This window comes from Conger conger, chromosome 1 (assembly GCF_963514075.1).
Source record: "Conger conger chromosome 1, fConCon1.1, whole genome shotgun sequence".
NCBI classification, from domain to species: domain Eukaryota; kingdom Metazoa; phylum Chordata; class Actinopteri; order Anguilliformes; family Congridae; genus Conger; species Conger conger.
This window is the reverse complement of record NC_083760.1, coordinates 59,173,358-59,317,536: the sequence shown is the minus strand read 5'-3', so window position 1 is coordinate 59,317,536 and position 144,179 is coordinate 59,173,358. Positions and strand designations below refer to the sequence as shown.

At 43.7% G+C, this 144,179-nt stretch overlaps 3 protein-coding genes across 7 annotated transcripts in view; 2 read left to right on the top strand and 1 right to left on the bottom strand.

Annotated features, from left to right (window-relative positions):
- The window catches only part of snap91a (synaptosome associated protein 91a), a 43,394-nt gene extending 11,087 nt beyond the window's left edge, over positions 1-32,307 (top strand). For 2 of the 3 annotated variants that reach the window (XM_061255518.1, XM_061255509.1), the window contains 27 exons: positions 5,765-5,907; positions 8,578-8,653; positions 9,211-9,313; positions 10,704-10,797; positions 11,397-11,508; positions 11,984-12,090; positions 12,228-12,269; positions 14,893-14,954; positions 15,736-15,748; positions 15,963-16,063; positions 16,356-16,456; positions 17,758-17,772; positions 18,858-19,112; positions 19,575-19,670; positions 20,954-21,160; positions 21,920-22,003; positions 22,250-22,318; positions 22,861-22,950; positions 24,180-24,248; positions 24,804-25,016; positions 27,463-27,624; positions 28,096-28,120; positions 28,387-28,480; positions 29,065-29,151; positions 29,236-29,328; positions 29,697-29,797; positions 30,611-32,307. In XM_061255518.1, coding sequence (XP_061111502.1) covers positions 5,765-5,907; positions 8,578-8,653; positions 9,211-9,313; positions 10,704-10,797; positions 11,397-11,508; positions 11,984-12,090; positions 12,228-12,269; positions 14,893-14,954; positions 15,736-15,748; positions 15,963-16,063; positions 16,356-16,456; positions 17,758-17,772; positions 18,858-19,112; positions 19,575-19,670; positions 20,954-21,160; positions 21,920-22,003; positions 22,250-22,318; positions 22,861-22,950; positions 24,180-24,248; positions 24,804-25,016; positions 27,463-27,624; positions 28,096-28,120; positions 28,387-28,480; positions 29,065-29,151; positions 29,236-29,328; positions 29,697-29,789 — 2,606 coding nt within the window. In that variant the 3' untranslated portion in view covers positions 29,790-29,797; positions 30,611-32,307. Of the gene's footprint in view, positions 1-5,764; positions 5,908-8,577; positions 8,654-9,210; positions 9,314-10,703; positions 10,798-11,396; positions 11,509-11,983; positions 12,091-12,227; positions 12,270-14,892; positions 14,955-15,735; positions 15,749-15,962; positions 16,064-16,355; positions 16,457-17,757; positions 17,773-18,857; positions 19,113-19,574; positions 19,671-20,953; positions 21,161-21,919; positions 22,004-22,249; positions 22,319-22,860; positions 22,951-24,113; positions 24,249-24,803; positions 25,017-27,462; positions 27,625-28,095; positions 28,121-28,386; positions 28,481-29,064; positions 29,152-29,235; positions 29,329-29,696; positions 29,798-30,610 lie in introns of those variants that run through there. The other variant, XR_009709593.1, reaches the window with a different exon arrangement.
- Positions 32,308-32,652: 345 nt separating this feature from the next.
- Positions 32,653-44,185, bottom strand: prss35 (serine protease 35). Of its 2 annotated transcripts, XM_061255183.1 has the most exons (3): positions 43,579-44,185; positions 42,996-43,042; positions 32,653-35,278 (listed from the first exon to the last, which is right to left on the bottom strand). In XM_061255183.1, exon 3 carries the CDS (start codon positions 35,257-35,259, stop codon positions 33,940-33,942), a length of 1,320 nt encoding a protein of 439 aa, XP_061111167.1. In that variant the 5' UTR covers positions 35,260-35,278; positions 42,996-43,042; positions 43,579-44,185; the 3' UTR covers positions 32,653-33,939. The 2 variants fall into 2 exon arrangements, with proteins under 2 accessions (XP_061111167.1, XP_061111159.1); XM_061255175.1 differs by lacking the exon at positions 42,996-43,042.
- Positions 44,186-52,640: 8,455 nt separating this feature from the next.
- On the top strand, positions 52,641-132,244 carry me1 (malic enzyme 1, NADP(+)-dependent, cytosolic). Of its 2 annotated transcripts, none has more exons than XM_061251811.1 (14): positions 52,641-52,789; positions 85,302-85,435; positions 87,927-88,076; positions 105,994-106,069; positions 106,426-106,587; positions 111,612-111,715; positions 122,645-122,754; positions 126,493-126,590; positions 127,243-127,356; positions 128,864-128,969; positions 129,701-129,843; positions 129,937-130,110; positions 131,598-131,696; positions 131,856-132,244. In XM_061251811.1, the coding sequence occupies exons 1-14, from the start codon at positions 52,661-52,663 to the stop codon at positions 132,021-132,023; spliced, it is 1,767 nt and encodes a 588-aa protein (XP_061107795.1). In that variant the 5' UTR covers positions 52,641-52,660; the 3' UTR covers positions 132,024-132,244. The 2 variants fall into 2 exon arrangements, with proteins under 2 accessions (XP_061107795.1, XP_061107802.1); XM_061251818.1 differs by lacking the exon at positions 52,641-52,789 and adding an exon at positions 79,136-79,270.
- The last annotated feature ends 11,935 nt before the right edge of the window (positions 132,245-144,179 follow it).

Genomic DNA, 144,179 nt, shown 5'->3' with positions numbered 1-144,179 from the left:
TGATTTGTGCAGGGAAGGGGGAGGGGTGTGAGGGACACAGTGGAAGGAGAAAACCCTCTGTCTCATGCACAAGGGCACTCACATGCATGCCAACACACTCATGTGTGAGAATGTGCACAAGCAAAGACACATGAAGACAAGCACACGCACACACACACACACACACGCACACACACAGCAAACTCAGTGCCTCAGTACCACACGCACACGCACACACCCACACCCACAAACACACACACATGCACACTTATACACAAACACACACACACACATACACACACACACACACACACACAAAGCAAACTCAGTGCCCTGTGCACTAGAGAGGTAATCTCAGACACAAGGAAAGGGTATATCTACTTGGCTGTGTCATTAATGTCATTAATAATGTAGAATGCCTTTTTTTTGCTTTATTATCAATGTACCCCACCACTGTTCTTAAAGATACTGTTGGTGCAGTAAGATAAAGGCTGTACAGGAAAGATTTAGGGAAATGTTTTTATTTGTGCTTGGGTTCGTGGTGTTGTGTGTGTGCGCACATGCGCGTCTGTGTGTGTGTGTGTGTGTGTCTCTGTATGCATTTGGAACACAATCCAGAGGATCAATACACGGTTTCATATTTTTAATTCCCTAAAAGAGCAGTAGGATTCATGAGCAGTATGAACGCACTAGCCAGTGGAACTCATTTTCACAACTGAGCGTATTTGCCTCTGAGGAGATAAGAGCGTCATTTCCATTTATTTCTTTAAAACACACGCTAAGTCCAGGTTCATCCTTTTATTGTTGGTTCTTCATCTTTTATTTGAATTTATTATTACTTTATTAATGTTTTTATAATCAAATATGAAAATTTTAAATGAAAATAAGTTATAATTGTTTGTGCTTTTTCATACATGTATGATTATGTTTTTAAGCACTGCAAACCACTTTGCAAAAATTATTATTATTATATATTTATTATTATTATTATTATTATTATTATTATTATTATTATAATAAACCAGTTTAGACATTATAGATGATAAACCCCCATAATGAGCAGATGAGCACAGATCCTTACCCTGGTGTGGTTTTTCTGGGATGTTACATTGGATTTTTGCCCCTGGAATTGTGGGTATTTCTCTGCTTTCCTGCTTCAGGGAAAAGCCTATAAATAAGAGCTCTCATGATCCATTCATGTGCAGTGAAATATGCTCCATCAGTGCATACATCAGTACGGTCACAGCGCCCTCAGAAATGAGCCTTTCCATTGCTTTGATTCCTTATTCCAAGCAACATAAGAATTATGGAATATATTATTTTACAAATGTGTGAAAGGTGTATGTGTGGGTGGCTGGGTGGGGGCTTGTTAATCAGTAATTCCTTGTGCTTGCTAGATAAGCCACTGTTCAGGCTTTGGCTGTGATGCATGACCATGTAATGTCTGATATCACCTCTGGTCTCTAGCCTGCAAGTATGTGCACCCAGGTGTGGATGTGTGATCACTGTAGCAATAACACTTTACTGCCGTTTATATGCTTCTAAAAATATGCTCATATAACACAGTTCACCTGACTGCCAAAGAGCTTTTATTTTATTTCATGCATATGATGCAGTTAGTCAGTCTCAGGGTTATTGCATGTGTTGTACAGATGCATTGCGTGCATTTTATATGGTACAGTTAAGTACCAGCATGACCATGAAAGTGTGTTTTGGAGTGTGTGTGAAGGAGTTTTGTGCAGCTTCTGTGGTATTGTGAGCCAGACCTGTTTACCACTAATGTGAACTGTCAGCTGGCTGTCTAACATTAGCTAAGTTAGCTAAGTTCTTTTTCGGTAGTAATCAGACTGTTTGTGCAGTGGATTTGGATAGCTTAAAGGCGGGACAGTTAGCAGCAGAGATCATTTCTTCATATCTCCTCCCATGTGGTTGTGTGTGCATGTACGTGTGTGCGTGCTCGTGCGTGCGTGTGTGTGCGTGCTTGTGCGTGCGTGTGTGTGTGTGTGTGTGCGTGCACGTGCATGCATGTGTGTGTATGTGTGTATGTTTAAGACAAAATGATGGGGGGAGGGGCACATGGCAGCAACACCACCCACTCTCATCAGTGAAAGTTTCTGTAGTAACATGGGATTTCCATGACTTACCAACTGTGCATAAGTATTTGGCCAGTTTCTGTTTATTTTGTACTCTCTATTTCTCCATTTTTCTCTCTTATACATGAGCAATTGGTCTACTTAGTAAGAATATCCCATCTCTCCCTGCATGTTGAGGCATGTCTCTACAATGACACTGATTTGATTACAGCTTTACTTCCAGTATTGCTAGCTCTTTTGTAAATGACTTTGGCTAAAAGCGTCTGCAAAATGGCTTTATTTTAAATAGTAGATTAGCAGAATATACTGCCTGACTGTCATCCTGCCAAATCACTGGGCTCCAGTGAATGGATGTACTTCACATATGATACTGAGTGTGATAATGGCACCCAAAGAATGAAATGGATACCACTAACTGCAGCTCAACTGGTGCATTTTTTAAACGATTGTGTGCTCATCTCTGTTCTCCCAAGAGACGGTACAGCAATAACTGGGGTCTACTGGGGGCATACAATCATGTAGATATGGGTCAGCAGCTTCAGTTAATGTTCACATCAACCATCAGAATGTGGAAAAAGTGTGATCTAAGTGACTTTGACTGTGGAATGATTGTTGGTGGCAGACGGGGTGGTTTGAATATCTCAGAAACTGCTGATCTCCTGGGATTTTCACGCATGCTAGAGTTTGCAAAGAATGGTGCAAAAAAAAAAAAAAATCCAGTGAGCAGCAGTTCTGCAGACAGAAACGCCTTGTTAATGAGAGACGTCAGAAGAGAATGGCCAAGACTGGTCCAAGCTGACAGGAAGGTGACAGTAACGCAAATAACCACACATTACAACAGTGGTATGCAGAACAGCATCTCTGAACACAACATGGCATAACTCTAAGTGGATAGGCTACAGCAGTAGAACTCTAAAAAATAAGTTTATAAATAAATACCTAATAAAGTGCTTGGTGAGTGTATATGTTGGGTCATACAGGTATAAATTCTGTAATATTCTTTTCACCAATTTTCGTCACGTCATTTTCACCAAAGTCTTATTAACATGTGCATTGTGATTTCTTTGTTTGGCTTAGTCAACAGCAGAATAGCAGAAACAGTACTTTACAGAAACATATGTGATAGCAGCATCAGTAACAGCAATAGCATTAGGAGAATTGGAAGCAACTGTCATCACAGTAGTATTCGAAGTTTCCTTAGTGGCAGCGACTGTATCATTAGTACTAATATCCACTGAAGTAAGACTAGTTAGCCTTAATATTATTAATGTAAGACAGGTTGCAGTATTGGTGGCAGTATAATACAGATATCAGTAATTTCTGTAGCAGTGTGGCAAATATTGCACAACAAAAGACAGTTGTATCAGTAACAGTAATGGCACCAATGGCGCTGTAGTAGAGATAGCACTGACATCAGCAATAATACCTTAATGGAGATAGCAGGAATAGCTGCCGCATTATGGCTAGCACTAATACGTTATGCCTTTTCACAGTGATGTACTGTGCTCCTGCGGTGGCAGTCCCTCTGCCCCTCAGTATGGCATTCTGCGCTATTTTTAAAGCTACAACACCTGAGGCACCATCGTGCAACAGAGCGAGCACGAGAAGGGGATTGTGGCGTCATCACATCCTTACATACTGGATTCCAGAAGCAGTAAAACAGCACAGTCCTACTCTGACTGCTCATCCAATCACATCAAGGCTGGTTCTTCCTATTGTAAACTATGCTTGTGGGTGGAAAACAAACACACATGCTTCCACACACAAACACACACACACACATTACCTGGCTCTGCTGTCAGTCATTTTCTGAAGGGTTTGTTCTTCAAGCAAACCCTTTGTGTTTAGGTTGAATGTTGAATTAAGAGGCTGCAGCCAGCTTTCTGAAAGGACAAAGGAGCTGTCCATTCACAGTCTCACAACAGTTGCAGTTCTGAGAACAGCGAGAGAACACACTGAAGAGAATAACAGCATTTCTAAGGGCATGGCCACATCTCTCCCAAACACAAAGGCACACACACGTCGTACGGGACATATGGGCATGTGAAAGATCCATATTTCATTACCGCAAAACTGCCAGAAGAATGAGAGCACAGGCTGTGTTCGCCCATGCAAGGTGAGGGAGAAATGTGGTGGTAAAAAGTGGGCTAAAATCAAGCCCCAAGGAAATACAGCATGTGATCTCAAGGGCTAAGAAAGGACACTATGTGTGTGTATGTGTGTGTGTGTGTGTGTGTGTCTCTGCGTGCATATGCGTGCGTGTGTGTGTATGTATGTGTGTGCGTACGTGTCTGCGTGCGTGTGTATGTGTGCGTGTGTGTGCATGTGTGTGTGTATGTGTGTGTGTGCGCGCGCATGTCAGTCGGTACGTAACACAATACCCGTGAGACGGTGTGCAGGGCACCCATATTCTGTGACTTGTGGTCCTGGAGCTTCATGCTGTTTTAATTATTCAGGGAGAGGGCAGAATGGGCATCCCTCGGGATCTGAACCCGTCTAAGGCTCATATTGATATGGCTGCTGGTTGCAATTCAATGAAGGCTTTGTGTATTTTTGCATCCTTATGTTTCTACATTTGTGTTTGTTTGTCAGTGCATTATTATGTATTAGTATGCATGTGTTTGTGTGTGTGTGTATGTGTGTGTGCAGCTCTATGCAGGAGGTATACTGATTCATTACCCCTCTTGCGAGGACTACCCCCACCCTCACACACACACACACACACACACACACTCACCAGTAGGCACCTGATCAATCACTGAGGACTCAAAACTGAGGTTCACTGTTTGTGCTGATTACAGAATAATAATTACATTAACAATTATCATGTCTGCTGTCGTGCATGCTAAATAGATTGGATCGTTATCATTATCAAGTGAAGCTGTCTAAGTTAGACTTCCTACTGAAATGCCAGCTGGACCCCCATTAAACCTAGAGGAAAGTAAGAAAGTAAGATAACATATGCTGGCCTTTTTGCCATTAACATTCAGTTAGCCCCAACATTCTCCACAGCTCAAAGGCTTCTGGGTACAGTGTGGTCTGGGTGTCTCAGTATTGGAGTATTATCTCTGAAACACAATTTAAAATTCATGCTTTTCCAAATAAAGGCAGAAACACTTGTTTGGTCACTAATGAAAATGTCTGTTGATAAAAAATTTCAGAGGTCTGTTTTGTCTTAGTTGGCAGCTTTACTGCAGTTTGCCGGGACTGTCATTTTTGACCCAGTTCTGAACATGTTCTGACCTAGTTCTTCTCTGAGGAAGCAATGACCTTCCTACAGTCCTACAGGCCAAAAAGCTAAACATAAGACACAAAGGTTGAGAAGGAGTCCGTTTCCAGCAGTGCTGTGCATAATTGGGGGTACCCTCAGGATTTCAGTTACTTATAAACAGTTTACCCTCTCATGTTAATCCGGTGCCTGCTGCTCTTGATATTTTTTATTATTGATTTGAGTATTCCTCTCTGAATGAATGCCATTGCCAACAGAAATAATCACACAAAGAATTTCATTCAGTGTATTGGTTAATGATTGGTTAACACATAACAGCTTGTGCTAGTGGCATTTATTGGTTAGCTAGTAACTAGGGCAAGGGAATCCAAACTTATTATTGCACATGATGGGGCATTCTTCATTTAAAAACTGATTGCAATAGTTTCATTGAGAATGTTTGTAACTGTTGCTTCTCTTCCAGACCTCATCCAGGCAACCAATGAAACCAATGTGAACATCCCGCAGATGGCTGACACGCTTTTTGAGAGGGCGACCAACGCCAGCTGGGTGGTGGTTTTCAAGGCCCTGGTCACCACACATCACATGATGGTCCATGGAAATGAGGTGAGAGGGCAGATCAGAAGACAAATATTGTTTTCAGCACAAGATGTTTAGAGTATCGGGATCTCTAACCTATCCACTGGGATCCCTGCTCCATCATACCGAGGAGGCCTGCTACTGTTTTCCTTCTCTCCTCCTGTTGTTGAGTATCTTTAATGCAGCAATTCAATGAGTCATCCATAATTGAGATGCTTGGATGCCCAGGTTTGCATTGCAGAAATTCTCTCCTTACGATTTTGGCATTCCAGTGTGGAGAAGAAGGTTTCACCTGTTTTAATTCCCCTTGGTGGCTGTTTTATCATTTTTATGTAATTTTTATTTACGGAGAACCAATAAAGTGAAAAATATAAAGGTGTGCTGCAGGACAGAACATACATTGCCATGGTATTGTCAGTTGTCATGCCCCTCATGAATGTCCATGAGATGAATCAGAGAGCTCTGGTCGGAGCAGCACCAGTCAATGATTTGAATTGAATGCAGGCAGCTTCAAAAGAGGTGTGTGGTGTGACTTCCAGCTGGCTGAAGACAGGGTTGGCAGCTGCATTCTGGACCAGTTGCAGTGGTTCTACGGTACAGGACGGCACACAGGTCCATATGGCGTAGTTGCAGGTCCAGACAGTGGTCCGGGTTACAGGTCCAGACAAGAAATGACAAGGGCTTGGAGAAATGGCTGTGTAGCCTCTGCAGTGCAGAAGTGGTGGATACTTCTGGCATTGTGAAGGGAGAATCTGCAGGGCCAGCTGGTTGCTGTAGTGCTTCCCAAAAAGGCTGGCCATTCAGGGTCGGAGCAAGGTTCTTAGCTGAGTGTGAGGAAAATGCTGCAGAGCCACTGACAGTCATGGGTCCGTGGGGAACCCATTGAGACAGTCATGGGTCCGTGGGGAACCCTTTGAGGTTGAGCTCGAGGTGGTGTTTGGACATGTTAGCCAGGCATGCATACACTCTCAGAAAGAATGTGTTAATATCTAACACACTTCTCTTACTACTTTTGTGTTACTGTCCACACATTTTGTGTCAAAGTTATTACTTTTTGTATAATTGCTAAAATTGTATAATTTTACTTTTAGAAGATTGCATTTTATTTGTTGTTTTTAACACGTCTGTTTTGAGAACCTGGATTTTGAAAAACCTTTAAAATGCATTTCTCTTTTTAAAATATTCACCCCTCTGAGTGAGTACTTTTCCTTTGGCAGCAATTACAGTACAGTTCTGTGTCTTCTCAGTTATTTTTTTTGTAAATGTTGCACATTTTTGGAGTTTTTGACCATTTCTCCATGCAAATTTACTCCAACTCTGCTATGTTTGACAGACTTTTCATACCCTTCTCCAGCTGATAAAAAAACTCAGTTTCATATACAGTTCCAATGGCCTTCACAGCATGACTGATCTGACCTGCTGTTTCAGACAAAATTTATTCTGCAACTGTTCAGTTGAAGGGGGGGAGAGATACAATTTTCAGGTTTTTATTACAATATAATTCAGAAATAATATTTCATTTTTACATTACATGGAGTTATGTATATAGGTTTTAAAAAATATTAAACATTTACAGAATATATATTACTATTTAACTTTGCAACACAGCAAAATGAGAAGTATTCAAAACTTCCTGAAGGCACTGCACCTATATGATAAGGAAACAAAGACAAATTGAAAGATTGAAATCATCAGGGACGTGACTTTCTGAGTCAGTTAGCCCAGGATCAGGAGTGGAGTGATGAGCTGGCATGGTGGGACAGATTAAGTCAAATGAAGAAGGGAGATACTGTAGGAGAGGAGAGGATGGGGGAGGGATGAGAGGGCAGCAGAGCACAGAGCAGTGGGAGATAGAGCGTGGAGTTTGCGACAGACGTAGATTAAAGGGGTGGATGTACGGGGTGGGGGGGTAGGGCTTAGGGACAGGAGAGAGGTGCAGAGAGAATGATAAATAATGGTGGCTGTAAATGTGAAATAGTGATAGCTCCTGGTACAAGATAAGGTGCAGGAGGGAGGTGAAGGTAGAGGTCTGTGAGATGTGGAGCTGGAGGTTGAAGTCACATAGGAGCTGAACGCAGACCTCAGGGAAGAAGCAGAGTAGAGCTCCCAGCTCCTATAGAAAAGACCCAGCAGACCCAGGGGATGATACAGAACTACAATATGAAATCTACAAGGAACAGTGACCGCAGGGAATTAGAAAAAGGAGACGAAGAAAGAAGGAACAGATGACATTTGAAACATCCATTAGAGGGAGAAAAGGAGACCGATGCCCCCCTCCTCTGCCTGTGGGTGTGGGTGTTGGAGGTAGAGGGAAGAGCCGCAGGAGTGGCTGTATTATCGGGTGTGATTCACGTCTTGGAGAGAGCCAATGACTGCAGGGAGAGCAGGGAGGCCCAGGCTGAGATGAAGTCCACCTTCTGGACTATTGATTGGTAGTTTCAGAGACTTCCTGCAGCTACAGGTTTCAGAGTAGTGGATGAAGACAGCTGGTTGGCGAGACTGTGGCATTAAATCCGACAACATAGTTATGGCAAACCAGGGAAATACGCCACTGTATTTAAATTGCCAGCATTATTGCATATCACTGATTCTTCTTTGATGAAATATATAATAGAGACAGGGTGACAGCATATTCCTAGTTCATGGCAACTTCTTTTAAAATCGTGGAAGCTGCTCATGGGTTATTTATTTCCACAGAGGTTCATCCAGTATCTGGCCTCCAGGAACACACTCTTCAACCTCAGCAATTTCCTGGACAAGACCGGCTCTCATGGTGAGTGTTGGGGAAACACCCTTTTCCCAGCGGTTCAGGAAAATGTCAGGTGGAGACACAAGCACAGTACAACACACTGATATGTTTGCACATCATTTTTATGAGAGCTAGTCTAGTGATTTCACCTGTCAGTCTGCAATTGAATCAATTAAAATCTAACATCTTCCTAAATACAATACATTATTTGCCATACATATACTGCAATACAGAAAATTAGTGATTTGTTGTATTGCCGCTGACGGATAAAGGCCTGGCATATGAATTGAAGCTAATAAAATTGCCAGCAGTAATGCCGTTATGGGCATTTTAAATCCATTAATACAATTTAAATTGATGAACTGAATGGACTGGACTGGAATGTTAGCCCAAGCCAAATAAACTGCCCTACATGACACAGTAAATACTTGTCTCAGTAGTGCCCTGAGCACCTTTTCCTGTATCAGTGAATAGCACTGACACCTTTACCTGCTTAATTGAAAGCCCTCAAGCCACCCATCCAAATGTGTTCCTGTACGATGAGATGGCTCTGAGTTGATTGTGCATGAATTGTGTTCCAGGCTACGACATGTCAACCTTCATCAGACGCTACAGCCGCTACCTGAACGAGAAGGCGTTTGCGTATCGACAGATGGCCTTCGACTTCGCCCGAGTGAAGAAGGGGTGCGTCAGTGAAAAAGGGATTCATTTTTACATCGCTTCCGTGTTGCTACTGAGTGGAATCCATCATGATTTAAACGTGCTATGAGAAACAGGGCATAAAGTAATGTGTGTCGTATAAAAGGAATATGGAGTGTAAATGAGTCTTTACCCAGACAGGCAGCTGCCGCAGGTGCCAGCCGCGATTCACAGTCGCTCCTCACAACAGTTGTTTTGGTATTCAGTGTGGCTGCGCCGTGTCTGTGCCGTGACGAGGGTTTCGGCTCTGCTTGTGATAGAGTGTTTCGTACAAAGTTGCAGCTTCGGCCTCTTAAATAACAGCTGAATCACTACATCGCTGCAGCCTGGCAGCCTCTCTCTCTCTCTATCTGCAGTCTGCCAGGGCTGATGCCTCTTCAGGGAGGGCCAACCTGACTGCACACTTATTTCATCCTGAGCACAGCGTGATTGCGTCCCAAATACATACATCTCATGCTGAGTGCGCTCTAGTCTCATGCTAAGGGTACACTCGCCTCGTTCAATGTGCACTCTTATTGTGTCCTAGATAAAATTATTGTGTAACCGAGACACAAAATTGTGTGGTCAGGTGTGTGCAAATGGGATGAGATTAGCAGGATAAATCACAATCCCATTGCACACAAATATCAATATGGTTTACTGTGATTTACCCACTGGCATGTGCCACAATTATTTCCCAGTATCTTACTAGCTAATAGGTTTAATGTGATTTTTTTATGTTTTTTGTTTTTAATTTTTGGTAGGAGCCATTTATTAGGATATTTGAAAATAAGGATGATAGGAATATCACTGTAATCCACAAATTGAGCATAGTACTTTATAACTGCCACTGCATACAGCAGGCACTTAACAACTTGGCGGATCTTTTAACACACTTGATAAGGGAGACCCTTTCTTTAAACACAATCCTCCATCTTCTGCTTTTGCTTTGCTCTTATAGCACACCCAGCGACCTTATCTCCTCCATCATTTTGATAAAAATCTCTGGCCACCTTGCTAACTCCAGCTTTCTGTGATCAATACTTGCTAGCCCACAAAAAAGACAGGCTGTTTTCTCACTGGGTGCTGCTAACTGCAGTGTGTAACCACCCTGCCCATGGTCTATAGGACTGTAGATGCAACTAGATAACTTTCAGTTTAACAAGACCTAAACAAACATGTCGCAACGTCTCTAAGGCTAGCTAGCATAGCTACAATGAGCTAACCATTGTAGTTTCATTTTTGTTAAGTTATGTTGCCCCCTTGGACATTTTGCCATGCAGGGTGTTTGCGTAGTCTGCCTTGTGGTTGCATTGGCCCTGTCCACAGTGAACACAGTTTCCACACTGAGTGACGGACCCACAGTGATGTGGTTGCTGTCTCTGCTGTGTCACAGTGCTGACGGGGTGATGAGGACGATGAGCACAGAGAAGCTCTTGAAGGGCATGCCAACTCTCCAGGGCCAGATCGACGCTTTGCTGGAGTTTGATGTGAGTACGAGCAGTAAACTCACCTGAGCGATGTTCTGCTGGAGTTTTATGTGAGTACGGGCACAAAACTCACCTGGGAGTCGCTCCGCTGGAGTTTGATGTTAGTACGAGCACTGAACTCGCCTCAGCGTTGTTCTGCTGGAGTTTGATATGGATACAGAGGGGACAGTCAAACCTGGAGTTATAACAGTGCAGGCTTCTGTTAATCTTCACATCAGATTCATTGGATAAGCAGCAATGACTGAGTGAAGAAAACATTATGCCTACAGTCATATGGAAAAACAATAAATATCACAAGCCACCACTGGGGGTACTATTCAGCATTAAAGTGATCAGGTGGGTGTGTGTTGCAATGTTGTTATTGGTTCAACTGTACATGAGTACTTTTGCATTCAGTGCACAGGATGAATATTTACAGGATTAATATTTCAAACAATATGATTATTGTACTTAGATTATACTTAGTATGTGGTTGCCAGGTTTAAAACTGAAGGGTTATGCTCATTTCAGTTTTTAATGTTTCATCTTTCTATTTCTCTCTCCCTCTCTTTCTCCCTCTTCCTCATTTTCTTCCTCTACTCTTTCTCTACCGTTTACAGGTTCATCCTAATGAACTTATAAATGGAGTGATCAATGCAGCATTTCTCCTGCTTTTCAAGGACCTGATTAAGTTGTTCGCCTGCTATAACGATGGGATTATTAATTTACTAGGCATGATATTTTATACGTTTGTCCCTCTTTAATGTGCTGTAAAATTAGAGTGTGTTAGCAGTATCATGTAGTAAACTGTGCTCATGTGTTTTTCTATATAGTGCAGTTTAAGTATTTGGGCAGTGGTACAATTTCTGTTCTTTTGGATTTGTACATTGGATTTTAAATTAAATAATGAATTTGAGGGTATGTACATCCATATCGGGTTGTCTGTGTACAAATTACATCCCTTTTGATACATAATCCCTCCATTTTAGGGGACCGAAGGTAATTGAACATTTGGCTTCTCAGCTGCTTCTGATTAGTCAGGTGTATTCAATCGCTTTCTCCATGCAGGCATAAGAACCTTTCAATATCTAGTCTTGATTCTAGGCTTTTGATTGCTTATGGACTGCACTATATAGTGGAGCCTTTTGACAGAATTGATATGATAATCATTGTAAAATTATATCTGGAAGTTTTCTTGTTTTTACAGAGAAATTTTTTGAAATGAAGAAAGGACAATGCAGGGATGCCCTTGAGGTGTACAAGAGATTCCTCACACGAATGACCAGGGTGTCCGAGTTCCTAAAGATAGCGGAGGTACCTGCATTCCCTCGCAGCAGAGCTGATGTTCTCCTGCTCTCCAGTTAAATACACCGCACCTTCTTTGACCAGATGTACATTTCACTGTTAAGCCTTGTAACATGCTCATTCATCCTTTCACCTTGATTTTACAGCAAGTAGGGATCGACAAAAATGATATTCCTGAACTTACTCAGGTAGGTCCCTTGTTCAGTCGATCCTTCAAACCACTATTGTTGTCTCTCCATTGAGGTTGGGGGGGTCTGTAGAACATGCACTATAGTCTACTAACATTGCATGTCAGTGTTCAGTGTTGTTTAACATGGGGGGTGCATGCATTGTCGGCTTAGTCTACAACTCCTAGAATCCCCTGCTTCAGCAGTTCTGGCCAATCACACTGTACCCTCCTTCCAGTCCCGGCCAATCACAGATGTCCACGGCAGAGCTGACAGGTCATCTCCCTCTCATATTCTGACCTCCATACCCTCCACCTGCTCCCCCCACCGGTGTGGTTATTACAGACTTGCCCCCCTCTGTTTTCACTTCCAGAGGTGCAGATTGATCTCACGAGCTGAGAGTGTGAGTAGTGCAGAGCACACAGAGCATTTGAGCAAAAGACAAAAGGAGCAAAAGTCATTGAGTTTCCTAACCGACCGCTAAACGAGCTGCTCTCGGACACCGCACTGTGACTGAAAGATGCGATAGTGATCGGAAAGTCAGAGACCGGCTGGGGTATTCCGCTGCTAAGATCTGGACCGCAGACTAATTGGTTCAGCCATTTTGAATCTTAGTTCACTGGAATGTGACTGGAATGTCCATAATGTTAAAAACACACTTAAAGCGCTGATGGTCTAAACCCTCTTTTCAGCAGGGGGGTCCCGACCTTGAAGGTACTGTAGGGGGTCCCTGACCAGCTGGCATGTGCATAGATAGAATCCCCCCCCCCAACCCTTGGTCCACAAACACAATGCCCTCACCCCTTGAGACTGGGTGGGAGCGGTCTCTGGATCAGAAACAGTTGAAAACCCCTGGTCTAAATTAATGCCTGTCAATCTCGTTCAAAGCCTGACCCGCCGATGAGGTGCTGTGCTTGTGATTGACGTTTACTGTGCGTGGGGGGAGGTGTTACTTCAGACAAGATGGTGTCGTGAACAGAAGTGGGTCTGATATTGTGGAAGCTCTATGGGTAGTGCTATTTTCCGATCCTGGCAGACAGAGCGAGCTCTTGATTTGCATTAAGCATCAGCTAAATAACTGTAATGCATTAAAGCATGCACAGGATGTTCCCCAACATGAGCAACGCCATTGGCTTCATTGAGACCTGGAACAGATGCTGGGGGTAGGATATGCTGGGGGAGTGTGCATGGGTCCACTGCGCTGTTAGCACAGAGAACTTCCGAAGGAGTCAACCTCATGAGTCTGGAAATGGGGATATGGGTGGGGTTCATTGCTTGAGGGGTATGACATAACAGGGTAGCCTGTAGCGTAGTGGTTAAGGTAAATGACTGGGACACGCAAGGTCGGTGGTTCTAATCCCAGTGTAGCCACAATAAGATCCGCACAGCCGTTGGGCCCTTGAGCAAGGCCCTTAACCCTGCATTGCCCCAGGGGAGGATTGTCTCCTGCTTAGTCTAATCAACTGTACATCGCTCTGGATAAGAGTGTCTGCCAAATGCCAATAATGTAATAATGTAATGCATAAATGGCAAATACCTGCAGACGCTAACCTGGAGGACCTGGAGTTGAGTAGCCTTGGGTTAGAGGATGACGGATGTGGATAGGGCATGACAGGTGACAGATGGTGTTATGGGGTTACAGGCTTGTTAGGGAATGGTATTGGTAGAGCAATGAGTGGGGATGGGGGTGAAGAATGGGGCTTTATTTCTGCTTCAGATTGCAAACTGCTAAATTAAATTTTATGCTAAAATGATTTCCTTTTAGATTAATCTAAATAAAAATAAATGGAATGTCTGTCACATTTGGGAAGTTGTAATCTGTGTATTATGCAATACAATTCCAGGCCGACTCAGTAGGACTGTTTTAACAATAATTGCAATTCAACAATATCAGCTGTTAGCTCGCTGCAGATGAATCCTGTGTCGACGGGTAATTTGAGGATCCTTAGTGTACATGGTCACCTTCACAGCGAGCTGTCAGATGACACACTGGTGGGAGAATAACAAGTGCTAACATGAGAGAGGTTTTGCAGAAAATTTAAGCAAACTGTGTCAGAGTGAATATTTATCTAATGAGCCTCATTCCTCTTTTTTCATCATGAGTACTCTTTGGCCAGTGAGACTCATTGTTCTTTGATGACAAGTAGTGTTTGGCCTATGAGATGCTTGCTGTACTCTATTGTGTTTGTTGTGAGCATGCTGCAGTGCATTGTGGATTGTGTTGGCCTGTTGATTGGCAGGGTTTGATTTTTAATGCAGTACATCAGCATGAGCATGCCTGATTGTCGAGTGAGAGGACACCTGAAGCTCGAGAGGAGATATCTTTCTGTGATTCTTTTTACTTTATTTGTTTTTTAGTTTGTTTCCATTACCACTGGCCTTCTGTACAGACCTCATGTAGTTCATCTCTCTTTATCTCACATGATTCACTGACTTTGCCTTCACACGTGGCTCCTATGTTCCTGACTTCTTGACCTGTGACCTTTGTTGGTTTCCGACATTGACCTGGGACTCCTGTGTGTTCTGATGTCTACGTTGACTTTTCAACCTTTGACTCCCATGTGTTTCTCACATCTATGAAGACCTCTTGCATGTGCGTGTGTCTGACCCTTACATTCACCTATGCTGTCTGTATTTCTTACAGGCCCCTGAGAGTCTCCTGGAATCCTTGGAGACACACCTGAACACTCTTGAGGGGAAGAAAGGGTGAGCTGTGGCTTTATCTGATATACATATTACTGCCGTACACCCAGTTCTTACAGTAGTGATAACTGAGCAATATCTATCACTCAGAATCTCACCTGGAATACACCCCTGCTACACAGGCCTTATAGTTGCGATGGGTGTGACTATAAAAGATAGGTTTGTTTGACTGCATTGAAATTAATATTTCATTAGTGGGACATACTGTAGGTATCACTTCTATTGGATCATTACCTAGAGCATGCAGTGAGCATGCTAATGTTGCTCTTTTCTGTCTTGCCTTAATGGAAATAAACAGTGAGGGGTGAGTATTTTGCTGTTCTCCTGTACTGGTGTGTATTTCTCAGAGTGTTGACATGGACTTAAGTTCATCTTGTGATTTTCATTTTGTGATTTAACCCATTTTGAACATGAGGTTTGGGGATTGACCTCAAATGTGCTGTGAATCCCATCATCACAAAGTGTCATTTTGTGATGCCTGCAAACCCTGAAACATAATATTTTGTGTACAATTAAGGAAGTTATAGTTACCCACTTATAGTGGGTGTGAATATCAAATCAAATACTTTTAGTGGGTAACTACGTTTATACCCACTTATAGTGGGTAACTACACCTGCATGCTACTGTGGTACGATAAGTACTGTGGTAATGTGTGCTGTTATCAAAGACGTGTTGTCTTTGGCATGGATTCTTTATTCCAATGTTTTTGGTTTCATGATACAACATGACTGCTATGTGATGTTTTGCTTGAGTGTTTCTAACTTTCTTTAACTCTGTTTTTAGGTCACCAACTAAGGTGAGGAACTATTTCCTTTTCTTGTTCTATTGTTATTCTTCATTTGACATAACTTGGCTTGCATGTTTCGCTAGTGCACTCTGTATTTTAATATTAAATGTACTGTTAATTACTGTACATTCAAAGAAGCCCATTTGAATATAAACTGATTTCTATGAACACACCAGTGAAATGTCCACACGCGGTTTGACTTCTGGATCTCTCCCTATGTCAGGGGTCTCCTTCGAATAACGGCACACCAACCAGCACTCCAGCCAAGACCTCCGACTCCACCTCTCCCCCTCCCGAGCCCTTTCCCACCGGGGCTGCCTCCAAGTACGTAACCACTTCCTGCCCTGCCTCCACCTTCACTTCCTGTTGAAAGACTATTGCGGGGGGGGTGAATGATAGTTGAGTATTAACTCTCTATCTCCCTCTCTCTCTCTCTATCTCCCTCTCTCTATCTCCCTCTCTCTCTCTCTTCCTCTCTCTCCCGCTCTCTCTCTATCTCCCTCTCTCTCTCTTTCTCTCTCTATCTCCCTCTCTCTATCTCCCTCTCTCACTCTCTCCCTCTTTCCCTCTCTCCCTCTCTCCCTCCCTCTCTCTCTCTCTCTCTCTCCTCTCGCAGTGCTCTGTCTAATGACCTGTTGGATCTTGACCTCCTGTCAGCCGCCCCCCAGCCAGCAGGGGCAGCAGCTGCAGCTGCTCCAGCCACATCGTCCTGGGGAGGTCATTTCCGCTCCTCTCATTACCTCAGCTCTATCCTAGCCCTTTCCTAGCTGTCACTCACAGTGACCCTGCTTTAAAGTGCTGTTGGTCAATCAGCACTGTGCAGTCAGTGCATTCGTCAGTTGTCTCGGGGAAAGGTCCTCATGAACACCTTTTTAAGTCGGATGATCAAGTCAGGGAAATCGGGATTCTAGATGCAACACGAATTGGTGACGATTTGTGACGTACTTGCTCTTGCCAACATGGTCAGAAACACAGTCCTGCATGAACTGTAAGAAATGTCATACAATAAAGCCAGTCAAATTTAAAAATTTTAAACAGAGTCTTTGAAAACTATCGTAATGCAGCATTCACCCCCCTGTTGTATTTGCATTCTAACTCCCCGAAATAGCAAAGAATTGTTTGCTATAACTAGCTTGTCGATGGCAAGCCTGGAAGGTCAACAGCCTGACAGGACGTGACCTTGGAATTATAAGGTTCTTTCTGCGTTAGTTTTGAGATATTGAGCTTCAAAGCATCGTAACACAGCAAAACTGAAATCGAGGACATAGTTCAAAATGACAGTCACTCTAAAAGTACTCTGAATATCAAAATCATATCAAATATCCCGATGAACAACATATTTATGACCCTAACTCTTTTTTCAGAAATGTCATTGTAGAAATGTGACCGTCTCGAGGAGCAGATGCACAGCCACACACAATCCTTCTTTCAATTGTCTGTCCACAAACCGCGTGAGCGCGAATGAGTCAGATGGCCGAGTTGTGATGTGTCCCCGGCTCTGAGAAAAATAATGACCTAACATCACTTTGAAAGCAGTGTGAGACTCTGATAATTGCATTCCTGGTGCTTACAGGGTGAGACTGACAGCTGACTCATCTTTGCACCTGCTGCCCTTCTCTGTATCGCTTTTCTAAATGATAGCCTACTGCAGGACTGTTGTTCCTCTGTACCAAAGCAAATAAGGGAATTTCCCCTAGGAGATCTGTTTTACTGCTGGCATTTCAACATCTGTTCGGGTTGAAAAGTATTTTCTTTAAAGATAATGGTATATTTTGTACATGTCTGACCTCTTGTAGCTTGTTTTTTTATCCAGGTTTCTGACAGACATTTTATCTCTCACATTTTATTTCAAATTCAAGATGATTTTTTGACAGGAAATACATTTTTTAAATATTGCCAAAGTGTAAACAGTACATTAACAATTTAACAATCAATTGCCACTATATAAGTAGGTAAAAATGTTATCAGTTATCACTGTCTTGCTCTCTCATACTCCTTCCCTTTCTGTCTTTTCACAGATCTCCTCGGGGAAGGTGAGTCACATCAATACTTGAGCTGAGAATTAGAGGGTTCTATCTGCGTTAGGAGCAGTTTTGAGATATCGAGCTTCAAAGATTCCAGAGCAGATACGACTTTTGAATTTAACATTTTTTCATGCTTTTAAACAGTATTTTTGCAGAAAACCTTACTGCACATTATTCCCTTAATTATTATCCTTCAATTGTTGATGAATAGCAATTCATCCGTCTGTAGGAAGTCAACCTGAGCTGGGCAGTTCCTGTAGGTATCTAGCTGAGTTTATATCTGACCTGGTGCATTCTATTCTCTGTGCTGCCCGATATCAGCAGATTCATGGTGGACACAGAAAATTCTCTAGTTATGCCCCCAAAATGTCCCAAAGACAATATACTCTGCATGTAAAAAATACATTAACATCCATGAGCATCTGGTCCTGTGAACAAATTTTTCTGAAAAAATCCTGTGATAGCAAGTTTCACTGCTTCAACCTACATGGGCACACCTGGCTGTTCCAATGGCAATGTCATTCTCCATCATGGCCTAGGCCCTCGGGTACAGTTCTAAATGATTGTACAGGATGTATATAAGCATGCCTCAGTCTGCAAACACTGTGGTGCTGATGGATTTAGACGGTGGATATTGTTCATGCGCATGCACTATTACTATATTAGCAACAAGAGGTCATTTTCATAAAAGTATTTTATTGTCGGGTCACGCAAGGTAAATGTACATTAACAATAACTTTGATATAGGTGAATCTCAGTAGGCTTCTGAGTTTGTTATGACTGCAGGCCTGACCGCAGATAATATACTGTAAAACATCTCAGCAGACCTAAAGACTGGGCCCCATGGCCCAACCATAACATGCATAACAGTTTGGTAGTTTATCAGAGCTTCACCTTTAAAACAGGCGGATATTCAGCATGGGGACCTATTCCTCTCGCTCGCACTCTCTCTCTCTATCTCTCTCTCTTTCTCTCTCTCTCTCTATCCTCTCTACTCTCCTTCCTCTCCCTCTCTCTCTCTCCTCTGTTTTTCCTCTCTGCTCGTCTGCATTTTTGGGCTGGTTTTCAATGGGGACGGGCGTGCTCACCTGCAGATTCCCTGACTGGTCCTGCAGCGCCCGCTAGCACCTCCGAGGCTCTTCTGTCTGAACCAGCCCTCACTGCAGACTCCGCCCCCGCTCCAGCCACCACCACAGCCACCGCTGCACCCGCTGCCACGGCAACCGCTGCTCCGCCGGCCGCTGAGGCCACACCCGCTTCTGCAGTTACCCCCGCCCCCGCCCCTGCTCCAGCATCCTTGCCCGTCCCCCCCGCGGCCTCGGCCCCCTCAGACATGGATCTCTTTGGAGGTCAGTGGCCTTTCCAGAATGTTCCGGAATAAACAGGGGGATGGCCAAAAGCTGCCTATTGCTTGGGAATAGCTGGCGCTGTGTTGCTCCTGACCAGACTTCATAGGCATATCATTTCTACTCATTGTCAGTACGTGTGGAGATAGAGATAAGCTTCAACCAATCATTGAGCTTAGCCATCTGGCCATATACGGTATGTGCTGGCTGCCTCGTTACTGATTCATGTTAGCCTCTCGTTTTGTGTACTCTCCAGTTGTGTACATTGAATGGATTGCATTTGAATTTAACTATTGTACTCGGAATGTATTCTTGCTTGGGGCATTTCTGTAATGATCAGTACACAGCTTTCCTCTCTGCTGTCCTCATCCAGTTGTTTCAAGTTTTATCTCTCCTCTTCCTTCTCTTCATTCCTTCCTTTTGTTCACTATTTTTACTGTTAATTTGCCCTCTGTGGTATCACAGATGCATTTGCAGCTTCTCCAAGTGACGGTCCTGCTACCGGGGAGGACGGGGCAATACCCACACCCATTCCTGCTGCGGATGTATGTGCTGGTAATGGTGAGTGTTCAGACTCTTCACTGGACGGGGGAGGGGGTGTATTTGTGTTTGTGTAAGAAGGGTGTGTGTGCGTGTGTGCGCGCGTGGGGGTGTGTGCGTGGGGGTGTGTATGTGGGCACTCAGAACTGTGACCTATGTGATCTCCCCACCCCCCTACCACCAAATGCCACCACCTTTCTCTGGCCTTTCTCTTCAATACGTACCCTCCCTTTCCAGTTTTTTCATGCTCATACCTTTCAGTATTCACTTTATGAATATTCCGGTGGGAGACCTCAGAGTGATATAATCTTTTCATTGGTTTTTGTTGTTTTTTTACAATTTACAAAATAATTATTTCAATTTGGGTGGAAGTTCATTTTGATTTATCTTCAAAGTGATTTTCTTTTCATGAAATGCGGGTAAAGTGTGAATTTGCATTGCTTGTGCAATATATGTGAATGTGCTGGCAAATGCTGCTGGCATACTGTTGTGCACAGCTGTAAACAGCCCCCCATGTGGTCTACGCATGTAATGACTAGCGATGTAAGCTGCCCCCTGTGGTCTATGCATGTTACGACGAGAGATATAAGCTGCCCCTGTGGCTGATTGAATTATTGCAGTTTTTTATTTCTCTAGTGTGCCTGCTGCTACAGTACACACAGTGCATTATTGACACATTTTTTGTTGTTCTCTGTAGCTCTGTACTCCAGCAAACAAGCGATTTAAATAAAACAACCTCCATTTGGTTAAAGTGCAGACTTTGAGCCAGTGAATTGTCTAGGAATTACAGCCTCGTCATATTCAATATTTCATTGCAAATCCATTTCGATCAATGACTGCCTGAAGTCTGCTAGCTTTTGAACTACGCATGCATGAACTAATTAAACTTGACATACCTGTCCAAGAAACATTTGAGCAGCCAATTGTCCAATTACTTTTAGTCCCCTAAAATTGGGGGGACAGGGTATAAAAATGGCTACAATTTCTACACTGTTCACCAAATATGGATGTAATCAATTTGGTTAACAACTTAAGGGGAAATAACTTATTTCAAATGTTTGTTTGCTGGAGTACATAGCAAAAACATGTATTGCTGTCCAAATACTTATGGACTGCACTGTATGTTAATAGCAGTCAACCCATCACTTCTTTCATAGATTGAACTGTTTATATCTGTAACTTTCTTTCTCTGTTTCTTCTCTTTAGTTCAAGTTTCTTAGGCTGTTTTAATTTTAGTTCAGTGCTTGTTGTATAACGTCCTCCTCTTCCCCGTCTCTGGTTGACATCCTACCCCTCTCCTGAAGACCCCTTTGCCCCGTCTGAAGGCAGTGCAGACGTTGCCCCAGAGCTGGACCTCTTTGCGATGAAGCCCGTAGAGACCAGTGCCACTGTAGTGACCCCCACCTCCAGCATCGCGCCAGCCATCGCCCCCCCGGCCCCAGCCCCCACCACGCCCGCCCCCCCCTCCACCAACGCTGCCGCTGCCCCCCCAACGCTAGATATCTTTGACGGTAAATGCGTTGAATTATCTCTGTACTGCACACTGTGATGACACCTGCTCAATCCCACACATTTATTATTGCTATTATTATTACCGGAGCATTTTTAACCATAGAGTAAATCAAATATTTTGACCACTCCTATAAGTTATGACACTTCCTTTGAAATGGATGGTGATGTCACTGCATCATCTGGTTTGGACCATTAGTGCTGATATGGGGGTGGGTCAAAGTTTTGATTGCATACCAGCTGTGCTGTTATGACTGCAACCCAGGTTAATGTAAAGGTTTGGGGGGGAAAGCATGGAATGGGATGGAAGATTTACAGAGGTGGAAAGTCCAGGGATCAGAAAAGTCCTGCCATGTGTTTCTTCCACCCATTAACTCAACCAGCCGATTTCACCAATAAGCTGTACCTCCTTGCTGAAGAATTGTGCTAATTAGCTAATTTAATTGGAACAAAATACTGGGGAGGACTTTTACCTTCTGAACCTGTATTTTACACCACTGGTTTCTAGACATAGAGCAGCATGTTCTTCCACCGGCGCCCCCTAGCTTTCACCCCCTCCACCTGCCCTGGAGGGATCAGGTGCTGCCACATCTGAGCCATATTTTTTATTTTTTTACAGTAATTGTTTACTAAACTTTTATTTAAAAATGTCTTAGTCTTCAGATGACTTTTTTCATTTTTTACAGGGATTGTTTGCTTTGTTACTCCCTCTAGCCCATATGCACTGATGTGACACTGAATGTGTGTGTCCTTGTTTGTAGATTTATTTGATTCAATGCCTGAGCAAAGCTCCTCCACAGCATCCAAAGCAGACGCTACCCCTAGCGTAGACCTGTTTGGGGCAGGTACACGAGTTCATTTCCTTATTCCCTCTCCCATATTTATGGGTGGTTGATTGCTGTCCTTTTCCCATCTTCTCGTCGTGTCTTGGGTTCGTCTTCATGGTGGCCTGTGACTTGTGGCATGCCTCCCCACAGTGATGTCAGTCGGAGAAATGCTACTTTCTCTATATTTCTCCGCCTCTTTCTTTCCTCTGTTTCTCTTTTTCTCACAACTCTCTGGTCTCACTGAATTCTCCTCCTCTCTGGAAGATCTCCCTGCGACCTCACGAGGCTCCTCTCCTTTACCTGAAGCCAATGTGACTGCCGATCTCCTTTCCGGTGAGTTCTCTCTGCCTTTCCCCCTATTAATTTCACATCCTGTCACTTATTTCCTGTTTTGTTTTCCTACTGATTGCTGCCCCCTGGTGGATGGTGGTGCTCGGTGTCTCACTCACACTTCCTGTCACTTCCTGTAGTTTATGGGGAAAAATCTGTGTTGAGGCCCCTGCTCTGTACACTAATCTGTTGCCTGCTTATAGCATAAAGTTCACAAAAGAATTTAGCCACCAGGTTGAAATCTGTGTTTTTTAAGCCTAGATGTCTGTTTAGTGTAGAACAGCTTTCAGTTTAACAATAAATGGCCCTCACAGCCTCTTGCTTCCATGGCAACGGTGACCCTCATAACCCATGTTTCTATGGTAACAGTGGTCCTAACAGCACTGCTTGTCTCCTGGATTTAAAGTTACTTACAGTGGCAGTTCTGTTGGATCTAATACACATCACATACTCAACAGAATGCTCATATACCTTTATTTATGATAAATAGTGTTATATTGTGTGTGTGTGTTTGTTCTGTACCCACTCTGTCTCTCCTGAACCAGATGCGTTCTCCGCACCAGTGCCAGTGGCCCCGCCTGCTCCCACATCTCCTGTCAAAACAGATGCCGGAGATGTGCTGGACCTGTTTGGGGGTGTGTACCTCCCCCTGCTCCCTCCAACATCCCACAGTACACTACTGGACTACAGGGTCACAACGTAGGAGTGGTTCAGTTTGGGGAAGAATAAGAAGAATGTACAATTCTCCCACTGGAAGATAAATAACAACTGTGTGGAGAAAGCGACACTTTTGAAAGGAGGTTCCTTCACCATGTCCAGTGTGTGTGCACTCTTAGTGGCCAGTCTGAGACTTCAACATCTCCCTGAAGTGGCTGTAGTACTGAGTTCAGCTCAGCTCAGTTAAGTTTGCAGTTGTAGGTGTTGACTTCCAAGAGAATCATGTGGTTGGTCGGTGTATAGATGCTCGGCTTGGCTCAGAAGCCTGTATGGGTCTGAGCTCTGATGTATGAATTCTGGTGGCTGGTAGCATTTCGGGTGAAATCATGGAGGTGTTCTGCTTCTACGTTGGTTGTGTGAAACAAGTGCCATACATACTGAGTGATGTTTTGATATATGCATTCACAACAAGTGCAATATGGTTATTGCAAAAGATTTACTGGTTACTCTAGAACATAATGTATAGGTTATTCATTCCAGTGCAGGTTGGAATGATGTCCAGCTTTAGAGAAAGTCTTGTGTGTGACTGCTATCTGTATATGTCTTGGATAATTCCTCCATGCCCTTTGTTGCAAGAGTAATAGGTTGTAGTTGTCAGCTTCAGAAAGATGTTTTCATGTGATCGCTTGAAATAGAGGAGAATGGCAGAATAATGTCAAGTGGTTCACAATGTCTTGATAAATAAAATTATTACCAGAGAGGAAATGAGTTCCTTCAGTTTATGCAGCATAAGTAATTTTTTCTGAAATTGCATCAGCTATTGGTAAGTTTTTTTCCACTACTTTGCAGCTAGCTTATTGGCTGTGCTCTCATATACCCCGAGAGGATCCTTCATGTTGTTGGTCGTACCCATAGACCTCAGGGGGATCCCTGCATGTGACTGGTTCTTGTTGTAGACCTTTGCTATTGAAAGACTTTAGCCAGGGAGAGGAGCTCAATGAACAGAGATCTGGACCTATCACCAGAATCAGGTGTGTATAACGTGTGAGTGACAGAAAGAGAGAAATGATGTCACTCATCACACACGTGTGAGTGTGCAGCGTGTGGGTGCAGATGGTGATCTGGTCCCCTGTCTCCTCAGTTTGGAGGTAAAAGCTGAACTCTTCTCTGTCCTCACGCTGCATTGTGGATGGACTCGACCCCACAGACACGTTTGGCAGTCCTGGGGAATCCCAGCCTGCCGCGCCTGGAGTGCCTGCCACTGACCTGCTGGGAGGTAAAGCCCTCGCCTGTCAATACCCGAAACATAACAGTGTGTGTGTGCCCACGTCTGGCGTATACAGGGCAGTCCATAAGTATTTGGACAGTAGTAATATTTGTGTTGTTTTGGCTCTGTACTTCAGCACATTAGATTTGAAAAGAAACAATGAATATGGGGTATGTATGATAGTTTGTGGATACTGAACGCTCTCTTACACCTGCACTAAGAAAGCGATTGAATACACATGACTTATCAGAAACAGCTGAAAATTGCATTTGCTCCCCTAAAATGGGGGGAATATGTATAAAAAGGGATGTAATTCCTACATGGATCACCTAATATGGATGCCTGAAATCAAAGGCGATTTTAAGGTTCTTTTTTTTTTATTTCAAATCCAATGTGCTGGAACACAGAGCAAAAGAAAACAACACTGTCCAAATACTTATGGACTGCACTGTATACCAATGCATTTGTGTTGTTTGCAATTGATAGGAATGTACGTACAGTTAGCACATTTGACGTGAGCGTATGTGTAGCAGGCTAGCTTGATAACGACCCCTCTCTCCACAGAGCTGATGACCCCCAGCCCAGCTCTTGCTCCAGCAGTCACCCCGTCTCTAGCCCCGTCCCTAGCCCCGTCCCTAGCCCCGTCCCTAGCCCCGTCCCTAGCCCCTGCCCCTGCCCCGGTGCAGAATAACCTCCTGCAGTCTGGCTTTGAGCCCGCCTTCACCTCGCCACCAGCCTCTGCCCCTGCAGTCCAGCCCGGTGGCTTTGATCCATCAGGTAGGACGCCCAATCCTTCGTGCCCTTGAGGCTAAAATTTTCTCACTGCAGTTTTCTGTATCGCTGGGGGGGGTGTCTCTGTAAAACAGATTTATATTTCAGTATTATAGAATATTGGTTGAAGCTGGTAGCTGGAAATGATCTAAATACAATATGTCTGAGTGGGCTGATTTATTGCCTCATTGATTAATTGAATTGAACTGTTCTCTTGTGGAGGGTTGCCAGAGTTCCTTCTCTACAGAGATCAAACCATGCAGATTTATAATAGTGCTGCTATTATATAATTCTTCTAATAGTGCTGCTATCAGAGCAAGTGGAGTCATTTCTTTATCTTGTTTATTTTATTCAGTGATGGTAATATCATTATAGCCTGAACTTCCTTTAGATGCTGTGCCTACTTACCAATTTGACAGGTTTATTAAACATGGATTTTACTGACATGTAATTCATAGGTCTTTTTTAACACAATGTCAATTTTCTCTGTGTTTTTGCTTTCTTCTGGTTGTAAATGACTGTGTGTTTTACTGATTTGTATCTCCTTTTTATGAAATATTTTTACTTTTTGCAAAGCATTTGTCAGAATTTAGTTTGAATGTTTACAAATACAGATCATTACATTAGATGAACGGTTACATTAGAGACAAAGTGCACATTTGTCGAGGCACACTGACTACACATTTGGTAGAGTGTGGAGCAGTGCCGATGTGTTGTCACGGTTACTCGTGTGACTGGCAGCGCAGGGTTAAGTTGCTACAGTACGTTGTGCCGGGGCTGTGTTAATGAGTCAGCTTTGAACGCTGGAATAATCGGCGCTCCGTGTGCATGTCCTGAACACTGCTTTGTTAATCTGCCTCCTCTCTGTGCTCAGCATGGCTGGCGCCCCCTACGCTTGATCACTCGTACTCTCTCCATGTTACGTAACTAAAGGTCTGCAACTGCTGATGAAAGCTTAACTCCTCAACACTGCCTTCTCTTTCTCTCTCTTTCTCTCTCTCTCTCATTCTTTACTGCTTGTGCACTCGTCGTCTTGCTGTGTGTCTATACTTCTCTCATGTACCCCTTCTTTCTCTCTTCCTCACCCTCTTTCCTTATTCTTCCCTTTCTTTCTTTCCTTCACACCCTCTGCTGGGTCATTGCTTGCTTCCACTGTGTGAATGGTGAGTTCTGGCTTTCTCACAGAAAACTAATTTCCCCTACAGTGCTTTGCGGCATGAGCTGTGTTGACCTCCTGCTAAGTCTTTCCAGGACGTGTGAATGTTCAGTGAATGCCTTTCTTTCTGCATTGTGTTTTAGTATATGTCAACAAGCTTGCAATTCCTAAATATGCCTTGTGGTCTTCATCCTTTGAAAAACAAACATTATATAATGAATTGTTTATTGCCTTCGCCAAGGATGTCGCATAATGACGTCTGTATGTCTGTCCGTCTGTCCGTCTGTCCATAACAGACATATCTGGAAAGATAATTCCCGAATTACCATCAAATTTGCGGGGCACATTCATGTTCTCAAGAGGAAGACACCTACTTGGGTGATCCCTTGTCCTTTCCTCTAGAGCAGTGGTCACCAGCCCTGTTCCTGGATCTACCGTCCCCTAGGTTTTCATTGCAATCCACATTTGGCACACCTGATTCTACTAATTCGCTGCTGAACAGGATCTTTAGCTGTTGAATGAGGTGTGCTTTGCTAAGGTTGTAGTAAAAACCTACAGGACAGTAGATATCCAAGAACAGGGTTGGTGACCCCTGCACCAGAGGCACCACCAGGCCAGACTTTCTATTTGTAATCAACATACTGTATCTGGAAAAGTAATTTGAAATTTGCTTCATTCATGTTCCCATGGAAAAGAAACCTATTGATTTTGGTGACCCCATGACCTTTCCTGTGGCATCACCATCTGTTCCGGACATAACTCAAAAAGTAATGACTGGATTGCCAAGACATTTGCTATGCACATTCACGCGAGAGGAGCTTGTTGTGCCTTGGCGGAGGATAAAATGTAGGAGCTTTTGACAGAAGCTTCCTTGCTTTTATATTATAATAAGCCTGTGTGACAGCTGTGGCCCTGGGGACAATCAGAAATGTCCCTCAGAGATGTGGCCACATCTTGGAGTACTGCAGTGCAGGCTGTAATGTAATGGTGTTACAATTGTATTCTTGTGGTATCGTATTAGCACTGTCCTAGTAGCAGTATTTTATTAGTATTTGTACTGTATTAGTATAGTAATACAGTGTAGTTACTCTCCTCCTAATTGGAGCTGCCTGTCTGCATGCCAGTGTGCTCATTCCCAAAGTGGCGGTTTCTGTTGTTGTTGAAGTCCTGTGCTGTTGTCAAAGTAATCTCCCTCAGTGGTCCCTGTTCAGAATTTGGGAAAGATTGTATCAGGGGTGTTGTGTGTGCTATGTGTCTGATCCCCTCCCCCTCTCCTTTCCTTCTTCCTCTCTGTAGTGTTTGATGGATTAGGGGACCTGCTCATGCCTGCCGTGGCCCCACAGGGACCTCCAGTAGTCCCCATGGCTGGGGTAGGGGCTGGGGTGGGGGCAGCAGGGGCTCCACCTGCAAAGGCAATTGGGGGTGACCTGGACTCATCTCTAGCAAGCCTGGTTGGAAGTATGTATCGATCTGGATGAGATGTACATCACTTAAGTTGGGAAGCATGTATTGATTAGAATATAATTATTGGAATTATTTTGATCAAAGTGATACGTATACTGAGTTAGCATGTGGAAGTCCACTACGGAGTGTGACATCACTCTTTTTTCAGCAATATGAGTATGATTAGTTCCCTTACCTGCAGTCCCATTGATCTTTTGTTCAGTGCATCAATGATATGACCCAACTGCCTTACATAGGCGTGTATTATTCAGATGTATTGGTCAGTTTAGCATATATATATTGACTATGCTTCGAAGCATGTATTGATTTGCTTGAGATGTTGATCTCGGCAGGAAGTAGACATTGATAAGATCGGAACATCAATGATTCAGTGTACTTCTTGTGCATACCTTCACAGCTGGAGTTTTTGTGGCATAGCTGGTCTTGTTGGTAAAGCGCATTAACCTGGCTGTGTTTCCTTTTCAGATCTGGGCATGGGAAATCAGAAGAAGTAAGGACTCTGTCTGTCTGCCTGACTTCATTAGCTCATGACTGTTTGTGTGTGTCTGTGTGTGTGTGTGTGTCCCTAAGAATTTTTATTTCAGTGAACTAGCTACATTCATACCACATTCGTTTGATTGAAGACTGTATTGTGAGATGCTAGTACTTGATTGATTAATGGATGGATGGATGTACTGAGAGCTTTCAGTGATTGATTGATTAATAGATGGCTTCTTTGATTGACTTACTGATTGACCAATGTATGGTTTTTCTCAGGGACATGCAGTGGAACGAGAAGAAACTGACGGGCGGGGCCAGTTGGCAGCCGCAGGTTGCCCCCACCAGCTGGGGTGCCCCCGGCTCACAGATGGTACGTACCACCCCTGTGGGGGTGCACAGTACAGCCTGCTGAGTTTGGGTAGGCCAGGTATTACAGTATGCAGTGTGTAGGATTTGGATGAGCTCAGTGTAGGGTATAGGGGTGTACAGAGCTCTGTAAAACACTGAATGCAGTTTTAATTTAAATACATGTAGCTGTGACCAGTGTGAAGGCCCGTCCTCACCAAGAACTATAATGGTAACTATAAATATATTTAAAAATTCATTAGAACTACAGTGGAGCCCATGCTGCAACTATAACAACAACGACAGATGAACGATATCTTTGGGATCACTTTCAGAGAGATTTTTTCCAGCTGCATGTTCAATAATTCAAAATTTCCCATCCGAATTTACAGGGCTTCACAGAGAGACTGTTTACAGAACGTTATCATTCATCAGTGTGGATGCTCACATTATCGTCATAGCTATAGTTATAGTTCTTAGTGTGGATGGGGCTTATTGCACAGGACTCATGCGTCATCATGTCGTCTCCCTGTGGGAAATGTATGTGTTGCTCTTGGCGATGTAGAGACGCGGGGTAGTAATGTACATCCCACCCCCTCCTTCCCCCAGCCTGGCTCCTCCCCTGGGGCTCCTGGGGCCACGCCCCCAGCCGGAGCCATGCCCCCTCCCATGGGAGCGCAGCCAGGATTCGGCATGGTAAGAGACCCCTCTTTCTCTCTCGCTGCTGTGGTGCTGTGTAAATCTCAGTGTCTGACACTCACCCCCCCATCCCCCACGCAGTCTCCTGTGGGTGCAACTGGAGCTCCCATGATGCCTCAGATGTTCCCCCAGCCTATGATGAGACCACAGTTCCCAGGAGCACCCGGAGCGCCGGTAAACACACCCCCTACTGCTCACATACCGTATGTCCTTACATACCTTGTACACACACATACAAACACACATAACACAAACCTTATGCATGCACAGACACACACACACACAAACACACATAACACAAGCCTTATGCGTGCACAGACACACAAACACACATAACACAAGCCTTATGCGTGCACAGACACACACATGCACACGCACATATACCTCTACATACACATGCACATGTGTGCACACACACACACACACACACACACACACTCAAACACACACACACACACACACACACACACTCACACACACAGACACACACACACACTCACACACAGGTGGGTGACTGTCTCTCTGTTCCTCTGCGCTCTCAGCTTTCCCCAGGGCCTGGCGCTGCTCTCCAGAGCCCCAAAAAGCCTCCCACCAAGGACCCCCTGGCAGATCTCAACATCAAGGACTTCTTATAAACCTCCAGGTATGTCAGCAGCCCTCATACACATTGTAGTGTTGTTCCAATCAGACATGGGAGACCCAGAGGCAAATTTACACAGAAATCCAAAGCAATTTACTAAGTAAGTTACCTAATGTGTCTATTTTACTCTGATATCTGAATGCTTCTACCACCTTAGGCACTTTCAACACAGAGCTATTCAGATGTATGGCAGGTTAGTTTTAAACATAGACACATGAGGTTACAATCATGCTACAGACCAATTCCTGGGAAGGCTCCCTCTACAGAAATAGGAACGAAATGGGCTGCTGGGTATTTCATCTGGTTAAGACACTGTCCTTGTGTATGGTTGCAGCCATAGATCGCTGACTGTTCCAGGGGCCCTTGTAGCCATAAGCCCTGCACAGTGGCTCATAGTTGACTGTCACATCACCCCAGTGGGAGGGTCCCATCTGGAGGGATTGACTGCTTCTCATTGTGCGCCACAGATGTCTCCGGTCAATCAGATGCCATCAGCACAAATTGCTCATGCAGTGCGCTTCGTGACAGAATGACTGCACAGCTCAGCTCCGTCCGGTGGACTGCCTAGTGAAAGCCACAGCTGGCAGACTGCCTTTCAGAGGAGAGCACATGCACTGTTGAATTGGCAGGAATCACCGTAATGATGTCATAGCCCTATAGATATAATTGGAACTTCCAAATTAGAAGGAAAAAGAAAAAAAGTTCTGAAAAAAAGGCCGGTTTGTGTCTCCAGTTCCTTTTATTTAAAAATGACTGTATTTTCAAGACAGCTGTCTCTCTCTTTGACTCTCTCCCATACTTGTTGTCTTTCTCCAGTTGCTCTGGACCTCACCCCTACCCCCCTGCCAATAACAGCACCCCCGAAAGCATCTGCATGGTGTCCTGCCCAACCTCCGAGGACACCGGAAGATCCCAGCAAGATAACGGAAACCTATATTCCCACCTCCACCCCTGCCCAGCCCTTACCTGCTCCACTCTGTCTTACCTAATAGCACAAACCGTGTGTGGCCCTGAAGAGTGTGCTTATCTCTATGTTCCTGAAAGCGAAACTGAAAAAGACAAAAAAAAACCTCAAATCAAAAAAAATAAATAAAAGGTGTACTTTGATCCTCCCTTTTTCAATGTTGGCGTTTGAGTCGAATGATGCGCGTGTGTGCGTGTGTGTTGATGCCTTTTTTGCGCTTTAGCTCCGCCCCCTTTCAAGGTGACGGGTGGGTGGCCGTCCTGTAGTGAGCGGTGTTTGTGTCGTTTGTGCCGGAAGGTTTTTGATGTATATAAATCTCACAAAATCCCAGGATTTTCTCTCTACACTGTATATCTGCTCCAGAAAGCATATTGATGTGAACCTGATCTAACTACGAACTACAAGTCATGTGACGTTTAACTCATCACTAGTCATGAATCTTAACTTGTTTCAGAAAACAAATATATATATTATATATATACATATATAATGTGCAGGATTCTGAAACCTACAACACCCTCCATTGTTTTTCTGTCATTATTTTTATTTTTATTTTTTCATTCGTTGTTTTGCAAATTTATCACATTCCAGGTTTGATGCTAAATGTTATTTATTTTTTTGTGAATTTCTTTGTTCGATAATTGTCAAATAAAGTGACCATATGCATTTCAGGATATTTTATCTGCACATGAAATTATTTATTCTTTTTTCTTATTTGAGAGAAAAAAGTTATATTTTTAGTTATTATTGTAGATATAAAAATTAAACATTTTTAAAGTGAAAACAATGAATCTTTAACAGTGAACTGTCCCAGGATGAGATCGCGAGGCGATATTGCATAAGAACTCAAATGAAAGGCCAGACACATTTTGTTGTCCTAATTAACTGATTGCCACCACATTCGCAGTAGCCCAAGCTACAGTAAAAGAAGGGTTGGGTCTTGCCATTCTGTTTCTCATGAACGATTCACTGGCCACACCAGTGAACTCTTGTGTTTTGACTCATAGTGGTAGTGTTTTATTACCAGACCCTGGTCAGTACTTGTAGTGTTATTTTTGTATTGCTGTAGAAAGAAACATACAAAAAGTTTGGCACCTAACCTGCCCATGGGCGTGTCCCAAACCCCACCCCTTACCCTTCTTCTCGTAGTAAGTGTGCACATGGTGTTTTGTGTTGCTCCCTCTCATGGTGAACAGTGGTATTGTAGGTGGCAGCACAAGGGAAGGGTCTCTGTGCCCCCAGAAGAGGTCACTGTTGATCAGTGTTACTTTGTGTCTCCTTCAGCAGGTATGTGGACCAGTGGAAGGGGCCTGACTGTAGACTCTGTACTCTCCCTGATATACTGGGTACTCTGTGTGTTGTATCATTCCAAGTGGCTGTATCGACAACTGTTGTGAAAATGATGAGTAGAAAAAGAAAAAAAGGTTTAATTTTTTTGTTAAAGATGGATTCTGTTTGGTTTTTGATTGACGACCTCCCCCCCTTCGCTCCCCCAGTGCATGTGATTCCTCTTGAGATGCAATAAAGACATTGACCTACAGAAACATCAGTCTGCCTCATCTCTGTCTGTTCCTGGCTATGATTTTATACCTGCCGAACACTTAACACATCAGAGTGTCGGTGGAGATATACAGTAATGACTGTTTCTGTTCTTCGTAAAGCTGCACATCTTATGTTTCTCCTAAACTTCTTAATAAAAGCTGGCCACCAATGGAACAGGGCAGAATGCCGGTGAATTCCTTGTGGTACATAAGCACACACATATAAACCTACTGTACATGCACTCGCATATGCACATACACACACACACACACACACACGCACACAATATTTCTTTAAATTACCATATGTGATGCCTAGTATCACGCATTTAGACATTGTTACATAAAATTAATGAAATTCCAAATGTATTTATTGAACAATCAAAATGAATTTTACAATAGAAGATTCAATTCAATCAATCAAAAACAAAATTATATTTAATTTTGTAGCTAATCAGTCAAAATATTTCTTTTGATTATACACATGATGTATAATGCAACTTTTACCCTCATTTATTCAATTTAAATTAAAATTATGTTTGAGTTATCAAAACGCCAACTTTGACTCACAATGTTACAGTACAAATAATATATTCTGATAGATTTTGCAAAAAAGTCTTTACAATTTCAAATTAAATTAGCACCAAGGATCTCCCTCCCCATATTGAGCACCAATATGTGTATGTGCACTGACAGCAACAAGACTGTTCACTGCACTGCAAGATTAATACAGAGAAGAAGAAAAATACACAAGAAATAAACATATTATAATCAAAAGGATTCTGTCAGGAACCACTTAGGATTTAGTAATCAAGGGGTAATATTTTTGACAAAAGGTAGAAACATTTCAAAAAGGGATTTCAAAGGAGTTATTTTGAGACACAGGTATAAACAAGTATAAAATATATATATAAAAACCCTTGTTCTTTCAGAATCTCTACAGAACATAATACCAAAGTGTTTATTTCTTAGAAAAAGGTTTCTTTTTTCTGGGTCACACAAAAAGTCAAAAATTGCCGATTGTATTACAAGGTCAAGACCCCAAGAACCCCCAAATTCATACAGTAACACTGATTATATCAGGGGGAATCTATCTGCTACTCCTGAACAACCGATATTCTTTCTACAAATGCTTACAATGCTATCAGATACACAAAATAGTTCCGTTTATGTTTAACCCTTCGCTTTTAACATGGACTAATTGTATTTCTCAGACTTCATCTGGAAATATTTTATATTTAATAATATCATTTCTAATGAAGTTTTCACTCAGTAATTAAATAAATTAAAAAGACAAAGAGAAAAGAAAAGCTGAAGAGCCATAGTATCTCTTTAGTTTCTTTGTGTTTTTTTCTGTTGATGATTCTCTACAACTTATGTGGTCTTGCAGGCACATTGAGTTGAAGACCCATGATGGGTGCCTGTGAATCATTGCAGGGGGTATGGAGGTGTTAGCACTGCAGATGTCAGGGGCTCTGAAGGCTGTGGCTTCCAGGGACGGGGGGTTGTGGAGTGATTGCTGCAGTTCTGAGGAGTGCATGGAGGGGGGATTTGGGACTGGTGGGGAGTCATCAGTGGCAGGTGAACATGGGAGGTAAACCGTATGGTGGAGAAGAGTCAGTCTGGGCTGCAGATTGGCGTTAGGTGTCACGGCACTCGCCGGAGTCCCCGTGCATCCAGAAGCAGATCTGCGCGTACTTGGCGGGCGTGATTCTCACCGCCACATTGTAATCCTGCTGCGACCCGTTGACGTCCACCCAGTGGTGGCCCGAGAAGACGCCGATGATCTTCCTCTTCCACTTCCTCTTCCCCGGCTCCTTCAGCCGCACGTAGACGCCGGAGCCGCTGGAGCCGGGCTGGGCGTCGCAGTGCTGGTACAGCAGGTCTCCGGACTCTTCCGTCACCGAGCAGAAGCGGTACACCAGCTGGCCGGGCCGGTCGTCGTCGAAGCCGGAGAAGTGGATGCGGCCGGCGGGGAGTTTGCGGACGGACGGGATGACGCCCAGGTCCATGTGCTGCTGCTTGTGCGAGCGCTTCAGCTCCAGCAGGGCGTAGTCGTAGTCCACGGCCACCTCGTCCGACACGCCCCGGAACCAACCTTTGGGCACCTGTGTCTGCTTCACCCGCGTCCAGCGGAAGGAGGGCTGTTTGGGCTCCGTGCTGCGCCTGCTGCGGCTCTTCCTCCCTCTCCTCCTCTGCCCTTTCCCCCCGCCCTTGCCCTTGCCCTTCTCCTTCTCCTTCTCCTCCACCTCTCCCTCCCCCTCTCCCTCTCCCTCTGCCTCTTCCTTTGCCTCTTCCTTCGCCTCTTCCTTTCCCTCCCCCTTCCGCCGGCCTTTCCTTCCCCCACCCTTGCCGCCCTTCCTGCGTTTGGAGCGCAGCTTCAGAAGCCCCACCCGCAGCCTCTTCACGCCTTTCACATAGTCCTGGCCGTCGTGGATGCAGTGGGCAGCAGTCAGCACGTGCTTGGGCGACACCAGGATCCCGGAGCAGCCGGTGGAGACCTTGACGGTGGTGGAAAAGGGGTAGTTGGTGGAGAAGTGCTTGTCGGCGATGGTGAAGCGGCTGTCCGTTCCGTATACCTCCCTCCTGTGCCGCCGAAGGAGGCGGGTGGAGGAGTTGTACCCAGCTCCTCTCGCCGTCCCCTCCTCCATGTCTTGCAGGGAAACCTCGGTGAGCGTGCGTGTGCCATTCTCGTATACCGTCTCATAGGACAGCAGGTTCTCCAGATCGCCCAAGCTCGGGCGGGGCAGCCTGCTCTGGCACTCAATCCCACAGGTCCCCCGAAGCTCGTGCTGCGTCTCAGCTGTGAACCCAGGGCTGCTCAGGTGCACCGTACGCTTGTCCCGCACCAACGGGACCTTCCTATGCAGCCAGGTGTACTCATCCTCCTCTGCAGCTATTCCCACAGCCAAGCCCAGCAACGTCAGTGACAGCAGGAGACACAGGGGAGCGGGGCCCATTGCACAGCTAGCAGAGAGTCTGAGACACAAAGAGGACAGAATGTCAGTGAGTTTCACCTTGCTCTCACAGACCACATTACCAGCATTGGGAAAGCTAGGCTTCATGACATACAAAAATGTAAGGAGCTATCATATGAACCAACTAGAGATGTGCATTTCCTAAAGAAAATGCAGATTGTGATTGCGACACAAATCGGTGGACTTGGTGGCTACCACTGGTAATTCTATGATGTGCTTGGTCTTTGTTAGGTGGTTTCTAGGTTGTTGCTTGTTGGTTGCTAGGTGGTTGCAAAAGTGATGCTAGGGTGTTGCTAGATGGTTGCTAAGGCGTTGCTAGGTGGTTGCTAGGTGGTTGCTAAGGTGTTGCTAGGTGGTTTCTAGGGTGTTGCTAGATGGTTGCTAAGGTGTTGCTAGGTGATTGCTAGGATGTTGCTAGGTGGCTGCTAGGGAGTTGCTAGGTGGTTGCTAAGTTGTTGCTAGGGTGTTGCTGGGCAGTTGCTAAGGTGTTGCTAGGTGGTTTCAGGGTGTTGCTAGGTGGCTGCTAGGGATTCACTAGGTGGTTGCAAAGGTGTTAATACGTGGGTGCTAGGGTGTTGTTAGGTAGTTGCTAGGGTGTTGCTAGGTGGTTGCTAAAGTGTTGCTAGGTGGTTGCTAGGGTGTTGCTAGGCTGTTACTAGGTGGTTACTAAGGTGTTGCTAGGTAGTTGCTAGGGTGTTGCTAGGTGGTCACAAATGTGGTTGCTAAGGTGTTGCAAGGGTGTTGCCAAGCTGTTGTTTGGTAGTTGCTAGAGTATTGCTAGGTGATTTCTAGGGTGTTGCTAGGTGGTTGCTAGAGTGTTGATAGCTGGTTGCTAGGATGTTGCTTGGTGGTTGCTAATGTAATGCTAGTTAGTTGCTAAGGTGCTGCTTGGTGGTTGCTATGGTGTTGCTAGGCTGTCACTAAGTGGTTACAAATGTGTTGCTTGGTAGTTGCTAAAGTGTTACTCGGTAGTTTCTAGGGTGTTGCTAGGTGGTTGCTAAGGTGGTTGCTAAGGTGTTGCAAGGGTGTTGCTAAGTGGTTGCTATGTGGTTGCTATGGTATTTCTAGGTGGTTGCTAGGTATTGATAACAGTCAATCACTATCATGACCATGAATAATGTAAGGCAATTGATGTATTTAAAGTATATGAAACATATGAGAAGATACGTTTAATGAAAATGTATATAGCCTATATACATCTATATGAGTCTATATATGTTGCTTGGGTATTAGTAATCGGTTGCTAGGTGATTACTAGGCATATATACCAGCCAATCAGAGAGCTGGGATGATACTGCATAATGCAAGGCAATTTCATGACAGCATCTAAGCACTTCATGTATGCAGTCAGTTATGACCTCTAGATCAACTCTGCTAGAGGGCAGTGGCAATTGTGACATCACAGGGTTCCACAGGCACATAGCTATTTGCGTATCAAATGAGAATTGGCTGACCTGGAAAATGTGTGTTAGAGAGAGAGCAGAGTGCGAAGAAAGTGAGCAGAGTGTGTTCTCAAACAAATGCTTATAATTCAAAAAGTATAAGTAATATTCAAAACATTGTGCGAATCATATAGAACACTGAAAGTATGTGTCTGTAGCATAAATATTGAGAGAGTAATGGCCGTTTAAAAAAACAAAAATTCAAATTCCAACTGTCACACTCTAGGAACTGAACATTCCGTCATTCATTCCTATGGGACCTTTTTCCCTGGAAAACCTTCAATATCTCAGAAATTATCTGTGAACAAGCACACCATTCGAGATCATGCCGGACGTTGTCCAGTTGGCTCATTGTCGATAGCTCAAAAACGGTGGGAGGAGATTGGCGACAAAAAAATGGGCGGAATAATAATAATAAAGTTGATTTTTGAATAATAGTAGTGGGTTGCTTCGCAATCACACTAATTATTGTGTTCATATGGGGAGAGTAAATTTTGATTGAATCAAATGAAGTGGTGAAACCTGCACATCACTACACACCATTGTTGTTTCATCTGTGAGTAACAGAATCTGGTAAACTATCTATTGACACTATATGAGATGGTGATATACAGAGAAATAGGTAAACAATTACTTTGAAAACACTAAAAGAAAAAGTCTAACTACTGAGCTCTAGAATAACAAAAGTAAGTGAGAAATACTACCCATTTGGAAAGCAAAGAAAGAGTTTATCTGCCTTCACGGCTGCATGCCCTCAAGCTCAGTGTGTGATCACATCCTGTAACCGGGAGCTTCTCAAGGTGATTCATGGCTGTTTTGACTGGTCTGATTAAATCCATCAGCAAATATGCTGGGCATTGCAAGAAAAGCATGAAAAAATAGTGAAAGCCAGCACCAAGCAGAAAAATACTGCACTGTTTGAATTCTAATAATGTTGAAGTAAGTAAGTGTTTGCACTAATTGAATCCAAATCCCAATAATTAAAAAAAAGCAATGATCAGGGACCTTTTGTTCATGATGAGTGTCATCTCCAAAAATACATTTACGTTTCAGGAAAACTTGTATATTAACTGTTACAATCTCCCGTTCTCTACTGTTATATCTTTTACTCCTGTCTGTTACGCTCTCTGATCCATTGTGCAGGTGCAAAATAGGAACTTGCGCTAACCAACACAGAAATGAATACAGAGTTCATATATAGAAAAATCATACTGTAACTACATATGCAGTTTACTACTCAGTGACTACCTCCTGTATTTCAGCCGGCTTGATATTATACAGCCGAATATATTTGAAACTCTGTAGTAACACTCCAAAGTCACCTTTGTACTGTAAGCACTACTTTCTGAGGAAATATAGGCAAGTACTAGCATTTATTTGGAATTAATGTGTCTTCCAAGCAAACATTTAGCAGGTTAGTTATTTCAAAACACTGAATTGGAGGGACTAGATGCCTGTACTAACACTGACAGTCAGTCATTGCTATGCGTAATGTGACCATGTGTCCCAGATTTTCTTGGAGAGTCCCACATTTGACCTTTTATCCCATCACCGGCAGCCACAGAAAAAATGCTCTGCATGTTCTTTAGAACATATGTTGCAAATGTTGAGACCATCATGTAAAAATGGTTACGTCATGTAAAAATCCCTCTCTCTTTAATTAACCCTTTGCTGTGTAAGTCGAAGAACCCTTTGCTGTGTACTAGGAACTCTCAACAGTCTGACACTAAAACATTCAAGATGTTTCAACATTCCAACAAAATATAACTTTCACACACCCTGAACCTACTTCAAATACATGTATGTATGGGAAATAAAAGTAATTTGTTTCAAAATAAGCCTGGGATCCTAACTTCGACAGGCGGGAATGTGAAAGAGGATGTAAAAAATTGTGTCTACCAAAATGTTTTAATAATCTGAATGATTTCAATCCTTTTTTTTTTTTTTACTTTCTGTATGGATAAATATGTACCACAAAATCTTGATGGGTTAAGTAAAATATGAGCAGAATGAATGAATACCGACTGACAGTCAATATAAAGTTCTTGTCACCGAATCATGAAGAACAGACTCCATGTCAAAAAGTCAGATTTGCATGCCATTGATTTACTCAAATATAGTGCTGAACAGGCTACCTGTGTGGATATGTGTGTGTTTGTGACAGGCCCTCTAGCTTATTTGAGGATATGGTGAGGTGAGGGATTTAAGCTATATTAAGGGTCAGAATGAACATCCAATAATTAGCCTACAGTATATTTCAAGCTTTCTCGCTAATGTAATGTAGCAGTTAAAAAAGGTCCTCCGAAATTACTGTACATTTTGTGCCACATTATGGCTGCACAATGTTGGTGTTCCCATTTTATTTGCCATTTGGCTGACTGCTGCATCAACACATGGACAGCAGGCTGACAGTAGACTGGGTTCAAACTTCAAAGCAGGCGAACAAGGCAACAGAAGCCAGCACCAGGGCTTCTGGTACAGGCAAAGCTTGACTGACGGGCCTTCTGAATGCACCTCGCAACAAGAATGAGCTAATTCAAAGTAAATCAGGTAATGTTAACTTGTCAGCTAACGTAACCTACCCATCTAACATTAGCTATAGTTGACGCTGCTGAGTGTAAAATGACCTGACAGGAATGAAACAGAATCTGTGTAAGAAACATGAAGTAGACAACCTTGTTCAACTTCAGGATAACTATTAGCATAATCGTTTATAGCCCTGGTGTAAAATCCAGCTATGACCAGCTTGAAATACCCGCTACCAGCTGTTTCAAAACACAGCTAGGGTAGGGGGTAATATTATTCTTTTTAAGGCTGTCAAAATGAACATGTTAACACATGTTTTAATTTGTAAAGGAATATTGTTTTAATCATGTTAACATATGCAATTAATTATAAAGATATTTTGTTCGCTTGTTGTTTTAAGTTCAGTCACCTATCAGGGTAATGCCACTGCAAGATAATTCTATTTTCAAATCTGTTTTGCATGTCTGTGAACGACTAGTCTCTAGTTCATAGTAACACCACTGCAAACATATGGAAGAAGGCATTTCTGACAAAGCAGTCCAACAACAGCCAGAGTGATATCTGTGCATCATAACAAAAAATCCCATTTTAAATATGGTTACAACTTGGCAAACATAGGTTAATTAATCAAGGTTTCATTAACCAACTTTACACAGCCTACAGTTGTATTGCACCTGGCTGTCTATTGATAAAAGACAGTGGCAGCCTGTAGTGTAGTGGTTAAGATACATGACTGGGACCCGCAAGGTCGGTGGTCCGATCCCCGGTGTAGCCACGTTGGGCCGTTGGGCCCTTGAGCAAGGCCCTTAACCCTGCATTTCAGAGGAGGATATTGTAATGAACTTGCTGTCAAGATGTAAGGATTCAGTGCTCGCTAATTTGGTGGGGGGAAATGCATGACGAGGCAATCTACCATACATAGCCTACCTGAGCCAGGCAGCACAGAATACCAGTGGAGTACATGTACCACACACGTGACTTGCCAGATAAGGTTTCCAAACAAAACCAGCTTTTTTATACATAGTAAGTAGGCCAAACTTTTACCTTTATTTTTTTTTTTGACCAGATATTTTTTCACTGTCTCATTTTTTAAGAGCGTTACTTGAATTTGAATAGGCCATTAAAGTAACAATTACTTGAGAAGGATATACAGTAGTGCCCAACCCACCTCTGTGTAACAGTATCTTTAACATGCAATGCTGGAATCTGTCAGTGGCTTGGGGTGGGGAGGTGGGGGGGTTGGAATGCATCTGTGGTTGGGTGGAGGGTGGTGGGGAAGATGGTGTTGGGGCTGTCTGTCTGTCTGTTTTATTTTCCCTGCTGTATGCCACGTGCTTTTGCCCTGCCTCTAAAATCAGCAGATACGCATTTGGCATGAATACATTTGGCATCACATAAGAAACAGCAAATCAGCTCCATCCTAAACCTGCAGCACACATGCATTTAGCATGTGCAAAACCTTTTTAGCACAAGTAAAACTATTAACATGACCGATGGTTAGTCATGGAATTTGTTTTGGTTTTGTTACTAGTTTTGTATATATTAAAAGGTTTTTGCTAACTCTTATAAAATCTGGCCCATAATGCGCTCCGAACAGAAAAAATCTACAACTGCTTGCATTTCATTTATACAGTCACTTGTAACGCAATGTTTGTTAGCACTAGGTATTCCATACAAGGTATGCAAAATGAGATATAGTGGTAAGTGAGAGGGTATATTCAGTGGTCATTTTTCAGGAGGGGAAAAGTAAACGTGGAAAAAGAACCTTCCCCGATTCCCTTCACTCTTCCTGTTTGCGTTCCATATTTCCCGTGGCGGTGCAGCATAACGTCTGCCCTGGGAGCCGACACCATGATGGGGGATTCGGGTTACTGGCCCCTGGCCTACAAGCACACCACACACCCCCCACCCCTCCAACAGCCCGTCCATCAAAAGATCCTACACAGTGACCCGGAACCCCATCCCCCAAGGACCGGTGTGACTCACAGAATAAGCGGACCCTCTTTTGAAAAATCTGGTCGCCAACAGGGGCCGACATTTAGTCATCAATCTGCCGGCCCTCCGTCTGGGGTGCCGCAATAACCGCGTCGCAGCTCCAGATGCACGCGCTAAAGCGCTCTGACAGATGTTCATCCTAGCCCCGGAGCTCGCCAGCTCCCAGAATCCCACTGCCCTGTCAGAAATAGTCGTTCTGAACCCTAGCCTCCACCCCGAAGGTCCACAGCACCCCACAGAAAACAGCAGGGTGCAACGGGAGGGTTTGGTATGGTTAGGAGCCTTGCTGATGAAAAATGCACTGCATGCAGTGCTACAGATGAGATTACAGTTTTGCCTTCTGAAGGAATGTCTTTCATCATATCTCAAAATATTTTACTGACAAAGCCATGGGCTAACAGTTTGCACCTATCGAAGAACTGTATATCCCTTTAGATGAGATCTACACCACATTAAGGAGGCAGTGATTCGGCAGGTGGGAAATCACCACAGACACAAGATGATTATGATTATAGATACAAAGGGAGTCATCAGCATGCACAACCATGACCTATAGTACTCCTTATGAAGAGACTACAGTTTGGTGGTAGTGTTGGACACATGGCAAGCCAGATGACAGTCCATATCTACCCTGCTGAACATTTCAGCTAAAACCAGCTGGGATTCCTATGGTTTAAGATGTGTTTTCAACGTATAGCTGGTCATAGCTTGTCTGTGGCTGGTCGAAGATGGTGTCTGGACAGAGCTGGTTAAGATGGTACAGTAAACAAGACTAGCTGACTATATAGGCAGGTAAGCTGGTGAATGGCTGGTTGACCAATTTAAAGTTTCAGCAGGGTAGTTTCAGCAGGGTAGCAAGGTGTCAGCCACAGAAAAGGTCAGCTGGAAGGCCTCGGAGAGCTGGGACCGAATTTGATTTCTTGGTGGAAACGAAATTGAGAGCTTTCATAGTCATACTAAGGCACATAATCAGGGTGTGACATTCATTATTTCATTTCTTCACTCTCTAAAGTTTACATCTGTATCAACCAAGATTACACCATACACCCTATTCTCAGTACAATGTTTCATGAGCGACTGAATGGGTAACCTGAAATTACAGAAAGATAAATAGTTGTTTTTGTAATGCAATGGGTTAAATAAGTTGACATTTTAAATTCAAGTACTCGACCTAGTTTCAATCCTGTTTGACAAAATCTCCTGACGTGGAAAATCCCCTAAATCTCCAGAATCTCAGCTCTCAATCATTTTTCAGCGGCCATTACGAGTGAACTCTGTACGTTTTTAATGGAAACAATATATTAACTGCCAGTGTAAATGTCTTTTTTAACAGAGACGGATTTTCCATTGCAATATAATCTCCACGGCGCCGTCGCCTTTTTCCACTCCAGCGCGAAGTCATACGAAATCCCACAGATCAGCACTTTCAGTACACTTGCGTCTGGCGCCGGAGGATGGCGCTAGTGTTTAATTTTCAATCTGAAATTATACAGCCTATTATTATGAGGGTGGCAGCGTCAAGCACTTTTATTGAATAGAATATTTCTGCAACCTGCTCTTGAGCTTTCTTAGCTTCACCGATCTCAGCACAAGAAGAAATGCGCGCGTTTGTATATAGCCAAAATAACTTAAGAGTTTTCAAAATGCTGTGTCAATATTACGTAATGTTGGTACGTAATGTTGCTTGCATGATTAACAGTGATTTGAATAATTTATTTAAAAAATAATGTCTCAACCAGAAAATAGACCACGTACCCTGAGTTCTAAAAGTTACTATTGTATGTCCATCCTAGACCTGAAACCTGTTGAATTTAGAAAAATAGCATTATTAGATTTTATCCAGCCACATTTAGTTGCGTTTAATCAATGCGTAAAAAATGAACAATTCAAAACTTTATAACCATGCATGTGTTAAGACGTTGGCTATTTTGTTAATTTGATTCTTAATATAATTCAGTGGACAGAAAATATTTGCAAGGGCACAATTGCACAATTAATAGCAAAAGTATCATTTTAAAATAAAATTGTGAAAACATAAATTTAAATGTCTGGCACTGATGTAAACAAACCCATTAACTGCCGATTAAACTTTGTGTCATCAAAGCAAAACTGTAACAAAATGTATATGCCGTATCACATAAATCAGTCAAATCTAAATAGCTTAATTGTCTTAAAACCTGAACAAAAAGCGCACACCTATGAATATCTGGAACATCTCAAATTGCTACAAATTGACCTCTATCACACCCGATGAGAAATGTAAAATAGTCTACATAGTCAGAATGCATGGACAAAATTAATTCATCAATATGTTCCAATAAGTTGCAAAACGCCATACCTGCTAGCATTCGATAGGTGGATATGGCAAGTCCGTAAAGTTGTGTTTATTAATTGAATGACAATCCCTTTTCTGAGAAAAACTTTTTTATTCCACAGTCTTCTTATCAATACGTGAAAGTCCGCTTTTCTTCATAGCCTTTGCACCAAAGACGTAGGGAGAAGTCACAGCCAAGCCCCTTGCTTTCCGTAGGCACTTCATTTGATGCTTGCGGAAAAAAAGGACTGAAAGCTTCTCTTGCGACAAAGAGCTTCTCGTAGGGGAGGGACCAAGTAGCACAGAGGGACCGGTCTGAATGAACTTAATAAACAGAACGGCACTTTGAGTTAAGAGGTTTCGCTCATTAAACCGTAAAATTCAGTATGAATATAAATCTGATTTCAGCCCCTTTCCACTTTCCCACTCGAAGAGCTGTCATTCATTTAGAATGCCAGTTAGTTCCGGACCATTGACAATAGCCCGCTGGAGTTCTGGCTGTCACGTGTCCAAGCATCCACATCTGTTGCACTTGTCTGTCTCCATCATGGAACAACACAAACGGGCGCGGAGACCCATGTATGCCTACACACTCATAGGTACATAGCCGCACACTTAATACGCATGAACAAGCCATGAATAACGAAGCAATCGCACAAAAGGAGCCGAAGGAACTTGCCTTCTCTTTTTATGAGCCTTGGGTCGTCACGTTGCATCAAGTCTCCTGGCGCTTTGTCCCCTGTGTGTAAAGGCAATTCCTGTCGCCTCCGCCAAGCGTTCTACAAGCGGATTCGTGGAAACAAAGACACAAACAAATAACGAGCATCAAAGCACAATTAACAACAAAAAGGTTTTTAATTTTAATTTATTGAAAATTAAGAAATATGTGTAGCTGCTGAACATAACTTCACTGACTCACACTAGGCTACGTGTTAAAATGTATAAGATGTCATATAGTAGGTTGCATATCTGTATTATGTGCCAAAATATGTGTGTGTGTGTGTGTGTGTGTTGTGTGTGTGTGTGTGTGTGTGTGTGTGTGTGTGTGTCTCACAGTTCATGCCAGACTGTGTAGGAATGAATGGATGCAGTCCAGGGAAAAACAACAGATTCTGGCAGAAGTAACAACGGCATTGAAGCTCTAATGAGTAAAACGAGAAAGTGGAAAGAATGTCTGTGATGCTGGGTCCATGAGAAAGCAAAAACGAAATGCTAGTCTGGCACTGACCACTTCTGCAGCAGCTGGGTTTATGAAATACACACCAGGCTGTACTCAGCAAACTTGTGGGAGAAAACACCCTGCTGTGTCAGCCCACAATCTTTTGTATTGGACACACTGTACAGGTTGCCATGCATGGCCCATGGGGGAGATTGCCTTCTGGACAGAGACGTTTGCACAGAACATGAAAAGAGTGTCTTGTGTGTTTGTGAAGATATGGAGGAGGTGAACTTGTCTGAGGTGGGCAGGGTCATGTATCCTTCATTTTGTAGCTAACTACAGTGATAGGTGATAGGTGTTTATCTCATTATGAGGAGTATGTTTCTCAGAGATGCATCAGTGATCAGTGGGAGCTCATTACTCACTCTGACTCTGTCAGTCATGGTTCTCACAGACACAGTGGTAACACGATTCTTGTGTTTTGACTGAAAATGCCATTTCTGTGGTGCAGCGTAGGTGGTCTTGTATCTGTGTCACCGTTTGTGAGGTTGCAGGGATAAGGTCATCCACGCCAAGCAACCTGGACTTATTGGATTGGGTATGTTAGTGGCCGCTCTAGTTTCACTGCCTACCTTCTGAAAGAAAGCTAGGGACACCTCTGTGGTTGAAGTAAGGCTAATCTAGGAGCAGAGAGACTTCTTTGTTTAGGTAACAACCTCACAGGAAGTAGCCATTTTAAGCTCTGGAGTTTGAGTACATGTAGTGAACCAACCTGCACTGTTTCAGAACCAAAGCATTTTTGAATAAGGCTCACAATGTCTCCAGGTTATTTCCCCAAAAACTCCCAACAGACACTGCATGTGAAAAATACATTAAAATCCTTGAAGATTCAGTGACATCACAGAAAGCGTTTGCAAACAAAGTTTTCTGGAAAGTTCCTGTGATAGTAATTGCACTGTACTGTCAAGGCCAGAACTGAGCTGCATCAACCTACATGGGCACACCTAGGCCCTAAGGTACAGTGCTAAATTATTGTAGTGGCTATATATACATATGCCTTATTCTGCTTATGGATTTTGATAGTGGATATTCCTCATGCCCATACAACACTTCAAGAAACAAAAAATAATTTTCAGAAAAGTAAAAAAAAAGTACCTTTTTATGTGTGATATCATTGCAGGGTCACATAAGGTAAATGTACATGAACGATAGCTTGGATACAGGTGAGGTCTCTGTAGCTTGCTGTACTCATACTGTCAAGATTTTGGCCTGAGGCCTTGAGGCCTGACTGCGGATATAAAGCATCTCAGGAGACCAAAAGACTGGGCCCCATGGCCCAACCACTTTATTTTCACAACGGTTTGGTAATGTATCAGAGCTTCACCTTCAACAGAGGCACATATTCAGCATGGGAACCTATTCTCCTTTCTCTTCTCTCTCTCACCCCCTCTCTTTCTCTCTACCCCCCCCTCCCCCTCCCTTTTACCTGTGTGTCTCTCTCTTATGCACACACGCACACTGGCCACATGCACACGCACACACTCACCTGAGGCCAGGCGAGTCCCACTAGGCTTGTTACATAGACTTGCTGAACTGTAAATATTTGGTCTCTTTGGTCAAAAGGTAACATGCCATAGTTCAATGTCAATACTGTAGCAACATTAATAAAAGGCTAAACACACAGGCACAGGCACACACACACAGGCACACACAAACAGACAGACATATACAAATAGACACACAGAGGAATAATTCCCTCAGAGAAGGCCAAAATAAACAGGCAATACATTCCCTGTATCACAGTGATCAGAGAACACATCTGTCTCCAGTCCCACAGGTAATTACAGTTGTGGAATTTGAAGAAGCTTAAAGGTAATAGTGGTGGAGACTCTTACCCTTGCCCAAATCTCCAAAGTGCTGTGGAATATGCACTCCCCAGAACAACATGCACTGAGCAGAGCTATCCTGGATTTGGAAGAGATGTTAAACCAAGGTTCTGACTCACTTTGTTTTGTAGAGATCCCATGGCACTTATCATAAACTGTAGGGGGGTTTCCTGATATCCCGGCCAAATTCCCATCCTTAAATTCTCTCACCCTGGCCAGCCAAACATCCCCCAGGCTTGTTAGCAAAATAATCCATCCTTTTCCACCTCATTTTAAGGTGTGCTGAGTTTTCTGGAACAAGAGGGTTTTTGAAGTGAGCATACTCCCTTTAACTGTAAAGTGTATACACTGTACAATAAATGCATTATTTAATGATTTTGTTCCATTATGCATTGAGCACCCATTTGAATCTTTGAAGGTTTCGGTGTGAGACATTTTACAGGTGAGCTTTTGAGTCTTTCTAAACCCCACAAGCCCCCCCCCCCCCCACCATCACCCAACAGCTCCACTCACCCTCACCACCCTCACACTCAGTGAAACACCCCATACCCTTAGGGGACTGTGTGGACTGTCACCCACAAACCCCTACACCACTCCCCCACCATACCCCAACACCTCATACCCCAAAACTACACAAGCCCACAACTATACAGTCCATGTGGCCACAGTTGGTACACCTACTGCTTTTTCCACAGCCCTTTCTGGGCTACCTGTAGAGGTATTCAACTGTCACTCAAGCACCAACTCATCTGTAGTTAGCCTGTTTTTCTCTTATTCCATCTTAGGAACACAACTGCCAAACTCAGCATGTACCCAACAACTGCAGTAGTATCCCCAAGGTTCAAAGTAGATATTGTGTCAACGTTACTGAAAACCAAGTGTACCTACTTTGCGCAAGTACACATACTTGCGAACTTGAATGCAGAATGCACATGCACAGCTGGATAACAACATTTACAACATTAATTCACATCCCTACTCTGCTCATGACATGGGAGACTTTAAAAGTAAATCAATTTTTCACGTTGTGAGACCTTCTGTAAGTACAGCTCCGTACCTTCAGCCTGGATTTGAGAAGGCTTTTTTTAGCCCTTAAGGTATCCAATAAACCCGGAGGACAAAGCATGGTATTCAAAGGCTCCTTTGAGTGATCAATATTTGTTTTTTCGTGCTTCTACGTCATGACTTTTCCATGAGCAAACAAACTCATTATTTTGGTGACATGTGAAAGAGCCTATTGAGAAAGGAATTCTGGGGTAGGTGTGTGGTGGGTCAAACTTGACATAAGACAAATTGTAGTTCCAGAAGCAAAAAAGGAACTACAACATGCAAGTGATGCAAATGAATGACTGACCTAGACTGATGGTTAGAAAGACTCCTTCTCCTCGTCTTGATGGCTGAGTCCACCTACAGCTCTAATCTTTTCTGAATATTGACTTTCAGTAACTCAAACAGCACGGCTTTTATCTGCTGTTAAAAGCTCATATCTCTTATCCCACGTTGGGATTTCCTGTCACACATTGCACACTCCACTCTCACATTCTTACCCCTCATTCCTCTCCCCCCCAAAGCCTTCTCTCCACACCTCCTGCTATCTCATTCCATCTCCTTGTCCATTTCCACAATCCCCTCAGCTCACACCCCCAAGCCCTTTTCCTCACATCTCAAATACAATCTCACCGCACGACACTACACTCCTCTGTCCACCCTACAGACCCCTCTCCCCATAGCCCAAATATATCTGACCAAACCTCAACCCCTTTCCCATCAACCCCTGACTCCTCTCCCTACAGCCTATTACATCCTAATTCCTCTCCCTACACCCCACTACACCCTAACCCATCTCATTCCGCTATACCATAATCTCCTTAACTTAACACCTCTCCCTACATCCTGTTAAACCCAAGTCCCTCTCCTTAGACCATCCCACCCTAACCTCTCTCCCTACACTGCAGTTATTTTCTCTAAACTAAATTTAATTCTCAGAGGCATCAGCACATTTGCAGATCCAGCCTGGCACACTAACCCTGGCCCCAGTAATCCAGGCTCTGTCTGTTTCTGCTGGAGACTGGATTCACCTCATTTTCCCAAATTTTCCACATCAGGGATTTTCCATCTGACGTCCTCCGAACCGATGTTCGGATTGGCAGGTATACATTCCTGCCACACTATTGTTTACATTCCTGGAAGTCTAACTACAATTGCGGATAATGACTGGGTCTGAATCGGTTACTGTCATTCTGTCTCTCCAGATACTCCAGGTGTCTCTGGAAACCGCTTGTGATCAAATATGAGAGGGATGAGCTTTAATCCCTTAAATACAGACACTCCTTCATAATTCACACTCCAAGCATTGTTTCCTCCTTCCTCTCTGTGGTCAGAACTGAAGTCAGACTCAACGATGGACGGATGATTTTTGTCCCACGGTATGAATGCGTACGTGTGTGTGTGTGCGTGCATGTTTATGTGTATGTGTGTGCATGCACTATATGTGCTTACGTGTGTGTATGAGTGTGTGCATGCGGGTGTGTGTGTGGGTGTGTGTGAGTGCACTGTATGTGCGTATGTGGGTGTATGTGTATGTGGGTGTGTGTGGGTGTGTGTAGGAGGCTTGTGACACCACATGGAATTGCACTGTTATTAAAGCAGAGACAGCACACTGTTTAACTCAGTGACTGCTATGTACGCTAAAGGACAGGAAAGATCTGTCAAGGGCCTGCAGGCCTGTTTGGATTAACATACACCATAATTATTGTTGTGCTGTTGTGCAAGCACAAAAAGAACATAAAAGGCCCAAATAACTCACCTGAATCCAGTCTTCAGGTTATAAAGAGAGGAATTCCAAATCATGAGTACAAAACATTTCTGTCAATAGAGGTGGTGTGGCATGCCATGGGCCACTTCTTTCTTTGATTTTGTTTTTCATTAATTTAACTTTTCGCTTTTGCTCCATCTACTTTTATTTAAGTAATCAATTTATATATTCACATTGTATTCTCTCCTATATCAATAGTCATTTCAATTCAATTTTATTCATATTGCATGTGCATAACATTGGGCAAAAAAACAGGCCCAAACCTCCCCAAAAATTAGCATTTTTCAGCCAAACAAAAACACCCCACAGGAAGGAAATCTCAGGAGGAAAGCCCTTTTTTAAGGTGATGCAATTCAAAAGCATTCAAAGCATGGCTTCCTGTAGTCACACATTGCTTCACAAGTCAGACTTGCTGATATAAAGTAAGAACAGTGTTGAAGTTTCCAGGTGTGATTTTCTCATTGATATCTTCGGATTAACCATACTTTGGAGTATGTGACCAATATTCTCATGAGTGTATTATGCAGCTTCTCCAAATCCATCCTTTTGCTTCAATACTTCACTTCAACTTCCATGAGTGACAATAAAGGACAGCTCTGCATTGCCTTGGGGGGCAAACTTCTGCTGGTTCCCATTAAGAAAGTGGATCAGATAAGAAACAAAAACTGGGTGCTCTAACAGCCAATCAAAGGACCTTAGTGGTCCTAAAATGGAAATTAAGAACTATCTTTTAATAAATGTAATCAGTCTGACATTGAAACTGTTCCTGGTTGGTGAGGGTTTTTACAACAATGACTGTGGAGGGCGCTATAGAGCAGCATCTATGGAAGAGGAGGAGGTCAGAGGGCAATGGCACACTACTCTACCTTCCTGCACCATGCTACCTTTTACACACTCTGCTTTTCGGGAAAAGCATTTATTGACAGAGTCTTTACTGTAGGTAAGCCTTCAGTGACTAGTTGAACTGTGGAACGAGACAACTAATGCAATGCCTCTTAAACATTACTTTTCTCGGAAATCTTATTAGTGAAATTGTTAAGGTTTGTAATTTCATAAACAAGCAGCAGTCCTGATCAAGTATTATATAGCACTGTAAAAGACTGTCTGCCATTCTGGATTAGAAACCTTGTTTGGTATTATTTCAGATTGAGTCTCGTCTTTGAGATTCATAGATCTCTTTCCACACATTATTTGTTTCTTTTCCAAGGTCTTTGTTGCAGCACAGTGTGGAGACCTTGTGGAATCCTTCCATCATGAACAGATGTTCATCACTGTACTCTTGCCATCGCTCAAAATGCGGTATAGCAGTTTGAATATATTCACCAGGATCCTTAATTGTATAAACAGCTCAGTTAACTAAGCTGCTCTTATTATGTGGTTACTGACTCTTAAGCATGACAATGACCACTTTCTGAAGTACTACCATCCAGTACAAAGGCACTTACATTCTTCATTATGTAAGTTGCTTGCCAGACTGTCTGTTAAATGGTTGTAATGTCATGTAGTATTATCTAAGCTGACTGCTGTTTAGTAACTAGATAAGAGAGGAAGGGGCAAGGGCCAGTATACTGGAGAGGAGCCAAATATATAGCTGTGCCCAGGAAAAGAGGAGAACTGGGCTCTGGTCCATGGGAAAGAAGTATATTGGGCCTGTTATGGCTGTAAGAGGCTGAAGTGCATGTGCTGACCTACTGTATGTAATGCTCACCACGTTCTCTCCAGCCTGTCTGTGCTGCTTTACGTAACTGCAGGAACAAGAGGATGTCTGTCCCTATGCTCTGCTCTAGCTCCTCACCTTAATATGATGCCAGTCTGGGAATGGTGATTGCTGCTCCGTGATTGGCTTTGATGGTTGTGTGACAGAAGGTGACTGTGACATCAGGAGCAGGACTCTGTACCTCTGCTCATCTCAGCAGTGCTGATCCAAGGGCTTCAGTGTGAGTCACTGTGACTCAGCGGTGGCCTGCTTCTCTTTTAGACCTGAGTCAGCAAAACCGACCCTGCTGCGAGCCCGCTGATCCATTACTCTACTGTCTTGTGATCAAGCGCACACACACACACACACACACACACACACACACACCTATGTGTGCAAACAAGCACACACACACATACACACACACGCATACACACACACGCACACACGTACACGCACATACACACACATACACACACACACACCTATGTGTGCAAACAAGCACACACACACATGTACATGTACACACACACACACACACACACACACACACACATATATAAGGACAAGCAGGCATGGTCACACATACTCACTCAAGGATGAAACACACACACAAACAAATACATGTACATGTATATATACATATAGCAGACCTGGGCATGCTTCTGAAATGTTAGCATCTGCTGTCCTTAAACACACACAGCTCAATCAGTCTGTTTTTACAAGGTAGGCTAGCTGTACCTCCCGCCCTCACATCCCAACCATTGTCTGTAATTCTGAGACAGTGAGCTCATCTGACCCTTCCCCTAATTCAAACTGATCTGATTAACCCAGATAAATGTCACTACAGGGACTAGTGATCCTTAACTAAACCGGCACAGCCTTGTGGAGTGAAGGTTGTGTTCTGACCCTACTGTTCCCAGCCCACCCCATAACACTCCTCTCCAGACTGAGACATACAAGATGCATGGCCTATGTGGGATGATAAGGGTTCAATCTCAGCCATTATATCAGCCAAAATATAATAATATAAAAAGATAATAATATATATTATCTTTTCCAACTTTATTAGCTTTAGAGTATCAATCAGATTAATCTGTGCAGTTCTTTGAAGATTTTCAGTCTCATAACTTCCCAGTGTTTTTTTTTTTTTCCTCAGGACATTTATTTTTGTCCAAAAGTGAAATGTCAAATGACAAAATATATTTTAATAAGTCATACACTATGCAGCAAATATGCAGCGATATAACACCTTAAACTGCATTAAAATTAGGTTGAAATTAAAACAATGTATTAATAAGGCTGCTATTTTGGAAGCACATTTTGGGTTAAATATTAATAGGTGATATTCTTAGAGCCCAGTTGTTATTTGTCTAGACTATCATGACTGAGCCAGAACATCTGAGTGCAATTTCATAACATGGTTTTACTGCTGTTCTAGTTGGCTATCTCGAGGTCCTATATGCAACTGCCCCCGACAACACACTTGTGGGTGTTTCCACTTGTTGAGTTCAACCGGGTCATCGTTACTGTATTTAAAGCGCGACAGCATGGCACACGGAATAGTAAAACAGGAGTCTGTCGACTGGGAAATGCACAAGTCAGAAGACAAAAATAAGACCTTTGTTTTCACAAAGAAGAGGGGCTACGATGTCACACGTAACCCCCACCTGAACAAGGTAACATGCCGGTTTTCAAAGCTTTCCCATTTGTTTTAGGGCGTTTTCTTGCCATGTCACTGGATGGCTAGTATTATAGCCAGGCGGGGTTAACGTATCAGGTTTCAGAGCCGGCTATGTTTAGACACACACAAGCTTCCTGTGTCATTCTGTTCTCTGGTTATGTCAGCCCGTCGCCCCAGCAAATACAGTGACAATGAATGCATCCTTATATTACAAATCTTTTAAATATTTTTCATTGAAGGAAACGTAAAATTATAGGAAATATGCGTTTTCCCAAAGCCCTCCCCCAAACATTTGATCAGTTAGACCACTGTCAAATTAACGTCGTCACGGAGGTGGATATTCGTCTGTGCCGATTCGTGGGGCCGAAATTATAGTTTTTTGATGTTGTCAATTCGATGAGTAAAAAACACTGATCAACCTGAAAAGTCGTCGCATCATGACTCGACATCGTTCTGACTTGTGTGGGGGGCTATCACAGATGTAGCCTACACATATGCTATTGTTTTTCACTTTTACATTTTAATTACGAAATAAGCGATTATACTTCAGGGATAGCTGTCCAGAGTAGAGTTGATGCTTGTTGTATACAAGATTGAAACAAGACCGAGGCGCCCAGTTGCGTGTTTTAGCCTATCGTGTAACATTCTGGAGCGAGTCATTTTTCACCTAAATTGCCTACCATCGTGTGTGTTTATAAACATGTTTAAATATTTAAAAAAAAAATGCAGAGAGACAATATAAAGGAGACCGCTAGGATCCCGGGACTGTTTTTTCTGAGCAAGAGCATATCTCCTTCCGCTCTACCCCTAGTCCCTGAAGACCATCCAACTACCACTGCGCCTTCTTCATGTGTCACGCAGACCCCAATCACAGATAACTTCATATCACTGTCCATGGTGCTGATCGCTCATTACGATAACAAGGTAAACGTCGATCACTTGAAGAAAAAGACTAAAAGATTAAACAATGTTAACCAAACATATGAAACGTTAGTTCAGTATTACCCACGGCAGGATTCCGTTTCTCCTAGACATGCCTCAGTAGGTATTTGTTTTCAACATGCGTTCAACGGCTGTTCTGACAAATGTAATTTAACAACTGGCAAAGGAGCTGAACCCACTTGCTTAAATCACCCGCTTTTTCTCTTGGCTACAGCACCTGTAGTCTTGTCAGAAAGATCTTAATTGAAGTTCATATGCCACTGCTGAAAGCTTAATCTCGCTGATGAAGGCCATGCCCTCCCCGTTCAAACCACAGGTCTGCATGGACAAGGACAAAGGGCAGCTTCCCTTAACTGATGACTGGTGTATGTAGGCCAGTGGAGTCTAACATCCCCTCTCACCTGCTGGAGCATTTAAATGTGGAGCAGTGTGCGGGGAACATGTTTGTGTGTGACAGGGAGAGATAAGACCAGCTGGGGGCTGTCTGTGGGGTCCAGGTGCATGCTACCAGAAGCACGCCGAGTGACGCCAGTTTGCTTGTATCAGTATGAATTCACTCTGTGTGCCCTGTTGGTGTGTGTGTGGCCCATTTTTGTGAAGTATGCTTGTAATGTTCTACATGGGTAACTGGCCCCTGTGGGTTGGGCCTGTCTGATTTCTAGCAATCAAACTTCATATGTCGTAGACTTTTGAGAGGTGGAAGGTTTAAATGGCAGTAAACAGTTTGAACTTTGTCAGAACAGCAGTGAGGCTGTAAGGTGGAGGAGTCTAACTTTGCTGTGCAATAAATGCATAAATTGGACTTAATAACTGAATTACTCGGGGTCAATAGTTCTAGATATACATGCTGGTTAATGGGTTATCCAATATTAGTTCAATGTGTGGTTGTGTTATTGCATATTGCTGCTGTGTTTGGCCATTGAATCAGTGATTTATTTCTTTGGGCAGGAAGGTTCAGGTGATGGCAAAGAGCGGCCCTGATTGGGTCTCAGTATAGTGAATGTAGGCTGGATATAGGGATTGGAGATTGGTGGGAGGTGGTGTTTGGCATTTACTGTTCAGTACATCTGAAGAAGGGGGAGGGATTTTAGCTGAAATAATTTCTTGTTGGATGATGTGAGTGTGTGTGTGCGTGTGCATGGTTGAGTGTGTGTGTTTTCCCTCCACACCCTCCTCCCCCAGATCTAACCAAATCAAATAAACATTTTAGTTTTTTGGGGAAAATATTTTTATTTAATGGGAATGGACTTCATTTTAGCATCTATAAAAGCATTGTTGGTTATCCTTGATTGCTCTAAATTTATTTTTCTCTCATTTAATTGAAATTCAACTTGCTTTACTATCACAACACATATTGCTTTGCCAAAACAAAATGTCGGAAAACTCACTAGAGTATCTTTTTTTATTTAGTCATAAAATACAAACGAAACATTTATACCATATGGGTTGTCCAGCATCCAGCATTTCCATCACTTGATTTTAGCTTTTTCATTATATCATTAAAAGTTCTTCCGTTATATTAGCGGAACTAAATGTACCTTACTGAAGACATACTACGCTTTTGTTTGACAAAAAACAACAAAATAGCTTAAAACAGAGAAATCAAATGAACTTTATGCCCCATTAAAGGATCTATGGGCTTTGGATTTGGATCTGATTTGGAAAGTTTTACTGGAACGTTGGACCATAACATCCATTCTCAAGGCCAACACAGCTGCTGGCACATATACACCTCTTTAGTCCTGAGTGTTTTGTTGAAAAACAAGCTTTCAAGGCAAAAGCAGAAACATTCACTGTTACAGCTGTGCTTGAGCCACCGGGAGGAAATTGAAGGAGAGAGTAGGAAACGACTCCTAAACGCATTCCACGGGGTAAACAGGCGTGCTTGTGTGGGGCAGAAGTGGCACTTTGTTGCCCTTCCCCTGGGGACCGGAATGCCAGGGGGAGGTGTGAACTCCCCCACCCCAAATTGTGGCCCAGAAACGGGCTCTATCCCTACGCCAGGAGACAACGTGCTGATTGATCCGAGAGCACCCGGCTGAGTCCACAGGGTTGAAAGGAGGCCAGCCACACATTTGAGGGCTTGATCTCTCCCTCATGGAGGCTGTAGTGAGCAGGATATTGTAGGCATGTTTAATAAATGTGCTGTGCAATAAAGAGGGGGAAGGGGTGACAAGAGAAAGGAGGGTCTGTGGACCAGAAGGAGGGCAAAGGTACGCTGACCTCACAGTCAAGTGTCTGTGTCGTGTGTTTATGGTGTGTTAATGAACCAACTCGACTACATTTACACCAATTTAGACTTCTGTTTGCATTGGGCTGCCCCAGCAGTGGGGAAAAAAAGCTTTTTATCCGAAATGAAATTTTTTTTGGCCTATGAGTTCTTCTTCTGATTAACAGAGGCTCATTCAGCCTATAGGGGCATACTGATTGGTTAATGAGTAATTTTCCAACAGAAACATGGGCCATTGTACTGCCCTCTGGTGGTGATGTATCATAGGGAAATGCTAACTATACACAACTATATACATAAAATCAGCAATTGAGATGTGTATATTGTTTTGAAATGCAAAAACAACCCGCTTCATCAGCCTTTCTAAAGACTCATCCAAAGATCAAAGTTACTGATTATATTTTGAAGGACAAAGTAATTTTGTAGGGATTAAACTATTCTAAACGAGTGAAGTACCATTTATAAATGCAGTGCTATTCCCCCCAGTCTTCAAGCTCTACCCCTATTCGTGGTAACTGGTCAGGAGTCCCATTGTGGTGACACATAGCTGCATAAAATTGAGAAATGAAATTGCAGCTGCCAAATTAGAACTAGCCAATATAAATCTCTGTTCTTGCCTGGTGACTATCTGAGTGAATGCGGATTGGATTGTGTAAGCATGAGTTCCCTTTAAAAGTCCACGAGTGTCACTATTGGCATGTTTCTTCTCCCAAAGCTGGTGCTTTTCAGTTCTGCACTGAACTCAGTGGTTGTGGCTGCCATGGTCAGCCACTTATTCCATCAACAGTCTGATCATTTCCATATTATCTGCTTTTTTCTCAAGCCAAGGGAAAGTGGAGTGATCTATAAACAAACTCACAACAAGAAAGAAGACTCTTGAAACTGTGAAAGCCCTTGAAACTAATTTGATAGCTTTGAGGCTGTAACCATAGGTTCATAAACTCTTTTTATTTGTTGCCATTTGGCAGGCCAGCATTGTGAGGGCCTTCATTAGAATCCCAATGCACTCCAGTACTGGGGTTTCATTCATCTGGGGTAGGTGTAACACAATATAGCCTACTTCTGGAATACACAGATAGAAACAAGATTCCCTCCCATTGTTTGTTTAAGACACTTAGAATCCAGACACCACCTATTTCAGAAATAACCATAGCTCCTAAAATACTTTATACTTTATCTGTTATAATACTTTTGCTCAAGTGCAACTGTACAGCAATCAATCAGTTGAACTGATCACCAGCTAAATTCTGACTTCTCAAGTGAGACAGTGGACACAGAGGGTACCATGTTGGAGATGAGGAGGGACAGAGTACAGTGTGGTGTTATTTGGTGTGGGGTACTATTTGAGAGGGTTAGAGTGAGTTGGAGATTCATGGTACAGTGTGAGAGGTGATATGGTTTGGGGTACCAGGTGACAGGGTTAGAGTGAGTTGTTGGTACATGGTACAGTGTAAGAGGTGATTTTATGTGTGGTACCATCCATTTAAGAGGGTTTTAGTGAGTTTTTGTTATATAGTACAGTGTGAGATGTGATTTTGTGTGGGGTAACATGTAAAAGAGTTAGAGTGATTTGTTGGTACATGGTACAGTGTAAGAGGTGATTTGATGTGTGGTACCATCCATGTAAGAGGGTTTTAGTGAGTTTTTGTTATATGGTACAGCGTGGGAGGTGATTTGGTGTGGGGTACCATGTAAGAGGGTTAGCATGAGTTGTTGGTGCATGGTAGAGTGTAAGAGGTGAGTTGATGTGAGGTACCATGAAAGCAGGTTAGAGTGAATTGTTAGTACGCGGTACAATGTGAGAGGTGATTTTGTGTCAGGTACCATGTGTCACGGACTAGCGTCGCGACAAGACTAACACTGTTACAGACATGCAACACAAACACCGCAACACAACACGCTTTACATTTTAAACTGAGCGGGAGTAAACAACGCACAGCGGGTGCTTTTAAAAATGTTTCACCACATAAAACAAAGGGTTTACCTGGGTCTGTTCAATCCTGGTCTCACAACCAAACAGGAAGGGAAGGGGACCAGGTGATATTCATGAAGGGTGAATAGTGGGAAATACCACCTGTTTAATTTATACAAGGGGGGAATTTGAATAGTACATGAATGATTGTTTTAATTTCTGTTTAGTACCCCCTTGTTATTCTTGTGTGTTTAGCTGTTTGTTATTCTTGTTATGGCCATGTGTGTTATGTTCTGTTTGATCATTTTTTGTTTTATTTTGTTAATTGATTATATTTATTTTTTTGTGCATGGAAGGTGCCAGGTGGGAGGGGCTATGCCCATTTATAGCTCCAGGAGAGAGCTGAGGGGGGTCTCTTTTTTGTTTGAGACATGGAGTGGGTGTGCTGTGTAATGGGCCTACTTTTTGAGGCATAGCCAGAGTACACGCCATTTTCATTACCATTTTCTTTTGTTTGTTCTAAAATCTTCCTTCTTAGTTTATTATCATTATTTTGTTCATCACTGTAAATAAAATACACCTTGAGCACCTCATCATTTCAGTCCCTCGTCCTTCGTGTCTTCCACCCTCGGTGCACCCTAACAGTTGGTGTCAGAAGTGGGATCGCACCGACGGAAGGACAGAGACTGAACAACCGCCATCAGCTGCAATGCCTATCACGAGGAAAGGTCAGCACGAGCTCACAGAGGAGTCCGATGACGGCGGGGGTGCGTCAGCAGGTGAAGCAGCATCTGCAAAACCTACAACTGTTCCCGGGGCTGCGGGTGATGCTGCACTGATCACCCTTGCCAAGATGTTTGAAAACTTCATGGCGTTCCACAAGGAGCGTGATGAACGGCAGGAGAGGGAGGTTGTGAGGCAGGATCAGAACTACAGAGTCCTGAGCCACCAAGTCACCCAACTACAGCTGGACCTGGAGCATACCAGAACGGACCAAGCTGCTCCAAGAAGACCAGCCACAGGGGTGTTAGACTGGGAGCCCCGGCTAGCCAAGCTGGAGGACAAGGATGACATTGAACATTTCCTGACAACATTTGAAAGACTGGCGGTGGCGTACAAGTGGCCAAAAGAGGACTGGGCTGTTTGTCTCATCCCCTTACTGACGGGGAGAGCCAGGAGCGCTTTTGTCGCCATGAGTCCCACCCACACAAATGATCACTCCGCTGCTAAAAAAGCCTACTCTGGATCCCTCCATCATCCAGAACTACCGCCCGGTATCTCTTCTTCCTTTCCTTTCCAAAACTATAGAACGAGCTGCTTCTACTCAACTTTCTTCTTTCTTTTCTAACAACAACCTGCTAGACCCCCATCAGTCTGGCTTCAGATCGGGCCACTCGACAGAGACTGCGCTCCTCTCCATCAGTGAGTCACTCCATGCCGCACGAGCAGCCTCCCTCTCCTCTGTCCTCATTCTTCTAGATCTCTCTGCTGCCTTCGACACTGTGGATCACTCCATCCTCCTGTCTGCCCTGTCAGCAACGGGCATCTGTGGCACAGCCCTGGACTGGATTGAGTCCTACCTCTCTGGTCGCTCCTTCCAGGTTGCCTGGGCTGGTTCGGTATCGACACCGGTATCGACACCTCGCCACAGGAGTTCCCCAGGGCTCAGTCCTAGGCCCGCTTCTTTTTTCTCTTTACACTCGCTCCCTTGGCCCTGTGATCACTGCACATGGGCTATCCTACCACTGGTAGATACGGGGTGTTCAAGCACACTAGTGCAGGCAAAGTTCATCCCCAGAGACACCTGGAGTGAGGAGGACCCCATCACTGTCTTTTGTGTGCATGGAGATAAGACCGAGCTCTCTACAGCTGAGGTATATGTGGAGGTCAACAATCAGACCTACCTCATGAAAGTAGGTGTTGCTAGGGATTTGCCTTATCCTATCCTACTGGGTACTGACATGCCCATTCTACCTGACTTAGTGAAACAGACTGCTTGGTGTGGGATTGTCACAAGGGCTCAGGCACGACAGAGTGGTCAGACCATAGAGGCAGCAGATACAGTGCAGAACACACTGCAGCTTATGCCTTTCATTAGTGAGGACATTGTTGGAGAAGCCAGACCTACACGGGATGAGAGATATGAGAGGCGCAGACAGCGGGTTGGGGAGGTAATGTTGCAGGCTGCTGAGGAGACTGAGCAAGAAGCCGACCCAGACCTCACTGACACTGACGTTACTTTCCCCGCTGACTTGGCTACTCTCCAAAAAAATGACCCTACCTTAGCGAACTGTTTTAAGCACATTGGGGATAGGAGCAGTAATCTCCTAGGAACGGAGAGTTATGTTATTGAGAATGGTTTGCTCTATAGAGAGAGTGATGATGGAAAACAGTTAGTGCTGCCTGAGTTATGTAGGAATGAGGTCCTAGAGCTAGGGCACTCCATCCCTTGGTCTGGACACTTGGCACACATGAAGACTCTGTTGCGCATTTCAAAACGTTTCTACTGGCCCAAAATGTTTAACGAGGTTAAGGAGTACTGTAAAACCTTTCCAGAATGCCAGCTTACTGCAGGAAGAGCTTCAGCTCATGCACCACTCATCTCACTTCCTGTAATAGATACACCATTTGAGCGTATTGGAGTGGATGTAGTAGGCCCAGTGGAGCGGAGTCAGACAGGAAACAGATTCATATTAGTTGTCTGTGACTATGCTACTAGGTACCCTGAGGCTTACCCACTAAGAGAGGTCACTGCTAAGCAAGTAGCTAGTGCGCTCCTGCGCTTCTTTTCACAAGTAGGCATTCCAAAAGAAGTTCTCACTGACCAGGGCCCAAACTTCATGAGTCGCACACGTCAACATGTCTATCAGCTCTTAGGGATTAAGCGCATATGAACCACCCCTCACCACCCTCAGATTGATGGCTTGGTTGAGCGATTCAACTCCACCTTGAAGTGCATGCTGCACAAGTTTGTCTCCGAAACAGGCAAAGACTGGGACAAGTGGCTGCCTTTCCTCCTGTTCGCCTACCGGGAGGTGCCTCAAGCGTCAACAGGATTTTCACGGGGGGACCGAGGGACCACGGAAGATGAACATGGTTTCTTATGTGCTCAAGATGAGGGAGCAGCTGGAGAAGACCACAGCCCTCGCACAAGAGAACCTACTGCGGGCTCAGGCCAGACAGAAGGTCTGGTATGACAGGGTGGCCAGGTCACGGAGCTTTGAGCTAGGTGAGGAAGTCTTGTTGCTTTTGCCGACATCAGAAAACAAACTGTTGGCTAAGTGGCAGGGCCCTTACCAGGTCAAGCGGAAGATGGGGCCGGTGACATACGAGGTCTGCATTCCAGCTTGCTGACAGCCGCTGCAGACCTTCCACATCAACATGCTGAAGAAATGGCATGCCCGGTCACCACCATCGACACCGGAAACACCAGTGCAGTCCCTGTATGTTCACGCTGTAGAGGAAGAAGAGGAGGGCACCGAGCAGTATTTCCCCTGTGCCCAGCAAGGGAATGAGCTGGTCTTGGAGCATCTAACAATGGAGCAACAACAACAGCTCCTGCGGTGCCTGCCAGAGCAGCTTTTCATGGACAGACCAGGGAGGAGAGACCTGGTTAAACACCACATCCCCCTTAAAGACCCAAAGCCCATTCGCCAGCCAGTCTACCGGGTTCCTGAGCGGCTTCTGCCTGTCCTGAGGGAGGAGCTGGAGGCCATGAAGGACCTTGGGGTGATCGAGTCTTCAACTAGCGAATGGAGCAGCCCAGTCATCCTCGTCCCCAAAAAGGATGGCTGCCTGAGGTTTTGTTTGGACTTCAGGAAGGTCAACAGCATCAGCAAGTTCGACCCCTATTCGATGCCCAGGGTGGACGACTTGGTGGAGCGGCTGGGGAAGGCGAGATACCTCAGTACCCTAGATCTCTGCAAGGGGTATTGGCAGGTCGCGCTGACCACTGAGAGCAGGGAGATGACGGCCTTCAAGACACCTTTTGGACACTACCAGTTTTTGGTGTTGCCCTTTGGCTTGCATGGAGCTCCCGCAACATTCCAGAGGATGATGGACCGTATCCTGAGGGGGACTGAGGGTTTTGCTGCCGCCTACCTTACCTACCTACCGCTTACATTGTCATTTACAGCCACACCTGGAAGGAACACCTTTGCCATCTGCAAGAGGTGTTGGGCAGGATTAAGAGGGCAGGGCTCACCATTCGCCCTGACAAGTGCACCCTGGCTAAGGGTGGAACTCAGTATCTTGGGTTTGTGCTGGGGCCGGGTCGGGAAGGTGGAGGCCATTCAATCTGCTGAGCGGCCTACAACAAAGAAGGGGGTACGGTCGTTCTTAGGGCTGCTTTTCAGCCCGAGCAGCCACCCTCACTTCCCTTACAAAGAAGGACAGACCCAATAGGGTGACATGGACAAAGGACTGTGGGTTGGCATTTCAGGACTTGAAGGACTCTCTTTGTCAAGAGCCAATTCTGCAGAGTCCGGACTTTGAAAAGACTTTTACAGTGCAGACTGACGCATCAGAGCATGGTCTTGGGGCTGTGCTGTTGCAAGGTGAGCCAGGACAACTAAAGCCCATTGCATACATCAGCCGGAAGCTCCTTCTACGGGAGTCAAAATACTCGACTGTGGAGAAGGAGTGCCTGGCTATTAAGTGGGCACTGGACTCTTTGCGGTACTACCTCTTAGGTAGAAAGTTTGTTTTGGAAACGGATCATCGGGCGTTGTCGTGGCTGGGGCGTATGAGGGACACAAACACCAGGATAACCAGGTGGTTCCTTGCGATGCAGCCATTTTACTTTGAGGTCCTGTACAGAGCAGGGGCCCAGAACTGTACAGCAGACTTCCTCTCAAGGACGCCTCAAGTGGCATCAGGAGAAGGAGGGGGAAATGTCATGGACTAGCGTTGCGACGAGACTAACACTGTTACAGACATGCAACACAAACACCGCAACACAACACGCTTTACATTTTAAACTGAGCGGGAGTAAACAATGCACAGCAGGTGCTTTTAAAAATGTTTCACCACATAAAACAAAGGGTTTACCTGGGTCTGTTCAATCCTGGTCTCACAACCGAACAGGAAGTGAAGGGGACCAGGTCATATTTATGAAGGGTGAATAGTGGGAACTACCACCTGTTTAATTTAGACAAGGGGGGAATTTGAATAGTACATAAATGATTGTTTTAATTTCTGTTTAGTACCCCCTTGTTATTCTTGTGTGTTTAGCTGTTTGTTATTCTTGTTATGGCCATGTGTGTTATGTTCTGTTTGATCATTTTTTGTTTTATTTTGTTAATTGATTATATTTATTTTTTTGTGCATGGAAGGTGCCAGGTTGGAGGGGCTATGCCCATTTATAGCTCCAGGAGAGAGCTGAGGGGGGTCTCTTTTTGTTTGAGACATGGAGTGGGTGTGCTGTGTAATGGGCCTTTTTGAGGCATAGCCAGAGTACACGCCATTTTCATTACCATTTTCTTTTGTTTGTTCTAAAATCTTCCTTCTTAGTTTATTATTATTATTTTGTTCATCACTTTAAATAAAATACACCTTCAGCACCTCATCATCTCAGTCCCTCGTCCTTCGTGTCTTCCACCCTCGGTGCACCCTAACACCATGAAAGAGGGTTAGAGTGAATTGTTGGTACAGGGTACAGTGAGAGATGCTTGGGTCCAGGTGTGCCATGTCTGGCGGTAGAGAGTGCAATGTGAGTGGTGGCAGAGACAAAAGAATAACAACCTGCTATTGAGCAGTCTGTTCTTCTTTAATCTGGGCCAGTGGGGGGGGACTCATGTCAATCACTCCTCTCTGGGTGGGCTGCAGCCTGTGGGGTCAGAATTGAGCGTGTGATGTCATGGGTGTCGCAGTCATGGCCAGGTGTGTCTCCAGGTGTGGTGGAGCGACCACACGCATCAGTGGCAGAGAGGCATTCCATCGACAGGCTGAGCTGAGCATTGAGGCACGATTGAGGCACGTTCCCCTCGACAAACTGCTGTCCTCAGTTGCCACAAACAAGCCCCCCCAACCCCACCCCCTCGTCCACCCCACCCCTTGCCTTTGTGTGTTTTCACAGCAGGCTGTTTTAGTGGAGGATGATGGAAAGCACATTAGAGAGAGAGCCTTACAATCACCGCCTCATCACCCCTAACTATTATCTGATCGGGTTTCAGATACTTTTTAGCTTCTTCTGTAATTGCTCTCACTCACTCCATCGCTCTCTCTGCCTCTCTGCTCCCCCCTTTCACAATCATGCTTTTACTCCCTTCCCAAATTCACTACCTCAGTTATCTTTGTAATGTATATGTGCTGTCTGCAAGGCTCTGAGAGGTTAGATTGGCTCTTCTTGTGTTCCTGAATGTTCCATTTACACCCAGATTTAAGAGGACCTCTCAAAGACATGTTAAAAAAATGTTTTGTAGATATAACACTCAACAGAATTTGGTGTTGTCAATTGAGATCCATAGTCCTATGAACCAGCCTTTTTCTGGATACAGAACTGAAGGGTTGTCCACTCAAGTCCCAAAAATGTAAATGGATAAGGAATGCCTCAGGGAAACTTGTGTCTCTTTGGCATGATGTTGCCACAAGCAACTGATCCTGATAAAAGTGATTAACGTTGTGTCTACATGTCTGAGATAACAGACTCTGTAACCAAAATAGTGTTGAGATTGAAGTCCAAGGTGAATGGAGTTTGGGTGTGGAGGTGGCATGAGATGCCAAGGTGTCTGTTTAAGTGGCATGAGTTGAGCTGAGCTTGCAATCTTGTTGGCCAGTCAGGGCTGTAAAATGGTGTGTTTGTCCTCTGTGAGCAGCTTACGTTGTACCTGGCTGATAACAACGGTTGCATCAAGGCAAAGAGATTTTGAACCAGCTTCCATGTGAACTTTGACTTTACCTGGTGAGAAACTTGGCCAGTTGGTGAGATCTTCTAGGAGCAAGCGGAGTGGGGTGAAGAGGCAACCCCCTCTCCAATCCACTCCACTGACCACACCCGTGTAAGCCTGAGAGCTCCCGTTCATTAGCCGCCGTAAATCTCCAGCTTCGTTTTTTTTTCACGGTGCTTCCCAAACGACCTTCCACCTCTTGGTGTGTACCTGTGTCATGAATGCAGGTATTCATTCATTTCACCTCCGATCAGGGCTCAACAATGTGGTCAGATCTGAGATGTTTTTGTGTGGCGGGTGCTGGGGGGGAGGAGCTATAGCTGAAAGCAGGCCTTGTTGGCACCTCCAGCTCATGTGGCCATGGCAACACAGTGTGGCATTCAAGGCACAATGTGTGGTGAATATGAGGCTGGATGTTAGCTTGGAGCCGAGAGCTGGGCATTTCTGAAAGCGGGGGGAACGTAACCTCGAATGGGGCAAATGATTTACATTTTACATTTTATTCATTTGGCAGACCCTTTTAAGACCCTTTGTCTTTTTTTTGGGGGGGGGGGGTTAGACAAGAGGGATAGGGATATCAGAAAGGGGGGCGGGGGAAATCAGGAGGGAGGGCTAAGGTAGAGTTTGAAAAGGTGTGTTTTTAGTCTGCGTCGAAATAGGGGGAGGGCTTCTGCTGCCCTGACAGTGGTAGGCAAGTCATTCCACCACTGAGGAACCAGAACAGAAGACAGGCGTGAACTTGCAGCTCGACCGCCAGGTGCACGTAGAGAGGGAACCATAAGGCGACCAGAGCTGGCAGACCGGAGTGGTCTAGCTGGGGACTAGGGAGTGATCAAGGATTGTATGTAAGGTGGGGCAGTCCCCTTAGCAGCCTGAAATGCCAATACTAGGGCCTTGAATCGGATGCGTGCGGCAATAGGAAGCCAGTGGAGGCCAATGAGAAGCGGGGTGACATGAGCCGACCTGGGCTGACTGGTGATCAGGCGGGCTGCAGCATTCTGGACCAGCTAGGAGGGAGTTGCAGTAATCCAGGCAGGAAATGACGAGTGCCTGGACTAGGAGCTGGGTGACTGAAGGGTACTGAACTCAAGGCTAGGTGTGGCTTTAGCTGGTACAGACCGGCACTGAGTACTGAGGACGGGCAGTTTGTGTCAGGACTGGGGGACAGTGGAACCATATGCAGAATCAGGGATGTAGTGAAATTGCAGGTTTAATAAAGCTGGCTGATAAAGGGGCAAACAGTGCGTAATTCAAAATGCAGGCTGGGTACAAAAACCGGGGAGTCAGTCAAACAGGCGAAAGTACAAAAGCAGGAAGTAAGAAAAACGAGACTGAGAAGGAATCGAGGGAAACCGGAAAATTTCGAAGCCACCAGAATAGTGAATCATGCAGACAGGGAAGTGACTTGGGCTCAGAACTACATAAACACACAGACATCACAGGGGGAGACAAGTGCAATGAAAATTGAATGTAAACATAAAACCAGACAAGAATATGAAAAATAATAAATATACAATAATAATGAATTAAACTAACAGACAGAATCCAGGGTCATGACAGTTTGTGTATTAACAGATGAGACTCTTTAGCAGGAGGGGCAAAGCCTAAGATGGTCTTTCTCCTCTCATGTGTTTGCTTTTACCTACTGAGAGAGTTGTCCTGTTGCTCAGTGATAATAGTAAAATAGCTTTTATGTTATTGGTCAAATGATTTCAAATGTTGTCTTCGCAGTTGGGATTGGTTGAGTAAGGCCTCATCCACTGCTATGACCAATTGGCCATCAGGGAATAATAGAGGTCTGTGTCACATCAGCTCTCTTAAATGTTTGAAGGTTTGCCTTGAAAGGCAGTAAGCTTTCTCTGGCTCAGAGACATGAGAGATGGGATCACTCGTGCAGACGCCACAGGCTGTTATGGAAAAGGTATTTGTTTTTGTCCTGGATAAAGTCCTACTTTCTTTTCATCTTTTTATGTAAAGTTTTAGAGCAGGGGTGTCCAGTCATATCCAAAAGGGGCCAATATACGTGCAGGTTTTTGGTTTAGCCCAGCATTATGACACCTAACTCAGCAAATTAATTATTCATGGTCTTCAATCAAGACCTTGATGCAGTAAGTAGAATCAGGTGTTTTTAAGATTGAAAACCTGGTTTAGAGTGTTTAGGCTAAGGTCTATTGGGGACAAGTTGGACTGTAGCCCAAAGAAACTTACCTCTCAGCTCATTCTGCTGATCTAACACTCGCCTTCACCTCACTCCTTCTCTCATCCATCACTCTCATTTATCTATCTGACTTCATTCCTTATACTTCATTCATCATGCTCCTCCCGCTTCTATCACTCTCTCCTTTCTCTCATGATCTTCCTTTCCTCTCTCCTTTCTCTTTCTTGCCACATGCCCTTTTCCATCTCCCCATCCATCTCTCTATCCATCTCTTCTTGTGGGCTTCAACTTAGTTAGCCTATTGTACACCCTCAGCTTTTTATCCTGAAGTTTTCTTGTCAGACAACCAAAGGAGCCAAATCCTGAGCCAGTTGTGCTCTGAACACTGAAATTGTGAATTCTAAAGAAGTCTGCAAACAATTGCCTAACACTTTAATTTTACACATGCTTCTTCTGTTTAATTTCATCTGAATTGGATCATTTTTTCCAGGGGCTGTTTGCTCATGAGTCTGGACTGATTGCGAGCTATGGTTCTAATTAAAGCCAAACGCAAAATGTGATGGTGTCATACTGCATTACTCCATACAGACCAGGGGAACCAATAAACACATTTAATACAAGAATATGTGCCCTCTATATCTATCGTGAGTAATAACAGTTTCATATTTTCACATTTCAAGTTCAGTTTGAGTTGATAAAAAAAAAAATCCTATTCCCTGGATGATGATGATGATGATAATAATAATAATAATTGTGCTGTTATCCCATGGAAGATGCAGGCCTTTAATGTGGAGCTCTGGTGAGTGAGCATTGACTTCAGTATGGTGGTTTAGTAACACGGTGTGAAAGTGTGCCATGGGGTGTGTCCACAAGGCACATTATTTCATCCACCATTTCACCCCAGTGAGTTACAGAGGTGAGTTAATGTGTCCTGGAAATCCATGGTTTTTTCAAAAGAATGCAAATATTTGACCACCCTGGCAAATCTCTTTGGAGACTTGGAAGTGCTCCCAGTGACGGGTGCTGTCCAGGGGGAGAGGAAACATGAAAGTGTGCCCAGAATAGGAGCAGGCGATTTCAGTAATGTTTACATCCTTAAAGTCAACACTGAGTCCCCTCTCTGAAGGTGCTTAACCAACAATGCTCCCATATATTTGCAAGCCAACATGTCCGTTGATTTACAAAACTCATCCAAGTTTGCTGGAGCTAAAACGTATGACTCTGAACCTTCAGTTGCAGCCCGAGTTCAAGATGAGGTTGAGAAACAAAAATAGGAACAATTTTGGCTTTAATAAACCAGTTTGAATGATTGATATTATTTTGAGTAGCAGGAAAGTGCTCCTTTAACCCAATGTACTGTACAGAAAAGGCATTTCCCCCTTAAATAAAGCCTTATAACTTTGTGGCAGCACACACCAGAGACTTGGATGGTGGCAGTATTTGAAGGGCACAAGTGTACCCAGGGCATCAAGACTAAAGTACCAAAACCTATGAAATATTACAGGAATTATTCATTTATTAGTGGAGGTACACACAGAAAATGACACATAAAAAACAAAAAGACCTATTCATTTCCTTGTTTTACTGTGTATTCATCCAAATCCATGTCAAGCAGTGACAAAAGTATGGGTCCCAGTTAATCTCCAACATGTTTCCCACCACTGGAAAAAATGTGCATCTGACTAAAAGCTGTCAAATTCAACAAGAAAAACTATACTTTTCCCATTGAAATGTCACTATTTTCCAGCTCCTCAATAACTTGCCTTTAGTGGCCAGACTTTATAAATGGAGGAGTCCTACCTGAGAGGCAATGTGAGCATAAAGAAGGTATAGCAGCATAAAGATCTGCTGCTCAATTAAGAACTGATGAGCTCCTGAAGTTACCTATTGACTCATTCAGACAAAAGGTTTAACCAATTACTGTACATGCTTGATGAGTGGCTTTCATGACTCAACCATGACAGAATTTAACTGGTCCAGTGCTTTGTAAAAAGGAAACATTACCGTTCTCTGACAAAAAACACTACCTTGATTTGGATCTGTGGAAATATTGTTGGCAGGGATTCAGACCCACCTGTGCGCTCTGTTTTTAATACATACAGTACTCACTCTGTACTCTATTCCTAATGAATCTTTACTCACTGTGTGTCCTCCTGCTCTACTGCATATGTCTGGCTTTATTTCATGTGTGTTGTACTTCAAATGTCTTCCAGTTCCGTATTTGGTAATGACCAAATATCCCCTAAAATGATTTATCATGCTTTGTTATCATTGTTTGCTTTACGTTCTGCTTGTGATACTGTATTCCAACTCTTGCCTTTAGTTGGAATTTTTATATGAATTTTGTGATTAGGTGAAGTAGCCGCACAATCTGTAGAGGTACCTAATCTGTGTATAAAGTTTTCCCCGTTGTCTTAGTTCTTTAAAAAATGTATTTGCTGTTCTCCTGTGTACATAGAATATACATATGGAATATGCTTTGTTCTCTCCCTTCTTCGTCACACATGACTCAGCATCTATTGACCATTTAGTCGGCCTGCAAATTTTCTGCAAGTGCTGCAGGATTCTGTAGTATCTGTAGGCTAACAATTCATTCCACAACTAGAAGAAGAAGAAGAAGAAGAAGAAGAAGAAGAAGTTGAAATAGTGGTAATTACATGCTTTACTAGTCTATGAGGTGCTATATCTAAAAGAGAGGAGGATGTGATTTATTGTTTTCATGAAAGTGCTACACAAGGTGTTGTGAGAACCATGGCAGGAGAAGTGTGGCCTGATGGGACTGTTCATCCCTCTTCTCTGAAGAAAGCCCAAGACTTTATTTCCAGGGTGATTTCACCTCTCTGCTAACTGGAAGCAGCTGGAGGGCAGCTGGCAGATGGTGCAGGGTGCAAAGTTTCTCTTTTCTGACCAAAGCAAACACATGGAATCACCCACCAGAACATTTCCTGAGTGTCACAACTGCATATCTCAGACCAGCTGAGGACAGCAAGACCTCTCCATCCCACCCTGACCCTGGCTCTCTCTCTCTCTCCATTCTCTATCCCCTCACATATACATGCAAAAACACTTTCTGTTTACTGTGCAATGAATTCGAAGCACAGATGCTGGTGCTAGTGCTGGCCAAGGCTGATTTATATCCAGCCTTCTTGCTTCTGCTGTTATTTTGGTTGCAGCTGAATTTTTTTGTATGCTCAGCCCAACATGATGTAGTGTTTCCATCCCCCTTTCCCTGGTTAGATTTCTGAGTCCTTCGGTGACACTGCAAACTTTTGCAGACTTTTCACATTGAATGAGAGCAGGCTTTTTATTGTTTTTGCGTGAACTGAGTTCAGTTGGAGCTTGCTTTTCCAGACCCCAACTCCCCTTTTCTTCTGTCAGGAAAAGCGAACAGCAGAAAAAGCAGGGTTTGGGTGCCACAGAGGAACCCGGGGCTGCCAGGCTGTGGTGGAAATATTTGGGGGAGTTCCCCAGCGAATTTGGGTTCTGGAGTGTTTCACCCTGAGTTCTGCATGCCCTGAGAGTCTCACAATAGAGCCTCTGTCAGCCTCTGTTCACTGCCACTCAAACGCACCTGCCCGTAAACCCTCATAAAGCCTTTGACTTGCTGGTGAAAAGTCCATTAAAGTGCTCTGCCTGCTCCAGAAAAGGAAAGGCATTTTTCTGTTCCGTAAGCCACAGGATTCATTGAAGGACTGAAATATATGGGTATGAGGCAGCCATGTCAAGATCTTTTTCAGGCAGGTCAGAGGTCATGGTGATGAATATTTGAAAACACGATGTGGCCTCAGTGGGGAGGAAAGTAGGAACTGCTAAATGATGTGGGCTCTGGGTTTCAGTGGCCCTCGAATGAGTGGAGCACACTGTCACTGTGCACTGCACTGAATGGAGTGTACTCTTCTGCTCAATTCAAATGTATTTTACAGAGCCTATCAAAAGGGAAAGGTTAACACGCTGTCCCAAAGATTTCAAAAAATTAAAATGGGAAAATTGGAAAAGACCAGGCCTGACCCCCCCAAAAAAAGGAAAATAAGATTTCAAATAAAACTCCCCAGTGGTCAGAACAAAACAGTGCTGATATTAAACTGGAGAGGAACCCTTTCACTGCACACTCTAAGGAGTGGAACACACTGGTGCTACACACAGTAAGGCCTAGAAATATACCACTACCAAATATACCACTTCATACTACTTCCCTACACCACAGAGGAATCACACAACCTGCCACTATAGACTGTCATTGCACATTTTCTTTACAACAAATATTGCAATTTTGCACACCTTCTCTGTACATAAAAAGGTCAGAGCACACTGACACACTGGCATTGTTGTTACATATTGTTCCATATCCATGCATAATTTCATACCTTTTTTGAACACTGAGCAATGTTATTTATTTCACACCTTCAGTGAGTGGTGCACGCCATCGTGACACACTAATACACGTGATGCTTAGAGATGGTATTTGTTGTTACACATGGACGTATGGCACTGAGAAGGTTAGCTGCAGGAAGGTTGTGGGTGTTTGGACTGTTTTAGCAGAAGCGTTTTTCCCACATCCCACAGGGGGATTTTAATATAACTCACAGAGCAGATTCAGACAGGAGCAGAGGAGTATAGGGGAACCTCTCGTCCTGCTACAGGATGTTTATTTCACGTTATTTTTTGAGGATTTACATGACGGTGAATTTGTTACACGTGTCCACCTCGTGTTGGTGTTGAAATTTCAAGCACGATCAGTCCATTCCAAAAAGTGCTGATATGATTTTTCGACCTCCTACCGTAAGAAATATTTCCAGATATATGAGGACACCATTTCTTCCATTCTGCATGACTGTGATTCATCCAAGTGTCTCATGTTTACTTTTGGCTTTATTAATATTTTTCCTGTCTGTGTTTGGCTTTTTCAAAAGTAAACTCTGCAGCAATACAGCCCCGCCCATCTGAAGGCCCTGCCCCCCATGGACTACAGCCATATGTGGCTCGTGGACCAAAGCCATCTCTGATGTCTCTTTACATTTTGGAAAGAGTACAACTTTCTTTTCATCATTGTGGTGCCATATGATGCTGGATGGAAAACTGTACTGACAATGTATGTTACTAAATGCTGCTGTTGCATCATTTGTCCTTGGGCTCCTACTCATTAGTGCACATTGGACCCTCAATGGAAAGAAAAGGCTCGCTGCTCAAATTGTTTAAATGCTCACGCAGAACGTCTTTCTCAAAAAATTATTTTATAATTTAAATTATTTTTTAATTTTCTTTATCATTCGAATGTCATTATTACAGAAGCCCTGTTATTGACGGGAGCTATTTGGGCAGGCAGGTGGCTAAGAGCTAGAGGCTGACTACCAAATGGAAGGTTGGTGGTCCAATCCCTGGCTTTGCCAATTGGGTGTACTCTAGTTGTGGGCTAGCGTAGGTGACCACCAAAAGTACCCTTTTGCAAGGCACTGAAATGCATAACTGCATTGTGGCTGACACTCCGTGGCTGACACTCTCTGGTCTCTCTGATGATGCCTGTACATATGCAAGAAAAGAAACAAATTCCAGTTACAGTGTGTTAATTGGAAATAAAGTGATCTTAATTTTCTGTCCCCAGGAGAGACCTGGGGTGTAGAGTTTGACCGTGTAGATGAGCTGTTTATGGTTTCCCTGTGGAACAGCTAAACCATGTCAAGCTGGGAGCTGGTCTGAACTGTCAACCAGCTACCCGCTATTTCAAAACATAGCTGGAGCTGTTTTTTTCAGGAGGGTTTACACCCCTGGCTCCACCAGCACAGGTGAACAGAGCTACTGAGAGAGAGTCAGGCCAGTGAAAATAAATGAAAAACTGCAGTCACCATCACTGTGTTCCCTTTACTATTCCTGTCATTAATGTGTGGCTTAACCCTGCACTATACTCAGCATGGGCAGTAGAGCTTGTCTGAAGGACTGCATCTGATTTTGGATTGTTCTGTTTATGTTTGCATTGTAGCACGGAGCAGGAGAAGGGGAGCATATCTAATGTTTATGAATGGATTGTCCCTCCGGTTACTTTTGTATCATACACAAAATATTGTTTCCGTCATCAAAGCATCCAAACGAATGAAACATCTGTCAGCGCCAGTGCACACGGCCTGCATTTAGGCCAGTACAACCCAAGCCTGAACTGCTAGGGATCTGCTTACTGTCTACATTCTTCCTTCATTAAAACTAGATTACTGAGCTACAGCATGGAGTTGCCTCCAAGCTAAACAAGACCCGTCAATGTAGATCCGTCTGACTTCATATGGCACGAAATGCACTCTGTTGAGGGCAGGCAGCAGATTCTGCTGTTTCAATTAATTCCTCCATGACTGTGGAATCCCGCAGAAACAAGCACAGGACTGAACTTCCTGTTGGGCTAAATCAGTTCACGTTCTAAATGCACAGTGCTTCGTTTGAGTAAATGTAGATTAGTTTGAGTGCAGTGTCCTCCTAGCATGCAACACTGCTGTGTGTGAAAAGGTCAGGTCAAGAAAAAAACTATTAATGAAGAAAACATGACTTCTTTAAAGATATATTCCACCAAAACATCTATAAATGTAATGGTTTTCTACTTACATCTGCATCAATCCAGATGTTTTTTGTAAAAAAAAAAAAAGAATAATGTTCCCTTGTGAGCAAAGATATGCATGTCAGTGGTTAAAAATAATTTAATATCAACTAATAATGAATAGGGGGGTATATAATTAATTTTAAAGATATTTTCTAAGATACATAGCCACTATGTAGAATTCCATAGCGATTCACCCAACTTCCTTGAGTTACCCACAAGGAATTGAATTTCCACTATACTGGACTGCACTCTCAGATGGAATTACACGGAGGGTTACTCTTTTCAGTGGTGAAATCACTTTAAAAGTCCTGGTACATAAGGGTTAGGGAGATGGAATATTTGGAAAATTATTGCATTTTTGCTTCACAACACGCTAATACCTGCAGGCAGTTCAAATGGGTATAACTTGCACAGTCATTATGTGGTCAAACTTAGCGAATAAACATTGTGAAGTGGTGTTTTAAATGGCTGTAGGTTTTTGCCTATTGGATGGCATTGCATTTGCCAGGTCTGATCTCATAGCTCATTTAGAACCTTTACTTGGGGATGTATATGAAAAAAACTTTACGGATTGATTGATAACGCTCAGTTTGAGTAGAAAATTCTAGGGTGGAATATCCCTTTCAACCAGAAAACCAAGGAATGTTGAAAGATCATTCAATCAGCCAAGAACTTGTGAAACAAAATGAACAGCGCATTCCCATTTGAATTGTGTGGGGAAATACATATTACAATTTACAAAATTCTTGTGCATGAAAAATATGAAACCATGAAGGTATGCACATAATACAATACGGGCTATTAAAAAATGAGTTAAAAACCCAAGTAAAAAGGGAAAAAGTTCAAACTGTAAAAGAATGCTAATCTTACTCAAAAAAAAAAAAAAGAAAGAAGTACCAGCATTCTGATCATATTGCCTGTCTGTGCTGTGCTCTTGAGATCAGACTCCATGGGGAAAGTAGATATATTTGTGCTGACCTCTCCAGTGTGTGTCGTGTGAAAGCGCGCAAGGCTTGTTAGTCCTTCAGGAGATGGCAGGCTGGGATGGCGCCTTCGGTCTGAGTGTTCCATGGGCCTTCCTGCTCAAATAGGGGAGAGGGGGAGCTACTGTACAACTTCAGACACTTACATAGTCACGGTTTTAATGATGATGTCTGGTTTAGAAGATCATTGATGAGCTCAGAGACCTTTAGTCTGAATAAGTTTATGATTGTGTTAGTATGAGTTGATACATATTGAGTTTATGTAATAAGAATGCATCATGTACATACTGTGATACAGAGAACAAGCTGGTCTGTGCATCCAGACTCTGTCCTCCTGCTTTAATGGTATCTAGTACTTTTTGAAGCCATGCTTGGAATGCCTCAATTCCACCACATTCCCTGGTAAGCTATTCCATCTACAGGTATTAATAACTGAAAAAAATCAATATATTCTGCTATCAGTGGCATTTACCTAATTTACTTACCCAAGCAATCACTTTATTAAGTTACCAAATAAATTCTGCCCCTTTATTCTTCTAACAGACCTCAACCTGAAATGCTTTTCATAGTCCACATGCATTAATCGCTCTTCAGTATTGAAAAATAAAACCTTCACCTGGGTCTCTTTTTTCTGAACCTGAAGAAGTGTGTTTCCCCATAACTTTTAATTGTCATACCTGGAACCAGACTCCGGTCAGGTGTGACATGCGCAGCTTTTCATCTATGCAGGAATTCTTCAGCTGTAAAGGAGCTCCAGGAAGTAAGAAGCGGTAGCTAAGCTTTGGCATGAGTTTGTAATTTTTCAGGTCAAAGTTCTGAGCCCCAGGCCATAGATGGATGAATCTGCCTCTTTCTGGAATGAATATTGTCCTGAAAAAGGCACGTGGAGTGTGGTTGGGGGAGCGCAGGGTCTCACTGACCACGTGAAGCATTTTGCTCTTGTTTCCATCTCAGCCTTAATTTAGTAACAAGAGTTTTCAGACATTGATGTACAAATGTGGACCGGGGTGGACCCCATGAGTTCATTATCTCAAATCTACTGGGAAAGAGAAAGGACTGAACCTAACAAGGTTAAAGCTTAGCATCTGCTTTTTTCCTCCTGAAAATACTTGGCCGTAATATTTCTCTGTAAATCTGTGTGCCATTTGAGCTGTCCCCTGTAGTTTACTCCATAAATCTTAGATTTAAGGCTCAATTATAGGTAATTTTAAGGGCAATTTTAAGGTTCCACAGTAGATACTGAATATTGGACAGTATGATGCATTCTGGGACAAACGGTCCAGTTATGGCCATCCTGTGACCCTACTGCATGAATACTCTGTGTTCTCAGAATATCATTATGATACACATTACAGGCCCAATGATCCTGAAAGAGCACCAACTGCATCAGCCTGTAATTTGTGGTTATAATAACCTTCAATTGGCTGGCTGTACGTAGTGTACACTGCTCACTTGCTTTAAGCCCTTATTGCTGTGTTCACACCAGACTTGCCAGCAGTAACAATAGGCCAAACTCCAAGTTTGTCGAACTTTCCCTCAAGTTTAAAAAATCTTAACCTTTTCAATCAACCTTAGTGGTAAAGACCACTTGACAGAAAAATGGAAATCGACTTTCAAACCTCAAAACCTCCACATCGAACCGCATCTAACAAGCTTAGTTGTGAAATATGGTTGCGGAGAGAATCCCTAATAGAGCTGCATGTCTGTTAACACACACACACACACACACACACACACCATTGCCTTCCATCTGGGAGAGCACACCACGTTTGCCTTGGCATTCAGCTCCTTGTCTCCCCCTCCCCCATCACAGAGTCTGAGAGAAAATGAAAATGTTGTCAGGATTCTGACAGTTTCTGACAGTCTCTGCGACATTGTTACGGAGAAGCTAGTGATTACAGGACTCATGGAGTGTCGGATGTGAGGGTGAATGACCCGGGCCCTGATTAAAGCACTTTTCGCAGAACAGCAGGTCAGACAGGTGATCACTCTCACAGTTTCTCAATATTCGACACTGCGTGTGAGCCGAGCTCATTCATACCCTGCTGTTCTCCTGCCCCGCACCCCTGTACCCACCACAGGGACACTCAGCTGCCCAAATTCCCCACACATGACCTGCTTTAGAATTGGGGCTCGGCCTGGGGGTGGTATGCTCTGTGATCTCAGAGGGTCTCCACAGATGGGACGTGTCTGGAGTCTTCTGCCAGCTGGGGCTGCACGTCAGCGGAGGGGAGGGGGGGTGTGGGGGTGAAATAACCATGCCATGGATTAGGTCAACCAGGCCTCTGAGTAACTGGACCATGAAGAGCCAGGGTGTGTCTGAGTTCGGTGCCAGCTGGTCTTTGTGCCACGACGCGTCGCCATTCAGCGCACTGCGCCCTGTCCCGCGATCTGCGACAGCTCCGTAGCGCGAAACGCCACGACAGCCAGTGAGCACTCCCGCTATTTTCTTTGGAGTCTAGACAGACACCGTGATCAGTTAAACAAAAGGCGCTGACTGGTATGCTGCTGCCGGACAGTCTGGGACTAATACAAAACGGGAGCGACCTCACGTTTCTCCTTCCCCTGCTGGACCAAGCACAGCCTGCCTGTGGCATACGCTCTGTGAAGAGAGAAGGGGGGTCGGGGAGAGAAAGAGGGGGACAGAGAGGACGAGAGGAAGAGGAGGCGAGTGAGTCAGAGGAGGACAGATGGAGAGAGAAACCGAGGGGAGAGAAGGGGAAGAGGGAGAGTTAGGTACAGTAAATGAGTCAGACTCTCCTCCAGCTGTTGCAGTTTGGTAAACCCACTCAGGGTCAACGCCGGCCAAAACACACTGCGAGAAAAAGCCAAGATCACAGGCTAAGATATGCCAATTTGTTTTTGCTGCCATTTTAATACAAACATTTTGTCACTTCTTTTGGTTGAGTGTGCTTATAGCTTTGCAAGTGCTGCTTATTTTGTCTTCAGACATGTAGTTTATTAAGAGTTATGGTGTATTTGTGTCCGTGTGTGTGTGTGTGTGAAACACAATTTAATTTGTGTGTAATGATGCCTTTTAACCTTTTTGATCTCAGAACTTTGGCTTTGGTTGGACAGATATAGCTCCAATGTGCGTCATGCCCAGTTTTGCTCCTGGGGAAAGGTTTTATTTCTTCAAAACGTTGGGGTCTTAGAGTCCTGTAAAGGGAGGAAATGTAAACAACACAAGCCAGAGGAGTTATGGTCTGATGGATTTAAGAAGTGCATTGAACTGTGAAGGAAATCAAAGTGTTTTCCTCTGTATCGGAAAATCTGATTGTATCCTCTCACCACGCTGCTACCAGTGGGGCCCTGTTGTTGTGTTTGTGGAAGTTGAGCATATGCAGGGGTATATTTCATTTTTTTCACTCTTTCATTTCAAAGAGTAATTGAAGGTATGTGTGTCACTAGTTATGATGCACATTTTTCCTCCCCTGCACTGTGGAGACCAACCCACCACCTACCTGACCACTAAAATCTGTCATGGATCAGGGAATCAGAACCAAGAGATCCAGGTGAGAGTGATTAATCATTAGGAGACACACGTAATGTCTCCTAATGATGATAAGGTGTGGGAGGCGTGGGTAGGGAACAGGTTCAGTGCAAACGAAGAAACACAAATACATACAAACAAACTACAAGTTTCTAAGTGGCACTATAGTCAAAGTTAAACATGACACATTTCTTCAAATTTTAAAGCAAGATTACTTTTTATTTACATTATTTACACTTTCAAAATAATAAAAAAGGGAATAGGCCCTGAGCAAAAGTTTGGGAACCCTGTCAGTTAGTACTTGGTAACTCCTCCTCGGGCAAATATAACAGCTTGCCCTTTTAATTTTTTATGATTTGTAAACTGTAAAAAATGAAAATAAACAGCAATCTTGCCTTCTCATGTTGAACTTTTTTTCATGTTTAGAGTTCAGGTTTGCTTTCGATCACATACAGATTCATTATAACAGACATTTAATTTATTTTTTGCACCCCACTGTACATACAGTAACAGAGATCTAGAGGTACAGGACTCTTTTTGGTACCTGTGTGGCCCATGAAGTAGGAGAGTAGTTATACTTCTGGTGGTTATATTTAGTGACTCAACCCTTCTTGGTGAATGGATTGACGACAGGGGTGACTACGAGTACTGTATATTCTCTAATCCAGTGGTTGCCATTTGAGTGTTGGAAGCAAGTTGTTGTTTGACAGAGTGCAAGAAGGTGTAAATGCTGTATGAGAGCCATGCAATTGCAGATCCTTTTTGAAGACACTGCTCAAGAAGGGGGTTGCCCTTTTTGCTTGAAAGATTTAGAGGTATTCATTTTTGGACTAATTTCTCTTTGCTTTGAGACAAAATGTTAGTTTGATGTTATCTTGTTCATGATTTGCAGGCCATACCACAGTGGCTACTCCCAAATCTTTCATCTTACTGAAGGGAATTGCAGTTGTTTTTAATGTTTTTTTAAATCTTTTATCTTCCTGCCAGTGTGTTTTTTTTAGAACCAGTCTTTCATGTTCTGCCACGGCTGTGACCAAATGAGGTAGTTCCTTAGGGTGGTGTGATTTTTAGCTAAACTGCTGGGTTGGGACTGACCGCTTGGTGGAGTGAACCGTAGTTCTCCTGGAACGAAACACCTGTGGTCACCGAGCTCTTGGGCGGGGAGGGAGGTAGGGACGTGGTGGAAGCTCTCTCGCATGGTTCACCTCGCATCAACTCGACTCAGCCTTTGTGAGGGAAGCAGAAAGCTTCATGTCTATCACTGTATCCCTCAGCAGGGAACAAACAAACTGAGGTCAGAAATTGTGTGTATGTACATTTGTGTGTGTGTGCGTGTATACGTGTGTGTGTGTGTGTGTGTGTGTGTGTGTGTGTGTGTGTGTTTATGTGTGTATCTGTTTCTGTGCAATTGTGTGCATTTTTCAGTGGGTGTTAACAATAATATTATGATTCTGGTTTTGACTGATAAACACTCAATTTGATATAGTTCGGCAGGCTTTTATCTAGCATACGGCCTTTTGTTTCATCTCTGCAGCCCTGTAACTATTTCCAAACGTAACTCCAACTGTTTGCCTGACAAACTGCGTCTCAAACCACATCAGCCATTTGGATTTCCGTCATGTGCGTCTGTCCAAATCACATGACTTCCTTTCATTTGTGTACTCTATTTCTGCTTGACTTCACTCTTTTCCTGCCCGGCCTTCCCCTCAGCGTTTACACAGCTTATAAGGGAGGACATTGATTGGCAGGTCCCAAAATGTGTCTCTTGGTGTTGGCGGGCTCAAGTTAAAGATAGGGACACGCTATTTATACACCTCCGCCCCAAACCGCTGTACTGGCATTCGATAGGCTTTGACATATGCTGAGGGTTGCCAAGCTACCTACAAGTTCCCACAGCAACTCTGCCAGCAGTAGGGCCTTTGTGTTGCCCAGAGTGCCACCCACTCCAGCAACCCAAGCCCTCATGCCCCCCCCCCACCCCCCACCCCCCTCCCACCACCACCTGTGTGCCAAAGGCCTATCCCAGAGGCTTGCCCGCCATTGATGTGGAATCTAATTGCTATACTGAGCCCATTTCTATTATAGTGATGGAGAGCTTTCAATTCCGGAAAAGTTGTCCCATTAATTAGTGTTAATGAGATGGGAGTGTGCTATTAAACTCCTGCCATTCCTTCTCTAAAGCAGGGTTAAGTTACTCTCTTCTAAACGGTCATGAATCCTGTCTGTGTGTATGGGACAAATGTGTGTATGTGTGTCTATGCAGTATGCTGCAATACAAATATATCTCAGGCTCTGTAAGATTTAATATTTATTTGCATGAAGGTTTTTTTATGTATTACAAAGTCTTGCAAATATACCAATGTTTAGTAAAGTGTTCTCATATGATCTCCAGATTATGATGACACATTCCATTTTTTTTGTATCCAAAACTAACTATTGGGTTATGAAAAATAGAATCTTCCCTTTTAATTTTAAAGAAGGTTATAATTCAAGCTGGCCTTATGTTGGTCACTGTGAATGTCCTGCCAGCTTTTGAGAATCCTTAAAGGGAAAGTTTCTTTTTTTTCATAGCTTTTTAAATATTATTTCTGATATAGTGTAATAATGTTTTTTTGTTGGCCCAGTCAGTTTATATGTACATTCAAAAATGTTTGCTTTTTAGATTTTTAGATAAGTTTCTGATGACCTGTGGCCTTTACAAGGTACAGCATCACTGTATTTGTTTACAGGTATAGGGTATTTTTAGGTTTTAGTTGCTAGTTTCAATAAAGAAAATATATTGTACTGCAAGTAACTCCAAAGCAGCATGTTGTCTTTTTATGCCTCAAGAGGTTGTACATAAGTGTTTCAGTGTTAAGATTTGTGTGTTTGCTGTGTGTGAGAGAATGTGAGTGTGTAAACTTACAGTATGTGAGTGTGTAAACATACAGTGTGAATGTGTGTGTGTGTGTGTAATCTCTATCCCTCAGTGTGATGTATGCAGTAATAATTCTCCACGTGGCTCCACGTGCAGCAGTGTGTTTATAGTTCTTCTGTCCACAAATCACAGTACAGTACACACGGACGGGCTGGGCCGGGCCAAACGCCTGTTGGTTTTTATAAATCTTTAATATAACTTTTGGAAAGCACTTGTGGGCTGTGCTCTCTCAACAGTGCCAATGACAGAGCTCTGTTTGGATGATGAGGAAATTCGAGGGAATAATTCTACTTCTGTGGAACAGTGTATGGTGGTGTAGAGCTCTCTGAACCACACCCCTGCCCTGGAGATGGAATGGTATGAATTGGAAGGGAGGTGGAGAGAATTCAAGGATCTCAAATAATGCTCAGCCTTAAGATGCAGTTATACGGCATTATACATGTTGCTGTGCTATACCATACTATACCCCTCATAAGTAATTACAGTACTGTGCAGTCTTAGGCACCCTAGACTTTATCATATATATGTTTATTTTCTCTGTGTGTGTGATCAAGGCTGTCTGAGATCAGAAGCAAGGAGCCAACCAAAGTCTGCAGAAGAACTGTGGCATGTTCTCCAACATGCTTGGAACAACCTCCCTGCTGATTGTCTTATAGAACTGCAGGACAGCGCTGGCTATCTCAGAGAAGTGATGCAGTTTTAACGCCGAAGGATGATCACAAAAAATATTTGATTCAGTTTTTAACTATTCTGCCAAATTACTCAAATGTAATGCAAAATGTAATGCATTTATTTAGGACTTTTCATTGTATTATTTTTAAAATAATCTTATTTGTACAAAATGTTATACAGGTGCCTAAGACTTTTGCACAGTACTGTATATCAGCCTTTTTAATTTAATCTACATGATAGATTATAAAACAAAGGGAATATAATATGATCGTTCTGCTCAACTGCAAATAGTGTAATTACAGAGCAAATTTTATTTTATTTGATTGATGAAGGTTAAGGAATGTTCTGGAAGTTGAATAATTGTGCATCATAAGCAAACGCTGAATATCAAAAGACAATTTGGAGGGAAAGACAACGGAGTGAATCTTTCATATTCCAGACATAACGTATAAAATGAAACTGTTTACTGTCTCAAAAAAATGTCCTTTTTAATGCCTTATCATTGGCACTTTTTAAGCAGTAGCAAATGTATAATTACCTTATACATATCTCTGCATTAGCTATAGTAATTTCAGCATCCAGACTAGTCCGGTGTTGGGGACCGACACCCCTGCCAAAAACTGAAAAGACTGATGAGATTGTTGATTATACTGATAATGGTGGATTATACCAACATTTATATTGCTTTACAACTGACCGTTCCTAAACCCTGACCACTCTCAGTCAAAACATTTCTTCAAGACGGTGCTACCGTACCATTAACCCAGTTACCACAAGAAATAATAGATTGTTGCTGGAGATCAGATACCATTTCCTCGAGCCGACAGCAAGCCTAACCTTATGCTGTTGAACTCTTCATTTGGGCCTCCAGTCACAAAGTGCTTTGATAATGACGGCATACATTTCAATCGTGAATAAAAACAGCGACTTCAAAGAAATGCAAAGTGAACAAAGTAACATTACAGTACAACTACAATGTTACCCACTGAACATTTTTTTGTTGTGAAAAGTTAGTGAAATGTCTTTATTGGGTTTATTTGGATATAATCTGTGTATGTCAAAACGGCTCTCAAACTACATGTCCACTCCACTCTAGATGTCAAGATTCTGGCTTTTGCTCAAAAAGTAACTCCAGGTGCCTAATGGTAAAAAGTATCACTTGAAAATTACTGTTATTTGTCTTTTAACTGAATAGTTACCAGTAAACAAAATTGGATGTCTTTGGAGATGTTATGAAAGTTCAGTTGGTGATAAGATCTCCCACATAACATTAGCCTAGCCAAATCCACTTATGTTTCTGAAAATTTCTCCTCAACTTTGGAAAAGGAAAAAACACAATGCCTTCAACATGGTCAGGGTATTTTGCGTCCCTATAGCAAGTCCCCCAGGCACATCTTTTTACCATTATGAACGATAAAAATCCCTTTGCTTATCTATATCATAGTTTGATGGGCGCCGAACTGTAAATACAGTCGAAAGAGGATTATATGTGTGTGACTTAAAGAATGTATTGCTGGATTTAGTACTGTTGACCTTTACCCTCCATCCTCCCAGGGATGGCCAGGAGCCGTGGGTTGGGTGGGAGTTGCACTGTCATACCATGACCCATTGGTTATAGGTTATATTGCATCTTCACCACAGGGACGGCTGTGGCTTGGCAACGCTCTCATCAGTCTCTCAGTATATGTAGCCAACAATATATTATCTGTAGTTTCTAAATTAGCTTATTAAATATCTATCAGCGGTCAGGTCTGGTGATTTATGTTATGTCACAGAAGACACTTTATTGCATCATATGCTTTTCCAATTCACAGCCCCTTTACAGTCTCTCCGACTTTTATAGCTAAACCTCTTAACATAAGTAGATATAAAAGTGTTATTCACTTGAAAGCCTGCTCTATGAGTGTTGATTTTGTTTTAGTAGGGGCTGCTCCTCTGCTCTCTCCTATATTACCCTCCCACAGACGGCTGCAGAGGCAGCCAGAGAGGCGGTGGCGGGGGAGAGAGCCGTCTCGGCCTGCTTTTATTAGGAGTAAAAATACCGCTTATCGTGTCCCTGGCCCACGGAGAGACGTTGCCACGTTTGCTCTGGGGCGGGGCTCTCAGTAACCCGGAGGAGAACGTGCTGTGAGTCTTGGTGCAGTTGTTATTTTGCAGAGGGGGAGAGGGGGCGGGGGAGTGGGGGGGTGCTGCAGTTTGGGGGGACCTCTGGCTCTAAGACTGTTATTGTTCTATTCTGCAGCTGCTGTTGCTCTGATAAACCTGATAATGGAGGGTGCATGCACTGTATGTGCTTTTACTTTTGTAATACAAGCGCTCATGTAAACTCAGACAGTGAATCATGTCACTCCTCGTCTGTGGTTTAGGGTTCTGAGCACAGCAGGCAGCTCCCTCATCAAGCCACTGATCCCAGATCAGCTGTCAGGGATGCCACATCTTTCGCTCAAACTTTTCAGTGCTGTCAGGACAAGATGTTTGAAGCAAGCAGATATTATATTTAACTTATTACAAGATACTTATAAACATTTTACACATTGTATATATGTGTGTGTGTCTGTATGTGTGTGTGTGTGTGTGTGTGTGTGTGTGTGTGACAGGGTGAGTGGGAGTGGGAGTGTATATGTGAGAATGTGTGTGCTGTATTGTAAATGGGTGGGTGAAAATCAACTCATGTAGACATACATATTCAGGAGTATTGCTGGTTCATAGGTGTACAGGTATTCAGGGGTAGTGCTGGTTTATAGGTGTACAGGTATTCAGGAGTAGTGCTGGTTTATAGGTGTACAGGTATTCAGGAGTAGTGCTGCTGGTTTATAGGTGTACAGGCATTCAGGAGTAGTGCTGGTTTATAGGTGTACAGGTATTCAGGAGTAGTGCTGGTTTATAGGTGTACAGGTATTCAGGAGTAGTGCTGGTTTATAGGTGTACAGGTATTCAGGAGTAGTGCTGCTGGTTTATAGGTGTACAGGTATCCAGGGGTAGTGCTGGTTTATAGGTGTACAGGTATGCAGGGGTAGTGCTGGTTTATAGGTGTACAGGTATTCAGGAGTAGTGCTGGTTTATAGGTGTACAGGTATTCAGGAGTAGTGCTGGTTTATAGGTGTACAGGTATTCAGGGGTAGTGCTGGTTTATAGGTGTACAGGTATTCAGGAGTAGTGCTGGTTTATAAGTGTACAGGTATTCAGGAGTAGTGCTGGTTTATAGGTGAGCAGGTATTCAGGGGTAGTGCTGGTTTATAGGTGTGCAGGTATTCAGGGGTAGTGCTGGTTTATAGGTGTACAGGTATTCAGGAGTAGTGCTGGTTTATAGGTATACAGGTATTCAGGAGTAGTGCTGGTTTATAGGTGTGCAGGTATTCAGGGGTAGTGCTGGTTTATAGGTGTACAGGTATTCAGGAGTAGTGCTGGTTTATAGGTATACAGGTATTCAGGAGTAGTGCTGGTTTATAGGTGTACAGGTATTCAGAGGTAGTGCTGGTTTATAGGTGTACAGGTATTCAGGGGTAGTGCTGGTTTATAGGTGTGCAGGTATTCAGGGGTAGTGCTGGTTTATAGGTGTACAGGTATTCAGGAGTAGTGCTGGTTTATAGGTGTACAGGTATTCAGGGGTAGTGCTGGTTTATAGGTGTACAGGTATTCAGAAGTAGTGTTAGTGTATAGGTGTACAGGTATTCAGGGGTAGTGCTGGTTTATAGGTGTTCAGGTATTCAGGAGTAACACCGCTGTCTCCCTGCAGGGCATGGCCTTCTCCCTGGAGGAGAGGCTGCAGTTGGGCATTCACGGCCTGCTCCCCCCCTGCTTCCTCAGCCAGGACGTCCAGCTGATGCGGGTCCTCAGGAACTACGAGATGAAGAAGGATGATCTGGACAGGTGAGTGAACGAGGTGATGCTGAATCTCAACACACAGGTGACCCCACCCTCAGTACACACACATGCGCGCATACACACACAGGTGACCCCACCCTCAGTACACACACACGCGCAGATGCTGTACACACCCAGGTAACCCCACCCTCAGGGCACACACGCACACACAAACACACACATGACTCAAAGCCGGACTTTTGGACTGTTTGTAGAATGGGTCAGATCCTCTCATTGACATGCTGACAGAAGCAGGCTACTTTCAAACAGGGACTAATTTTTCTTTCTCTCTCCCTCTTTCAAACTCTCCCTCCTTCTATGTGTTGATTATGGTTTTGTCAACACAGCCGGTATCATTGGCCGGTGCTCAAGTCATTAAGAATGACATGGTGTTAATATCCAGCCCCAGTGGGGTTCAGCTTCTGGCCTGGTCTGAGGAGTCGCTCGGCATGCTGGGATATCAGCGACCTTTGATACGAACTCCACTGGAAGGACGGGGTTCCAGACTGAGAGCCACATCTGGAAGAGTTTATTGGGGTTTGTTTTTCAGGGGTGGGAGGGGGGCTCCTTCAGCACTACAGCCTTCATTCACACCATCAGGCTCTCTCTCTCTCCTCCTCTTCCCCTTTTTCCCCTCTCCTCCATTCATTCCTGCCCCTTTGTTTTCTCTTTCATTCAGGAAGTTTGTTAATTGCGAGAATATGAGTGTGCTCACTCATTCATCCAGCATATCCTTCATGGTCACACATTCTCTCAATCACATTTTGGGTTACAAAGCGGAGCATTCATTTGAACTGAAATAATAAAAGATTCAGAGCACACACTTATTCACACGCCCGCTCTTTGCGGACTTCCTTACTTGGTAGGTCGTTTCTTGTGCTCTAAATGACAGGCTTGAGGAGACGTCTGTGAGTTAATGGCACTCTTCACTCCCGGAGCCTCTGGGACGGCTTTGATCAATAACTTCAAAAAGTAGTAATTCTCTGAGTCTGAAGGGCGTGAATGTGCTTTGAATCAAATGCACGGTGTTGTGATTTTTGATTGAAAGTGCAGGTGCTGTCTGACTCTGCGCCAAGTGGTGTAAAAATGGGAAGGGCTCGTTGGCTGGAAACCTTTAGGAAATCAGTTATTTTCCCAAGCTTTTGCACGGTCGCATACCACACACACAATTTATTGTAGGTCTCTCTCCTTCTCTCCCTTTCTGCTCTGCAACTTCACCACGCCTTTGTTAGTATGACAACAGGGGAGATGTGTGTGCAGTAAGCCAGTGGTAGGGAGAGCCCAGCCTACATTACCATGGTGCTGGTGAAGATCATCTCTGTGTTACTATGATGCATGCTGAAGGTGGAACCCAACAGGTTCGGGAGGAGAAACCACTTCTTAATGCAGCCAGAGTCTTGTCAGCACTGTCCTGGGGGAGTGTGTGGGTGGTTTGATTGGGAGGGACTGGGAAATTGTTGTCATGTCAACAGCAAAACATTATATTCCCATGCTCCATCACATTGTCCTTGAGCGTTTCCCATAATTGTAGCACGAGGGCACTTTATTAAGCTCTCGTTCTGTCCTGTCAGTCACCCAACCCCCGCTGTTTGTGTGTTCATTTCTCTGCATTTACTGTACATCTGGGCCCCCTTTAAAAGGCTCTTCTCACAATTCCCTGAAAATGATATATTGGCCGTCTACATGTTCTATGCAGTTGGTAATTTAACCCACACACAACTTGTATGCCTCTCCTTCCATGCTTGCCTCTGAGTGTTTTGGGCCAATGTCCAATGCACAGGATCCTGATTGTAAATGTTTGATCAGCTCACACGTGTCTATAGTTAAACACAGATGCTTCAAGGAGCTGGGAGAGAAGTCTCTCGAGGAAAGTGCAGGAGAGTTGTGATATAGGATGCTTTGTGCTTACTTTAAACATTCATCATTTTTTCTCGCATTTCGACAACCACCCTATGATGTATATTTTTCTTTGTGACATGTTTTATTTGAAGAGCAGGGAGCAAAGTGCAGGACAGGTTACAGGCCCGGCCCCTGAACCCCCAGGCAATACACCGCCATTCCATTACTTTTCCATTTTCCCATCGTATAATACACAGAAGGACAAATAGCAGCGGCAGTAGTAATACTGTAGCAGAATTTGAATTGAAAAAATGTCTGTTATGTGCGATATTTGCAGGGCTGTCGCATGAAATTCAGGGCCCTGTGCATATGCTGTCTTTGTGGGTCCCCTTAAAATTGTAGTTCAAAGCAAACCTTTTTGTCCAGGGCCTTTTGAGCCTGCCATGGGTAGTCAGTTCCACTATTCCCCCAATGTGACGCCCCCTAAAGTAACCTAAACCGCCCCCCCGCCCCCTCACTAGGGTATTAAGCTTGGAAATGATGTGGTTATCATTACATTTGTATCTTCCTTTGAAAGGAATCACAAACGTGATCGATGTGAGGTGAGTGTCTGCTGTCCCTGATGGCCCTTCCTGGCTCCTCTCTCTCTCTGTCTCAGATATGTCTTCCTGATGGGACTGCAGGACCGTAACGAGAAGCTGTTCTACAGGGTCCTGACCTCGGACATCGAGCGTTTCATGCCTATCGTTTACACTCCTACAGTCGGGCTGGCCTGCCAGCAGTACGGACTCGCCTTCAGGAGACCCAGGTGCGGGGAACATATTCACACACATGCATGCACGCACACACGCATTCGCGCACACATGCACACACTACCACGGCTGGCTGGACTGTATATACACTTCCATCTGTACATTTTAGAGAATCAACTGTAAATTGAGCTGTTACACTGGACTCGGCTCTGTTTTCCTTCAAACACACACACCGCTCACACAGCTTGGCGTGGGAATAGAAGGTGTTTTTGGACTTCACTTCTTCAGAACTGCAGACCGAGCCAATTTAAGCAGCTGACTCTTTGTGGTGTTGAATTATTTAAACCCTACGGAGTGATATGTATGCTAATGCTATTTCAGTTCCCTCTGATGCAGCTTTCTTTTCTGTATAACCACTGTATCATACCGCATTGGAGTTCCCAATTAGGCCATTATACCCTTGCGTGAGGTACTGCACTTAACGTGAATTGCTCAGTGAAATATTCAGCTGTATAAATAGATAGTATGTAAAAATGTAAGCTGTAAGGCACTCTGTATAGGGATATCCCCTAAGAAAATAAGAAATATAATGTAGCAGCAGTTTACTGAGCTGTGGACAGCTCTCTCACAAGCTGATTTATTTAAGTGATGGCTTTGCTGAGAGTGTGCTATAAAAAGGCATCTCTACTGAATGGGGTGTTCAAATCCACTAATGATGGCAATGCAATTTTATTATAAATGATCACTCGTTAAAGAGCGGAAATCTCTGCGTTCACTTTGAATATTTTTGTATTATATTGCCTATTCCACAGACCCCAAACCTGGGAAGTATGTGGAAAATATTCTGAGACCGCTCTCTACGTCTGACATTGGACTGGAGGAGGAATTTTATATCCCCAAGTCTTCCCACAATCCGCTAGAACAGGGCAGGTTGCCAGAGTCATGGTGCATGTGTGTTCAGTGGGTCTGGTGCCCGAGAGCTCTCCTTCAACACACACATACCCGTGTGTACACATGACCATGCACATATAGTACATGAACATACACACGTACAGGTATGCACATCCATGCAGGCACACATACTGACACACAAACACGTGCATGCCCACAACAATGCACAAAAGTGCACACACAATTACACATACATAGACACATACATGGAAACACATACGACCACATATGCTCATGTACACAAGAAAAACACACAGACACACATACTTATGCACACACACAATCGCACATACACGCCCGCATACACGTCAGCAAATGTGAACACAAGCATGCACACGTGTGCGAACAAACAGACAAGAACACTCGTACACACATGCGCAAGGCCACACACACAGACACAGTAAAGGAGCTGTAATGAAGCCCTGTCTGGACCACCATGCTGAGATAAAGGCTGAGATTAGCTCCATAATCGCTGCCTCTCTCCTATAAAGAGTGTAGTGTTGGAGAAGGGCCTTCCGCACCCTCCTACCCACTTCTGGCCTGTAATCCGCCTCATTCAGTCTTAGCACAACAAGGCTCCATCCTGAAACAGGGGTCAGAGGTCAAACACTCGTGTCATACACACAGCACTCTTTCAGGAGCGCCCATTAGTCACACACAGCCTAACAAGCTCTCAAGCCCTCTAGGAACCTGTGAAGAATCGAAACTCTTGCTATGGCAGCTCTGGAAGAGGTGAGAACAAGAAGGTACTGACCTCTGGTTTGTGTATTTGAGTCCTTCCATTCAGACTGGACACTTCTGTTGTACTTGGGAGTGTGTACTTTGAGGAATTGTAATACTGTCAGACTTAAACTGTACAGTCTTGAGAAGTCTTATAGCATCCTTGCTAAGCTAAGAGCGCTTTCATCTCTAAATTGGTTAAAATGGAGGATGATGAGGTAATTGTGCCAGACATCCCTGAAAATAAATATACATGGTGGTGACTTTATGAGGCTTCTGTTTAATGTTCAGAAGAAGCGTATGTTTGAGGCGTGATGAATGCACAATACAGAAGCCCCAGTGTTTTCATTGGAGGGCGAGCCCCTGGCCACACACAGAGCTGGCAGCGACCACAATGAGATCGCCGCTTGAGCTGATGAATATTTAGAGTACAAAGACAATTCCTCTCTGCAATCCTTTTTACGCACAGCCCACCTCCCACCCCCCACCCCATCCTAGCGCAGGTATCTGTGGAAGGCAGAGCAGAAGAAGAAAAAGGCCAGAAATGAGCATTGGAGTTCGTATTTATTTAAAAAAACATTTGGGAGGGATGTTTCACCTCTTCAAGGGCATGAAATACATCTTGAGTGGAGCCTACATTGAGTTTGGGCCGGTGTTTTCTTTGGTGAATTTGCATGGAGTAGACTGCCAGACCATAAGTGGAAGTGGATGCCCTTGGAGTGTTCAAGACCTTGTCTGACACAGTACTTGATACTGTGTTTATAGTAGGCAAAATGATTAGTTTTACTGGGCTGAAGGGCCTTTTTTTATCATGAAATATGCTGATGTTTTTTATGAAATTATGTTGTCATTCTGTGGTCACAATCAGTACCTATTTTATAATTGAAAAGTTGACCTACGCATTGAGTTGTGTAATAATGATATAAAAATGTTTCCCATGACACAAACTTCTATGATTAAAAGGATTAGCTTCATGGCTCTGAAACACTTTGAGCTTTGAACCACAAAAATCCCAATTTATTGGTCTTTTGTAATTCTGTGGTTTCTTATCATCATTCTTATCAGACCCTACACCCCTGCCAGACCTCTTCATTCAGCCTCCACAGGCCGCTTGGCACCTCCCCCTCTCCGAACTTCCACCTCACGCTCGCGACTACTGTCTGTTCTGGCTCCACGGTGGTGGAACAAACTCCCCGTTGAGGTCAAAACTGTAGACTCTCTTCCCACCTTCAAGCGCAAACTGAAGATGCACCTCTTCAAGCAGCACCTCTCCCCGTCCCTCCCTACCTCCCTGTGAAGCTTAATTGTTGTCTTTTTGTGATTTACTTTTTTGTGTATCAGTATTTTTAGTTTGGCTAGGTAAGCAGTGTTTGGCTAGTTAAGGGGTTTGGTCATACTTTTGCTTTGTTTGTTGTTTGTTTGTTAAAAAAAAAAAAATAATTCAAATAGGCCCTGGTCCTTATCTTTGTTGTGCAGGTAGCAGTTGAAATTGTACTTCCCTCTAGGGTCTTTCAGCGCACTTATCCCTGGTTATGGGTATGCACTTTGTTGTACGTCGCTCTGGATAAGAGCGTCTGCCAAATGCCATTAATGTATAATCCGGGAACGATGAGAAAGCAATGAGTGTCCAAGGTATTACCCATATTCCAGGTATACTATTGCCTAAAACTAACACATCTTTTCTCATTTTATAGTTTATATCTCAATTCAGTTATTTCTTTGAGCGTATATCGTTAATCTTGAAGGATTTCCATTTTGGAAAACAACACTTCTTTTTTCCCCACGGTTGTTTAGTTAAAGGTTTGCCCTTTCAGAGGTTCAGTGTTTAACTTTTTCCCCTCACAAAAACACACATTAGAAATATGCTAAAGTTACTGTGCGGAGCTATGGTGACTTATGACAGACTTGGCGATGCTCCTGAATACCAGACACCTTGGAGATGTTTGTATTTCCATAGTTTTCCAGTGTTCTGGAGTAGATTAGGATCAGATTGGACTGCTTTCTGCAGCTGGAGAGAATGGCTGGAGAGAGTCTATCACTGGACATCCAGGAACAGCTTTCTGGGTGGTTATCTTGGTTTGGCTCTGTTACTTTTCTTGAAGCTGTATATGCTGTGCCTGGTTCACTTAAACTCAAACTGCCACAAACCCACAGCATGTATAATGTAAAATACCTTGGTGTTTTTATCACACTCAGATCTGTAAGGGTGCTGACACACTTGCCCATGAACCAGTGACAATTTCACACACTAAAAGCCACACAGTGTATTACAGCATCAAAGAGAGGTGCAACTCTCATTAACAACTGTTGACCTGTGCGGTTGTTACTTGGTGTGTAGCTAGCGGGAGTTTAAGCACTGGTAACCTGAAAAGCCCTGGCAGAAATCAGTCCACCCTACCCTAGTAGGATGAAGCCAGTGGTGCTCTGGCTGGCACTGCAGATTCTAGCTCATAGTCTTCAAATTACACAACCCAGACACACATGAGCAATGTCTAGAGCTTGAGGCTATAGGGCTCAAACTATTAAATTGAAAGTGAAAAGTGTGGGAGAGGACTTCAGTGAATAACTCACAATGTGTGCCATCGACAATTTTTAGTAGGCATTTCAGCTGTATGTTATTTCAGTAGATTTTATTAATAATTGCGTAATTGGCCATGAGTCACCCAGGAAGGAAGTTGCAGATGGCTGGATATCCCCACATTATTGTTCAGTAATTACTCCTCTGGTCGTTCGGTCACCTGTGTTCAGCCTGTGCCAACTGTACCGGTGGTGCTGTCTGCTGGCACAGTGACCGCACAGCTCAACAGGTGGACTGTCGACCTAAAAGAAGCAGTGGTTGGTGTATTGTGTATTTTGGAGGATATGTCTGCTAGTATGCACTCCCCCCTCCCCATGTTCTTGGCATGTCCTCTCCTGCCTCGGTCCACTGGGGAAGAAAAATTTGCCATAGTTTTAAAAGAGACCTGTTACTGTGGACCTGGGACATCTGTTGTGCGTTTCGCACTGTTTCCTTTGGAGACATTTCAGCAGTGTTTCCACTGTAGAACCCAAGTCTTTTCACCTGCATTTGTGTGCATTCACACGCATACATGCGTGTTTCAGCACATGTACACAGAAAAAAGGTATCTTGCCACGGTTTGGCACAAAAGATGACTGTCCTGAGAATAAAAGCAATTGCAAAATTTAAAAATGAACAAAGGAACTTCAGGATCTCTTTTTTCCATAACATTTGCACAGTGCTCTGCTCCTTTTTTTTTTCTCTTGACAGAACTGAAATTTCAAGCCAGCAGGTTCTCCAGGAATTGTTGCAAAAACAAGATGTTTATCAAAACCATAAACTGCTCATATGGCATGCCTTAGTTGGGGCTGTGGCCTCAAAATGAGATGTCAGCCATGCATAGCAAGGTGCTTTCTGGAGTACCATGGGTTCAGGATTAGTGTGTGATGTCCAAGCAGAAGGTTCTGGTCCCTGATTGTGTCAGAATCGCTGGGCAAATTGGCTTTTACTTTGGCAGTACAGCATATGAAACTACAGCAACTGGTGGCTGTTGTGTAGTGGTTCCCCTTCAGGTCTGTAGTTTTGCGGTAGAACCTGGCCATGCATGGAGCAGAACCTCAGGGCATGGAGTCAGGCCCCTGGAGGGCCACAATCTGATGATTTTTGTGTGTCACCTCAACACCAGCAACCAGGTTAGATCCCAGTCACTAGAGGTGAGTGGACTTTAAGCAGTTGCTTTACTTGATAAATAAAATTTTCAGTCACAGTGAGATTAAATTTGTGAATTATCCATATGCATTTACATGCCTGCCTTTCTCACAATGCATTTTAGGGAAGTAGTAAATAAAATAGAGGAGAGATGTAATATGATATCTAGTAAGTAATAACCAGCAGCTGAAGGACCAAAAAAACATACATACACACATAGTCGTCCTGGAATCTGGGCTTTGACATTTGATCTATAGTACTGTATTAGCAAGCTGACAATCATGGCCAACTTTGTCTTATTCTGTGATCATAGCCAAATCGGTCTTAGTTCATGACCATAGCTAATTTTGCTCGTCTTTATAACCATGGCCAATTTGGTGTTCTTCTACCAGTTTACTGTAGTGCTTTGAGTAGAGTTTAATTATTTGAAACTGTAGAGCATCTGTCAGAACTGGTTAAACACACACACACACACACACACACACACACACACACACACACTGAGCCCTGTCTAAATGGTACTGCTTGTGTTCTCAGACAGAAACAGCTCCTTCCTGTCTGTGTTGTGTGCTGGGAAGTTTCCAGACATATCTGCATGACTGTGAGCTCTTTACCCCACTGAGGGGATGTTAGTGTCCAGTTCTCCTCTGGTATGTTTACCTTCCCTTCAGCCCATCTGTCATAGCCAGCTGTATGAGTACAGACTGTATACTTCAGCTCCACAACAGTGTTAATCAAAACCAAACACAGTGTTCAGCTCAACTCCACAAGGCTATTAATCAAAACTCACAACTGTGTTCAGCTCGGCTGACCAACCCTGCTGTAAAATCCGGCTATACCGGCTTCACCAGCTTGAAAATTGAGCATTAGCTGGTCTATTTGAGTATGAGCTGGTCAACCAGCATGGCTAAGCTGGTCATAAAGCTTGTCTAGCTGGGTATGAGCTGGTCATAAAGCTGGTCTAGCTGGGTATGAGCTGGTCAACCAGCATGGCTAAGCTGGTCATAAAGCTGGTCTAGCTGGGTATGAGCTGGTCAACCAGCATGGCTAAGCTGGTCATAAAGCTGATCTAGCTGGGTATGAGCTGGTCAACCAGCATGCCTAACTGGTCATAAAGCTGGTCTAGCTGGGTATGAGCTGGTCATAAAGCTGGTCTAGCTGGGTATGAGCTGGTCAACCAGCATGCCTAACTGGTCATAAAGCTGGTCTAGCTGGGTATGAGCTGGTCATAAAGCTGGTCTAGCTGGGTATGAGCTGGTCAACTAGCATGGCTAAGCTGGTCATAAAGCTGATCTAGCTGGGTATGAGCTGGTCAACCAGCATGGCTAAGCTGGTCATAAAGCTGGTCTAGCTGGGTATGAGCTGGTCAACCAGCATGCCTAACTGGTCATAAAGCTGGTCTAGCTGGGTATGAGCTGGTCATAAAGCTGGTCTAGCTGGGTATGAGCTGGTCAACCAGCATGGCTAAGCTGGTCATAAAGCTGGTCTAGCTGGGTATGAGCTGGTCAACCAGCATGGCTAAGCTGGTCATAAAGCTGGTCTAGCTGGGTATGAGCTGGTCAACCAGCATGGCTAAGCTGGTCATAAAGCTGGTCTAGCTGGGTATGAGCTGGTCAACCAACCTAGCTGTTTTTTCAGAAGGGAATCCTGTTAATATAAATGAAAAAGATTAAAGTAGTAAATGTTTTGTAAATGTGATGACCACCAAACTGAAGCAGACTGTAGCTCATTTCTTTAAATTTAATGTGCTGTTATATATTAAACTTTACCTCTGAGCTGTCATGTACATTTTCTTCAGAATTTAAACAGTTCTAGCTGATGCAATAACACATACAGTGATGTCAGAATGTTCCAATAGACAATAAATCTGAGCTTTGGGACTTTTTAAAAGCCTTAGTTCCAATAATTTAGGCTGGGTTATTTTCATTCAATTCCCACACTACATTAAGTTGTGGGAAAATGGAATCTGGCAAAAAAAAAATGTGAGGGGGATTGTTTTACTCTTCAAATGAAAATAAGTTTGAATTACTCATACTGTATTGAAAAAACCTTTCCTGATTCTCATTTTCTTTTTCACCTGACATTTATCTATTAATAACATATAAATACATAAACCATGTATAAACCTATAAAGAATCCTTGTAAAAATGTAACGGATATGAATCCGATGTGTGTGTGTGTGCAATTGTGTTGCGTCAGTGCTATTTGTTGTTTTAGGGCGTGTATTTTTCATTTTATACCTTTTAATTCCTGTAAACTTCCAGTGCAGACCACCCACATCACTATGACAAACATTTTATTTGTTATATTGCCAGAATCATTCAGTAATCTCCCATTAGAAGGCCTGGGGGAAGTCTTCTGAGTGAAAAGCTCCTGAATGTACCAAAATGTGAAGTGAAATTTTATTATAGCATCCTACAGAGAGGCTAAAGAGCGATTTAGTTAAATTCCAGGATGTGGGGATTTCAATGCAAAACTATCTTAAGTTGAAGTTGAGGCCCACTCCCAATCCTCCAGGTATGGCATCAGAAAGGAGAATCGGGCTTGAGAGGTGATTCCTCTGCAGATTCAATTTTAGTCTAGGCTCGGTTTAGACCTAATGTAGTAATCAGGATAGGGATGGTTCATGGTTCGGCCTATTGCAGCAAACAGGCTCAGTGGTGGGATTATGGTTAGTGTAGTATGGTGTGATATGGGTTGTGGTTAGACTAGCCTAGTAATCAGGGTAGGTGTGGTTCATGGTTAGGCCCAGTGTAGTAAACAGGCTAGGTGTCATTCATGGTCATGCCTAGTATAGTAATCAGGCTAGGTGTGGTATATGGTTAATGTAGTATTGTGTGATGTGGGTCTTGGTTAGGCTCGTGTAGTAATCAGGGTATGTATGGATTGTGATTAGGCCTAAAGTACAGTAGTAATCGAGCTAGGTGTGGTTCATAATTAGGGCAGGAAACATTTTATTGGGTATGGACTGAGCTCTGACTCTTAAGTTCAACTCGTGTGGATGGTGAGATCTGTCTCTCAGGATTGTGACTGGTCAAAATCAAAAGAGACACTGTTATTTCCAAAAGTGAACAGTAGAAGAGTAAGATCAGGCTTTATTTCAGATATGTAGTATAAGCTATGCTTGTACTCCTCAGTATCCCTCATGATAATTAAATCTCTCTGTTTGTCCTTCTTCAGTTTTGGCCTGATCTCCCATGCATATGTTTATGAGAATTCTCTTAATGACCACGTACACAGGAACTAATGAGCAAATGTTATTTCTGCACAATGATTAATTATTGTATTTACTCAACTTGCAGATCAAACTTCATTGTGTGACCTGAGCCAAGGCTTTGTGAACTCAGGATGTGAGAAAGAAGGAAACCGGAGAAGAAAAATATCACAGCATTAATCTGTGCACTTTCCCCATGGTCCTATACTCCCTTTTTCTTCGGGAGAGTGTTTGTCATGAAGGCAGCAAGCCAGGGTGATAATTAAGTTACCCTACATGACAATGGAAGCACATGGAACTTGTTAAAAGAAAGAATTTTTACAAAGATATTTGAAGTGGAATATCTGCATACTGAATACTCGTGCCTAGCATTGCTTTTCAGAATTGCTTTATTGCATTAATGTGGCTGAATCTACGCTTGCTTTAAAACCCAGTGGTGAGTGTAGCACAGTGGGATGTAAGTCACAGTTGCATGTGCGATATTTAATTATCTTTTTTTTACAGTTCAGGAGAATGGGTTTTAGTCCTTCTGAAAAAAATGTGAACCACTGGAAAGAATGAGCAGAATTTGCCCCTGTGGTGTAATGCTGTCTCAGCCTCACATCGTTTTTTTATGTGGTAGTCTATTGTTGCATAATCATTAGATTTAAAAAAGAGAGACTGATGCTTTCAGCAAAATGGCCACCACTTTCTGGCAAAGTCCACATTCTCCTGTTTTTTTTCCAAGTCTGCTGTTTTGTTGCCAAAATCTTATGATCTCTTAGGCAGTATTTATTGGGCAAAAGTATTTTGGCTTGGCTGGAACGTATGGGCGCACTTGAGGTCTACGTCCCCACTGATTCAATTAGCAGAATGATTTGAAAAGGGGACTTTCCTGTCTGTGAAGTTATGCAAGGCTGTGTAACCGGACTCCCAGCTCAGTCTGAGCACAGACAGGAGAGAGAAAAAGAGAGAGAGAACTTACAGACCGGAGAGAGGCAGAGCTCCCAGTTAGGAGAGAGGGAGGGAGAGCTCACAGACATAAAAGGAGGGAGAGTTTACAGACAAAAAGAGGGCGAGCTCACAGACAGGAGAGAAAGTGGGAGAGCTCACAGACAGGGGAGAAAGTGGGAGAGGTTGCAGATGGGAGACAGGGAGAGCTCACAGACAGAAGATAGGGAGGGAGAACTCATAGGAAGGAGAGAGAGTGAGAGCTCAGACAGGAGAGAGAGAGAGACAGCTCACAGGAAGGAGAGAGAGAAGGAGAGCTCACAGACAGGAGAGAAAGTGGGAGAGCTCACAGGAAGGAGAGAGGGAGTAAGAGCTCACAGACAGGAGAGAGGGAGGGAGAGCTCACAGACAGGAGAGAGAACGAGCTCACAGACAGGAGAGAAAGTGGGAGAGGTCTTAGATAGGAGAGATGGAGAGCTCAGACAGGAGAGAGAGAGAGACAGCTCACAGGAAGGAGAGAGAGAAGGAGAGCTCACAGACAGGAGAGAAAGTGGGAGAGCTCACAGGAAGGAGAGAGGGAGTAAGAGCTCACAGACAGGAGAGAGAGTGAGAGCTCACAGACAGGAGAGAAAGTGGGAGAGGTCTTAGATAGGAGAGATGGAGAGCTCACAGACAGGATAGAAAGAGGGAGGGCGAGCTCACAGACAAGATAGGAAGTGTGAGAGATCTTACATAGGAGAGATGGAGAGCTCACAGACAGGAGAGAAAGTGGGAGAGCTCACAGGAAGGAGAGAGGGAGGGAGAGCTCACAGACAAGATAGGAAGTGTGAGAGATCTTAGATAGGAGAGAGGGAGAGCTCACAGACAAGAGAGAAAGTGGGAGAGGTCTTAGATAGGAGAGATGGAGAGCTCACAGACAGGAGAGAAAGAGGAGAGCTCACAGAAAGGAGAGAGGGAGGGAGAGCTCACAGACAAGATAGGAAGTGTGAGAGATCTTAGATAGGAGAGAGGGAGAGCTCGCAGACAAGAGAGAAAGTGGGAGAGGTCTTAGATAGGAGAGAGGGAGAGCTCGCAGGCAGGTGAGAGAGAGTGAGAGGTCTCAGACAGGAGAGCTCACAGACAGAGAGAGAAAGAATAAGAACAACCACAGCAAACAGAGAGAATAAATACATTGCATATATATAATATTATACTGATATACCTACACTTAAATATACCAATATACCGTATAGTTGTTGTATATTTTTTGTGCCGGTAAAGTTTCATTTGAATTGAACAGAACTGAGTGCATGCTCACACCGAGAGGACAGAGGGAGAGCGCAAAGAGAAATGAGAGAGAGAGAAAACGATTTAACTTTCACAAGGAGGGGGTCTATTATTAATCAGAAGGCTGTCACATTAAAAGGTCCAAAGGCATGTTTGGCCTGCTCGCTCCGGATCCCTCTTGGGTTGTGAGGATGAGAGCCGTTTCCAGAGGTCAGGGAAGGGGTTTCTCTGGCTCTGTGAGTTTAGTAGGAAAGGCTGGAGGAATCGCCCCAGGCTGCAGTATTTCTCACGCCTGTGGCCCCTTGTGTTTGGGGTGGGTTTCTTTCTATGCAGCCTAAAGAGGGGTGATGTATCGCCCCGGCCCGGTGTCTGAGGGGCCAGTCCTGCTTAGGGGCCGTGTTTGTCCAGCTGATGGTGAATTCCTCCCGCACATCCAAACTTCCCTCCCTGTCCTGTACCAGCTCAGCACGCTGCAGTGTCAGCGAGTGCAGTCCTGATTCAGGTTTAGCAGTTTGATGCAGACTTTTCCATTAGATTCACTATTTTTAAACAGAGCTAGCTGGCATTACAGGAGCTTGGAGTTCCTCCCTGCTGTGCTGCTTTGAAGTCTTATTGATGTTACCCAATAAAGACAGAGCCCCACCCTGGAAACCTGCGCTAATTACACTGAAGCAATTCAACCTAACCCACAAGCCTCTCCGCTCCACTCCTGCTCTGACTGCAGCTACACACTGCCACTCTGAGCACTACCCTGAACACTGACTGCAGCTCTACTCTGCCACTCTGAGCACTGCCCTGAACACTGACTGCAGCTCTACTCTGCCACTCTGAGCACTGCCCTGAACACTGACTGCAGCTCTACACTGCCACTCTGTGCGCTTTCCTGAACACTGACTGCAGCTCCACACTGCCACCCTGATTGAATTACAGGGCCTAAATGTGTTTCACAGGCAGCTGTGTAGGATTGGCTGGCCAATTTGTGTGATTTACTACGATATATGCACATGATCCACAGATGGTGTGCTTGCCAGTTGGAAGTAATGTCTTTATGATCAGACAAATTTCTATTTTTGATAATATTTTCTTGAAGTGCACTCCACTTGGATGCCAAAACCTTGTTTGCATAAGCAGATGTGTTACTGACACTGGAACGAAAATCTGGATTGTCTAGAATATCCATCAAATCCCACTGAGAAAATATTTGGCCCCGTAAACACAAGCCACACAAAGTCGGATTTATAGGTCACGCAAGCACTTTGGAAGAAATGCTGGATTAAATTTTAAAAGGCTCAATTGGCTGTTTATAGTGCACAGCCTTAACCCAGCTACATAGGGAGTCTATACCACAGTGTACCACAGTATATGGTCCCAGTGTTAGCTACATTGGGAGTCTATACCATAGCGTACCACAGTATACGGTCCCAGTGTTAGCTGCATAGGCAGTCTATACCACAGTGCACCACAGTGTACGGTCCCAGTGTTAAATTTGGAAAGGGCCACCAGTCTCTTCAGTGTGCCTTGGAGAGATCCCAGCAAACCAAATGGTTAGATTCTGGCTGGGATAATGGGAATCAACCCTGCTTTAATTCACAAAAAAACATTTCTTTAGAAATTGTCTTTTTCCCATGAAGCAAGATGCTGTTATTTGTCTTTGGAGGGCTTGCGAGTCATGATGACATCACCTGTTTTGCTGCGGCAGGAAGCTTTTGGGTTGGAGCTGCTCAAGATGTTGCACAGATTGTCTGAGCAGTGATGGGCTGCCGCAGTAGGCTCAGTGAAGAGGATGAGTGAGTGGACCACATAAAGATGTGTATCAGGAAATGTGGCTGACATCTGCACAGCTATGGTCCAAGAGACACAAACCCAGTGAGATTTTCTCTTGTGTTGGCGAGTCATTATGAGGGAGATCCAGACTGATCCAGGATCAGCTTCAACTCAGTCATTTTGTTTGGAATTTTTGGAGTGAAAATGTTTGTGTTTGTTGGTGGGTATCTGTAAAGAGAGGGGGGGGGGGGTTCCTGGACCTTGTTTTTGGGGTGTGAATGGGTCATGTTTTTTACTGTGAGACGGCTTATGCAGTTTGCGTATAGTCAGTGTTCAGGGCAGAGCTCAGACTGCACAAATGCGCCTACCGCCATCACCCACCAAGTCCCAAAAGCCAGGAGGTGTGTGAACGTTTGTGTGTGGCCAGAGGAATCATGGTCAGAGGGCTGCTTTGTCTCATATTTACCCTGCTGAAAAAAAACGGCACAAGCTATGCTTTGAATCAGCTGGTAGCTGGTTGTCAACCAGTTCACACCAGCTCCCAGCTTGACATTGTTTGATCAGCTCAAACTATGTTTTTAAACAGCTCAGACATGCTACCAGCACTAGCTGGTTGATCAACTCATACCCAGCTAGACCAGCTTTATGACTAGCTTGGCCATGCTGGTTGACCAACTCATACTCAGCTAGACCAGCTCATGACCAGCTTGACCAGCTCAGTTCTCAAGCTGGTCAAGCTGGCATACCTGGATTTACAGCGGAGTCTGCAAGCCTTCTGAAGCCCACTGTCCAGATCTTCAGAGAGTGATGACATCATGTTAGTATGAGGTATTTCTTTTCTGTCCCATCGCTGTACCTGGCTGTTCTCTGATGGAAAAGATGAGTTACGTTTTTACAATCACCCCAAATGGTAGCACTTGAGCAATTACTCTCAGGAAATGTATACATATTCTTCAGATAATAACTGCTAATCTGAAGGCAATAACCTGTACTCTCACTGTGTCAATCTGCTGCGCTTCTGTTGGGTCAGTGTTTTGTTTGGCAGCGGTTCTGTTCTGCTGGGTTGCTGGTGATTTTGCACTTGGGTGTGTTTGAAGAGATGTTGGTTCAGTAGCTGTCAGTGGCTCCCCCTGGGGGTATTTGTGCGGTTTTGGGTCAGTCTGTGTTTGTGTTCTAGCAGTGCAAGTGTACAGTTGTGGGTTGGTCTGTGTTTTCATTCTGGAAGATGCATATGCAGTTGTGGGCTGGTTTGTGTTTGTGTTCTGATGGGTCAATAGGTGTTCTGCTCTCTCTCTTGCTGTGTTTTTTGGGTCAGTGGTTGTGTTGGTTCAACGCAGCGGGATAAAGTGGTTGTTTTTTTTGTACTTCTTCCAGACATTCAGACATCTGAGATATAATAACCTGTTTCTGACTGCCCCCTGTGCTCCTGTCCACCCAGATGCCTCATCTATTCAGACTCACACACATGCACACACACACACACATGCACATGTACACACACACATACACGCACACACACAGACACGCATACACATGCACACACACACACACATACACACACACATACACATGCACGCACACATTCACAGACACGCACACACATGCACGCACGCACGCACACACACACACACACACACACACATACATGCATATACATGCACAAACACACTTTTCTATCTGTGGCTAATATTAATGGGTCCTAAGCAGATTAGGGGGACTTGTTTAATTGATTTTAATTTATTGAATTTCATTTCCTCTCTTGGGTCAATTCCAAGGACAGGGCCCCTGAATATTTTCCTTTTTCCCCCCACTTACGTGTAGGCCTGCACGCACATACACATGCTAACATGCTAATGTACACACACCCAAATACACACGTAAACTCATCACACATCCACAGTAAACTTTCAGCTGCAGCTGTCCATGTGCTTTTTTTAACATGTCCAAACATAAAAGTGACTTGTTCAAAATGTGCGCAATATAATTCAAAGACAATGACAACAATCATTTACTGATTTCTTGGGAAGATATTTAATTCACTGTAAATCAAGGCCTGGACAACATGTGCATCAGAATCCTTTCCAATGCTTTAACTGCTCTTGACTGAGCTTGCCTGACAGAGTGGATTCAGAAAAAGTCCAAGCCCCACCCATCTGGCAGACCAGGCAGGCTCAATCAAACACAAAGTATTTGAAAGGATTTCCGTAATGTTTGAATAAGGATTACGGTAAATACAGCGAATGAATGAATCTACAGATTCAAGTTTGTGATTGGGCCATGTTCACATTCTAAGTGGTGTGTTTGGATATAGAGTATCGATCACACGTTTCAGTTGTCAAGCAGACCCGCCGCAATGCCAGGGGCTTCACGTGCCTACAGACAGGCATGCCCACACAAATTCACATGCATACACATGCGCACGTTCGCACACAGCTGGGACAGGCCTCCAGGAACATGACCCCTCACCCCCCCCCCCAACACTGCCCAATGTCAGAGGGTAAGAGGTGGTCAGAGACTGGGGTGGGTCAGAGCACAGGAGCCTGTAGTGCTTTAAAGGTGAAGAGAAGATTAATACGATTGCATAAAACCACCAGACTGGGGCTGTTCATCAGCCTTTCAGAGGTGAAAGGGCTCCGTGGGCCAGTTTAAATTATATAATTAAATAAAAAATCAATAATATAAAATGAGGCTAATAGAGACAGTTTCGGGAAAGAAGACCCCTTGTGTTATCTTATGTTTAAGAATTTTTGTTGAATAAAAAAAAAAAACATTGAAAAACAATGGTCACAAAAAAACTGTCACAATTGGCAGAGACATCACCAAAGTGAAGGGTCAGGGGTCAGAGGTTGGTCTAGCTCTAGTCTGTCAAGTTCTGTCCATTTAACCCTGTCACCCCTCCTTTCTGTGCCTCTGTGTACTGGTCTGCACACATTGCATAACCTTGCAAGACAATCCGCGTCACAGCTATTAGAAAGCTATGGGATGTGTGGTGCAGTCCGTAGGGCAACTGACTCTCAACCCATCTGTGAATCTCCCCTTGTGCCTGGGGAATTGTTCCCTGCCATGGCAACCTCTGCGGTTTGATCCCTTCTTTGTCCATTACCTTCTTTTCCCTGTCTGAATAAAGTACAATTATCCAAACGGAGGGAGGACTGTCTGCATTATATTCTTAAAAAACTAAAAGCCTTTGGCACACATTCTGGCCTGCGTGCCTCTCCACAGAGGCTCGGAGTTCAGTGCTCGGATTTGAAGCACACATTTGGCTCAAACAACACAAGGACAATTGTCCTGCCCACAGATAGCAATCTGTCGCATCACAGTTTTCCACAGAAATTCTCTCATATTTCTGCTTTACACGGTGACAATATATTATTTATTTGGATATTATTTTGTGGATCCTGTCATTTGCCAACATTTTCTGTGACTGAGCATATTTCCCCAATCCTCTGTAGTTCTCTTCTATTTCACTGTGGACTGTATGGTGTAAAATAGTCTTTCCAATCCTCTGTAGTTTTCTCCTATGGCGCTGTGGACTGTGGGATGTAAAATAATTATTTTAGCTGACGCTTTAATTCGAAGTGATTTAGGGATTAGGGCCTTGCAGCCCAACAGCTGTATAGATCTCATTTTGGCTACACCTGGGCTTTAACCAACTGTCCCGGTCCCAGTCATGTACCTTAGCCATACAGTTCTCTCATACAGCACTGTGGACTGTCGGGTGTGAAATAGTCTATCCGATTCTCTGTTCTCTCGTACAACACTGTGGACTGTAGGGTGTGAAATAGTCTATCCAATTCTCTAGTTCTCTTGTACAGCACTATGGATCGTAGGGTGTGAAATAGTCTATCCGATTCTCTAGTTCTTTCATACAGCACTAGGATTGTAGGGTATAAAATGGCCTCCGGCCCCCAGGTGAGTGTGTGTGTTTCAGCTGCAGTGCTCCTGCCGAGTGGGTTTGGGGGGCACAGCAGTAACTCGAGATGTAGAATTTGTAATTCCAAATTGGGGAGAAAATGTTTTGTTTTTTCTAAAGAAGAAAGCCGGCATGCTAGAAAGGGCCTGGGGGTATATGATGACAGGAGCACCCCTTCACCCTGGCCTTATGAAGACGGATTTGGTTTCTTAGTGAATTCCTCTGCTTCCCACGTGGAAATAAGGTTTCTTTTCTTTGTTTCTTTCCTTTTATCTCCCTCTTTAAAAACTGTTCTCCAATACAATTCCCAGTTGTATTTGAAGGCCCATCCCATTGCTGGAATCACCTCTAGCAATTCGGGAGTACATCGAGGCAAGGAATGCCTGGCTTACTTGAACCCATTCTTCCTTGGGAGATGCTTTGGCCAATTCTGAATCACTCTGCTATAATCCCTGCTTAGCATGGTGTAGGTGGACATACCACCTGACCGGGCCTGAAACTATTGCGTTTAATGCCACCAGATGATGTCACTATGCAGTGAAGAAAAACACAAGCAGTTTCCCAATCACTACTCAGAACATTCTCAGCATCTTAACACTTCCCAGGGTGGTTGTTAATGTCTGAAACAATATGGAAACTGTTTGACTCTACTATTCTCCTCAACTACATATCAGTATAAGTAGAGTTGTTGAATCGTGACACATCTTTCCAGGGTGCTGTAGCCCAGTTACCTGCAGCTGCAGTCTAATTCCTGCTGATTCCACAATAAGTCTCTGATAGCGTGCAATGCACCGGGAGTCAGATTCCAGTGCGGGTGATTCTGTGCTCAGGACATTTGGGTAGTTTTTTTTCTATTCTTCACTATGTTTACGTGTGCGAACACTCTGTTCCAGCTCCTGAAGGGGTCTGGAGCTTCTGTGAATCCATCTTCCGACTGACTGACCCATGCCACCATTTTTTACGAGAATAATAAGAGAATATTGTTTTATTAGCACTGCACATATGGAAATGATAACTCTCCTGCATTATAGCCAGATGCTGTTGCTTGGGTGACAGGCTACTTCAGGGCCCCTCACACTGTCAGGGCTTGTCCTGGGCTCACACGGAACGGCTGACATCACTTACTCTTAAAGACTAGATTTGTCTCTGGGAATCATGCTGATATAAATTATCCATCATAATTTAGATTTAGGAAGGTTTCAGTTTCTTCCGTTTACTAAGAACAAGTGGACCCCATGACACAAAGGAAAAATGTCAAGTAAAACATTTGTGGTAGTGGGAGTGGACAGTCAAGGAGTTCATATCAAATCAATAAAATGCTTTGTATCGCGCATTTTATAAATATTTGCCACAATACACTTTACATTGGACCCTGGCCACAAAAAGTAATCCTACGGCAATGGTGGCAAGAGAAACTTCATAGGCAGGACAGATGGGATGATACCTTGGCAGGAGCCAGACCAAAGAGGGGGAGCCCAGAGATACAGTCTGTTTGTCTGTCTTTTGCAGAGGGCTGTTTATCACGATTCATGACCGCTCCCACATCTCCACTCTGCTGCAGAGCTGGCCGGAGAAGGACGTACGGGTGAGTTTACCAGAGCGTCACTAATTACACTTCTCTTCCGGCTTCACATAAACACACACACGCATGCACACACCCGCACGCAGACACACACACACACACACACACACAACCTATGCAAAGCAGTGTGCCAGCTTTGAGTGCAGACATACAAGAAAGCTCTACCATCTCTAACTAATCATGCTCTTGCTATCATTGTATCTGATAAATTGGTCATATCTTTTGGCTGATCTACTTTGACTGCATGTGATTGACAGGTTAAGACTGGATCAGGTGCAGTGTGATTGACACGTTGTGAAAGCGAGTGAAAAGTAGCAGATGTAGTTTGACTGTGGTATGATGTGTGATATGATTGACAGGCCGTTGTGGTGACAGACGGAGAGCGGATTCTTGGTCTCGGGGACCTGGGTTGTTATGGCATGGGCATACCAGTGGGCAAGCTGGCGCTCTACACAGCCTGTGGAGGAGTGTCACCCCAACTGTGTCTGCCAGTCATGCTGGATGTGGGCACCGACAACCAGGTAACCACAGACCACAACAGGCAACCAGGCATTCACAGACCACAACAGGCAACCAGACATTCACAGATTTATACCAGACATCCAGACAACCAGATAATCACAGACAGACCTAATAACCAGGTAATTGACAAAACCATTGACAGAACTCGGAAACCAAGTAAATGCAGACACACGTTAACCAGAAAAACTAAGAGGCATGTCCAACCAGATTAGCAGACGTGTCCAATTGCCAGGTCAACACAGCATTCAAGTAAACCGGACCACACCCTTAAACCAGGCAGTCACAGTCAACCGCAACCATTTCAAATCTATGAAAGCTCAAATTGCTTGAATCTTTAATGAATTATTATGCTGCCAAGAGCATTATTCCTTGTACTTTCCTTCAACCACTTTTTAATCAGAGATTCCCATCTTCTCTACAGTACTTAAAATGGTTTGACATTCATGTGTGCTGATTGAACTAAGTTGAACTAGCCAGTCTCGAGCTGGATCACATTAATCTTGGATAGGTATCATGAAACAGGATAATATTGACTCAGATTCTGCTAGAAGCCAGATCACCTGAAGCAAACCTGAACAGCTTAAATAGCGTTCTGAAAAAAAAAAGAAAACCCATATCTGTACTGTAGATGGCATTACCACAGCCCTGTAGAGAGCACTGTTGCAGTGCTAAAGTGCTTACTGTAACACAATGGAACCTGTATTCAGGTGAAAACGTGTCTCTCTCAGTGTGTGTCTGCAGTATACTGTTTTTATAGGCACTATAAATCCAGTTTATTTGGCTCGCATAGAGGCTTTGATGGGGAGTGCCAGGTCTGGATTTGTGTCCTCAAATTTGTCCGTAATCTCATCTGCGCCAAAGTACGAGTGGCAGGTGACCTTGTCCTCCTCCTCCTCCTGACATCAGCTGTTTCACAACCTGTAATAAAACTGCATGAAGTTGAACCATACAGATAGTCTCCTTGCATCATTTCTGGGGCTAGTCTCTCGGGTACAAAGCCCCTGCCTGCTCTTACAGGCTACTGTGCCTATACAGTAAGCTACTGATTCAGAACTGATGAAGCCCTACCCCTCTGCAGCGGTGCTTTTCTGAGCCAACAATAAGCACTAAAATATAGCAAAACAGGAAATCCGCACAACCAACCACAACAACTGGTCACTTTGGAAACAGGAGAGCACAAAACGCTCACAAAAATTCTCCCCTGATTACTTTAGTCTCTTATCTGCTTACACAAGTCTGTGAGAAGTCATTGAGATTTATGAGATTTACATTTTGGAATGGATGGTTGCAAATATTTGTTTTTATTGCATCGTCCAAGACATGACAGATCCAATGACTTATGCGTCCATTTTGTCCTGTACTGTACGTCCAGCTGTTCTTTCCCACATCAGAGCGAAGCAGTACCCCAGCTCTGGATTCAGACGGCTTTGGAGGGAGCAGTGCTTCATCCAGACAGCGTGTGTTATTAGTGGATCATTTTGCCTCGTAAACGTAGCCGTTTCTCAGTTTTTCATCAGTGGTGAGGGGTTGGGCATAGGGCAGTCTGCAAAGGAGCCCTGCAGTAATACCTGTGGTTTTGAGAACAGACAGAGGCAGGATCAGTGCTTGATCTTAGTGTTTCTGTAGTGCAAAACAAGATAAGAAGGGAATTACTGTGCTGTATGCTGGGGATGAGTGATCCTTATGGCATTCTGGGATGTGGTGTCTCTGGGGAGCAGCAGCTGCAGGAGCCTTTGAAAACTGTCCCTAATCCCACAGGTTATGTCAAGAACTCCAGCCAACACTTGGAATGTTCCTCCGTCTTTCACAATACTGTATTTACCCAGAGAAAACCTCAAGTATACCTTCAGCAACCCTTGGGTTAACCTGCTCTGTGCAGATAGATACCTTACATGGCATCACAGCTTCCGCACGTGCTCGTTGAAAGACCAGTACAGTGTAAACATGGCTTCCCTTGTTTCATTCCCATTTTCTCCCTCAGTAAACAGTGTCTGTTGTGTTTATGCTTTCCCTCAGTCTGCAGTCTCTTTGTGCAGAACCCGCAGACTACCAGGAAATCCCTGGGACTTGTGGTCTCTCTCATGCATGCAGAAACCCTTATGAAATAGAACATTAATAATCCCAGACAAGCTGCTGGACTGACACTTTTGTGTGTCAGCATAGTTAAACGGCTTTCTTATGCTGCCTGTGATATCAACCAAATGTTATGTGAAGTGACCTGATTCACCAACCGTCAGATCTATTGTTCTTTAATCAACTAGCATGCACTAGTTAATTCAAGAACAATGGGTTTGACTGACTGTGTAAGTAATTGAAATGTCTTAAGTCTGGAGCACATCGCTTCCTTGAACTCTGGGAGCCAGGGAGGGGGGTTCCACTCCAAGTGTGCTGTTTTCAAGAATTGCATGCATTCCACTGGGGTGAATGTTGGGATTTTCGAAGGAGATGGCCAATCTCACACTCTGAGTGATGAATTGTGCAGGATTGTCAACTATCCCTCTGCTGCTACAGATTCTCTCAGCTGTTTAACAACTCATGGAGAAACACGTTGGCCGATAAACCTTTGGGCTGTCCCCAGCTCAGGCTGTTGTCAGACAGAAACCAGTTTCTAGAGTAATAATTATGGGCTGTTCCACAGGTCAGGGAGAAAACTGGTTCCAGAGTAATATCTGTGGGCTACTCCATAGCTCAGACAAAAACATGTTTCTAGAGTAATCTGTGGGCATTTCCACAGCTTCGAGAGAAACCTGCTTCTAGAGTAAAACATGTGGGCTATTCCATAGCTCAGACAAAAACCTGCTTTTGGAGTAAAACCTGTGGGCTGTTACACAGCTCAGAGAGAAACCTGTCGGCTGATCCTCATATGGGAGGGGCCTGTTTGTCTCTTTGTTGAGTCAGGGACCCTGGGCAGTTAACGAGTCCCTTCTTGATGAGGCGTGACGACGTTCTGGATCATTTCGCTCCGATTTGTTCCTTGGCGTCCTCTGCAGCGCTAGGCTCGGGGGTGGGGGGGTGGGGGGGGCTCCCAGCCTTTGGGGAGGAATTCCTTTCCCCAGATTAGACTCTGCGGCGCTCCTTTTAAAGACACGCCTGGAGGGCACCGAGTGGAGAAACCCGTGGTCTGCAAACACAACAGAGTCCACTCGCCCTGTCCCCGCTCCTATCTGCCGTGGTTTTGCACCGCACATCAAAGCCTGGACGGAGCCAGCAGGGGCCCAGGAGGCAGACAGGGCCGTGCACGAAGGGGGAGGTCAGGCAGCCACGCACTAGGGCCTCAAATATTATGATTTCACTTCCGCCGTGGAGGCATCAAGGACAACGTGTGAAAATAAGCCGCCACCACTGACTACTCTTCACTAGAAACGCCAACATGGGGGTTTAAAAGTCCAGCCCCACTTTCCACTCCAGTCTCCATTTGGGCAGGGAACGTAGCAATACAATTATTCTTTTCTTCAGCCCTGTCCGTCTCCTGGTTAGGGACATACATTTGAAAACAAGCAAGTCTGGAAAATTGTAAGACAAATAAACTGTTCAAATAAACGAGATAAAATGGCTCCCAGAAACCCGAAATGTATGTTTGCAGTGTTTCAGTACATGTATGGCTTGGAGTTTGGGATTTCTCAGAAGTTGGGGTGTGTCATGACCCTCCTCTTGTCGGAAGAGGAAATAGTTTCCTGTGTCTGTCCTGTTCGGTTTCCCCATTGGAACAGTTCCACTTTGCCCTTCACCCTGGGGACGTTTCCCCCCGTTTCCTGCCTATCACAGGTTCCAGCAGCCTAAAGAAAAGCACAACCGTGAACGTAGAGAGACATTTACTGCCGTTGTTCTGACAAAATGTGCCGGACGTCCAGTAGGAGCGTGCCTGTAATGGGCGTTTAGGGCTCATTTAGGATAAGAGGACACATGGCTTACATTATGGGAGTCTGTTGGTACGGGACCAGGGCAGCTGACTCCTCAGGGGAGGAGAGAGGAGACTTGACGTGCCCTCACAAATCAACCATGCTTCCTTGTTTTGGTCAGCATCAGGTTCTCGCGTAATATCTGACGTCTCAAATGACATTTTGTTCCTTCACCCATAATGAGAAAAGCAAATACGCGGAAACTACAATTCTGGTGTGTCCAAAAGTGTCCACATTTCTTTGCCTTGCATTTATTTTACAATACACTATTTTTTCTACAGTGCTTATTCCTAATTTGTCTTGTCCAGTCACATTCACCAGTATTGTGTTTTCAACATATTCAACAGTATTGCAACCATCTCCATAATTTGATCTTCAAGAGCCTTGGAAGTGTCTCTCCACAGAATGTCCCCTGTTTCTGTCCTTCGCTTCACCTGTGTCTCGTTAGTGTTTCATTCACTGTATGTTTCACCTGGTCCACCTGTGTTTCACCTGTATCTAGCCTGTGTCTATCCGAATGAAAAAATCATTTTGTGAGATGTTAACATTGGACACTGGGCATTATCTCATGTGATTGCCTTTTTCACGTGAATATAAATGGCAAGATGTGAAAAGAAAATCGGTCACATTGAGTCACTTGCATCCTCATATTTTCACATGCCATTGACCTTTTAAATTGTGAACTACAGTTCTCAAATGTGAAAACAAAACATGACTTGAAATGCCATTGGTTGCATTTTTTCACTCTCATCTTATAAATGGGATTATGTTTTATGCTTTGCATGTGTACTCCACATGTTGGGTGTTCCCATGATTTTTGAACATAGTTTTTGAACACATTATTTTTTCATAAGGGAATACCTCTCCTGCTTTGGCATTAAACATAAAAAATACTTACTAGACACTCCCTACTCTCTCTGTAAGAGTGAGTATCAGTGGTGTAACAGCAGAGTAAATGAGCGTGAGTGGGTAAGGGTGCTTCTCACATTGCATGCCACTCGATGTGAAGTTACTTCTCGTGCGACAGGATCAAACTGTAAGACGACAGACCCAGAGACAGCTCTCAGTGCTAAAGCCTTTACTGCAGCAGAAACAAACCTCTTCTGCACTCTCTGCTGCTCCAGGAGCTCCTGAAGGACCCTCTCTACATCGGACTCCGGCACAAAAGAATCAGGGGCCAGGCCTACGATGACCTGCTAGATGAGTTCATGAAGGCTGTGACTGACAGGTAAGCTTTCAAATAAAGGCTGAAACCTGTACCCCCAGCTAAGGAATTGATTTCACTGAAGCAGTGATGTCAGGTCTCACACATTCCACACGTATTGAGGAACAGCTGTGTTTACGGGAGGTTGGGCAGTGGGGGCATTAATGGTATGGTTACGTCAAACTCCCATATCTTAATTCCGAGGCTTGTGAGGACCAACCAGCAAATGTACTGGAGTAGTTTGAATCTTTTTCCAAGGTTTATCAGAGTACAATTATCACACATATCTTTGTACCAATGATGTGCTTTGGGGTTGGGGGGGAAGAGTGGAAGGAGCTATAGGATAAGGTGAGGGAGAGTAGGAGGAGCTATAGGATAAGGCGAGGGAGAGTAGGAGGAGCTATAGGATAAGGCGAGGGAGAGTAGGAGGAGCTATAGGATAAGGTGAGGGAGAGTAGGAGGAGCTATAGGACAAGGTGAGGGAGAGTAGGAGGAGCTATAGGATAAGGTGAGGGAGAGTAGGAGGAGCTATAGGATAAGGTGAGGGAGAGTAGGAGGAGCTATAGGATAAGGTAAGGGAGAGTAGGAGGAGCTATAGGATAAGGTGAGGGAGAGTAGGAGGAGCTATAGGACAAGGTGAGGGAGAGTAGGAGGAGCTATAGGACAAGGTGAGGGAGAGTAGGAGGAGCTATAGGATAAGGTGAGGGAGAGTAGGAGGAGCTATAGGATAAGGTGAGGGAGAGTAGGAGGAGCTATAGGATAAGGTGAGGGAGAGTAGGAGGAGCTATAGGATAAGGTGAGGGAGAGTAGGAGGAGCTATAGGACAAGGTGAGGGAGAGTAGGAGGAGCTATAGGATAAGGTGAGGGAGAGTAGGAGGAGCTATAGGATAAGGTGAGGGAGAGTAGGAGGAGCTATAGGATAAGGTGAGGGAGAGTGGGAGGAGCTCCAGGACAGGGTGAGGGAGAGTAGGAGGAGCTATAGGATAAGGTGAGGGAGAGTAGGAGGAGCTATAGGATAAGGTGAGGGAGAGTAGGAGGAGCTATAGGATAAGGTGAGGGAGAGTGGGAGGAGCTCCAGGACAGGGTGAGGGAGAGTAGGAGGAGCTATAGGATAAGGTGAGGGAGAGTAGGAGGAGCTATAGGATAAGGTGAGGGAGAGTAGGAGGAGCTCCAGGACAGGGTGAGGGAGAGTAGGAGGAGCTCCAGGACAGGGTGAGGGAGAGGGGGAGGAGCTCTGTGAGTCCTCCTGAGCTGGCAGAAATGAGCAGTAAAAGTGCGTCCGGGCCTCCAGCCCCCTGTGGAGCTGCATCTCCTTTGTATGAGATGCCAGCTGGAGTGAATGGAGCCCAGCAGACCTTTGCGTCAGACGGATGGGATTCTTGATGGCGTGTCTCTGTGAGCTCATGTTTCTGCTTCTGCATGCCTGCAATGTGGGGCCAATGTAACCCCATTTGTGGGCTGTGTAGTCTGTGAGTATTGACTTCAGCAGTCTGGCCAGAGACAGAGTCAGCGACCACAACGGTTCCCTCCGAAGAGAGCTGCCAGCGTATATTTCAGATCTATGAGATAAATGCAGGTTTTCAGATAAATACAGGCTACATCACTCCCCATCTTGTTCTCTTTTCCTTCCTCTCTTTTCCTCCCCTTTCCCTCCCTGTTTCACTCTCCCTCTCTCACTGTGCCATTATGTATCTCTTTCTCACTTTTCCTCTTTCTCTTTTCCCCCCTTTCTCTGTCTCTCATTTTCCACCTCCCTCTCTGGGTTAGGGGTCTAGTTGTGTGTGCTGAACTGAGTCTGACTGGCTGAACGGTGGGGTCGCGGGGTCGTGTGGACGCAGCACATATGGATGTATTTAAGCCGCGACGCGGTGCTCAGAAACCAAGCGTAAGCTTCTTCTCCAGCTGGCAGTAAAACCCCCAACTTTTTAATAACGGGGTAGCTGAGGAACTGCCGGGAACGCTCATGTTCTTCCCCAAAAAGTACGCAATTGATGGAAAAATGAATGATTATGGGGAGTTGGGGAATGATTATAATCTTGGAGTTTTTCATGAAATGTCTTTCATTAGAAGAATTTGCAGGGGGCATGCACATCCGCGTGCAGAAAGAGTGGCAGATGCCATGAGACTGCTGAAAGCCAGGTCTTTCACCAGGTTAGATTAAGACCTGCGGGTCACTAATCCTTTCACTGATTACATAATGCGGGGAAACTATTAATATAGCTATGAACCCATGACTGGATTAAGAAGTTTATGGCCTTAGACGAGACAAAATCAATGTACACATGCCCCTTTGATTCTCAAGAGAGAATGACTCATGGCTTTTTATTAAAAATCAGACCGGGATATTCACATAGAGCAGATTGTGATTAGGTGGCTGGACTGAGTGTTTCACCAGGCAAGGCAGAGTTCAGACTCGCTCTGAGGCTTTTCAGACTTTGGCAGCAGTTTCCTGCACCCTACAGAAGCTCCACCAAAAGAAAAAGAAACAGCAGTTTTCAGATGCTAAACAGAGAGCATTTTATGGCCCAATTAATTCTAAAAGCGCCTGCTCGCTCTGTGTACGTATATGAATGGGGAAGTTGGGATTTGCGGTTTTTTTTCAGCAACGGGGGGCGACGGGGTCTTGTTTGCCTTTATTTCGTATCCCCAGCTTTGCTGTGGAGCGGGTGAATGACCAGTCATCACCGTGGTGATAGAGAGGCAGCGTGACTGACAACACAGGGAAATGCAGATTGCGTTTCCCCAGATGAATGTCGGGGATGGATTTGTGATAAAGTTTGGTGAAAGGGCTTCCTCCACTGAAGAAAATGTCAGCAGAGCTTAAATAAAGTGGACTAAGAGAGAGAAAATAAAATGGTCAGAGAGAGAGCGAGTGAGCCCTTTAAGAAAAGTCATAAAATCTTTTTTATCATAAAAACCTGTGTGCCTATAGAACATTGAAAAGTGCTGTTCATATTACGGTTTTTTGGTTAACCTTTAAAGTTCAACCATAAACAGAACATACATTACTGTACATATAGATAACTTTTGTGATGACAGATTTGAGGGATGCACATGATGGGGAAGGTGAGTTTTATATCAATCCAGCGAGCTACTTCAGTTGCACTAACCAAATAGCACCATGGAACAGATCAGCTCTTTGAGACCTGACCCTCTGAACTTCGAGACCACTCCCCCCAGCCTCTGCCCTTATTGGTCGCTTCCTGCCTACATCACATCAAGGCTGATATCAAAATTCTATTTGTCATGGTTTAGAATGCTGGATTTTTGCATTTAACACAGGCATGCTGACACTTTCCACACATCTGCCAGGTCTGAGGTATCTAAAACTAGTAAGGAGTGAGAGACTAATGGAGCTGATGGAGAGGTGAGGAGAAGTGAGGTCTGCTATTTGGTCTCAGAGATGAACAGAGGGGCAAAATGAGGACAAACCCTGATGTTACTGTAACAATGTTTGTGCATATGCAGCATCCCATTAAAAATGAATTTAACAGCTGCTGTTCTGTAAAGTGATTTACACAGATTACTTTCTATAGCACACAGTCCATGTATACAACTGGATATCACTGAATCAGCTCAGTACCGTTTGTGCTTGTCTACGTGTGTCTACATGCATACTGCTTGTATATTTTCACATGAGGGTTTACGAATGCAGTATGCATGTGTATATCCGCATGTGTATGCATGCATGCATATGCGTGTATGCATGTGTTGGATGGCTTATGATGGCTGCATCTGGACAAAGACAGAGACAGAAAGTCACAGGGCAGGGGCCCAAATGGCCGGGCATCTGGAATGTGTGCAGAGAATGGAGTACTTTCATGCCTTGCTTGGCCTTTCTGTCTCTGAGGAAAGAAGAGGATACTTCCGGAATATTCTACTCAACGGCTCACAATAAGTTTTGCTTTGTATGGAGAGCATATGGGAGGGATGGACTTACCATCCCGCACTGGGGCCCTTAGACTACCCACAATTCCATGAGCTGCAGTCGCACCATGCTCTTTGAACGATCTTCCACATGGTTCACTGCTGGAATTATGAAGCTCAGCAGCATGTTAAAAACACATTTTGAATGCAGTTGAAAGTCTTGGCAGCTTGAAAACCCCGATTGCTCCTGTCAGAAAGTTTCTGTTTGGCAAATTATTTTCCTACAATAAGAATGTGATCTCATTCACGCAAGTAGTAAATCGGGAAGTCATAAAACTTTAGCTACAGAACAAAAGAAACCCCTGTATTGCTCTGGAAGAAAAGAATAGATCAAGGATTGATTGCTTAAACTTTGGCCATTGCCTCTGCAGTCTCTTGTTGCCTGGTTTCACTTTGTCATTGTCACTGCAGTCTCTGCGGTCTCTTTATCGTTTCTTGTAATGTGTCACTGTGTCTGCCGGCACTTTTATGTTTTAGTTTGTTATTTTATCTGCTGTCCTTGGCCTGTTGAATTGTGTTGTGTCTGTGGTCACTGGTCTGTTGTAGTTTGTCATTGGTCTGTTTTAGTGTCTCATGCCTGCACTGCAGTCTTTGGTCTGTAGTAGTGTGTTGTGGCGTCTGTGGTCACTGGTCTGTTGTCGTTTGTCATTGGTCTGTTCTAGTGTGTCATGCGCAGGCTGCCGTCATTGGTCTGTTGTTGTGTGTTGTGTCTGTAGTCATTGGTCTGTTGTTGTGTGTTGTGGTGTCTGCACTGTAGTCATTGGTCTGTTGTCGTGTGTTGTGTCTGTAGTCATTGGTCTGTTGTTGTGGGTCCTTTTGTCTGCACTGCTGTCATTGGTCTGTTGTTGAGTGACATTGCTCTTGCAGTGGAGTTGTTGGTCACCCAAACTATGCTGTACCGCCCAGGTCATATTCTGTCCTGTATCTTGTGGCTTTTTCTGCCTAGTAGGTTGTGGCTTGCCGCTTTCACTCATCAGCACCAGTATTCAGTAGCAGGTTCTGAATCCCTTTTTCTGTCCATTGCGCAACCATCTCATCTGGGCTGTGCAGCCATGTTGCAATTGTGCTGGAGACACCAGGCAGAGCTAATCCAACACAGAACTGCACCTGTGTTCTGAAACTATGGCCAAAACGAGTCCACGGGAGTCATTCTATTGTCTCTCAACGCTCTCGCCCACTGATGTTGTGTCCCGTCCCGTCTCACTTGTTTGTCTCAGAGAACAGGGCCTCCGAGCCCCTGGGGTCTGGGCCTTTTGTCCGTGCATTTTACAGCGGGCCAAACAGGCCATTGTGGGGTAGTGGCATTCAGACAGGGCGACAGTGAAAGACAACAAGCTTAGGGGAGGACAGGGAATGGGGTACACAGGACAAAGGCCCGTGCAGCAGCTTTTTAACCCCCCCCCCACCACCACCACCACCACCGCCACCACCACCCCCAGACCAAAATCCATGGGAGCCACCCATCCTGAGGTCTGAGATAGGGAGGGAGAGAGATAGATTGAGCAAGAGGGAAACAGAAGCAGGAGAGAAAGAGAGAATGATGAGAACCTGTTGCTGGGCCAGTCCCCGAGACCTGGGAGGGAGAGGGAGGGGGGAGAGGGAAAGAGAAATAGATTCTCTCTGGAGCTATCCTTCAGAAAGAGTGGCATCAAGAGCTTAATGCACCACACAATAGAAGGGCTATTGCTATTGTGGTAGTCAAGATTTGACTAAGTGGCTTCTTGTTCTTTATCCCTGATTGTTGTTTATGCTTTGGCAGTCTGTATCAACTGTATGCTATGCCAATAAAGCACTTGAATCTAACTCAATTGTCTACAGCTGAGGACAGACATTCTGGGTCTTGGAAGAGAGAAGGGGAGAAAGGGAGATGGGAGAGATGGGGTGTGAAGTTATGAGAAGAATGGAGAGGAGGCCTAACTGAATGAATGATGAATTCTGTTAAAAACACTTGGGGAATGTACCTGTCTGGGCTGCTGTAATTCATGAAAGCTTTGATGATTGCATAAATAAGATTACAGAGTAAGGATACAGTGCACGCTCATGCATATTTGTCCCCAGCAAGGAAAGCTTATATAAGCTAAAGAACTCAGTGTTGAAATAAGGCCAAGCTGTACTCTGAAGTAGCTCTGTTTGTTGGAGAACATTAATTGTGAAGAACAGCAAGTGGGAGTTTGAGCCGCGGCAGGCTTCATGGAGTGAATGAAACGGTGCGGGGGACTGCTCCTTGTTCCCGGCGCTGTCGGAAAAGGGGCCACGCAGTTATGGAGTCTGTGTGGAGACTGGTCTTCAGAGCCCCCTCCTTCCTCCTACCGATCCTTCCTCAGCTCTGCCTCACTGCTCTGGAATTCTCTCCCCCTCACGGTCAGAGATCCTCCCAATATCACTGCTTTCAAATCACTCTTAAAGGCCCGTCTCTTCAAAGCGAACTTTTCATAAACAGTGCAATGCGTTTTATTGGGCCCGTCCTCACTAGGATGGTTATTGTCTTGTTTGCTGTCTTCCATCGCTATGGTTATTTTAAAATATTTTTTGTATGTCTGTATTTTGAATTTGGCCTATGTTAAGATGGTTATAGTTATGTAAAACACTAACTATAGCCTCTAAGCAAGGTGCTATACAATTTTTATTTGTATTATTATTATTATTACATGATAACATAGCTGTATCCCCTCTTTCCTCCGTTGTCTGTGTTTGCGTCCTGTCCATCCCAGTCAGTCTTTCAGCAGGGCATTCCTCACATCTGCTCCTCTACAAAGGGTGTTTGCTGTTTTGTGGCTAATTTGGGGAGCTATAATACTACCTCTTCTTTCTCTCAATAATTATCTGATATTTTTGTATGGTTTAGCTGCAGGCAAACAGACTGGCAGACTGCTGTTGAGGTGTCAGGTGATCTGTCAGGCAGCAGGTAGGAGTGGCAGTTTATACTCTGCTGGGACCAGAGTGTTTCCCTTTTAAAGGAAGGAAGTGATTATTTTAGCCTGTTGGACAGTATAATGAGAGAGGATTCCTACCCCAAAGGTGATAGACTTTGCTCAGTTGGCTTGCATTAGACTTCAAGGGTGGCCTGAGTGTATTTGTTTATTTATGCGTCTGCGTGTGCGTGTATGCGTATGTGTATGTTTGTGCCTTTACGTGTGTGTGTGTGTGTGTGTGTGTGTATCTGTACATGTTTCTGCACGTGTGTGTGTATCTACGTGTGTGTATGAATCTGTGTATGTGTGTGTGTGTCTTTGTGTATCTGTCCGTGTTTGTGTGTATGTGTAAATGTGTGTGTGTGTGTATCTGTATGTGTGTGTGTATGTGTGTGTGTATCTGTACATGTGTGTGTATGTGTGTGTGTGTCTGTATCTATGTGTGTGTGTGTGCACTTCTGTGTATGTGTGTGTGTGTGTCTGTGTGTATCTGTATGAGTGTGTGTGTCTATGTGTACATGTATGGGTGTGTGTGTGTGTGTATCTGTACATGTTTGTGCGTGTGTGTGTGTGTGTGCATCCATGTGTGTGTATGTGTGTGTGTGTGTGTCTGTGTGTATCTGTGTGTGTTTGCGCGTGTGTGTGTGTGTATGTATCTGTATGTGTGTGTCTGTGGGTGTGTGTGTGTGTGTATGAGTGTATGTATTGTATGTGAATGTAATTACAGAGATCATTCACCGGAGCGTCTCCTCGCTCTGATTGAGGTGTCAGTTACAGACAGACCCCTTTTACAGGGGGCCCCTTTGAAAGCCTTCAGACAAAAGGTGTTTACCTCTGGAGCCTCCTCCTCTTGCTCTCAATGCCTGCAACTGATCATCCCTTTGAGATGCTTCAGCACTGATGCATAGGAGATACAAAAACTCTCCACACTTATACAAACAAGAGCATGGCATACCCTGTGCTCCCCGCCATCTCCAATAATATCTCACTGTCAGTGGTATTACCCACCGAGAAACAGAACAAATGGTAGAGGCAGCCACCGCTGAAATAAATCACTGTTTTATTAGAGGGATATGTGTGCAAATCCTTGCCACAGGTTATGACCATTTCTGACCCCCTGCATTTACTGTTGGCACTGTAATTTATCCCGGAGCCTCAGAGTTCATACAGACATCTCAAGGTGATCATTCTCCCTGTTAACCTGTGGTTCTGTGCGACAGCACACTAAAAAGTATTAGGTGTAGGTACAGTGTGGCATTGTACTAACAGAAGAATACTGTATTCACAGCAAGGCATTGAGCAGGAAAATTACATGGAATTTCACTGGGCAAATATTACCTATATTTACGGTTTAATTCATTTAGCAGACGTTCTTATCCAATGTGTATCATAGCACAAGAGAACATTTGTGTATCCACCAGATTAATATGAGCTACAGTATGAGAAGTTACAATTTAGAATCACACTGGGGCAGAATGACCTTCAGCTACAATGTGTAATCTAACTGAGAGAATCCTATGTATGGCTATTGTGAGGCATTGGGCACTTGTAGTTTGCAGGAGGACTGTAAAGCTGAGAGCTCTCTGTAGGCACACATCCTTCACCCTCCGTTTCAAACTCAATGGCCCTGCTACTCTGTTGGAAATGCAGAATAAAGTCACACTTCATAAGGTTATACCTCTGACTCCTCAATCCTCTCTGCTTCTCATTCCTCAGTATTCACTGCTTGCCCCTCACTCTGTACTCATCAGTACTCACTCTTTACTCCACACTACTCACTGTTTACTCTTTAGTACTCACTCTTTACTCCACACTACTCACTGTTTACTCTTTAGTACTCACTCTTTACTCCACACTACTCACTGTTTACTCTTTAGTACTCACTCTTTACTCCACACTACTCACTGTTTACTCTTTAGTACTCACTCTTTACTCCACACTACTCACTGTTTACTCTTTAGTACTCACTCTTTACTCATCAGAATTCACTCTTTATTCCACACTACTCAATGTTTACTCTTTAGTACTCACTCTTTACTCATCAGAATTCACTCTTTATTCCACACTACTCAATGTTTACTCTTTAGTTCTCACTCTTTACTCATCAGTACTCACTGTTAACTCATCAGTACTCACTCTTTACTCATCAGTACTCACTCTTTACTCTTTAGTACTCACTCTTTACTCATCACTACTCACTGTTTACTCATCAGTACTCACTCTTTACTCATCAGAATTCACTCTTTATTCCACACTACTCAATGTTTACTCTTTAGTTCTCACTCTTTACTCATCACTACTCACTCTTTACTCATCACTACTGTAGGGGTCCTCGCACGGGACTCCAAATTATGTAGGGTCCTTGCACGGGCCGCCAAATAACGCAGGGATTTTACTCTCTACGAAACCAGGGCGCCAGTTAAACGTTGTGTAGCAGTACAACTGCAAAAAGTAATCAGTCTCATAAAATTACTATTACCAGAAATATCTAACCACAAATTTAGTATTTTAATTAATAATTAAAATAACCAATATTAATGATTAAACATACTGATAACCTGAAGGTTGGAAGTTCTTCGAAAGACTGCTTTAACTCGGCTCTCATGTCTATGTGATTCCAAAACGGACACCGGGGTTTAATAAAATATATTTATTAAACAAACATACAAACACATAACAGATAAACGAACGGGAATTAGTAGGGAAATTTAGTTGGGTATGTGTGTGTGCGTGTGTGTGTGGCGCGCGCAAGCGCGCGTGTCGCTTGAACAAAGGAAAGGTGGGAGTAGCTAGCTTGAGTAAGCTAGAGTTCTGGGTGTGGTAATGAGTTAGAGTCAGCTGTGAGAAGGGACTACTTGCGTAGTTTTACTCTATATATGCGCAAAAGACGGCGAATCAATTCACGTACATATATATGTAGCTAACCAAACACATTACAATGGTTGGATGGTAAATATTGAAACACAGATTCACAAAAACAGTTAAGACTAAACTAAACACTGGCTATGCCTGAATGTTTGTTCTCTTACTGAGTCCATACGCATTGGATCCAAAAGACGTGCTGTCCTTGTAGGAGCGGCGATGGTGCTGTGAATGGTGTCCGGGAGAGATGCGCAGGCTGGGGTGTTCCAGTCTTAGCAGCGCGTTGTCGTCTGATCCGCTGGTCCTTTTCCAGGTGTAAAAGTTCGTTGCTGTTTCGTTGTTGAGCTTTGCAGCAGTAAACTGATGTAGCGTTCCGCGTACACCAGTTTCCACTCGCTATAGGCCACGAAGTTACCGCGAGGTAACTGGGTGTGTCCGTAGGCCTGGTAGTGCGCTGTGCAGCATTCAGCCTCTGTCCGAGTCTCGGAGCAGATGAGCTGAAGCGAATGGCCAAAAGGGGGTGCGTCGAAGAGAGAAGCAGAAGAACAGAAGAAGCAGAAGCGAGATCCCAAGAACGTGTCTTGCTCTTATACGGGACCGTTTATTGCTCCCGCCATTACGGGATTGGCTGAACCAAGTTAGACGTCATTTGTGGTGGACGTCGCAGAATTTTCCTGTGGGAATGTGGAAGTTGTAGTCCCTACACTACTCACTGTTTACTCATCAGTACTCACTCTTTACTCATCAGAACTCACTCTTTACTCTTTAGTACTCACTCTTTACTCATCACGACTCACTGTTTACTCATCAGTACTCACTCTTTACTCTTTAGTACTCACTCTTTACTCATCACTACTCACTCTTTACTCATCAGTACTCACTCTTTACTCCACACTATTCACTCTTTATTCCACACCACTTACTATTTACATATTCATACTCACTATTTACTCCGCACTACTCGTTCCTTACTCCTCACTCTTTACTGCTTGCACATCACCACTTGCCTCACAGTTCACTAGTAGTGCATTTCTCCTGGCCTTCAGTGGTGAAAGAGCGCCCTCTTCATGTGAAAGGCGGCACCAAACCTAAGTTCCCCCCTCCCTTCCTGTCTCCTATCTGACAGGTAAAAGCTGATGCAGTCTCTAATTCACATGTATTAAATAGAATACAGCTCTGATATCAATATTTTCTGTCTGGTAAATTGCTCTTTAACTCAAAGTACTGTCTAACAGTTCTGTGTAATCCACAGATATGGGATGGACTGTCTGATCCAGTTTGAAGACTTTGCCAACACCAATGCCTTCCGTCTGCTCCACAAGTATCGTAACATGTACTGCACCTTCAACGACGATATTCAAGGTACCAGTCCGAACAGATAAGTACTGTAATCTAAATCAGCACACTTTCTCTCTCTCACACGCGCATGTACTCACGTATGCTCACACACACACACACACACACACACACACGTATGCATGCATGCACACATGTACAGACATATTCTGCTGCATTTTCACACACTGTCATGCACTTACTGTAAACAGACACATACAGTGCCCTTCAAAAGTACCCTTGTTAATCATGAACAAAAATGGCTATACAATTGATAATATAGGTACTGCACTTTTTAAAATTCTCAAACATGTTGACATTCTTCAGTCATACAGTAGAATCTACTGACTTTTCTCAAATTCTACATTTATTTCCAGGAATTATAAACGTCATAAATATTCACACCCCTGTTTTCAATACTTTCAGTGAACCCTTCCTTCACAAGAATAGCACGTTGAATTCTGGAGACTGATATGGCCATTACATAACAGCAATGAAATTGTTAGTTAACCCCTTCTTAGTTGGTTTTGGGGTAAGGTTGAGATCATTGCCTTGCTGAAACATTAGCAGGTTTTTGGCCAGATCTTCTTAGTATTGGCTGGAGTTCATGATTCTATTGACCTTAACAAGAGCCCCAGAGCAGTAAATTAAAAACAACCCCAAATCCCATCCAGTGCTGTATTTACACCATGGGTATAACTTCCTTTCAATACAAGCATTCTGGCCCAAAAAAAGCATGTGTAGGGCCAAAAAAGTTCACATTTGGCCTCATCTGAAGATAACAACTGGTTCCCACTGAACTTCCTTTTCTGTTTTGCAAACTCCAGATGCTTATTTCTATTGATTGCCTTTTGATTGATCTGGTGGTAGATTTGGAGACTGTGGGCCAGATGTACCTTTTGCAATGATTTTCTGTGCACATATGACACATTCTGCGTTGTATGTATCAAACTGGCACACAGGGCTGGAACCACAGTATGCGTGTGATCTGGGAAAGTAATCGCAAGATGCGCTTCTGTCCTTAATGCATATGCATTTAAGGGTGGATCACGCAAATAAAGGGCGGAGATAATCTAAGTGTGGCTGATTATGTATTCCGTTGAATTTACTCATGCAATTAACAAGGGTTGAATTGTCCATGAAATTTATCTGCCTCTAAAGAGCAGGCATAAAAAAAATAACTAAATATATATGTATATATATTTTAAAAAGACCAGGCGTAAACTGAGGCACATGACAGACACCCCCAGCAAGAAATCATGAAACAGATTATTTATAGTAAATATTAATGAATAATTGCAGCCAAGCAATAATTAAGGTTAGGTGATTGTCGCATAACATCTTTACAAAATAATGAATTAAATGAACCAATATCTGGTGTGAAGCAGTGGTGACTGAAATAAAGTGCAGTGACAACCATGGTGGCGCAGGATGACGCAGTGGGCACTGCCGCCTCACAGCAAGGAGGTCCTGGGTTCGAATCCCGGTCGGCCGGGGCCTCTCTGTGCGGGGTTTGCATGTTCTCCTCGTGTTTGCGTGGGTTTCCTCCGGGTATTCTGATTTCCTCCCACAGTCCAAAGACATGCAGGTTAGACTGATTGGAGAGTCTAAATTGCCCATTGTGTGTGTGTGTGTGTGTGTGTGTGTGTGTGCCCTGGCGAACTGTCCAGGGTGTATTCCTGCCTTTCACCCAATGTATGCTGGGATAGGCTCCAGCCATCCCCCCCCCCCCATGAATGAATGAAAAAATGACAACCATAGTGACAGTAACTGAATTTTAAACAAATCAGTGTTGCCGCTAGTAAATAATATGAGTAGGCTAAATGCAATGACGTGCTGTTTTTAATCGCTTTTGTCCAATCTTGTAAAGAGGATGTGTTTGTTTTGATTAGTTATCCTCCAAAAACTATTGCGGAAAAGGGGAATTAAAGACTGCCAAAAAAGAGAAAATACCCAGCCATACAAATAATTATAGGACAAATAAAAGATGTACTAGAACTTACATTTTTTACATTTTTGTCATTTGGCAGACGCTTTTAATCCAAAGCGATTTACAAGTGCATAGGTTCTACCACAAGTCAAAGCATCACATCCAGAACTAGGAAAATACACATGGAATGCTGTTCTAAACATATAGTCGTCATCATAAGTGCAATAACTTCCCACACAACATTCACATTCTATCTTGGCAATAGTCAAGCTCATTGCAATGTTATATCTCGCATTTTATTGAAATAGCACTACCCACCACAGCTGGAATATGTACACGTTTTGTCCTGCACTGGATACACTTTTATGTGGAAGCCAATACAAGGGTGTCGCCAGACCCAGTGAAGATATTCGATGCATTAAACACGTATTTAATTGTGCTGTTTAAAATCTGCCTCTTTCGCAAAATGCGGTTTGTAGGCAGTCCCATTCGCTGATTGCGTAATGAGCTGTAGCCTTCATAAAAATATGTTAATTTCAAGCAGACAGCGGCCGCACCAACACACCCTTGTCTGGCTGCATTTTGCGCTGAGAGCTTCATCTACGTAAATCTGGCTCTTTGTATCCCTCAGGTGCAACACAACACTTTCTCCAGGCAGGTTTGCCCCTGAACTCCCCCCTGAGTGGTATCTTTAGTTCTTTGTGAATTTACCAGTAACCATCTCCTGACTGTTGAAGGTTAACAGCACTTTCTTCTGAGATAGATTTGAAAAGAAATATTTGGTTGTGAAAATTTTTGCCACTTTTTAAAATAAAAAATGCTTAATTTGCAGAATTAATTCACTTATTTTCTGAGCCAATGTAATTATACAAAACAATATAGCTCCATTTCTGAGCATACCATGTACCTCATTAGTACCTATATTGCTTACTTTACTTCATACCACCTTCTTAGCTCAGCTTTATCAAGGGTGTGAATGATTTTGGAGGGAACTATATTCATGCACACACAAACACACACACACACAGCCACATGCTTATATCTGCATGCACACACATACACTCATGCACACGTCCAGTGGAAAACGACCGTAATGTGGAGTACCATTCTAGTTAAATTTGACCGCAGCATCAGTCACACCACGTCTTCAGACCCATTAGGTTGTGCCTTTAAAACAAAAACCAACATTCCTCAGGAATTAGCCCTAATCACAGTGGTCAGGGATTTGAAGGGTAATTTAAACCACATTTTCTCTGACTCTCCTGAGCAAAGGTTTTTGCAGATACTGTACAGAGACCAGGACATAAGAGCACACTGTCTGCTGCCTGCTACTCTTTAGTCCTTAATCAACCTCTTTTTTTATTTTTCCCCTTCACCCTTTCGCTCCCTCCCTCACTCTCCCCATCTCTCGCTCTGCTTCTCTATTTCATGTTCTAGTGCAGTGTGTGTTACTTGTGTGTGTGTGTGTGTGTGTATGTGTTTTTGTGTGTGCCTGGGTGGGTGTGTGTGTGTATGTGTGTTTGTGTTTGTGTTTGTGTGTGTGCATGGATTTGTGTGTGTGTGTGTATGTGTTTTTGTGTGTGCCTGGGTGGGTGTGTGTGTATGTGTGTTTGTGTGTGTGTATGTGAGTGTGTGTGTGTATGTGTGTGTGCATGGATGTGTGTGTGTGTATGTGTGTGTATGTGTGTGTGCATAGATGTGTGTATGTGAGTGTGTGTGTATGTATGTATGTGTGTGTATGTGTGTGTGTGTGTGTGTGTGTGCGTTGTGTGTGCATGGATGTGTGTGTGTTGTGTGTGTCTCTGTATTAAAGTGTCTGACCCTCTCCTCTCCAGGTACAGCCGCAGTGGCAGTCGCTGGCCTCCTGGCTGCTCTCCGCATCACCAAGAGTATGATGGTGGACCACACCATAGTGTTCCAGGGTGCCGGGGAGGTACGTGCGCTCACCCAGCGGGAAAGGACCTAACCGGGCGCTTGGGATTGGTCCCTTCTACAGTGCCCCACCGCAGTGGCCTGATTACATATAATTACAGTGGCATAACCACAGTCCCTTCCCCGCTTCCAGTTACAAGAGGTTTACAGAAGCCCTGCACAGCACTCACTAGACCCTTTCCTAGTAAAACACGGCAATGAAACGGGAATAAACAGAGGACCATTTGTCTTGTGGAGACACTGGAATTGAGACTGTTTTCTAAACGTGGCCAGATATCTTGCAGTTCTCCTCTCCATGCTGTAGCTCTCATTGTCAGTGACAGCATGTGCACCAATGGATTAATTTCTGAACAAGTTATAATTCTAACAGAAATCCCATGGCTCCAGAAATGCGAATAAGTATTCAAAGCGGCTCAGAACTGAGCAGGTACCAGGATGGTTTGTGTTTTACTTTTAAGGCGTCACACTCCTGTGTCACCACTGTCTAACGAGCATGAAGGTCACACAGCAGGAGCTGAGTTGTGCTATGATCAGCGCAGATGCACATGAATAATTCCATTTGTATTCATTTGTTTATAGGCCTGCATGTAGAGCGAAGTAAAACAATGGCAGCTCCTGTGTTGCGCTCATTTCTTTTGTTTTCTTTAATCCAGGCTGCGATGGGAATCGCTGAACTCATCACCATGGCGATGGAGAAGGAAGGAATCACAAAGGAGCAGGCCCTTGGAAAGATCTGGATGGTTGACTCCAAGGGACTCATTGTCAAGGTGGTCCAGTCCCCCCCCCCCCCCCCCCCACACACACTAAATAAACTGTGTGTCCCTGTGAAAGAAAGTGAATGCTGGTTATGACCGAGTCCTCTTTCTTTTCTGTGTGAGTCTTCAGGCCACACTGTGAGTTTTCTGTTTGAGGCACGAGGGTCTCTCTGTTAAGTCCTCTGGTCTTGAGCTATCCCTGGTATCTGTGGGTCCTCAGCCTTGTGTGAGGCTTGTGGACTTTTGTCCTGTTTGAACAAATGTTCTAGCCAATTGCTGCCAGTCTTCTGTTTTTTTAAAGTGAATTATGCGCCAGAATCTGGTCTGACAAAATAGTTGGTGATCTTCCAAAGCAAACTGTGTGAAGTGGCTGAATAAATCCCTCATACACTACACTGTTACCATGGCAAAACCTTGACAGTTATGTCGCATGGTGAAATGCCTGGCCGACAATAGAGTTGCCATGGTGAAATCCCTTAATGACAGCAGTTTCTGTAATAGAATTCAGAATGAACTGCACAGTAACCATGGTGAAACCTTGTGATTAACCGCAGTGTTTTAAGTGTCATGTAATATTTGAGTCAGCTCAAGAGCAAAGGATGCTTTGTTGGTATATATTTGGGTAGGGCTGGTTGCAGTATCTTTCAGAATAACAGACTGAACAGACAGACCGTACTGCATATTGCAAATGAACCTCGTCACTACTGCACCCTGGTGGCCAGAATGTGCCAATTTCAACTAAACAAGGGGAGGGATTGCTAGCGCTGCTGTTCTTACTTAGGGGTTCAGAAATCAACTGCAATGGTCACATCTTTCAATTGAAATAAAACTTTCATCATATTGTATTACTTTACTGAACTTCTATGGATAATGTCTTGTGATTATGAAGACCAGACATCCAGTTTTTCCTAGGACAGTCCTGTATTTCAGGGCCAAATGTTAGAGAGGCTAGTCAAACTGATGAATTTCTTCAAATAAATTGCAAGCAATTTAAAATTCAAGCAAATTGCAGAAGCCGTGGTATCGACTTTTGTGCTTTAGAAAATGTATCTTTGTGAAAGCTAACCTGCATCCACTGTAAATGCACAGTGGATTCAGTTACAGTAGTGTGTGCATGTTGTCTGAATCCAACCTACAGGTAATTGCATTTTTTTCAAAAAAAAATTCGCGGTGTGAATAGCCCTCAGGTCAGTTTAGGTAGTCTGATTTCTGTGACCGTTGATCACAAATAGACATTCATCGTCTCAACTATTTGGTGATAATAGTTCTTTCCATAAAGAAATGAATTGTGGTTGAAAGCACAGTGAACAGCATGGCGGTCCAGTGAAATAGCACTGCAGAGGAATCACTGACCAGCAAGTCTTCTGTTTCTCAGAACTTTTAAATTCAATTTCCCTTGAGAGAGTACGGTTGCCTTGTGCTTGTGTGCGCGGGTCTGTGAGGGGATTATTGGTATGGATAGAGGCTTGCGGTCCCTTTGCCTGTATGACATTTTTGTCTGTAATCTTCTCCCTCTTAGGGACGGGATCATCTGACACACGAGAAGGAGCGCTTTGCCCACGACCACCCTCAGGTGAACAAGCTGGAAGATGTGGTGCGGAAACTGCGGCCCACTGCAATTATAGGTACAGAGATGATAAAATACTGCCTTTGGGTTGGATTTTGGCCAATTGAGGTTAAAGACACAAAAACACATTTTTGAGGTTGGGTGGACAACAGCACACATAAATCTTTCTTTCTGCTTTTTCTCCCCATCTCCCCAAAGCTCACACTGCAATGCTCAACTTCTACACTCAAATTGGAAGAGCACGGACAGCACACATTCCCCCTTGAGGCTTGTGATGTCAGTTGTCTCTTCTTGTCACACCATAGTTGGTTTTTTCGCGGCCCACAGAAAATCTCCCACCCACGGGCAATTCTAGAACCAGTCAAGCCAACTCACATATTTTACATTGAACATGTAAAGAATATGTTGTGTCATTATTTAGCTTTGGCATGGATCTGTTTTGGGTTTGTCTGTGCATGCTCCAGCACTCATTATTATTTTTTAATTTGGCATTAAAATATCAAGATAGTTCAACTCATCCAATTTGAAAAAAGATTTACACATTGCTACACTATGTGCACCCCCCCCCCCCCAAATGTATAGAGGTGTTGCAATGATGGGACAGGTTTACAATTAGATAACAATTAGCTTTCTAGACTGGTGGGAGGGGGGACTTAGGGAGTGAAAAGTTGCTTGCTCATTAAAAATCCTATCTATATGATTGGCTGGGAGGAGTAGGAAGTGCGCTTGTGGAGTATCTGTTTCAGTTGTCCAGTGGCACTGATGGTATGGTCTCCTGCTTTGTGCTAGGGGTGGCAGCTGTGGCTGGTGCCTTCACAGAGCAGATCATCAGAGATATGGCATCCTTCAATGAGCGGCCAATCATCTTCGCCCTCAGCAACCCCACCAGCAAAGCTGAGTGCACTGCAGAGCAGTGCTACACTCTGACCGAGGTGACCCTAACCTTTAACCCTTTAATCCTGATTCGGTGTGTGTGCGGTGTCGTGTTTGTGTGCTTATGAGATCTTGTGCTGTCCGTGTTTCAGGGGCGGGGTATCTTTGCCAGCGGGAGTCCGTTTGACCCCGTGACCCTTCCTGACGGGCGGCGGTTTTACCCTGGTCAGGGTAATAATGCCTATGTGTTCCCTGGGGTGGGCCTCGGAGTGACTGCGTGTGGCATCCGACACATCAGCGAAGAGATCTTCCTCATTTCTGCTGAGGTAACACGCAGACACACGCTTACGTACACAAACACACACATTCTCATAAATACATCAACAACATGGACAGGGCTTTAAGTGCATAATCGAAAGGGAGAGACAGAGAGAAATGATTGGGAAAAGGAAAGGAACGGATGTAGAAAAAGAGTGGGAAATGACAGAATCGTATGGGGGGAATCGTAGTGGGAATCGTAGAGCTGGGATAGAAACAGGTGAGAGAGGAGAAGCTGAGGTGCTGAGGCCCTCGACCGTGAAGCCTAATGCAGTGTGCGTTTAAGAGGCATCATTAGACCTTTATAGCTCTTCACCTGCATCATTCGTAAATCTGCAGGGGCCATCAAACACATAAGTGCTCAGAAGGTGAAACAAGTAATTAGCCTGTGGAGCTGGAATACTTATCAGGAACTGTGATGCTGTTTGGTGGTTGATGATGTTGTGGTGGCTGATGATTATTATTGATGTGAGAAACCTGTCTAAATGTAAAACAGTACTGTGTCTAACAAAGTCTGTAGTTGCCATGTGTTACGAACCAGTCTAGGCTCAGGCCGTGACAGGGTAAAGGATAGGGAGACCGGGGAGTGTGGACTGGGGAGTGGGAACGAAACAAACACTGCAGACCGGCAAGTAACTCCGGTTCGGTCTGCCTAAACAAACCTAAATAAACCTCAGCTAGCCTTCAAAAGCTTACCCAGCTCGAAGCGGCATGTAGCCAACGCCCAACGGAGATCAGGTCTCCTCCCAAGATCACCTTCCAAAATCCTAAATGAAAAATAACAAAGCAAATTAACAAACAGTGTCCCGTAGGAAGGATGCAATCCAGCTGGAAACACTCTACCTTTACCTGAGCCACTATACAAAATCAAATCAAATGTGATTTTAGGTGAATCAAAGGCACAGTAAGGGTGGGCGAACAGGGTCGAGCACGAGTGAGGCACTGGGGCAAACACATCAAAAAGGAGTGGGCAGGAATCAGAGTTGTAAGGGATGCATGGGTCAAAATCCGGTCGACAAACAAATCAAAACTGGCTAGGTGAAAAACAGTTTTCATACACGGAATCCAAACAGCAAAGAAAACAAAAGGGCTAGGCGAGAGTCATACACAAGTAAACGAAGCAATCACTAATCCACAAATGGTAAATGCTTGCCCTTATATAGCCCCTTTATCCAAAGCGCTGTACAATTGCTTCTCATTCACCTATTCACACATACACACACACCAACGGCGATTGGCTGCCATGCAAGGTTCCAACCAGCTTGTCAGGAGCAATTGGGGGTTAGGCGTCTTGCTCAGGGACACTTTGACACACCCAGGGCGGGATCGAACCAGCAACCCTCCGACTGCCCTTACCTCCTGAGCCAGTGTCGCCCCCATGGAAATGGATAGGTTCTTCCCAAAATGATGTGGACATGGTTTAGGAAAAGTGATAATGTTTTGTGATGCAATCATTATCGTGCATTGATGAGTGTGTCTGGTTTTGCTCTGGAAGACCATCGCTTCTCTGGTGACAGACCAGGACCTGGCTGAGGGGCGGCTGTACCCCCCTCTCCGTTCCATCCAGGAAGTGTCCCTCAGGCTGGCGGTGAAGGTGAGGCATGGTCTGTTGTTTAGTGTCCCATCTGATCTGTCTGGGCTTTCTGCAGCCCAGCCTAGTGCTGAATGCAGCAGCAAACACTGTAGAAGCTTCCAGATTGTGGTGTCAGCACTAAACACTGTGTGTATGTGTGTGTGTGTTGTCTGTGCACAGATTGTGAAGTATGCATATGTGCACAACATAGCAGTGCTGACCCCAGAGCCAAAGGACAAGGAGGACTTTATCCGATCTCGGATCTACAGCATGGACTATGACCAGTTTGCCGCGGACTCTTACTGCTGGCCGGAGGAAGCCATGTGCGTGCAGTCCTGCAAATTGTGACCCTGCAGGAGGGGGCACAAGGACATGGGTGTTAGGGACAGGGGTAGGCCAGTGAGGAGTGGGAGGGATCTTTGACAGGACACAGAAATTATCTTTCTTTATTAAATTATCCATGTTCACTTCATGCAAGTTTGAATAGTAGAGAATATTTTGAAAGTAAAACCAAGAGAGTAAAACCAAATAAAAATGTGTGAAATCAAAATAAATTATTTAAATGTATACTTTTGTGCTGGTTGTATGTGTGCACATAATAGGTAATGGAACTATGCAGTTCTCTATCAAGGGCTTAGGAGGATTTATTGACCTCTTTACATATTTGCCTGTTCAACACAAATCTGCTCTACACAAGTGATTACCCAACATTGCACAAGCACAGACATTTGTTATGTTTTTGAAACATATGAAATCTTAAAGTTTTTTTCAATAATTACAATGCATTGTTAAAACCCAGAGCAAACCCCTCTAGACTGCATTAACAGATGGCAGTGACATTACTCGCTGTGAGGGCATTCACAATGACTGTTCAGTGATTTAAAAAGTAGGGGCTGATCCAGTCTTGAATTTCCTGGGCACCACCATATTTGCATGTTTGCAAAGCATCTAGGGAGTGTGATGTCACATAGTTGCAGTCATTTACATTTCAGTGCAGACAGAACTAGGAATCAGACAAGAGCTGACTTATGTCTAAAAGTTTCAATATTTAAAATGGCTCATTGTGCAGCTTTTGGCTGCCTCAAGGAAGCCAAGAACAATATAGATTTGAGTCTAAACATACAGCTTTTCTGGAAGACCCCACACTTAAAGACAACTGATATAAAGCTGTAGGACTATCTCTCAGGCCCAGGGCTGGACCAGTGTGGGGTTTTTTTGCCTTCTTTCCTTTTTTTTCATGCTGCAATTTTCAATCACAATGGAAACAGGGTACACCTTTTGACAAGCATTAAAACTCTCGGTTCAACCTATATAACCCATTGCTTTAGCGACAACAGTTTCCTATTTTGTAACATGTGGGTAGCAAAACAAGAATGGCGAGACCTCACCTTCTCTGGATCACTTTTCTCAGACTACAAGAATCAAGGCAATGTAAGTGTCCTTTACACAGCAAGGGTCCAGTGAACCAAATGCATAATAGATTCTAATTCTAAAAACATGCTAACTGAGTGAAATGTAGGTAGAATGTCTATTATTTACTCAGAATTTTCCTGGAGGAATCGTCATTGAATCTGTTTCGCTGTCGCATTCTTCTACAGAAGTACTTAGGAATGCTATTATCTGTGTGTTGTATAGGCTCTCTGGAACACGATACGCCCACGTACAAACTTCTCTGACCAGTATCGGAAAGGCTGCCTGTCAATATAAGCGTTCCCCCACATCTCTGAGCATGAGAATAGCTAATTACGTACAAGTATACAAGATGTTATTATTGTGATTGTCCAAATTTGTGTGCATCCCATTGAATTAGCTTTTTCTAGACCATGGGTAAGGGCAGATGGTTGTTTCACAGAGTTAACAGTTGAGATTGTACCGTATCAGTCACATAGACTGCAGAGAGAGGGATGGAGAAAGAATAATCTGTGTGAAACTCAGCTGTGGGAGTCAGAAATTAAAGGTCTCAGAGGTGTGAGAAAGTCTGGGATGTCCTACCTTTGTCTTTGATCATTGAGGGGTAACTCTTGTCCTATGACTGGGTCAAACAGTGATTAAATCGGCCACCTCCGCCATCTCTCTGGATTAAAAGCCCGGCCCGAAACGCCCCCCCCTTGCACCCCAGGTAGCCATGACCCCAGTCTCATGATTTATTCGAGCAGTTCCAGTAATGTTCATATTTGCTGTGAAATGGCCTGTCAGTGGTTTCTGTGGCAGTTATTGTGATGTCATTATAAAATGGTTGTAAGGTGGTTGGGAAAAAACTGAGGTAGTAATGCTCAAATTATTCAGGTGAATTGACTTCTCCTACATTGTAAGTCACTCTGGATAAGAGCACCTGATACATTGATGTAAAGTAATTTAATACAGTGAGTGGCTTCTGTAATTCACAATACAAGGTGGACAATGGAAATTGCAGTACAAGGAGATCTAAGGGACAAAATAAGCATGTAGTAGTAACTGTAATGATAATGTTAGTAGTAGCAGTAGTAGTGTTCTTAAATTAATCCCATAAAAACAAAGCAATTTATTGTAATATTGAGGTACAACTCATGCTGTCCCTTAGATACTGCAGTTTCCAAATGCCCTCTACTGGTCATTTTTGTCATCACACTTGATGAAACAAGGACAACCTGATACAATCTAGCAAATTTACCACTGAATGGATGTACCTCTTAGATATGTATTTGCAGTAACAGCTCTAGCCTTTCTGCTGCTATAGATGGGATGGTGGACCGGGGTGGGAGGTGAGTGGGCTGTCGTTAGAGTGCTTGTGGACCAGGGGGGATTGTGTATTTGCTATAAGCTTTTCAAATTCTTTATCACATCATATTACATTTTCTTTCAAATGTGAGCAGTTTAAATAATGTTGCAGGTAGGTACCTTGAAATGAGAATACTGTATGTTGAATAACTGAGGTGTACCATTTTCCTGTAAAATGGTTAGGCAAAAAATGTTGTTACTTACTCATGTAAGATATGGTCGCCATAACATTATTTCTGGCCATAATATTTTTGGTACAATATCTGCAATAATTTCTGAATTGGGAAATAATATATTAATTAAGAAAAATTATGAACACCTATTCTTATCAATTATAACTTATGTGCAAACATATAGTATATAGTATGTTTAAAAATGGATTTGTGATCAAACAGTGGGTCGACTGAAATCTGTCGATGTGGTTTGTGTTTGTCTGGTGTCTATTGGACTGGACGGGGAAGTGGCCTGCAGGGATTGTTATCCCTTAAAAGAGATGCACAAATGCACTAAATGGTAGAGTGTGTGTGTGCTTTGTGGAGGGGCACCACCAGACAGCCTTGTGCTGCGCTCCATGCAATCGATTCCAGACTAGTCTGGAACAGCGTCCAGCTACTGATTTGTCTGCAGGGGTTTGGGGACCCCCTCTCACCCCCCACCCCCTCGCCCCCTCTCCCCCGCGTCCTATTATTGCTTTTCTGACACTCATCAATACAAGTGTCTCCATAACATCTCCTGTAGTGTCTGGTTGCTGTTTTTAGAGCCTGTGCTAGCAACATTATGGGGGTGCCAACGTGTAACATATTTTCAGCACAAATTAATTAAATCCCTATTTGTGTTGCGCAAGAGCCTGAGCATGGAAATAAAACAAGAAAAAAATATATACGTAATCCACCGATGGACATTAAGTACAGACAATGGAAGCTCAACAGTGCTAGGTGCCAAATCACAATGCCATCATGGGGAACAAAACATTCATTTGTTTTGCAATTTTGATCTTTATCTCCAAATGTTTTAAATAATAAGATTTCCATTTCTATGTCTATTTTTTACTTTTTTTTATTTGATGAGGCAGTGCTGGTTTCATGATCAGTTGATTTGTGAGTTTCAGAAAGTGTTGACTGTGGACTTTCTGAGACTGGATGGGAATGATGGATAGGCCTTATCCTGGGTAAATGATCTTTAATTTTTTATTTTTAGCTAAATCCAACATTTTCTTGGATACTAATAAAATAATGCCACATTGCCTAGCGTGAATTACATGCTGTGTTCGACAGACCTAAAGTATGTTTTATACAGTAGAATTCAAAATACTTTTTTTCCATTACAACTGTAACTGAACTTCCTGGTGATTGTCTTTTAATGAATTCACTATCAGGCTGAAGCTTCCTCGTGCATTGACTGTCTGACCGAAATGTGTAATTTGTCATGTTCCAATATTGTGTTGGAAAGGATGATAGTACTATCAGCTTCTCTTAAGGCCTGGCATTTTCTTTAAAAAAAATGTATATATATATATATTTAGAATTTAGAATTTCTTTATTGGTATCACAAACATACATTGGCATTATCAAAGAATATAGGCCTACATATCGGTTAATAAAAAGATGGAGAATGCAATAAAAGATAGTGTCCTCCTGCTGATCACGCACTTGCACTCTCTCTTCCTACCCAGTCCTCTCTTGGTCTTGGTGCGGTCTGGCTGATTGCTGGTCCGAAGTCTGGCTTTGGCCCTGATGACTGACAGCTGTACCCTGACATTGTTTGACCTTGTTTACTGCTCACATTATGTGACCTCAAGACCTTGTTAATGCCGGCACAGTGACTTCGCTGCATGCCTGATAATGTCTGTCTAGCTTCAGTCAAACATTTAACCCACAAACCCCAAATCCCACCATGCCGTGGTCCCAACCACCTCTCCTGTACACCTGCTTATAACTCAGGCCCCCCAATTGTATCTCGTTGTATCTTTTGATATACCAATTGCACGTTTTGAAGTTGATGATATTTCAATGTACCAAAAATGTACGAATCATCTAACCGATAATAATTTCTTACATGCCATCATGTGTTTGATCTGGACATTTGCTTTTTCCATTTGATTCACCTTTCTTGATGCTTAAAACATTTATTTCGTCTATGTACATAGTACACAGCAGATGGCGCTCACACACAGATGCAGTTACCCACGGGAAGATTTATGACTTGAAATGTAAAGAAAGACTGTCTGCTTCTTTATGAAATTGCTCGTTAGATCTCGTCAAAAATACAAAGGTGCAGTCTTCCAGACACCTCATCATCAACTATTCCGATATCCTGTTTGACGTAAAAAGTTTTAGTTGGATCAAAAAACACCGTGTAAATGATTAGCAGATTATTTTATCATTTATTTTGTTTTGGTTTTCTATTCCCACTGCCATGTGTAGTTCAGTAGCCTACGCTCTAGGCCTAGGGGACCCAGTCTGTTGCACATTGTAGCCTATAATTTATGTGTTCACCTGGCCGTTGCTTCGCATTTAGGCTAACATGGCTAATCCCATATCATTGTTAGGCTACTTTTATTATAATTTCCAAAAATTCTCAACGAACAACATATCAGTAACTCTGATATTTTACATTGAAGCGAATCACGAATATGGCATATTTGTGGCAAGATAGCTAACATTTCCGTTGGTGTTAATACAAGGCCAGTCTTTGACATGGACACCAGTCTGTGAACGACATTTTTTTTGCTGAACCCAAAAAAAGCTTGCAAAAACCAGGCTGTGCATGTGCATGAATGACTTTGTGAATAATGTCTCCAGACATCGTCGGTCAGGAGACGAATCGTGTTCCTCGTCGCGCAGGTTTTCGCCTGTGAGGCAATGGTGGGCGCAGGTTTCCGACAGCCTGTTGTTTCCCGCGCGGGTACCACGGACAGAAACAAGACAGCAGCTAAGGGCTGACATCTTCTCCATAATTAGAAACGGCTTTTCGCTCAGTGTTCGCGTGGAATGTTCCAAATTAAACATGACACGAAATTCTGCATTACAAACGAAATTACAAAAAGATCCCATGCTGAACTACAACTTTGTTTCTAAGAAGCCGTGGCGTTAAACGACTGAATGTGAGTTTCTGAGGTTTCGGTTAAGAAACCGTTCATAGGCTAATGCATGACCAAAATGATTGTTTAAGTTTGAACATTTTTCTTATAGGCCTACGGTTAATAGGGTACGTCCCGTTAATTCCAAGAAAATAAGTTTGAGTATGCTAAGTAACCGGAGCATTTGTAATATTAAACAGATTTTGAGACTATAATTGCCTGGAACTAAAATGTATTTACTTTAATAAAGAAATGTAGCCTTTGACTTTCAGAAAGTAATTGTAGACAGATTTCTAAATAGCAACTCACAAAGCAGGATCATCAAATAGGCTACAACTGTCACTATAACCTACTTCAATTCAAATGATGGACAAACTACAGCTACAGTAAAACAAAAACATTTGGGACCAAACTAAATCTAATTTAATTCCTCGTGACATTTTCCCCTGCAAACACTGCAATGACGGAGACAGACAGGCCTTTTTTGCCAAATGCCTGAATCTCCTACTCTGACATGCTCTGCAGATGCTGGCCACTAGTCTATGCCCTACAGCCTATAGTGATCGAGAATGTGGGAATATCGAGCAAAAGCTTGTTTTATTCTTATTTCCATTTTTATTTGCTTATTTGAATTTTATCCTGGTGAATTAACAAAGCATTAACCTAAATTCGATTGGATATTCGGGTATGCAACTTTAAAGGGCACGGATTAGCGAACCTTGTAAACTAGGCCTCATGGTAGGCTAATAAAAAATATATGGGCTAACTAATCTATTGGCCCATAGTTTAGGCCCTTCATAGAAAAAAAAATAGTTTATATCCTAGGCCAATTTAATTACTAGATATAAATATATAATAGAGGAAATGCTTAAATATGTATTCATATTTTTGCTTAATTGTGTGAGCATGTAGGTCTAACACACGTTGCTTGTTTCCCACTCCCACAGCACCGCATGTGCCACGCAGCTTGTACCGATTATTCCGTCCGGGAAGCTCCAGATGGATCAAGGCATGCTGAAAATATAGACAACCAAGGTGGATTTACATGTGACCCCAATCAATCACTCCTGCTTCAAGGCGCACACGGTAACCTCTAAACTGTAGCCTACTACGTTATAGTTCTAAATGGATGTCTGATGGCTCTAAAAATACTTTACAGGTAAACTAGATGCCAGTGTTTCAGTACGATAATACAAAGTGCACAGTATTACTTTACTGGTTTAATTTTTACGTTAGCGGGTATTTTTAAATTGTTGTTTATTCGAGGCTGCTTTATGTGGTTTCATAGACCAAGTCGCCAACACAATGATTAGTCTCGAGCTACAATTGTGACATTTATTTTAAAGCCGTTTTTGTTTTGTGTGTATTTTACGCCAGAAACTCAGTAGGCTTTTGGCAGAAGTTGGGCATGCTTGCATTTTAATCCAAGTAGGGGAGACCAGGGCTAGTTGACACATGGGTAAGTTGTCACACTGTTAATATTTTCACAACCAGAGGGCACTACTTAAAAGTGGAATACTAGTTTTGTGCCTCTATATGGTCTGATGTCATATCCTGTCTGGGAAAACCAGAGCACACTGTAAAGTAAGGTGAGCACATATTTCCCATTTTTCACATTGAAAAGTAAAAAGTATCAACTTGATATGTTTTGTAATAATCTTCTTCTAGTTAAAAATCTTAACAATTATACATTTGCTCTTGTTAGAGGAGATAATAGTGTGTCTTGTTATACTTTAGCTAGTGTCCTGCTTTAAGCTAATTTTAAGATATTGCTAACATTAGCAAGCATGGCAGTTTGGGACAATTTACCCGCTCATGGGGCAACATGTCACGTGTTCACGCTCACTATTTAAATGTCTATAAGTCTGTACTGAAACAAGATATGAAAATGAAATGAATACAAAATATATGCCTGAGACTTTGTTCTTTCATTTGGTATGACATTTTTAACAATATGATGTATTGATCCCAAGATATATAAGAGTGTAAAAAGTGTGACAACATGTCTCCCCTAACACATTTAATTAATTGGTGTATTATCAAATATACACTCAGTGAGCACTTTATTAGGTATTTATTAGACTTTTTTTTACTTCTGCTGCTTTAGTCTATCCACTTTGAGGTTTGACACATTGTGTGTTCAGAGATGCTCTTCTGCATACCATTGTAGTAATGCGTGGTTATTTGCGTTATTGTCACCTTCCTGACAGTTTCGACCAGTCTGGCCCTTCTCCTCTGACCTCTCTCATTAATAAGCCATTTCTGCCCTCAGAACTGCTGCTCATTGGATGTTTTTTGCACCAATCTTTGCAAACTCTAGAGACTGTTCTGCGTGAAAATCCCAGGAAATCAGCAGTTTCTCAGATATTCAAACCACCCTGTCTGGCACCAACAATCATTCCACAGTCAAAGTCACTTAGATCACATTTCTTATGCATTCTGACATTTGATCTGAAAAACAGCTGAACCCTTTGACCACATCTGCATGCTTTTATGCGTTTAGTTGTTGCCACATGATGGCTGATTAAATATTTGCATTCACAAGCTGGTGTATAGGTCTACCTAATAAAGTGCTCACTGAGTGTACACCTTGCCAATTTTCAGATTTCCTGATTATCAACTGAAATTGTCGCACAGTAGCCTAAAAAGTGTAAACTGCTAAATCTCATTTTAAAGCTGTTTTTGCCACTGGTAGTTCCTGGTCTAGTAATGGTTATTTATTCTGCATTTCTGTTGAATCACATTAAAATGCAAGTACTTAAAACAATGAGGCACATCATTGTTCAACTGGTTTTGCATTAATTCTGTTCTGCTGATTGTCTGCCATTCAGAAATACATCTGCCAATTTTTCTCAACATCAAAAAGAAAACACAAACCCCATCAAATTAACATGCATATTGAATCTTGCGTCCAATAACTTAATGAATTGTGAGGACTGGACAATAGAGGATCCTCATATTAATAGCATGAAATGTTAAAAGTAGTCATTCCCTGCTTGTGAATAAGAGGGAGCAGGCGTGTGATGGAAATGAAGACTTTAGTGCTCTCTAGACCCTGTTAATAACCTGGTCTGCTTTGATGTGCCTGTGTCAGGCGAGGTGGCTCTTTCACTGCTTCACTTGTGGCATGTAAATTCAGCCTACATTTTATCTCTTTACCTGCTCAAGAGCCTGCAGGGAGAGCTGGGGCAACACTCACATCAGAGCTCTTCTCATAGTACTTGTCCCAGTAGCAGTCAGGTGTGTGTGTGTGTGTGTGTGTGTGTGTGTGTGTGTGTGTGTGTGTGTGTGTGTGTGCGCGCATATATGTCTGTGCAACGGGGTGTGTGTGTGTGTGTGTGTGCATATGCATGTTCGTGTGCAGCTGTGTGTGTGTGTGTGTGTGTGTGTGTGTGCAACTCTGTGTTGGTGCATATGTATGCGTGTCCAACCATGTATGTCCGCACAACTGTGTACGTGTGTGCATGCACATGCATATGTGTGTTTGTGTGCAGCTGTGTGTGTTTGTACATGCGTATGCATGCGCAACCATGTATGTGTGCGTACAACTGTGTGTGTTTGTGTGTGTTTCGCTACACTAGGTGTGTACCTGTGCATATTTGTGAGGAAGAGAGAGATAAGAAGATAAGAAGGGGGCAGTGGAACACAGATAACCATTGTCATTTCTGATTTATTTTGGAAAAACATTAATCCAGGGCAAATTTATCTTAACCATCAAACATTGAAGGTGTATTATTATGTTAGTCCAAGTGTGCTTCTTGCTTATTATAGTCAAAATGTACTCGCTCCAATTTAAAATGCTATGCTACTTGGACTGAATTATATGCATGCATTTATTAAAAGCAACCCTCACATCAGTGGAGATCTCCAATAGTGAGTTTAACACTGACTGGCCTTGGCTTGGGCAGCCAGGCAACACAATGCCTGCAGGGAACTGAACCAAAAGACTGCAGGTTCAAATCTCAAGTGGGCAACTGTTGCAGCCTTACACAAACTATCCACTTAACCACAATTTCAACAGTTTCAAATAAAACACCAAGGCCATTTACTCTACTGTGTTTCTACTTTTTGTTCACCAAGTGTAGATGTGCTTTATTGAATTCAACCTGTTAAAAATGACTTGTATCTCCGTGGGTCAGGTGGACTGATCTCTGATTGAAGAAGGATGCAGCAAGCAGCTGAAGTAACTGTGGGTCTCATGCTGTCTCTGGATAGGTCAGAGATGATGGGCCACAGGGTCTTGAATCCAAAACTGTGAGGCCTCCTCGGTTTCTGTCCGACAACCCTTGCTTTTCTTGTGGCAACAATCTTTTCTTTGACACTTTAGCAGGTTGTTGGCTGTAACTTTAATCTGACTGGTTTGCAACCTCGACCTACCACAGTGTTACGACTGAGGTATAAATCACTTGCTGCAGTTAATATGCTGGTTTTGCAAATCGGTGCTGGCCAGAGTAATTTCACTGATTAAAAAAAAGTTTCCCTTTTTCTCCCAATTTGGTAGCCAATTATACCCTATCTAATCCAATTGGTGCTAGCTGGGGATACACCGCCTTATGACCCCGTTCCTCAGCAGCCCATTAGGATCTTGCGACCCTGAGAGTGATATGTCTTCTCCAAGCTATCTCGTCTCAATTAGACCGTTACTCCAGGGCGCTGTATGCGGCGATCCCTACTAACCCTGCCAAGTCCCTCCCCTGGAGCAGCGAGCCAATTATGCTGCTCCATGACAGCCGGTCAAACTTGGCTTTTGGCAGGACCGGGAATCAAATCTGTGTGCAACCAACTGCAACCGCAAGTCCGCTGCATCTTAGCCTGTTGTGCCACTGTGGCTCCAACACTATTAGGGTAGATTTCATAGTCATCAGTTCTTTTATACCCCTTTCACACCAAAGCAAAACCTATGTTTGTGTGTGAGAGGGTCAACCCGCATTATCTGACTGGAGTCAACGACCCTGCTCATGACCTGGGATTTCCACGGGTTCAATGCGGCTCAGCTTTGGTATGAAAGGGGGACACGGGTTAGGCAGCTCAGCAACAGGCTGACCCTCGATCTTCTCAAGTGTTTTACTGGCCAAAATGTATTTCTGGAATCAGTGCTCCTAGTCTTACAACTGCATGTAAATGTATATTAGAACCAAGCTATCTTATTAGAACTAGCTATATTCATAGATTGATCCCCTCAAGAAGAGGATTGCTCAGTTGTCACAGGTAAATATGTAATAGTGAATATTAACACTAACAAATAATATGTTATAAGAGGGGATAGGACTGTAGGGTACATAGTGAAAGAGATGTGAGGGATTGACATCAGAGATGGCAGATATTTTGTGACATAGTTTTTACAAAGCATTTGCAAGATATGGAGCACATCATTGGGCTATAAATTCATATGAACTTGCCACCTGGCTACTAAGCTGTATCCCTAGAAAATTAAACTGGTTAAGCTGGTCATAAGCTGGTCCAGCTGGGTATGAGCTGGTAAACCAGTATGGCCATGCTGGTCTTTATCTGGTCTAGCTGGGTATGAGCTGGTCAACCAGCTAGTGCTGGTAGCTTGGCTGACCAGCTACCAGCAGTTTCAAAACATAGCTTGAGTTGGTCAAACCATGTAAAGCTGGGAGCTGGTCTAAATTGGTCAACTGGCTACAAGCTACAATCTAAATCGAGCTGTTTTTGAAAATGTGTTAAGAGGTTAACTTGCGGACCCAGGTGTGAATGACCATAATGTGGTCAGGTTGAATCTGCATTCAATACCATTCATCAATCCTGGGTTTTCTGTATGAAACAGGTTATTGACACTGTTTTGACACTGTTAGCAAAATGAGAGTATTTGGGATATTTAAAAGCACAGTCCAGGAAAAGCCTCTTCCTTCAATGGGTTCAACTGTGGTTGAATATGCTTGTTGATTGGTCAGACTTGACTGTGTATAGTAGTTTAGTGTGATGCGGGGGGTGTCATGGCTGGTTGCCCCTTAACCTTTGGTTGAATATTCCTACATTTACATTTTAAAGGCTTTAGGAGCAGGTCAGTAGTGGTTATTTGATGTTTGGATTGAAACAGACTTCAAAGAAGCACGCAGGAGCTGTGGCTAAATTTACAGTACCCTGTCTGGAAGAGGAAAGTGATTACAACAGTGATTGTGCGGGTGCATTGTGCGTCTGCCCTGCCTCCCGTTCACCGAGATTACTCATTATCCCTTTGTTGAATGGGACAATAGCTGCGTGGGCCAGGCTGTATGCATGGAACAGCCTTGCACAATACCTGTAAACAGACTGCCTGATATTAAACAGGGAAACAGGGACCAAAAACACCAGACACGTATTGTATTGAAGAAGTGGATGAATAGGAGGATTGGGGAAAAAGAAGAAAAAAAAACGATGATAGATTGTGAGCGTGTTCTGTGAACAGAAAGAGTATACGGGTCGTGGTGGTTAGGCTGTCTGAGTTATATGTGTGGGTGGCGGAAAGTGGACTGACTGGGATCCTGCTGGTGCTACAGCTGCTGGTTTTATGAGCCTGTTCCCTGCTCCCTGTTGGCTCCGTTCTCCTGGAGGGGCTTCTCTCACCTGATAGATTGTGTGGCTGGGGGGGGGGGGGTATTAAATGTAAGCCGGTAGGGCTTGTGGGTATGCAGTGTAAGAGGGGGTGGAGCTGGAAGGTATCTACT

Coding starts and splice junctions, on each gene's coding strand:
- me1 (XM_061251811.1), top strand. CDS start 52,661: ATGGCACACGGAATAGTAAAACAGGAGTCTGTCGACTGGGAAATGCAC. Junction 88,077..105,993: donor CTCGCCTTCAGGAGACCCAG/GTGCGGGGAACA, acceptor TGTCTTTTGCAG/AGGGCTGTTTATCACGATTC. Junction 111,716..122,644: donor ATGAAGGCTGTGACTGACAG/GTAAGCTTTCAA, acceptor TGTAATCCACAG/ATATGGGATGGACTGTCTGA.
- prss35 (XM_061255183.1), bottom strand. CDS start 35,259: ATGGGCCCCGCTCCCCTGTGTCTCCTGCTGTCACTGACGTTGCTGGGC.